The following is a 135,174-nucleotide window of genomic DNA, read 5'->3' as shown; positions in this document are numbered from 1 at the left end:
CTGGCATCACATCCATCACCACTGTTCTGCATAGCTTGAACGGTGACACTGTTATATCTGTCGCATGCTACCCCAAATAAAGCCTGGCTAGCTGTTCCTCCTTACATCACTCACTGTGAGTCCTAGAAAGACCATTCTAGTTGGAGCTTATGTCATACCTCTACTTTATCTGTTCACAAAGGCAGGCAAAATTCAGTAGCTCTTTTTTTTTTTTTTTTTTTTTTTTTTTGAGGCGGAGTCTTGCTCTGTCGCCCAGGCTGGAGTGCAGTGGCCGGATCTCAGCTCACTGCAAGCTCCGCCTCCCGGGTTCCCGCCATTCTCCCGCCTCAGCCTCCCAAGTAGCTGGGACTACAGGCGCCCGCCACCTCGCCCGGCTAGGTTTTTTTTTGTATTTTTAGTAGAGACGGGGTTTCACTGTGTTCACCAGGATGGTCTCGATCTCCTGACCTTGTGATCCGCCCGTCTCGGCCTCCCAAAGTGCTGGGATTACAGGCTTGAGCCACCGCGCCCGGCCCTTTTTTTTTTTTTTTTGAGACAGAGTCTCACTCTGTCACCGAGGCTTGCAGTGTCACAACCTCAGCTCACTACAACCTCTGCCTCCCAGGTTAAAGAGATTTTCCTGCCTCAGCCTCCCAAATAGCTGGGATTACAGGCGTCTGCCACCACGCCCAGATAATTTTTGTATTTTTACTAGAGGTAGGGTGTCAGCATGTTGGCCAGGTTGGTCTTGAACTCCTGACCTCAGGTGATCGCCTGCCTCACCCTCCTTAAGTGCTGGGATTATAGGCATGAGTCACTGTGCCCAGCCTTTGTGTGTGTGGTGGTGGGGGGGCAAGGTCTTACTCTCTCAGGCTGGAATGCAGTGGAGTGATCTTGGCTCACTGCAACCTCCACCTCCCAGGTTCAAACAATTCTCCTGCCTCAGCCTCCAGAGTACCTGGGATTATAGGTGTGAACTACCACGCCTGCCTAATCTTTTTGTATTTTTAGTAGAGACGGGGTTTCACCATGTTGGCCAGGCTGGTCTTGAACTCCTGACCTCAGGTGATATGCCTACCTCGCCCTCCTTAAGTGCTGGGATTACAGGCGTGAGTCACCGTGCCCAGCCTTTGTGTGTGTGTGTGTGGGTGGGGGCAAGGTCTTACTCTCTCAGGCTGGAGTGCAGTGGAGTGATCTTGGCTCACTGCAACCTCCACCTCCCAGGTTCAAACAATTCTCCTGCCTCAGGCTCCAGAGTACCTGGGATTATAGGTGTGAACTACCACGCCTGCCTAATCTTTTTGTATTTTTGGTGGAGACGGGGTTTCACCATGTTGGCCAGGCTGTTCTTGAACTCCTGAGCTCAAGTGATCTGCCCACCTCGGCCTCCCAAAGTCCTGGGATTATAGGTGTGAGCCACAGTGCCCAGCCAGTAGCATAATGCTTGACTACCCTCTTTATTGCTCCCATCTTCCCCTGGCTGATAATCCTCCTAATCTTCTGGCTGAGGAATTGAAGAATCAGGGTTGACCATGGACTGAGGTGCAAAATCATATTTGCAAATGGGCTTCCATGGGTTTCATGCTGACCCTTTTTAGGCCCATCATTGTATAGACATCTTTCAGAATAGTTTCATTTCTTTTTTATCCCTACTTACCCTTAGTTCCTTCTTGCTGGCTTTCTCTACCTTCCTCTTTGCATGTTTCTCTGTAACACTACTTGAACCTGTGTTTTCATGACTAAGACCCTTCTCCCAGCCTTAATCATTTCAAACTTGCAGTCCTGTACTATGCTATATCTTTTTCACCTTTAGGGCCTTTTTACACTTGAAAAATCTGTGCACCTGTAGCTAAAGTTATTTCTCTTCAACCATCTTATCCTGCTATTGAAACACTTCACTTAACTCTTGAACAATCCTACTCGTAAAAAGAATAATTCATTCCCAAAAATTCACTTTTCTTTTGCATGTTACAAACCTCTCATTTCCATTATGTTTCATTCTTTCCTCTAAATTACTACATTTAAAATTTTTTAATTTTAATTTTTTTGAGACAGTCTCACTCTGCCGCCCAGGCTGGAGTGCAATGGCATCATCTCAGCTCACTGCAACCTCCGCCTCCTGGATTCAAGCAATTCTCCTGCTTCAGCCTCCCAAGTAGCTGGGACTACAAGAGCCTGCTACCACACCCAGCTAATTTTTCTATTTTTAGTAGAGATGGGGTTTTGCCATGTTGGCAAGGATGGTCTTGAACTCCTGGCCGCAAGTGATCTGCTTGCCTTAGCCTACCAAAATCCTGGGATTACAGATGTGAGCCAGTGCGCCTGGCCTCTTTTTTTTTTTTTTTTTTTTTTTTTTTTTTTTTTTGAGACAGAGTCTCACTCTGTTGCCCAGGCTGGACTGCAGTGGATCATAATTCACTGCACCCTCGACCTCCCAAGATCAAGCGATCTTCCCACGTCAGCCTTCTCAGTAGCTGGGACCACAGGCATGGACCATAACGTTTGGCTCATTTACAATTTTTGCAGCAACAGGGTTTCACCATGTTGCCCAGACTTGTCTTTAACTCCTGGGCTCAAGCGATCCTCCTGCCTTGGCCTCCCAAAGTGCTGCGATTACAGGTGTAAGCCACTGTGCCCAGCCTACATTTTTAAAAAATTTGGAAATAAATACTCCAAACAAAACAAAACAAATAAATACTCCAAAATAAATACTCAAAGATCTTCTTTTTCAGTGTTTATCTAATGTTATTTTTTCCCTGACATATCTGTGGTCAGTATGTTTAGGTTTGTTTTTTTCAGTATTATATACAATAGCAAAATATAAAGTCTAAATGTCCATTGATAGAATACTGGCTAAAGAAATTATGGTGTATGCATATAATGAAATTCTGTGTAGTCATTTAGAAGAATGACACAGATTTACATGTACTTGTATGGAGCCATGTCCAACACATTCTGGTAAGTGAAAAGGCAGGGGGATAGATGTGTGTATGGTCTATCACTATTTGTGAAGAAATTTGTATATACAACAAATCTCTCCACAAGAATACACAGGAAACTTGGCTGAGCACAGTGGCTCACATTTATAATCCTAGCCCTTTGGGAGGCTAAGGTGGGTGGATCACTTGAGGTCAGCAGTTCAAGACCAGCCTGGCCAACATGGTGAAACGCCATCTCTACTAAAAATACAAAAAATTAGCTGGGTGTAGTGGCTTGTGTCTGCAATCCCAGCTACTCAGGAGTCTGAGACATGAGAATCGCTTGAACTTGGGAGACAGAGGCTGCAGTGAGCAGAGATTTTGCCACTTCACCCCAGCCTGGGCAACAGAGCGAGACTCTGCCTCCAATAAAATAAAATAAAAGACACAGGAAACTAGCAGTAGCAATGCCTCTGGAAATGGAATCTTGGCTAGGGGGAAGTGGTGTGAGGGAGACATTCTTTTCACTACATGCTCAATATGGTACCAAAATAAATTATTTCTACTGGGGGAAAATCCAGAGACATAGACAAAAACGGTGATAATTTATGATTCATCTGAAAGACCTTGAAAAATCACTCTATTTAAGGATGATTTGGTTCATAGTTTAAATGTTTTTTCATTTCTGCTCTCAGTTTGACTGCCACAAAAACTTTGGGAAAAACAGGATTTGGGGTTTCACTTTAATCTATTTGGAGAGGCTGATCTGCATTTAGGGCTTGGCTATCTAACTGTATCTTCCCTTCTATGTTACTCACTCATTCAACAAGTATTTATTGAGCCCCTGGAGAGGCACCAGGGTCTGTGCTACACATCGAAGTGGCCCACATGCTGCAAGCAGGTTTCAGATCCTCTGATGAGAATAGAGTAGAAGAAAATATAAAGCTGGTAATGCTAACTCTTGCACTATCATTGAGAGCACAGTTTTGTGCAATTCTTATTCTAAATCCTTGAAATACCAGTAAAGAGACTTGAGAATTAAAAAAAGAAAATAAAACCTTGTATATTCAAGCAAATCTGTTCCAAACTATGCAATTTTTTTCATGGCATGAGCATTTGTAGAACAAATCAAGTAAGTAAAAGACTATAGAAAATGTCATAGCATGGCGGGGCACAGTGGCTCACACCTGTAATCCCAGCACTTTGGGAGGCTGAGGTGGGCAGATGGATTGAGGTCAGGAGTTTGAGACCAGCCTGGCCAATAAGGTGAAACCCCATCTCTATTAAAAATACAAAAATTAGGCTGGGCACAGTGGCTCACGCTTGTAATCCCAGCACTTTGGGAGGCCGAGGTGGGTGGATCACGAGGTCAGGAGATCGAGACCAGCCTGGCCAACATGGTGAAACCCCATCTGTACTAAAAACACAAAAAATTAGCCGGGTGTGGTGACACGCGCCTGTAGTCCCAGCTACTCAGGAGGCTGAGGCAGGAGAATTGCTTAAACTCGGGAGGCAGAGGTTGCAGTGAGCCGAGATTGCACCACTGCACTCCAGCCTGGGCAATAGAGCAAGACTCTGTCTCAAAAAAATAAAATAAAAAATTAATAAAAATAAAATAAAAATACAAAAATTAGCTGAGCGTGATGGCTACTTGGGAGGTTGAGGTGGGAGAATCCTTGAACCAGAGAGGTAGAGGTTGCAGTGAGCAGAGATCAAACCACTGCACTCCAGTCTGGGCCACAGAGCGAGACTCTGTCTCAAAAGAAGATGAGGGGGAGGGGAGGGGAGGGAAGGGAGGGGAAGGGGGTTGTAGCAGAAGTTTCTGTTTGAATATTTTAAATATATATATTTAATTTTATTTGAATACTTTTCACAGTTTACTTGGGATCATAGAAATTTCAGCAAAATAATGTTACAAGTTTGGAAATAAATTAATTCTCTTAGCCTTTTTTGCCCCCCATTTGGCACTCTACCGACATCAAGCAATGCTATGAGAATCCAGTTCTTCAGTTATTTTCCGAAGATTTAGGCAACTATTTCCACCTTGAGACATCTGTAGAGACTAAATAAAAAGCAGAGTAACTGAGACAGAAATATGTGCTATTTCATCCAGCCAAGTTGCGATTGTAATGTTCATCATCTTTCCACTGGGGGAGGCTGGTGAAAAATAAACCCAAGCGAAAAAGGAAGCCATCAAGAGGCCACTAGAAAAACAAATTGACGGTGAAAGCCTAAATAACAATAATCCCATAGTGATGATATACATTATATGGTGCATAAAGATAGATATGTCATTCGTTTCTTTGTTTATTCATTCATTCAGCTTAATAGTTAAGAACATAGACAATGGAGCCAGACTGCCTGTTTTAATCCTAACATTGCTATTTATTACTAGTGTGTGACCTTGTTCAAATTACTCAGCCTCTCTGGGCCTCAGTTTCCTTATCTGCAAAATAGTACATACCTCATTGGGTTGTTTAAAATTTGTTCTTCGAACAGTGCCTGTCACATAGTAAACATTACAGAAGTGTTTGTGAGATTAACACTCATAAGTGTTAGTAAGTTTGACAAGTTATATGGTTTGACAAGTGATATGGTTTGGCTGTGCCTCCAGCCAAATCGCAACTCGAATTGTATCTCCCAGAATTCCCCTGTGTTGTGGGAGGGAACCAGGGGGAGGTAATTGAATTATGGGGGCTAGTCTTTCCTATACTATTCTTGTGATAGTGATTAAGTCTCACAAGATCTGACAGGTTTATCAGGGGTTTCTGCTTTTGCTTATTCCTCATTTTCTCTTGCCGCCACCATGTAAGAAGTGCTTTTCGCCTTCCCATGATTGTGAGACCTTCCCCAGCCACGTGGAGCTGTAATTCCAATTAAACTTCTTTCTTTTGTAAATTGCCCAGTCTCGGATATGTCTTTATCAGCAGCATGAAAATTGACTAATACGGCAAGTGTGCATTGAGCAACTAGTATGGTCCAGGCATTGAGCCAGGTGCTTGAGATACAGTGGTGAATGAGATAGTCACAGCATCTGCCTCTAGCACTTTTGGACTATGGAGAAAGACAATCAAACAAGTGATTACATAACATGTGAGGAGTGTTTTGACAGGGGGTGTGCAAGGTGTTATGAGATCATAGTGTGGAAGAACCTCCCTAACCCAAGTCAAAGGAAAATCTGGCTGTTCTAGAAAGGAGCTTTGCAGGCACCAAAAGAGGCAGTATAATATAGTGGTTAAGCAGCCCTGGGAAGTCCAGCTCTCTGGGTTTGTACTAGCTTGGTGCAAAAGTAATTGCAATTTTTTTTTGTTTTTGTTTTGTTTTGTTTTTTGATGGAGTCTTGCTCTGTTGCCCAGGCTGGAGTATAGTAGCACGATCTCAGTTCACTGCAACCTCCACCTCCTGGGTTCAAGCAATTCTCCTGCCTCAACCTCCCGAGTAGCTGGGACTACAGGTGTATGCCACCACGCCTGGCTAATTTTTGCATTTTTTAGTAGAGATGGGGTTTTGCCATATTGGCCAGGCTGGTCTCGAACTCCTGACCTCGTGATCTGCCTGCCTCAGCCTCCCGAAGTGCTGGGATTACAGGCGTGAACCACCATGCCCGGCTGGTGTTATTTCTAGACGAGGAAAACCAAAATACATTATCAACAATGCTGTTATTATCTGTGCATGCAGTGGCTCCAATTTCTAGAATATGCTTTGATATTTCCCGAGAGGTCCCCCTTTAAACCTGTACTAAACTAGACTTAAAAGGGAAGGGGTAGAAGAAGAAATTTTTTGTTATAACATTAATTTAAGCAAAAGATACGGGACAAACATAATGCTCTAAAATTTTTACCAGTCTCGTAAAGGGAGAGGTAAAGCTAAAAAAGAGACCTAGGCAAGATCAACTGCAACAATATTATCATACTATTATGTTAATATACTATCCTATTTTCATTATGCAATAATTCTTATTATTATGTAATAATACTTAATATTCAAGTAATTCTTATTATTAAAGCACGTAGATGTTGCTTACCATATTCCAGGTACTGTTCTAAGAGTTCTCAGTGTACAAACTCATTTACTCCTCACCACATCCTAAGACACAGACACAGTTATGACTCCCATTGTATCAATAAGGAAATCTGAGGCACAGAGAGATTAGGTAAGTTGCTCAAGGTCACAACCAGTAAGTGATGGAGCCATGATATTAGGTTGAAGCAAAAGTAATTGCGGTTTTTGCTGTTATAAAAACCACAATTGGTCAGGCACAGTAAAATATGGCAAAACCCCATCTCTACTAAAAAATACAAAAATTAGCCAGGTGTGGTGGCATGTGCCTGTAGTCCCAGCTACTCTGGAGGCTGAGGCAGGAGAATGGCGTGAACTCGGGAGGCGGAGCTTGCAGTGAGCCGAGATCATGCCACTGCACTCCAGCCTGGGCGACTGAGCGGGACTCCGTCTCAAAAAGAAAATAAAAAAAAGAAATAACACCAAAATTGCAGTCAAACAGCTTAGGTTTCATACCTAGCTTTGCCTCTTGCTTGGTGGTCTGGGGAAAGTCACTTGATTTGTCTGATCTTCAGTGTTCTCATCTGTAAAATGGGAAAATAGTAATTCCTAATTTACTGAGTTGTTATGAATACAAATGAAATAATACAGGGAGGAAGGAGGGCTTCGTAATCTGCAAAGATCCATTCAATTAGAAATAGAGTCACACGCATTTGCCTCATAAGATCTCATCCAGTTTTCAATATAACTGGCCACTTCCATGGGCTCTATTGCCATGGGCATCTATTCCATGTTGCTCAACAAATCCTCAGGCATTTGCCCCAAAGCTTTGGCTACTTACCTAAATTCCAGATCAATCTAGGAAGCCTATCTAGGGGTTAAATTGCTGGGAGGGATAGGTTTGTGAGAATGGGAAAGAAACTGAAACTTTTTTTTTTCTTTGTCACTCTGTTCCCTTTCTCTTCTCTGTCCTTTGAACTTCCTGAAAAACCCTTGATTCACCCGTTCAACAAAAGAATAAGAGGTAAAATGAGTTTTCCTCCCTGTCTCTTATCTATCTGGATTTCTCTGGTGCTTTATATACAGAGAGTTACAGTGTATTGTGGTCATGTGTTGATGTATTTGTCACTACTACTGAATCTTTTTTTTTTTTTTTTTTCCCTATTTGTTTTTCATGGTGGGTTCTCAATAAATGCTTGTTGGATTGAACAGACTATAATGTAATTGAAGCTATTCAGAGCTCAAAATGTATTTCACACACTCAGATCAAGTGATTATTTCACACACTCAGATCAAGTGATTTATTCGAGACTTTCAGAGAGCTTGGTTAAAAATAAAGATCTGGATTCAGGCAATTTTGTTCAGAGAATTTTGGGGGAGTTAAATAGCTCTGGCTGCAGGCTGGGGTCTTCGTTATGGGAAAAAAATGCAACATAGGAAGAATTGCAAAATACCTCCAGGAAAACGTCTGGGTATTTTTGAACCTTTGGCAGAGATGCATGTCTGTCTGGAATATACTTCTTTCCCTTCCCCTCCTGTCTCTAATCCGACAGCTTAACCCAGTAGCACATAATAAATAAGCAAAATTTATAGAAATATTTTTCTGAATCCTGATCCCTTGAAATTATGACCTGGTGGGTGATTCCTTCCCCCACCAATAGTTCTGAAGTCAACATGGCATATAAATATGGCAACTACATGTCCTGGCTTTTTCACCCCAGTTTTGAAGTTTTGATTTAAAATACTCTCTCTCAGTATCAGACTTCATCCCATTTTTGGTTCATATTCATGGAGATCCCATAATAAAACATTTGTTAGAAAACTACTGTCACATTATTTTTAAGATATTATTATGCTTTATGTAATTAATGTTTTAATATGTGGCATGGGGAAAGTATTTGTATTTGAACAAATTCAAAACCTCACCAGCAATAAAAGTGCAAGATTCTGCTTTTTATTCTTATTTTTTCTTTCTTTTTTTCCATCCTAGTTCCTGGCTGTGAATATCTTTTCCTTTCTTTCTTCCTTCCTTCCTTCCTTCCTTCCTTCCTTCCTTCCTTCCTTCCTTCCTTCTTCCTTCCTTCTTTCTTCCTTCCTTCCTTCTTTCCTTCCTTCCTCCCTCGGTCCCTCCCTCCCTCCCTCCCTTCTTTTCTTCTTTCTTTCGTCCATCTATTTAACCATACGAAGAGGATACCATAAAAAAAAAAAAAACTTCCAAATAATATCCATTTAAAAATTTTAGTGTTTAGTGTTAGTGAAGTTTGGAGAATCAGTACATTGTCTAGCAGGAATGTAAATTAAAATCATCTTTGAAACAATTTTACAATATCTAATAAGAGTATTAAAAAGTTCACAGGGCCTGGCACAGTGGCTCACGTCTTTAATCCCAGCACTTTGAGAGGCCAAGGCAGGCAGATCACCTGAGGCCAGGAGTTCGAGACAAGATTGGTCAACATGGCAAAAACCCATCTCTGCTAAGAATACAAAAATTAGCCAGGTGTGGTGGTGCGCACCTGTGATCTTAGCTACCTGGGAGGCTGAGGCAGAAGAATCGCTTGAGCCTGGGAGGCAGAGGTTGCAGCTAGCCAAGATCTGGTGCTTCTGAGTAAGGCTGCTGCCTGCCCTCTGTAATAGTCTCCTGGCTTTCAGGTTTCAGAACAATAGGCCATCTCCCTAGGCTCTGTCTCTTCTTATGCTCCAAAACCTGTTGGGGATCTTCTTCCCTTACAGCAGTTTTGTCAGCTTAGAGTTGGTTTCTAGTTCTCTGCCTAGCCTTTAGGTGGTGAATGGTTTCATGAACTGCCTCTGTTTCTTAACCTGGCCTTTCTTTCACCCTCTTGAGCATCATGGCCCTTCCCACTCTGGGAGCAACAAAAGCGGAGAATGGGCTGCTTGCACAGCTAATAGGCCAGTGCCCCATAGTTTAACTGAGCTGCTCAGATCCATATTTTAGGTTCAGCAAACTGGGGTTAAAAGCAGAATACTGGTTTAAAAACAGACACATACATAGGCCAATGGAAGAGAATGAAATAAATATAAATCCATGCATTTACAGCTGACTCAATTTTCAACAAAGGCACCAAGAACATACAATGGGGAAATGCCAAATCTCTTCAATAAATGATGCTGGGAAAATCAGGTAACAATATGCAGAAGAATGACACTAGGTCACCATATACGAAAATCAAATTAAAATAGATTAAAGACTTAAATCTAAGACCAGAAACTGTGAAACTACTAGACAAAAACATTTTCAGCTTCTGGGCAGCAAATAAAAATTTGACAAAGTGAAGAGACAACCCACAGAATGGGAGAAAATATTTGCAAAATATTCATCTGACCAAAAATTCATAACCAGAACATATAAGGAGCTCAAACAACTCAAGTGCAAAAAAACCCCCAGTAATCCAATTTTAAAGTGGGCTGAAGATCTGAATAGATATTTCTCGAAAGAAGACGTACAAATGGCCAACAGGTATATATGAAAAAATGTTCAATGTCACAAATCATCAGAGAAATGCAAACCAAAACCATAATGAGATATCATTTCACTCCAGTTAAAATGGCTTTTATCAAAGAGTGAAAAGGGCCAGGCGCAGTGGCTCACGCCTGTAATCCCAGCACTTTGGGAGGCCAAGGCAGGTGGATCACCTGAAGTCAGAAGTTTGAGATCAGTCTGGCCAACATGGTGAAACTCCGTCTCTACTAAAAATATAAAAAAAAAAATTTAGCTGGGTGTGGTGGCACACAAGTGTAATCCCAGCTATTCGGGAGGCTGAGGCAGGAGAAACGTTTGAACCCGGGAGGCAGAGGTTGCTTTGAGCTGAGATTGTGCCATTGCATTCCAACCTGGGCGACACAGCGAGACTCCATCTCCAAAAAAGAAGAGCAGAAAGGCCGGGCATCGTGTCTCACGGTTGTAATCCCAGCATGTTGAGAGGCTAAGGCAGGTGCATCGCTTGAGCTCAGGAGTTCAAGACCGGCCTGGGCAACATGGTGAAACCCCATCTCTAATAAAAATATGATAATTAGCTGGATGTAGTGGCATGTGCCTGTAATCCCAGCTACTCAGAAGGCTGAGGTGGGAGAATCACTTGGGGGAGCAGAGGTTGCAGTGAGATCACATCACTGTACTCCAGTCTGGACAACACAGTAAGACTGTCTTAAAAAAAAAAAAAAAAAAAAAAAAAACTGGAAAAATGTCAAGGGCTTGGGAGTTAAAAAAAAAAAAAAAAAAGACTGGAAATAATAGATGTCACTGAGGATGTGAGGAAAGAAGAACTCTAGTACACCGCTGGTAGGAATGTAAATTAGTACAACCACTATGGAAAGCTGTATAGAGGTTCCTGAAAAAAAACTAAAATTAAAACCACATGATCCAGCAAATCCACACTGAGTATATATCCAAAAGAAAGACAATCAATATATTGAAGCTGTCTCTACATTCCCATGTTGATTTCAGCACTAGTCACAATAGCCGAAATGTGGAATCAACCTAAGTGCCAGTCAATGGATGAATGGATAAAGAATGTGTAGTATATATACATAGTAGAATACTATTCAGCCAGAAAAATGAATAAAAATCCTGTCATTTGCAGCAACATGGATGGAACTGGTGGTCATAATGTTAACTAAAATAAACCAGGCACAGCAAGACAAACTTTGCATGTTCTTATTCATATGAAAGCTAAAAAAGTGGCCAGGCACAGTGGCTCACACCTGTAATCCCAGCACTTTGGGAGGCCGAGGCGGGTGGATTACCTGAGGTCAGGAGTTCGAGACCAGCCTGGCCAATATGGTGAAACCCGGTCTCTACAAAAAATACAAAAATTAGCCAGGCGTGGTGACACACACCTGTAACCCCAGCTACTCGGGAGGCTGAGGCAGGAGAATTGCTTGAGCCAGGGAGACGGAGGTTGCAGTGAGCCAAGACTGTGCCACTGCATTCCAGCCTGGCCAAGAGAGAAAGACTGTCTCCAAAAAAAAAAAAAAAAAAAAAAGTGAATCTCTGGCTGGGCATGGTGGCTTATGCCTGTAATCCCAGCATTTTGGGAGGCCAAGGCGGGCAGATCACCTGAGGTCAGGAGTTTGAGACCAGCCTGGCCAATACGGTGAAACCTCGTCTCTACTAAAGTAAAGACAATGATTAGCTGGGCATGGCGGTGGGCGCCTGTAATCCTACTTACCTGGGAGGCTGAGGCAGGAGAATTGCTTGCATCCAGGAAGTAGATGTTGCAGTGAGCTGAGATCGCGCCACTGCACTCCAGCCTGGGTGACAGAGAGAGACCCCGTCTCAAAAATAAAATTAAAATAAAATAAAATAAAATAAAATACAATAAAATATAAAATAAAAGAAGTGGATCTCATGAAGATAGGGAGGTGGTTACCAGAGGCTGGGAAAGGTAGAAGGTAGAGGGGGCTGAAGAGAAGTTGATTAATGGGTACAAATATACAGTTTGAAAAATTTTTTTCTTTTTACATTTTTTTCTTCTTTTTCTTTTTCTTTTTCTTTTATCTATCTTAAGACCCACTATATACAGTTTAATAGAAGAAAGAAAAGCTAGTGTTTGATAGTTCAGTAGGGTGCCTATTAATTTACAATGATCTACTGTATATTTCAAAAGGGTGAAAAGAATAACTTGAATGTTTCTAGCATAAAGAAAAGGCAAATATTTAAGGCAACAGCTATCCCAGTTACCCTGATTTGATCTCTAAAAAATTACATTAATGTATTAAATCATGTACCCCGAAAATATGTACATCCATTATGTACATATTTTTAAAAAAGTAAAAGCATTTTTTTTTCTTTTTTAAAAAAGAAAAAACAAACAAACTGAGGTTACATAGAAGAATTCAGTTTCAGCTCCAACAGAGGTTCAGAATTAGTTGAATCCTCGGGCTGCACGAGACAGGAATCTAGCTGAGGACCCTGCAATTAGAGCCATGATTCAAAATACCCAGGAGCTAGCAGATGGGCAGCAGTACCTGGAAGTGAGATTTCACTCTGGAGAGGTTCCACTTGCTACAGATCCAAGCTTCCCACCTCCACAGCAAACAGACAAATGCTGCTCAGAGGTCCATTCGGTCACCCACCCATGAGCAGGTTAGGGGTGAGGGCAATGCTGAGATGGGCTAAAGGTCAAGGAACCCAAGATGGCCTGTTGTGGGGAGTGATCCTCTAGAAAGGCCCAGATTTAGGTGCTGTCATTTCTTGACAACCTTTTTTGGTTGGCCCTAAGTAGAAATGTTGTCCTGGATTATAGTAAATAGTACTACCTTCCATCTATATGTCCAGGTCCTGGACTAGTCTTGGTTGTTGAAAGGATTTTTGTACTTTTTCCCATCCTCAAGTTTTTGAGACAAGATGACTCTTACTCATAGTACTCAAAATACTACAAAAAGGAAAGAGGACTTTTTGTTAAATTGTGTCTCACAAAATAGTAGCAGGATATAAAGATGTCCTAGAATTGGGAAAATGAGATCAGGAAACGTTATCCTTTTAAAAAAATTATTATCATTATTATTATTTTTTTAATTTTTTTGAGATGGAGTCTTACTCTGTTACCCAGGCTGGAGTGCAGTGGTGAGATCTCTGCTCACTCCAACCTCCATCTCCCTGGGTTAAAGTGATTCTCCTGCCTCAGCCTCCGAAGTAGCTGGGATTACAGGCACGTGCCACTGCTCCCAGCTAATTTTTTGTATTTAGTAGAGACGGGGTTTCACCATGTTGGCCAGGCTGGTCTCAAACTCCTGACTTAAGTAATCTGCCTGTGTCGGCCTCCCAAAGTGTTGGGATTACTGGCATGAGCCACCACACCTGGCCAGGAGGAGGTTATTTTTTGACATCCCCAGATCCATTTACTCAGCTGTTTATTGAGCCGGGTACCATGCTAGTTGCTGAAGGTGATTACATGTGAATGGAAGATGGCCTCTGCCCTCATATTCTTTAGTAAGAGGGCTAGCCATGAAACAGTCTGCCAAATAGTAATAACGATTATTATAAACTGTAAACTAAAATAGTGATCACACAACTTAATGGTTTAAATGATCAGCTGTAAGAAATTCTAAGAGATTGAGTGCAAATTTGTTATAGAAATTTACAAGACCCAGTTCAATCCAGAGACAGGAGTGCTTTTAATCTCGTCAAAAAGTTGCTGAATGAATCAATTCTGGAAAAAATGAAACACAACAACAACAAAAAGTTGCCAGAAATAGAGTTTGTTTTCTCAGGAAAAAGGTAGCAAACGAGCTAGATTTGCGAGTGACACCATATCCTGTAGACAGAGTGCCTGGACCAGCCTCTCCAAAGATTTCAGCTGGCTTAGTAATATCTCTGGGTAAAGAAGCTAATATTTTCATTTGGGATTTACTCTCCCCATTAATTAATTAATTTATTTATTTTGGAGATAAGAGTCTTGCTCTGTTGCCTAGGCTGGAGTGCAATGGCGTGATCTCACCTCACTACAGCCTCCGCCTCCCAAGTTCAAGCGATTCTCCCGCCTCAGCCTCTTGAGTAGCTGGGAATAGAGGTGTACGCCACCATGCCTAGCTAATTTTTGTAATTTTAGTAGAGATGGGGTTTTGCCATGTTGGCCAGGCTGGTCTTGAATGCCTGGCCTCAAGCAATCTGCCCACCTCGGCCTCCCAAAATGCTGGGATTATAGGCATGAGCCACTGTGCCAGGCCTCTCCCCATAAAATTGAATTAATGAAAGTCAGTTGCCTCTGTGATTGAAAAGAAACTGCTAAAATTGAAATTTTAAAGCCCATTTGGTCATTATGTATTTTTTTCTACATATTACTTAATTTGTGTGGCTATTTTAGTAGTTGTTCCTGTTAAGGATTTTGGCATCTATTCAGAAGGAATATTGGTATGTACTTTTCTTTTCTTGTAATGTTTTTGACTCTATCAGGTTAATAGGTCTCATAAAATTAAGTGAAAAGCATTTTCACCTCTATTTTCTGAAAGAGTTTGTGTAGGATTGTTATTTTTTTTAACTTAAACATTTATTATTTACCAATTAAGCCATCAAGGCATTAAATACTCTTTGTAAAATGATTCTTCATTACAAATTCAATGTTTTTTTTTTGAGACGGAGTCTCGCTCTGTCGCCCAGGCTGGAGTGCAGTCGCGTGATCTCGGCTCACTGCAAGCTCTGCCTCCCGGGTTCACGCCATTCTCCTGCCTCAGCCTCCGGAGTAGCTGGGACTACAGGTGCCCGCCACCACGCCCGGCTGATTTTTTGTATTTTTAGTAGAGACAGGGTTTCACTGTGTTAGCCAGGATGGTCTTGATCTCCTGATCTCGTGATCCATGCCTGCTTCGGCCTCCCAAAGTACTGGGATTACAGGCGTGAGCCACCACGCCCGGCCACAAACTCAATTTTATTGACAGATACGAAGCTATTTGGTTTTTTGCTTGTTTTTTGTTTTGAGACAGGGTCTCGCTTGGTTGCCCAGGCTGAAGTACAGTGGTGCCATCTCAGCTCACTGCAACCTCTGCCTCCCAGGTTGAAGCAATCCTCCCGCCTCAGCCTCCCTAATGGCTGGGACTACAGGTGCATGCCACCACACCCAGTTAATTTTTGTTTTTTTAGTAGAGACGGGGTTTCACCATGTTGGCCAGACTGGTGTTATTTTGGTTTTCTATTTGGGAATTTTGTCTTTTAGGGGAGTTCATCTAAGTTTTCCGTGGACATATATTGACATAAAGTTGTTCATAATATTCTCTTGTTTTCTTTTAAATATCTGTAGGATCTGAAGTGATGTATTTGTATTTTCTCCTTTTTTCTTGATCAGTTAAGCTAAAAATTTATCAGTTTTATTTTTCAAAGAACTAATGGTCAGTATTTATAACATAGTAATGGAGAATGGGTAATTCATAAAGAGCAGAAATTTATTTCTTGCAGTTCTGAAGGCTGGGAAGTTCAAGATCAAGGGACTAGCATCTGCTAAAGCCCTTCTTGCTGTGCCATGACATGGCCAAATGCATCACATGGCAAGAGAAAGCAAGAGGGCCAAACTCAATTTATAACAAATGTACTCTCTAGATAATGAGCCCACTCATGAATCCATTCACAAAGGCAGGGCCCTCATGACCTCATCACTTCTTAAAGGTAGCCCCTCTCAACATTGTTGCATTGAGGGTTAAGTTGCCAACACATGAACTTTGGGGAACACATTCAAACCATAGCAGTTGGTTTCATTGACTTTCGCTTTTTCTCTTTTTCCACTTTCTATTTGATTGATTTCCATTGCTTTATTGTTTTCTTTCTCACTATATATATATATATATATTTTTTTTTTTCTTTTTCTTTTTTTTTTTAGATGGAGTCTCTCTCAGTTGCCACGCTGGAGTGCAGTAGGGCAATCTCGGCTCACTGCAATCTCCACCTCCCAGATTCAAGTGATTCTCCTGCCTCAGCCTCCTGAGTAGCTGGGATTACAGGTGTGTGCCACCATGCCCAGCTAATTTTTATATTTTTGGTAGAGACAGGGTTTCACTATTTTGGCCAGGATGGTCTCCATCTCCTGACCTCATGATCTGCCCGCCTCAGTCTCCCAAAGTGCTGAGATTACAGGTGTGAGCCACTGTGCCTGGCCTCACTATATATTTAATTTGCTTTGCTTTTCCAAGATGCATACTTTTTATTAAGTTTAAAATATTTTCTGATTTTGCCTGTGTGTGTGTGTGTGTGGTTTTTTTTTTTTTTTTTTTGAAGTCTTTTGGATAGTTCTTTCTCACTAGATCTCACTCTGTTTTGTGTACCAACTGTTTTCTCCTGTAAATTCTTCATTCAACAAATAATTCTTGATCGTCTACCACAAGGTGCTAGGTACTGTTCTAGGTACCTGAGTGACATGAGTGAATACTATCCCTGCCCACATGGATCATACACACCACATGGATCCCTGCCCACATGGATCATACATGCCACTGGTGGTTATAATTTTTTCATTTGGTCTGTATTTATCCCTAACCAAGGGTTGTCTCCCATTTGAAGTCTTGACATACTCCTTTCTTCCTGTATCTCCACTATGACTTTCTAGTACTTACTTGCAACTATAAAATACCCTAACAACTGATACAGATCTCCTGTCTAGTATATTTCCTGAATTTATAGTCATCTTTTTAAGAGAGACAGTGTTTATTGGGAGATGTGTTCTCCTCTGTCATATTTATGCCTTGTTTGGTTTGAAGTCCGAAAGATGGACTAATTTTCACAAGCATCTTTCTAGCTTTAGCTAGCTTTAGCATCACTAAGATTTCTCAACATTATCAATAAAAAAATTGCTAAGGCTATCTCTTAGGCTGATATTACGGTGATTTAAATTTTTATCCTTTGTACTTTTACTATTTGAAAAATGAATAAAGGAAGCAAATTGATTTATTCTATCAATTTTCTAATTTTAAAAGCATTTCAGGCCGGGTACAGTGGCTCATGCCTGTAATTCCAGCACTTTAGGAGGCCGAGGCGGACAGATCATGAGGTCAGGAGATCGAGACCATCCTGGCTAACACGGTGAAACCCTGTCTCTACTAAAAACACAAAAAATTAGCCGGGCGTGGTGGCAGGCGCCTGTTCCGGAGGCTGAGGCAGGAGAATGGCGTGAACCCGGGAGGCGGAGCTTACAGTGAGCCAAGATTGTGCTACTGCACTCCAGCCTGGGTGACAGAGCGAATCTCCGTCTCAAAAAATAAAATAAAATAATAAAAGCGTTTCAATTAGGATTATTAATACTTGTGTGTTTATTAAATGTGCACCTAAAATTTTGAACATAATTGGTCATTTGTGAAGTGATCCTAGTTTTTAAGATAATGCATTGAAAAGCTCAAAAATAAAAAATGAAACAAAAATAACCTGATAATGGCTTAATGTCAATATATATAAAGAACTCCTACAACTCAACATTAAAAAAAAACTTATTAAAAAATGGACAAAGGCCTGAAAAGATATTTCTCCAAAGAAGATACGCAACTGGCCAGTGAGCACGTGAAAATATGCTCACTATCATTAGTCATCTAGGAAATGCAAATCAAAACTACAAGGAGACACTACTTCATACCTATTAGGATGGCTATTGTTTTAAAAAACCCAGAAAATAACACATGTTGGCAAGAATATGGAGAAATTGGAAGTCCTCTGCATTTTGCTAGTGGGAGTATAAAATGGTGCAGCCTCTGTTGAAAACGGCATGGTGATTCTGTGAAAAATTTAATGCAGAGTGACCATAAGATCCAGCAACTCCACTTCTGAGCATATGCCCAGACACATGGAAAGCAGAGATATGAAGACATATTTGTTCACCCAATTTTATAGCAGCATTATTCACACAGCCAAAAAGTAGAAGCAACCCAAGTGTCCATCAACAGATGAATCGATAAACAAAATGTAGTCTGTACATATAATGGAATATAATGCAGCCAGCCTTAAAAAGGAAGAAAGCTCTGACACATGCTGCAAGATGATGAACTTTGAAGACATTATGCTAAATGAAAATATACCACCAAAAGACAAATACTGTATGATTCCAGCTATATGAGGTACCTCGAGTATTCAAATTCCTAGAGAGGAAAAAATAGAATATTAGTTGCCCAGGGCTGCAGCAAGGGAGGGATGGGAGTTAGTATTTAATGGGTATAGAATTTCACTTGGGGACAATGAAAATGTTTTGGAGACAGATGGTGAGGATGGTTGCAGGAGAGTGTGAATGTACTTAATGCCACAGAAGTGTACACTTAAAAATGGTTTAAATTGGCTGGACACAGTGGTTCACACCTGTAATCCCAGCTCTCAGGGAGGCAGAGGTGGGAGGATAGCTTGAGCCCAGAGTTCAAGACCTGCCTGGGCAATATAGCGAGACCTTGTTCTCCATAAAAAGAAAAGAAAAGAAAATAAAAGACAAAAAGATGGGCACGGTGGCTCACGTCTGTAATCCCAGCACTTTGGGAGGCCGAGGCGGGCGGATCACGAGGTCAGGAGTTCAAGACCAACCTAGTCAATATAGTGAAACCTTGTCTCTACTAAAAATACTAAAATTAGCCGGGTGTGGTGACACGCACCTGTAGTCCCAGCTACTCAGGAGGCTGAGGCAGGAGAATCACTTGAACCCGGGAGGTGGAGGTTGTAGTGAGCTGAGTCAGTGCCACTGCACTCCAGTCTGGGTGACAGAGCAAGACTCTGTCTCAAAAAAAAAAAAAAAAAAGGTTTAAATGGTTAATTTTAATTTATGTATATTTTTACCACAATAAAAAATATGAGAATGAGTACCTCAGCCTTGCTATAGGTACTATGCAGAGTTAATTTAAGAAACCAAGGAGCAAGAACATTTCAATGCTGGATAGTACCATTTTTCTTCTTAAATTAAACTTTAAAATGACTGCTTTGCTATGGAGTTGTCATGCTTATAGCTGGAGATTGAAACCTTAAAATTATGGTAAAGTTCAACTCCATCCCAGCACTTCGGGATGCCGAGGCGGGTGGATCACGAGGTCAGGAGATCGAGACCATCCTGGCTAACACGGTGAAACCCCGTCTCTACTAAAAATACAGAAAAAAAAAAAAATTAGCCGGGCATGGTGGCGGGCGCCTGTAGTCCCAGCTACTCGGGAGGCTGAGGCAGGAGAATGGCGTGAATCTGGGAGTCGCAGCTTGCCGTGAGCTGAGATCACACCACTGCACTCCAGCCTGGGTGACAGAGTGAGACTCCATCTCAAAAAAAAAAAAAAAATTCAACTCCAAGTTGCTGCAGCCACATCAATTTTCTATCTAATTTTGAAAGCATTTAAATTAGTCTTATTACTAATTGTGTGCTTACTAAATGTGCAATTTAAAATGTATATAGTTGTGCAATGTGGTGAACACTGCCATGGGAACTTCATTAATAGAATCACTAATGCTATACTATTATTAGTACTGAATTAATACATTTTTATCAGACATTTCATTCAATAGCTCCTTTTCTCCTTTCTTTAATCCCCATACTTTACCTTCATCATTCTTCAGTTGGATCATCCTATTACTAGTACTTTATGTTAAATTCATGTTATTTCACTGAATCTTCATAGCAATCCAAGTATTATTGGAAAGTATTATTATTTCTATTTTAGTCGATGAGGAAACTCAGGCTCACAGAAGTTGCATAGCTTGCTTGATAACACACAGTAAGTCATGGGTGAAGTAGAAATTTAATTTCAGGGCAGTATGTCTCAGGAGTCTCTTCTCAACTCCACCAGCACGAGATGCCTTCCTCTGGTGATCATTATCTTCCTGAATTCTCAATTCTCCCATGATGTGGGAAGAGAAGATGCAAAATACACATCACTGAAGAACTGGCCTGAGCCAAGAGAAGAAGAGAAATGGTGCACACGCAGCTTCATGTGAATCTGGAATCTTTCTTAAAAATCTTCTTTCTCTGCCGGGCGCAGTGGTTCATACCTGTAATCCTAGCACTTTGGGAGGGAGAGGGGGGTGGATCACCTGAGGTCAGGAGTTCGAGACCAGTCTGGCTAACATGGAAAAACCCCGTCTCTACTAAGAATACACAAATTAGCCAGGTATGGTGGTGCACGTCTTTCATCCCAGCTACTCGGGAGGCTGAGGAAGGAGAATCTCTTGAACCCCAGAGGTGGAGGTTGCAGTGAGCCGAGATCGTGCCACTGCACTCCAGCCTGCACGACGGGAGAGAGACTCCATCTCAAAACAAACAAACAAACAAGCAAAACTTCTTTCTCTATTTACTTACTTTTTGCTTTTGTTTTCACTTGGGAATATTTTCTATTGTCCCTTGTTTCTGGGTTTCCATCATGTCCTGAACAGTATAGCAGTTTATTTCAATTCATGCTTTCTTGTTCCTTGTACAAACATAGCTTCACTTTGAGTCTTTGGGTAGGATGAAGCCTCTGCTCTTTCATCACACTCAGACAGAATTCTGCTTTCCTCAGGAGCTCCCCACTCTCCTCCACGCACTACTGCCCAGGGCTGGAGCCAAGTATTCATGCTAATGCCCAGAGTACAATCCAGATTCTTTCCTTTTTTTTTGAGACGGACTCTCACTCTGTCGCCCAAGCTGGAGTTCAGTGGTGTGATCTCAGCTCACTGCAATCTCTGTCTCCCAGGTTCAAGCGATTCTCCTGCCTGAGCCTTCTGAGTAGCTGGGACTACAGGCATGGGCCATGCCCCGAAAATTTTTGTACTTTTTGGTAGAGACGGGCTTTCATTGTGTTGGCTAGGCTAGTCTCAAACTCCTGGCCTCAGGTGATCCACCCGCCTTGGCCTCTCGAAGTGCTGGAATTACAGGCATGAGGCAGGGAGCCTGTCGCAGATTCTTTCTGATCATATAAGTTGACTTTGCAACCAGCACTTTTATAGTATTCTACTCCTACCTGATTTCCTGTTTTACATCATGCTCCATGGTGGCACATGCCCTTGTCAGGACCAAGGACCTGACATAGAAGAAAATAGGGAGTACCTTGCCTCCTTCAGCTCCGCATTGATAGTTCATGTAGCAGGAAAACAGGCACCCAGCCTTCTTATCCTAGAGTTTTCAGGTACTTGCAAGAGAGATGTTGGCTTATGAAGAGTCTTCAAAGAGCCCACAATATAGTCTGGCAATAGGTAGTAGACAGCAGCTTGATCTTTTGCCATCCTTATTCATTCAACAAACTTTTACTGACTACCTATTGGGTACCTCTATTCTATGTGGAGCTTCAGTCCAAAGGGACAGAGTTATGAAAAATAACAACACGTTATGGGATGGGCATTTAATCCAATCTAGGAGTAGAAATGGAGTGGGGGAAGGTGATGCTTGGGTTGAGGCTTGATGGCCAAGTAAGACTAACCGGATGAAGAAGCAGCTAAAGGTGCTCTAGAAAGAAAAGATAGCACCCACAAAGATTCTGAGTTTGCCTCATGTGCTGAAGTGTGCAGTTTATTTCAATTAACACTTTTTTTTTTTTTTGAGACAGAGTCTTACTCTGTTGCCCAGGCTGGAGTGCAGTGGCACGATCTTGGCTTACTGCAGCCTCTGCCTCCCAGATTGAAGTGATTCTCATGCCTCAACCTCCTGAGTAGCTGGGATTACAGGCGCACACCACCATGCCTGGCTAATTTTTATATTTTTAGTTGAAATGGGGTTTCACCATGTTGGCCAGGCTAGTCTCGAACTCCTGACCTCAGGTGATTTACCTGCTTCGGCCTCCCAAAGAGCTAAACCACCATGCCTGGTTAATGGTTTCTTGTTCTTTGTACAAACATAGCTTCACTTTTTTTTTTTTTTTTTTTTTTTTTTTTTTTTTTTTAATATACAAAGAGGTTGTGCAGGAAAAGTCCTCTTTTTATTTTCTATTTTTTTGAGACAGAGTCTCACTCTGTCACCCAGGCTGGAATGCAGTGGTGCGATCTGGGCTCACTATAACCTCCGCCTCCCAGGTTCAAGTAATTTTCCCACCTCAGCCTCCCTAGTAGCTGGGATTACAGGCACGCACCACCATGTCTGGTGGAGATGGAATTTCGCCATATTGGCCAGGTTGGTCTTGAAATCCTGACCTCAGGTGATCAGCTTGCCTTGGCCTCCCAAAGTGCTGGGATTACAGGCTTAAACCACTGTGCCTGGCCTATGGTTTCTTGTTCTTTGTACAAACATACCTTCACTTTGAGCCTTCTAATAGGATGGAAGGCGAATTGGAAATAGGTGAGACTGGAGTTAAGAGGCTGTTGGGATGATCCAGCCTATGGAAGGAAGCTCTTACATAGGACCCATTTGCTGCATCATGTTGTGGGTCCCTACTCCACCAGATACTGCCAGTATCACAAGGTCAGTGGATCTGCAACTACAGTCTATAGCTGGCCACTGACTGGGGATCAAAACATGGACCAGTTGTGTTTGGGTCCTCCACTGGGCCCATACGGAAAATTACAGAGTTTGAAACTCGTCTAAATTTCTAAGTCTTGTCCAGAGGAGTTGTTGTAGCTCCGTAAATCCCAAACCTTGAGCTTTGTCACTTTTTCACTGGTCTATTTCCCTTCTCCCTATCCCATACACTTTGATGACTATGTAAAGTCTTATCATCTGTCCATTCAAATGTGACTTATTTCATATAATTTCCCCTAATTTTCATTTCCCTGACTCCAAATAAGAATTAGCTGTCCTTATTTTAAGATCTCAAATAACTTTGTGCATAGATTGAAACTCAATTCACCGAGGGTGATAAGGGAAGTTACCAGTAATGGATCAATTAGACTGGGGCATAACTATTTAATTGCTGAACGCTGCCATGTTTGCAGTGTTAACAACTTAGTTAAGCTAATCCTGAGTATTTAATTATACCTCCATTTATACCTATTTGGCCTTAGAAATAGTTTATTTTTATTTAACAAATACTCATGTAGCACTACATGTCAGACTTATTTTAAGGACTTTACAAATAAGTTCCTTAACAACCCTATGATATAGGTACTAATATTGCCACCCTATTTAGAGAGGAAAAAGCCAAGGTACTCAGGAGGGTTTCATAGCTAATAAGTAACTGAAACACAATGTGAATTCAGGAAGCCTGGCTCTAAGTCCTGTGTACTTCATCACAATTGTATGTGGTCTCTCCCAGCAGGCAGTGGAAGCACTAAGCTCTGCAAATTATTTTTCTGAATTGTAACTGCAAGCCAGAGATGTGGTAGGAGCATGGAATATAAATATAAAAAGACACAGCTGTTGCTTTCTAGGAGTATATCAGTTATTTCTTGGGGATAACAAATCACAAAACGGTGACTTGAAACAATAGCCATTTACTTGCTCACAATTCTGCAATCTGGTCTGGACTCACTTATGCATTTACAGTCAGCTGGTGGATCAACTAGTACGGAGGATCCAAGATAGCCTCACTAACGTTCAACATTTCAGCTAGGGTTTCGAATGGCTAAGGGCTGGCTAGGCCTCTCTCCTCATGGTCTTTCATCCTCAAAAAGACAAGTTCGAGTTTCCTTACATGGGCAAAAGAGCAAAAAGGAAGTAACAAGATCTCTTAAATCCTGGACTTAGAAGTGCCCCACATCACTTCCTCTGCATTTTTCTGGTCTAAGTAAGTCAAAGGCCAACCCAGATTCAATGTGGCAGATGATTATACAATGGCTTCAATTCAGGGACCTGTGATTCACTGAGGACCTTTTAATAGTAATCTACCACAAGAAGCTAACAGTTTTAGTGTGGAGACAATTGTCATAGCACATTGGGCCATAATAAAGGTGGGAAAAAGTGCAATAGGTCTGTAGGCAAAGAAACACCTGAATTTGATGGGGGAGGGGATCAAGGATAGCATCATGAAGGCAGCATTAACACAGGCCCTGAGACTTTGAGAGCAGATTATGTTTGGAGGTTAACTTGGTGGGTGGTCACAGGTGGATAAGGAAGGGAAAGAAGGGCAATTCAGGAGGACAGAATAACAGGTGCAAAGACATCGATACATGGCAAAAGAAAGCATGTTGTACTTAAGGATAATAAATAGTTCAGAATGAGGCCGGGGGCGGTGGCTCAAGCCTGTAATCCCAGCACTTTGGGAGGCCGAGACGGGCGGATCACGAGGTCAGGAGATCGAGACCATCCTGGCTAACACGGTGAAACCCCGTCTCTACTAAAAAATACAAAAAACTAGCCGGGCGAGGTGGCGGGCGCCTGTAGTCCCAGCTACTCAGGAGGCTGAGGCAGGAGAATGGCGTAAACCCGGGAGGTGGAGCTTGCAGTGAGCTGAGATCCGGCCACTGCACTCCAGCCTGGGTGGCAGAGCGAGACTCCGTCTCAAAAAAAAAAAAAAAAAAAAAACAAGTTCAGAATGATTAGAGTAAAGGGCTCTTGAGGAAGAGTGTGGAAGGCTGAAGAACAAGGCTCCCCGGTTGATGCCATTCTCCTGCCTTAGCCTCCCGAGTAGCTGGGACTACAGGTGCCTGCCACCATGCCTGGCTAATTTTTTGTATTTTTAGTAGAGATGAGGTTTCACTGTGTTAGCCAGGATGGTCTCGATCTCCTGACCTCATGATCCACCCGCCTTGGCCTCCCAAAGTGCTGGGATTACAGGCGTGAGCCACCGCGCCTGGCCATTTTTTTTTTTTTTTTTTTTTTGAGACAGAGTTTCACTCTGGTTGCCCAAGCTGGAGTGCAATGGTGCGATCTTGGCTCACCACAACCTCCGCCTCCCAGGTTCAAGCAATTCTCCTGCCTCAGTCTCCCGAGTAGCTGGGATTACAGGCATACGCCACCATGCCCAGCTAATTTTGTATTTTTAGTAGAGACAGGGTTTCTCCATGTTGGTCAGGCTGGTCTCGAACTCCTGACCTCAGGTGATCAGCCTGTCTTGGCCTCCCAAAGTGCTGGCATTACAGGCATAAGCCACCGTGCCTGGCCATGTTTTTTGTATTTAAAAATCACTTTCAGGCTGGGCGCAGTAACTCATGCCTATAATACCAGTGTTTTGGGAAGCCAAGGTCAAGAGCTCAAGACCAGCCTGGCCAACATGGCAAAACCCCCACCCCCATCTACTAAAAATACAAAAATTAGCTGGGTGTGGTGAAGTGCGCCTGTAATCCCAGCTACTCAGGAGGCTGAGGCACAAGAATTGCTTGAACCCGCGAGGTGGAGGCTGCAGTGAGCCAAGATTGCGCCATTGCACTCCAGTGACAGAATGAAACTGTGTCTTGAAATAAATTAATAAATTAATAAAATAAAATAAAAAAATAAAAATCACCTTGGGAGTCCATGAAAGGAAGATCAGATGAAAATAAGAAAGACAAATGAGAAGCCTATTGCAAAATACCAAGTTTAAGAAGATGAGGCTTGAACAATGGCATAGAAAGCAGAGAAGAGGAAAACGGTTCCAGAAATATTTGTGAGGTAGAATGAACAGGATTTGATAATTGAAGGAAGAATACAGAAAGAATCCCAGGTTTCTGATTTTGGCAACTGGGTGGATACAGGGGGCAGAGTTTTAGGGGAAAAGTGATCATTTACATTTCAGACATGCTGGTTTTGAAACGCCTGTGTGACAATCAATACAGAAGTGAACTGGACAGTTGGTTATACAAATCTGAAGCTCAGGAGAGAGGATCAGACTAGAGATACAAACACAGAATTCATCAGCAAGCAGGTGGTAGTAAGAAACCGTAAGATGTCCTGGAGAAGGCATGTAGAATGAAAGGACAGAAACTAGAGATGACCACAGGGGAAGAGCTCGATTTAGTGAGTAGAAGAGAAAGAGAAGTCCACGTAAAACACTAAAAATGAACTGGAAAGAGAGGAGGAAAACCAGTATCAGTGGTGCCCCAGTAGCCACAGGATAATATAATTTTCTTTCTTTTTTCTTTTCTTTTCTCTCTTTCTTTCTTTCTTTCTCCTTCTTTCCTTCTTTCCTTCTTTCCTTCTTTCCTTCTTTCCTTCTTTCCTTCTTTCCTTCTTTCCTTCTTTCCTTCTTTCCTTCTTTCTTTCTTTCTTTCTTTCTTTCTTTCTTTCTTTCTGACAGAGTTTTTACTCTATTACCCAGGCTGGAGTGCAATGGCGCGATCTCAGCTCACTGCAACCTCTGCCTCTGGGGTTCAAGCAATTCTCCTGCCTTAGTCTCCCAAGTAGCTGGCATTACAGGAGTCTGTCACCACGCCCAGCTAACTTTGTATTTTTAGTAGAGACAAGGTTTCACCATGTTGGCCAGGCTGATCTCGAACTCTTGACCTCAGGTGATCTTCCCACCTCAGCCTCCCACAGTGCTAGGATTACAGGCGTGAGCCACTGTGGCCGGCCTATAACTATCATAATTCAGAAAAGTGCCCATGGAATTTGATGACTGATCACTGGTAAACATACCAAGAGCAATTTTAGAAGGGTTTATGATGGCAATATCCCAGTTGCTACGAATTGAAGAATCCTGTGAGAGAATACTTGTAAAGTGTAATGATGGGCAAAGAGGACTTGCTGGAAGTTAAAGAGTTACTTTATAGAAAGCAAAGTTATCTACTGAGAGGGAAATGTGTGGGCTTAAAAAGTGTGTGTGGAGAGGGAAAGGCTGGTAACAGTTGTGCTGAGAGAGAAATCTTTGAATGCCACTTCCTGTCAAGTTCCTGCACAGTATTCTTTTCAGTTTCATGATAAACTTCTTGAAATATTCCTTTGCCTTTACTTTCTCTCTTCCCCACTTCACTCCTTAAAACCACTTTAATTGTAGTTTGGCATTTGTCTCTATATAACAATGACTTCTAGAAAAAAATCACCAGTGACTTTTGTGTTTCAAACATAATGTACATTGTGTCACTTGATATTATTTGTCCAAAATAATAAATGTTCTGTTCTGGATATTCTTTTTTGTTTGTTTGTTTGAAATGGAGTCTCACTCACTCTGTTGCCTAGGCTGGGGTGCAGTGGTATGATCTCAGCTCACTGCAACCTCCACCTCCCGGGTTCAAGGGATTCTCCTGCCTCAGCCTCCCGAACAGTTGGGGGTTACAGGTGCGTGCTGCCACGCCTGGCTTATTTTTATATTTTTAGTAGAGACGAGGTTTCACCATGCTGGCCAGGCTGGTCTCAAACACCTGACCTTAAGTGATCCGCCCACCTTGGCCTCCCAAAGTGCTGGGATTACAGGCATGAGCCATCGCGCCCGGCCAGTTCTGGATATTGTTAACATACTCTGTGCTTTTGTCTAAATTATTTGATTCTGATTTCCAACAGTGAAATGGGAATGATGGAGAGTTGATACAATGAGATTGTAAGGCACATGGAACATCTCTGACATAGCTATAATCAGATCATTTTTCCAATAGAATGGTTTGCTGGGATTAAATGAAATAATGGCTGTAAAATTCTTAATACATAGCTGTAAATAGCAGTGATTATATTTGAGTTTGATTATATTTAAAATACTAAAATGTAACAACTGAAGAAAGAGAGTTCAGCTACTTTGCTTGCTCAGGTAGAAAAATACTTGGTGATTATGAAACGATATGTCTGGAATTTGTTTTAAAATAATCGGGGGCGGGGGGTGGGGAGGATAGGGTGCTGGGGTGGTAAGGGTGGTAAGGGTGCTGCCGTGGTGGGAAATTGGCCACGTTATTGATGCTGAGTGTTCACTATTCTAATTTTGTATCCGTTTGAAAATTTTATAGTTAAAAATTATGATTTGTTTCGCTCTACGCAACTATGTTGACACAACATACTTAGCAAACTGAAATGTCACGGAAACTTAGTTTTTAACCGGTCAATGACTTTTTGAGGTGTAGACACTTCACACCTTACTCCACTCCCCACTGTAAGGAAGATTTAACTTGAAACGGAGATAATGATTTGAACTTACGGCTTTTATAATCTCATAAGTGGGCGTCATTTTAATAACTACTCTCAGAATATCTTTTTCTATTCCACTTTACTTTTTCCTCTCCACTTAACCAACTCATCATTAGAAAGAAACTACAAGTCCCAGGATGCACTACACGATGAACGTCGGATCGAGGACCTCGTGTCTCTGAAGTGGTTGCCCTCGCCTTATTTGAATAATCCCAATGAAAATTGATGCTTGTGACCCAGAGCAGATTCTGGAGCCTTCTGTACGCCTGGGACGGCCCAGCGTGGAGGGGACAGCGTGGTGCCTTTTTGTTCAGGCTTCACTCAGGGCAGCCTCACTCCTTCCTGGGGCCTCCATACGGCAGAAGGGCTCAGTTAGTGCGCCTCTAAGATGGCGACGCCTTTGGCGGTAAATTCGGGTAAGTGTGGCCAGACAGAAAGGAGACGATTGAGCTGAGCGATGACCAGGTCTTCAGGGAGAGACGAGACCGTGGGGTTTCTCGGAGTCTAGCACCCAACTTATATGCGGTGCCTGCTTTTCACTAATTCTGGGCCTAGAGTCTCACCCCTCCCCAGTTTGAATGGCGCGCGTCGGTGCTGCGGCTCTAGCCCTTGAGTTGGGGTTTGAGAATCGAGGCAGTGAGGCTTGGGCAGCTGGACCCAGGTATTTAATCTCTCACAGCCCAGGGCTGAGCCTGGCTCCCTCACCCCCAAGTTCCACTGTGCGTCTGTGGTCCAGATTTCGCCGGAAAAGCGTCAGGTCTTCAGCAGTGAAGCCAGAGGACCCGAGATATTTTCCAGCCATGAGCAGAGGCTGAAAGTAGGCGCCGGAGTTCCTTAGAGGGTGGGGGATCTTGCAGGCAGCGAATACTCCCGATTATGAAGTCGGCCATCTGAAAGGTGGTCAGGAAGAGGGTGGCGGGGCTTCAGCAGACGTCTCCTAACTGTGCGGATGTGGTTAGGCCCTGGATGTTCTTGTACCTTTGGAGCTGTAGATTTTCGGGGTGGAATTGAATCTAGAAGGTAGTAAAAGAACTCTGGAAGATTTGGGGTGGATCCTCTTTTGATGATTCTCAATTCGGGCGGTACCGCCCTCCAGTGGTGTTTGAATGAGTGAGTGCATTTTGATTGTCATATTTCCTGGGGTACACTGCTGTCGCATAGTAGGCGGGGCAAGGATGCAGAAAGTCCTTCATGGGCAGAGCAGTCCGGGAAAAGAATTTGGCGCTTAGAATGTTAATGCCTCGATTGAGATGCTCAGAACTTCGCGGGCAAGATTAAGAGTATATCTGTGTGGTAAATGCTTGTAAGAATCTCACTTAAAAGGACTCTTTCGTGGGTGCATTTTCTGTTTCTTTACAGTCATTTTTTAAAGTACTGGTTCTATTTTCCACAGGACTGATTTTCTCGAAAAGTTGTCTAAATCTGTTTTGTAAATCAAATCATTTCAGAAACGCTATGATAAATTATAATGAAAACTATGTTTACTGAGCACATACTATATCCCAGCTTTACGCTTATTATTGTGCTTATCTCATTCAGTTGCCATTTATACACCTTTGGAGTAGTTGCTGTTAAATATACCATTTTACAGATTTGGAAATAGAGACTTCAAATAGTTACGTAATGTCCCCAGAGTTAAACATCTAATGATTCTAAGCCAGTCTCATGTGCTTAAACTACCTAGTGCTACTACTTAAGCACAACCTAATTCATTTTATATTAGACGTATATATTAGAAGGTTAGTAATGAAGTTACATGCTTAATATTGCTGTCCTTCCTTCCCAATTAGATATGCTTAAAAGCAAGGGTTGCGTGTTATACGTGTGGTTATATATAATTTCTCTGTTTTATTTTATTTTTTAATTTTTTGTTTTTGAGATGGGGTCTTGCTCTGTCTCCCAGGCGGGAGTGCAGTGATGCGATCCCGGCTCGCTATAACCTCTGCCTCCCAGGTTCAAGCAATTCTCCTGCCTCAGCCTCCCGAGTAGCTGGAATTACAGGCACGCGCCACCACGCTGGGCTAATTTTTGTATTTTTAGTAGATGCGGGGTTTCTCCATGTTGGCTAGGCTGATCTCGAACTGCTGTCCTCACGCCATCCTTCTGCCTCGGCCTCCCAAAGTGGTACGTTTACAGGTGTGAGCCAGTGCGCAGGGTATATACATTTCTTTTCCTTTTTTCTTTTTTTCTTTTTTTTCTTTTTTTGAGATGGAGTCTCACCCTGTCACCCAGGCTGGAGTGCAGTAGCATGATCTCGGCTCACTGCAGCCTCCGCCTCCCGGGTTGGAGCAATTCTCCTGCCTCAGCCTCCGAACTAACTGGGATTACAGGCGCCTGCCACCATGCTTGGTTAGCGTGGCTAATTATTATTATTATTATTTTTTTTGAGAGAGAGTCTGGCTCTGTCGCCCAGGCTGGAGTGCAGTGGCGCGATCTGGGCTCACTGCAAGCTCCGCCTCCTGGGTTTACGCCATTCTCCCGCCTCAGCCTCCTGAGTGGCTGGGACTACAGGCGCCCGCCACTGCGCCCGGCTAATTTTTTTTTGTATTTTTAGTAGAGACGGGGTTTTACCGTGTTAGCCAGGATGGTCTCGATCTCCTGACCTCGTGATCCGCCCTTCTTGGCCTCCCAAAGTGCTGGGGTTACAGGCGTAAACCACCGCGCCCAGCCATTTTGTTTTGTTTTGTTTTGGAGACGGAGTCTCATTCTGTTCCCCGGGCTGGAGTGTAGTGCTACGATCGCGGCTCACTGCAACATCCGCCTCCCAAGTTCAAGCGATTCTCCTGCCTCAGTCTCCCGAGTGGCTGGGATTACAGGCGCCCGCCACTACGCCTAGCTAATTTTTTTAATTTGTTGTAGAGAAGGAATTTTACCATATTGGCCAGGCTGGTCTCGAGCTCCTGATCCCGTGATTTGCCCCCCTCAGCCTCCCAAAGTGTTGGGATTACAGGCGTGAGCCACTGCGCCTGGCCAAGTTTTTTGTATTTTTAGTAGAGACAGGGTTTCACCATGTTGGCCGGACTGGTCTCAAATTCCTGACCCCAGGTGATCCGCCTACCTCAGCCTCCCCAAAGTGCTGGGATTACAGACATGAGCCACTGTGTCTGGCCTATACACATTTCCTTAGTACATACTCGCCCTAAGCTATTATAATTATTAAACGAATCACTGGAGGGAAAAGGAGTTGCCAACAGCAGCAAAGAGTGTACAAAGAGTGTACAAAGTCTTGTGTCAGGAGTGTTTAATTGGCAACATAGGAAACATTTTTAAAAGCCAAGAGTCAGGAAGTGGTTTTTTTAAAAACACTAAACGTCATAGGGAAGGAACCCTTTTTCCATCAAGAAATGAATGTCGAGTTGAGTGGGTAAAGGAAATGTGTCATATACATGCAGTATACATAATGTATATGCATATACATAACATATACATGCATATACATAATATCTTTATGCAGCCTTGAAAAGGAAGGAAATCCTGTCACATAAAACAATGTGGATGAATCTTGAGGACATACTAAGTGAAATAAACCAGTCACAAGACACAAATACTGCTTGATTCCACTTATATGAGGTATCTGAAGTAGTCAAACTCATAGAAACAGAAAGTAGAATGGTGGTTGCCGGGAGCTGGGAAAGGGGAAAATGGGGAGTTGTTAAGGGGGCATAGAGTTTCTATTTTGCAAGATGAAAAAAGCTTTGAAGATCTATTGCACAATGTGAATATGCTTAACACTGCTGAACTGTACACTTAAAATTTGTGGAGATTGTATTCTGTGTTAAGTGCTTCCTTTAAATTAGTTTTAAAAAATCAAACATCTTAGAGTTGTAAGGAAAAAATATAGAGATTGTAGAGTTCTAAGACCTATGGTTGGCCGGGTGTGGTGGTTCATGCCTGTAATCCCAGCACTTTGGGAGGCTGAAGTAGGCAGATCACTGAGGTCAGGAGTTCGAGACCAGCCTGGCCAACATGGTGAAACCCTGTCTCTACAAAAATACAAAAATTAGCCCGGCATGATGGCAGATGTCTGTAATCCCAGCTACTTGGGAGACTGAGGCAGGAGAATCGCTTGAACCTGGGAGGCAGAGGTTGCAGTGAGCCAAGATCATGCCATTGCACTCCAGCCTGGGTGACAGAGCGAGACTCTGTCTAAAAAAAAAAAAGACCTATGCTTGTATTTCAGCTGTATAACAACTGGTCTTGTGACCTGTATCAACCCAGCTGAGAACACTCACATACTTGTGAATAAGCAACTATTAACACTGCTTGGCAGTCCTTCTGTGATAGTCTGGTCACCTCGTCCATTCACAGCAGTGAATACTTCAGACCTTTCCACACTCTTCAAATCTTTAACCTGCGAATAACTAAACCCTCAGACTTCTAGTCACAGAAAAAATAGGAGCCAACATGCATGAACGCGCTTTATTCACTCTCAAACCTTTAAACCTAGGTGTGTCTGCATCCTTTTGAATCAGTTTTCCTCTGTGCTCCTATCTAATGTAAATCCCACCCATCGTGTTCTTCTTCTGTTACTCTTTTTTTGTCTTATATATTCACTTCTCTGTCTTGCTCTTTCCTTTATCTCCACTAATAATCTCATGCCTCACTCCACTTACTGTCCTCTTCCTAGTCAAACCTGTCAAAAGATTTGTTAGTATTCACTGACTCCATCTCCTTCCTTCCTCCCTCCCTTCCTCCCTGCCTCCCTCTCTCTGCCCAGGCTGGAGTTCAGTGGTGCAGTCTCGGCTCACTGCAGCCTCCACCTCCCAAGTTTAAATCATTCTCCTGCCTCAGCCTCCCTAGTAGCTGGATTACAGGCCTGAGCCGCTGTGCCCAGCCCACTGACTCCCTCTTCATACCTACTATTCCTTCACCCATTCTGGTCTCTTCCATCCTTGTAAACAGCTCTCAATAGGGTTAACTTCTGTTTCTTGTAGTTCAGAAAGTCCCTTTATAAAAAATTATTTATTATTTATTATTTTTTTATTTTGAGACAGGGGCTCATTCTGTCACCCAGACTGTAGTGCAGTGGCATGATCTCAGCTCACTGCAACCTCTGCCTCCCAGGTTCAAGAGATTCTCCTGCCTCAGCCTCCCCAAGCAGCTAGGATTACAGGTGCCTGCCACCACACCTGGCTAATTTTTGTATTTTTAGTAGAGATGGGGTTTCACCATGTTGGCCAGTCTGGCCTCGAACTCCTGACCTCCAATGATTCACCCACCTCGGCCTCCCAAAGTGCTGGGATTATAGGCATGAGCAAAAAGTCCTCATATTTTAAATCTTCATTTGACTTGATCTTTTAGAGTAAATACCAAAATCATTTTTTTTTTTTTTTTTTTGAGACGAAGTCTGGCTCTGTCACCAGGCTGGAGTGCAGTGGCGTGATCTTGGCTCACTGAAACCTCTGCTTCCTGGGTTCAAGCGATTCTCTTGCCTCAGCCACCTGAGTAGCTGGGACTACAGGCGTGTGCCACAACGCCCAGCTAATTTTTGTATTTTTAATAGAGACAGCGTTTCACCATGTTGGCCAGGATGGTCTTGATCCCCTGACCTCGTGATCTGCCTGCCTCGGTGTCCCAAAGTGCTGGGATTACAGGCCTGAGCCACCACGCCCAGCCATCACAATTCTTTAACGTGGGCAAGTGAGCCCTACGTGATGATCTTGCCAAACCCGTTTTCTGTACTGCAGCTCTCTTGGCCTTTTGAGTTCTTTGACATGTCGCATTCCCTCTTGCCATAGAAACCCACATGTCCTCTTCCTGGAATGCGTGTCTTCACCTCCCACCTGTCAGTTAACTACCACTTTTGTTCTTCAGATTTCAGCCTAGTTATCACTTCCTCATGGATAATTCTCTCCTCCTGCCTCTCTGGCTAGGTCAGATTCCCCTATAATGTGATCTCTTGCCCTGGCTACCTCTCCTTCATATCCTTATATCCTGACCACAGCTGGATTTTACTTTTTTTTTTTTTGAGATGGAGTCTTACTCTGTTGCCCAGGTTGGAGTGTAGTGGTGTGATCTCGGCTCACTGCAACCTCCGCCTCCCAGGTTCAAGCGATTCTCCTGCCTCAGCCTCCCGAGTAGCTGGGACTACAGGCGCGTGCCATCACGCCTGGCTAATTTTTTGTATTTTTAGTAGAGATGGGGTTTCACTGTGTTAGCCAGGATGGTCTTGATCTCCTGACCTCGTGATCTGCCTGCCTTGGTCTCTCAAAGTGGTGGCATTACAGGCGTGAGCCACTGCGCCTGACCAGATTTTACATTTATGTATGATTATGATTAATGTTTTTCCTCACTACAGTGTAATCTTACCAGTACTTTACACATGGTGAGTGAGTAAATATGATTCGCTGGGGGTATCCCTAAACATTAAGGAAAAGAAATGTATTTCTCAGCTGACTAAACTACATGTTAAAAGTACATATTTAGTAATTTTGAAAAATTTATAGTGTCCCTTCATTTGTAATCAGTAAAAAGGTATTTACTGTAATCCCAGCACTTTAGGAGGCTGAGGAGGGAGGATCACTTGAAGCTAGGAGTTCAAGATGAGCCTGGGCAACATAGTAACACCCCAGTTCTACAAAAAATACAAAAATTAGCCAGGTCTAGTGGTGTGCGCCTGTAATCCTAGCTACTAGAGAAGCTGAGGGAGGAGGTTGCTTGAGCCCAGGAGTTTGAGGCTGTAGCGAACTGTGATTGCCTCACTGCACACCAGCCTGGGTGACAGCAAGACCCTGTCACAAAAAACAAACAAAAAAAAGGTATTTACTAAAATTGGTCAAACTCAAGGCAGATTGAAGATAACTCTCTGTTGTAGCTACCTTTGGTGTTTTTTGTTTTTGTTTTTGTTTCATTTTTCTTTTTTGAGACGAGGTTTCACTCTCTTGCCCACGCTGGACTGCAGTGGCTCAATCATGGCATACTACAGCCTCTACCCTCTGAGACTCAGGTGATCCTCCCACTTCAGCCTCATGAGTAGCTGAGACTATAGAACAAGCCACCCATGCGCAGCTTTTTTTTTTTTTTTTTTTTTTTTTTTTTTTTTGAGACGGAGTCTTGCCCTGTCACTGAGGCTGGAGTGCAATGATAAGATCTCAGGTCACTGTAACCTCTGCCTCCCGGGTTGAAGCGATTCTCCTGCCTCAGCCTCCCAAGTAGCTGGGATTACAGGTGTGCGCCACCACACCCAGCTAATTTTTTTTTTGTATCTTTAGTAGAGATGGGGTTTCACCATGTTGGCCATGCTGGACTTGAACTCCTGAGCTTGTGATCTGCCCACCTTGGCCTCCCAAAGTGCTGGGATTACAAGCGTGAACCCCCACGCCCAGCCGGTTTTTTTTTTTTTTTTAAGTAGAGACAGGGTTTTGCCATGTGGCCCAGGCTGGTCTTGAACTGCTGCAGTTAAGCTCCTTGAACCTTAGGAGGCCTACCTCGGCTTCCCGAAGTGCTAGGATTACAGGTGTGAGCCACCTTGCCTGGCCCTTTGGTGCTATGTTGATATTAATGACGAACTAAGTAGGCCAGTGTACCTGTTTTTTTATTGTTGAGTTTGTTTGTTTGTTTTTTGAGATGGAGTCTCACTCTGTCTTCCAGGCTTGAGTGCAGTGGGTGTGCTCTTGGCTCACTGCAACCTCTGCCTCCCGGGTTCAAGCGATTCTCCCACCTCAGTCTCCTGAGTAGCTGGAATTACAGGCGCACGCCACCATGCCTGGGTAATTTTTTTTTTGTATTTTTTGTAGAGACAGGGTTTCAACATGTTGGCCAGGCTGGTCTTGATCTCCTGACCTCAAGTGATCTGCCTCCCTTGGCCTCCCACAGTACTGGGATCACAGGTGTGAGCCACTGTACCTGGCCTATTGTAGAGTTTTGACCTTTAATTGGATGCCTACTGTTATTGGGGGAAAAATTGGATTTTTCCGTAACATTCACTGAGCTTACTATACTAAATATGTGTAATACAAGGAAATTTTTTAGTTTTTCAGAGGTCCTACTGTGTATTAATTAATATTTAAAATGAAGGAGAGAAAATTAACTTTTGTCAGCACTTTATCAGATTTCTGAAATATCTTTGGTAAGGTGTATTTCAGATTTGCGCAGGAGTCATCATTAATACCTTCCCTTTATAACTTGTGCCATTTGATAACCAATTCTGAGTCCTTTCTTTTACTAACAGACCTTTTCTTGCTCCTATACTGTCCTCATCCTAGTTTAGGTTCTATTTTCCTATATATGTATATATATATATATATATTTTTTTTGAGATAGAGTTTCACTCCTGTTGTCCAGGCTAGAGTGCAATAGCGCGATCTTGGCTCACTGCAATTTCCACTTCCTGGGTTCAAGCGATTCTCCTGCCTCAGCCTCCCGAGTAGCTGGGATTACAGGTGCCTGCCACCACGCCCGGCTTATTTTGTATTTTTAGTAGAGACAGGGTTTCTCTATGTTGATCAGGCTGGTCTTGAACTCCCGACCTTAGGTGATCCACCTGCCTTGACCTCCCAGTTCCATTTTCTTATAAGTGGCTTATTTACCTATTATCCTTGTTTCCTGACACTGCCTGTTCTAGTCTATCAACCACACTAGAACACCATTGTCCTACAATGCCAGTTTCATTTTGTCATCTACTACTGGAAACTTTGCCATTTACTAATAGGAAAAATTCCATCATGGGCCTGGAATCCAAGGCTGAAACCTACTCTATTCTTTGCAGTTAGAGAGAGGGCCAAGAAAATGATCCTGAGGAAAGTCAGCTAGTCACCAGGATCTAGGTCCTCATTTTGGCAGGCACAGAAATCTGATTTTTTTCAGAGTATTCAGAGTTGATTAGGTCCCATTCATTGATTATTCGCTAATCAAATTCAGAAAAGACAGATACATAAGCCAGTGTTCCAGTTATTGCTCTTATTATTTTATTATTTATTTATTTATTTATTTGTTTGTTTGTTTGTTTTTTGAGAGAGAGTCTTGCTGTGTTGCCAAGGCTGGATTGCAGTGGTGTGATCTCAGCTCACTGCAACCTCTGCCTCCCAGATTCAAGCGATTCTTGTGCCTCAAACTTCTTTGTAGCTGGATTTACAGGTGTGCACCATTGCGCCTGGCTAATTTTTGTATTTCTCTAGAGATAGAGTTTCACCATTTTGGCCAGACTGGTCTCAAACTCCTAGCCTTGGCCTCCCGAAGTGCTGGGGTTACAGGGATGAGCCACCACCCCCATCCGCCAGTTATTGCTCTTTAATGGGAAGTATGTCTGCATAGTAGGTATTCACGTTGCTTTGTCAACACCTTCTTCATACTAGAAATTTGTATGTCGAGCTATATTTTTAATCAGAAGATTGGCAAGTGTGGGACCAAAGCAGGAGAAGCAAAGCAGGGAATTGAATGATCTCTCTATGTAAGGAAGATCTAGACATGCAGATTCCCCTTCTTTCACATCCCCACATCAAAGACCTGACGCTTCACTTCCTGCCCTAATCTTCAGAATAGGTTCTCTCTTTCATGCACTCTCAAAGCACTCTGTATTTCATCATATTTTTTATTATACTGATATCTTTGGAATTCTTTGTTTTTTGTTTTGTTTTGTTTTGTTTCTTGAGACAGAGTCTTGCTGTGTTGCTCAGGCTGGAGTGCATTGGCACGATCTCAGCTCACTGCAACCTCTGCCTCCCGGGTTCAAGTGATTTCTCTTGCCTCAGCTTCGTGAGTAGCTGGGACTACAGGTGTGCACCACCACACCCAGCTAATTTTTGTATTTTTAGTAGAGACGAGGTTTCACCATATTGGCCAGGCTGGTCTCAAACTCCTGACCTTGTGATCCACACACTTGAGCTTCCCAAAGTGCTGAAATTACAGGTGTGAGCCGCTGCGCCTGGCCTGGAATTCTTTGTTTAATGTCTGTCAGTCTTATCAATTTATTAATTCCATGAGGCTTGGGATTCTGTCTGTCTTGCTCAGTCTATATCTATAAGGTCCCTCAGTAAATATTTGATAGTGAATGAAAGTATGAATAGATGATCCAGCTCCATTGATTTAGTCCATCCTCTCCCTGTACATCTCCCCTTTACAATTTTTTTTTTTCAGCCTGGATGTGGTGGCTCATGCCTTTCGTCCCAGCACTTGGGGAGGCCAAGGTGGGTAGATTGCTTGAGTCCAGGAGTGTGATACGAGCCTGGACAGCATGGTGAAACCCTGTCTCTACCAAAAAAAAAGGAGGAAAAAAAAAATCAAACAAAAATTAGGCAGGTGTGGTTGCACACCTGTAGTCCCAGCTATTCAGGAGGCTGAAGTGGGAGGATCTCTTCAGCCCAGGAGGTCGAGGCTACAGTGAGCTGAGATGGCGCCACTGTACTCTAGCCTGGGCGACAAAGGGAGACCGTGTCTCAAAAAAAATTTTTTTTCATTACATTGCATCATCTGACATCATTGTTCATTGGTTTATAATGTATTTAATTACATTACAGTTATCTTTCATGTTATTCTTATATCCTGGTAACTTTATTTGGATTTGGGTTTTCTCAGCAGTTTAACCTGTTTACAATCTTTAATGTTTAGGCTATAGTTAGTTCTAAGTTTCATCTGTTGAGTAATTGATTGGTTTTGACCAGTTTTTCCTTCAGAGTCTAAACACAGGGGTACCTTATCTGCTTATTTCCAAACAGGAAACTTTAGCTTTAGGGTCATATTTTTTAAATGGTGAGTCTAAAATCAGTTTACTAGAGGCCGGGCACCAGGACTCACGCCTGTAATCCCAGCACTTTGGGAGGCCGAGGCGGGCAGATTACTTGATGTCAGGAGTTCTAGACCAACCTGGCCAAATGGTGAAGCTTCATCTCTAATAAAAATACAAAAATTAGATGGGCGTGGTGGCACGCCTGTAACCCCAGCTACGCAGGAAGCTGAGGCAGGAGAATCACTTGAACCCGGGAGGTGAAAGTTGTAGTGAGCGGAGATTGTGCCACTGCACTCCAGCCTGGGTGACAGAGTGAGTGAGACTGTATCTTAAAAACAATAAAGAAAAAATCCATTTAGTGAGCCCCTCACCGAAAATTGGATAGAACACAAAATATCAGAACACAAAATACATACAGTAAATGTAATAAATGAATTTATTTTAGTTTTTTATTGTTGTTATTGAGACAGAATCTTTCTCTGTTGCCCAGGCTGGAGTGCAGTGGCACCATCTAGGCTTACTGCAACCTCCGCCTCCTAGGTTCAAGCAATTCTGGTGCTTAGCCTCCTGAGTACCTGAGATTACAGGTGTATGCCACCACTTCTGGCTAATATTTTTGTATTTTTGGTAGAGACGGGTTTTTACCATGTTGGCCAGATTGATCTCGAACTCCTAGCCTCAAGTGATCTCCCCGCCTCGGCCTTCTAAAGTGCTGGGATTATAGGTGAGAGCCAGCCTGAGTTTTAGTATTTTATATAATACTTTTGTTTCAGTTTTGTATATACATGTGTACTGGGTTGAAACGTGAAATATTTCTTACTATGGATTATGGTCAGAGTTTGAAAGCACTACTTCTGCCTCTTTAATCTTGCTACTGCTCTGTGAATTCTCTTTCACACCCTCACACCTGTCTCTGATCCTTTGCTCACACTTATTCTTGGCTATTGTTTGTTGCCCAGATTTTCCTCATCCTTCAAATGCTGCACAAGTGCAGCCATTCCTTAGCCAACTCTGACCATCCTTAGCCAACTCTGACCATCAGTTTGATCTTTTGAAATTATTTTATTGTTTGTGCCAACAATCATATTCCTTTACAGGAATATTTCACTTATGTACGTTGTATCTCCCCAACTTGTGAGCTTTAAGACAAGGATTGTTTGTCTTATCCTCTTCGATACTTTACTGTTCATTTATGGAGCTTAAATTTTTTTGTTTTTTGTTTTTTGAGATGTAGTCTCGCTCTGTCACCCAGGCTGGAGTGCAGTGGCACGATCTCGGCTCACTGCAACCTCCGCCTCCTGGGTTCAAGCAAATCTCCTGCCTCAGCCTCCTGAGTAGCTGGGACTACAGGTGTGCGGCACCACGCCCGGCTAGTTTTTTTGTATATTTTAGTAGAGACAGAATTTTGCCATGTAGGCCAGGCTGGTCAGAACTCCTTACCTCAGGTGATCCGCTGGCCTCAGCTTACAGAAGTGCTGGTATTACAGGTGTGAGCCACCTTGCCTGGCCAGAGATCCACTTATTAATTAATTAATTAATTAATTTTGAGATGGTGTCTCACTCTGTTGCCCAGGCTGGAATGCAGTGGTGCAATCTTGGCTCACTGCAACCTCCGCCTCCTGGATACAAGTGATTCTCCTGCCTCAATCTCTTGAGTAGCTGGGATTACAGGCACCCATCACCATGCCCAGCTAATTATTGTCTTTTTAGTAGAGATGGGGTTTCACCATATTGGCCAGGCTGGTCTCGAACTCCTGACCTCAGGTGATCCACCCGCCTCGGCCTCCCAAAGTGCTAGGATTATAGGCTTGAGCCACTGTGCCTGACCTGAAGTCAGGATTTATTTTACAAGTCAGATGAAGTGATGTCTTTATATCAATGCTTGAGAATTTTAGTAAACTATGCTTTTATATTAGTGTCTCTTAATCAGTACATTGATATATAATTATGTCATTTATATCAGTCGTCAATCATTATCAATATATCAATCAATATATCAATCATTTATTATATTAATAAATATTAATATAGTTAATGTACTAATTATAGTTATTTATAATATAATTGATAATTATATTAATTAAGATACCTTCCTAGATGAAGAAGTAGCTGTGAGTGTAACTAAAATGTGTAGATGGTAACCTCATACTATTTTTCAAGTGTATGTTTTCTTTGACGGTGGTTTCATTTATTTTTTTCTTTAAGCTGCTAGTCTATGGGGTCCTTACAAAGACATTTGGCATAAAGTGGGAAATGCTCTTTGGAGAAGACAACCTGAAGCTGTTCACCTTCTTGATAAGATTTTAAAGAAACACAAACCTGACTTCATCTCATTGTTCAAAAATCCGGTAAGAAATTTTCTTTTTCAGTTTTTTTGGGTTTTTTTTTTTTTTTTTTTAAGATTGAGGAAGCAAGTAAACTTTTTTCTTCTTCTTTTTTTTTTAATTTTCAAAATCTTTTCAGAAATTTATTTACTGTGACACAGTCTGGTGAAGTCCTGATGACATGTGCCCCTAAACACTTAAAAATAAAAGACAGGGTCTAACTTTGTTGCCCAGGCTTGTCTTGGACTCCTGGTCTCAGTGATCCTCCTGCCTCAGCTTCCCAAAGTGCTGGGATTACAGATGTGAGCCACCATGCCAGCTGCAAAAACTATTTTTAAAACTTTTTTTAATTTTTAATTTTTGTGGGTACATAAAGGATGTATATATTTAAGAGGCACATGACATGTTTTGATACAGGCATGCAGTGTGAAATAATCATATCGTGGAGAATGGGGTATCATTCATCCCCTCAAGCATTTATCCTTTGTTTTCCAAACAATCTATTTATACTCTTAGTTATTTTAAAATGTGCAATTATTATGGAGAATAAAAAGATAGTCATTGCTCCTAAGAATGATAAGAAATACTTCTGTTTGTCATGTTACCAGGCTGAATTATATCATGAATAAGCTTCTGTAGGTAACACTTTGGGACCTTGTCTCCAGTGTGCTATTTTCATAACAATTAAAATTTTATCATTGTAGCCAAAAAATGTTCAACAGCATGAGAAGGTTCAGAAAGCCAGTACAGAGGGAGTCGCCATTCAGGGTCAACAGGGAACTCGACTTCTTCCTGAACAGCTCATTAAAGAAGCCTTTATTCTCAGTGACCTTTTTGATATTGGAGAATTGGCAGCTGTTGAGCTTCTTCTTGCTGGTAGGTTGACATTTAACTGAAACAGTGGTAAAATAATACAAAATTATAAAATGACTTATAGTTTAAAATAGTTTATTGTTTAGATTCTATCATAGTTTTTAAGGATGCAGTTTGGTAAAACCGTGTTCAAAATATTTCCTTTTTTAATCTTTCTTTGTTTATTTATTTATTTAGAGACGGAGTCGCACTCTGTCGCCCAGGCTGGAATGCAGTGGCACGATACCAGCTCACTGCAACCTCCACTTCCCAGGTTCAAGTGATTCTCCTGTCTCATCCTCCCGAGTAGCTGGGATTATAGGCACATGCCACCACCCCTGGCTAGCCTTTTTTAACTTTTGATTGAAAGGAAGGCTTCAGTTTAGTCATCAGAATTATTAAAGACATCTCAGAAATTTTATAGCACAAAGCACTTATTGTTGGTGAGTAGGCAGGTAAGGTCATTAATGATGAGAATTGTTAACGACGTCTCAGAAATTTTATAGCACAAAGCCCTTGCTGTCAGTGAGTAGGCAGGTAAGGTCACTGCTTTTTGGGAATTTCTTTTTGAGAGAGTAATTCAGATAATGTGTGAATAGGTGAAAAATAAGATGATTTCAATAATACAGAGTACTAGGAAGAAAATAAAGCAGTGGGATATAGAGAGGTGGAAGCTGACTAGGGCAATTTTAAGTAGGGTCTGTAGAGAAAGCCTCTCTAAGATGGGTTCATATGACTTGTGACCCAAATGATGAGAAGGTTCCAGCCACCCAGACCTATTGGGTAAGGCTTTTCCAGGGAGAGCAAGCAGCCAGTGCTTGAGGTGGGAATAAAGGTGTGTTTAAGGATAAAAAGACCATTGGGGCTGGAGCATCATTAATGAGAGGGAAAGCAAAGGAAGATGCACATACAGCAGGAATCAGAGCATGTTTGATTTTGCATGCTATGAAAGGTATTTGGATTTTATGCTGATTGCAATGGAAAATTGTTGATGAGGGCTTTAAGCAGAGACATTACATAATTCATTCTAACTCTGAAATTATTTTTCTGGTTGCTGTATAGAGAAAAGAGAGAAAAATTTCTATATTATAAGTAGTTTGTTTTAATTATAACGGAGGAGCCATTTGAAGAAAATATGGGCATTTCAGTTGAACAAATTTTAATATGTCTAAAAATAATATATGGCTGCCCAAATCCTTTTTGACCTAAGACTGCATTAACAGAAGTATGATATTGAGAATGAGGGGGATGTTCACTAGACATGCTTGAGTTTTGAGTTTAACTCAGAACTTCCATTTAACAAACATTTCTTCTATATCTACCATGTGCCAGGCATGGTGTTAATTATATCACTCCAGTGATATAAAGATGAATAAAATCTCAACTAATGTAAATAAACTCATATTCTAATAATTGAGAATGATGTGGAAACTAATGATTTTGACACAATTAAGTACATTAATGCAGTTTTGTGCAAGATTTAGAGATGGTCCAGAGAGAAGGTATTAGATGGACCTTGATTATACAGAGAAGTCTTAACAACATCATGAAGTTTAAGGTAGATATTGCAAAATGAGTAAGCATACATCAGGTGGAATAGGTGGTTATTTGGGAGGATGAAGGGCATCCTGGCAGAAGAAATTGCCTGTGCAAGAGGGTGAAGCAAGGTGATGAATTTGGGGAACAGAAAGGAGTAGAGTGGAGGAGTAATTGCAGTAAGGGGGAAAGAAAGCTATAGGAAATGAAATGGAAACTATAGGCAAAGTACTCTTAAAAAAAGTGAAACTTAGCTGGGGGTGGTGGCTCACGTCTGTAATCCCAGCGCTTTGGGAGGCCAAGGCAGGTGGATCACAAGTTCAGGAGTTCAAGACCAGAGTGACCAACATGGTGAAACCCCATCTCTACTAAAAATACAAAAAATAGCCAGGAGCGATGGCAAGTGCCTATAATCCTAACTACGCAGGAGGCTAAGGCAGGAGAATTGCTTGAACCTGGGCAGTAGAGGTTGCAGTGAGATCGCGCCACTGTACTCCAGCCTGGGTGACAGAGTGAAACTCCGTCTCAAAAAAAAAAGTAGAACTCATTTAAAGGAGAGCAGTTAAAATGGTGAATGAACTTGAATTATAAAAAGGTTATTTATTCTGAGAAGATTCTGAGGGAAGAAACTTAGAAATATTTGAAAGATTCCACATGAGATAGTAAAATGGGCATTGAATAAAATTAAATTCAGTGGACAACAGTGAGACCAAAAGATTCTCACCCAGTGTGTAGAAAATCACAGGTGAGTGTGAGAGTTAGAAATTGAGAGTATGGAAAATGGTGAATTCCATATTCCTGCTGGTGTTTACGGATAAGTTGGATGGCCCTAGAATATGTTGAGCAAGAAGTTGGACAGTAGATGGATGTTTGTAGTAGAGGACCCCACGGCCCCTTAAGCCCTGAGTGACTGATTCTTTGAACTGAACGTTGTTAAATTGATTTTTGTCTCTTCCTAAACACATATGTGTTTATTAATAATATTATTTCTCAACTTCCTTTTTTAGGAGAGCACCAACAGCCGCATTTTCCTGGCCTTACCAGAGGATTAGTAGCTGTTCTTTTGTACTGGGATGGAAAGCGATGCATTGCGAATTCCTTGAAAGCGTTGATACAGTCTAGACGGGGAAAGACATGGACCCTAGAACTCAGGTCTTTTTACTTCTTGGGGTTTCAGGGGTTAATTTGAAATTACTTGAAGAATGACAATATTTCCCTTTGAGCAGTATGTAACAAGCTGAGTAGTATACTCTCTCATTCTGCCAAGAAAGATAAAACAATTTAAATCTGTTTTATTGTGTTTATAAATAAAAAATAATTTGGACCCAGATGCAGTGGCCCTAATTATTTTTGGATTACAAAGTGCTGAGATTACAGATTACGGTCTACAGATTACAGATTACAAGGATCACTTAAGCTCAGGAGTTTTAGATCAGCCTGGGCAACATGATGAAATCTCATCTCTACAAAAAATAGAAAAATTAGCTGGGCATGGTGGCATGCACCTGCAGTTCCAGCTACTTGGAACACTGAGGTGGGAGAATGACCTGAGCCTGGGAGGTCAAGGCTGCAGTGAGCGGTGATCACGCCACTGCACTCCAGCCTGGGTGACAGAGCAAGGCTCTGTCTCAAAAAAAAGAGCGTTTGCTATATCTATTATGAAGAAGCATGAGCAATATTGTTTAACATAGTTTATTGATTTCTTTTCATTACAGTCCAGAGCTGGCTTCCATGACAACACGCTTTACAGATGAGCTGATGGAGCAAGGATTGACTTACAAAGTTCTTACCCTGGTGTCACAGATTGATGTCAATAATGAGTTTGAGAAACTACAGCGAGAGAGAGGTTTGGGCAGTGAAAAACATCGCAAAGAGGCAAGGGTTCAATGAAATCAATTCATGAGTTGTCTGTCAAATCTCAGAGGCAGAAACATGACAATTAGAATATTCATGTTTTCAAGATGAGTTATGTAGCCAACACCATGTGTGATTGCCAGTTTTCTTTTTTTTTTTGCTTTTATTATTTTTCTTTGACCCAAAATTGTATATATGTATAGGGTACAGTGTGGTATTTTGATACATATGTGTGATATGTAATAATCAAATGAACGTAATTAGCATATCCATCACCTCAAACGTTTATTATTTCTTTGTGTTGGGAACATTCAAAATTCACTGTACTACTGTTTGACAATACAGTATACAATAAATTATTGTTAATTATAGTCAGCTCATAATGTATATTAAAGTTTGTAGTCAGCTGTGTCCATAAAATTGACCTGCAGTTGTTTCAGCTTCTGTATAGTCATTTATGTGCCATTCTAGCTCTTTTTATGAAGTGAACAAGAAATTGGTCATCCCAATTTCTTAAGGAACTTAAGAATAAGGAATAACAATAGGGTTTGTTCAGAATTCCAGAGGTGACATCTTAGGATCACTTGTGGATTTAGATAGGTTTTTTTTTAAGCCTTTGTAAAAGGTAGTTTGTACTTTGGTTAATAAGACCAGGCTTCACTGTAATTTATTTATGCTGATAGTCATATGTTTTTATTTCTAGGTTTCTGATCTCATTAAGGAGTGCAGGCAGTCTCTTGCAGAAAGCCTTTTTGCCTGGGCTTGCCAGTCACCTTTAGGCAAAGAAGACACTCTCCTCCTTATTGGACATTTGGAAAGAGTGACAGTTGAGGCCAATGGCTCACTGGACGCAGTGAATCTGGCTCTTCTTATGGCGCTTCTGTACTGTTTTGATACCAGTTTTATAGAGCAAAGCACAGAGGAACGAGATGGTATTGAGTTTTATACATTTTCCTACATTAAAGTCAGATTTAAAATGGTGGGGATAACATTTAAAAAGGATGATATTCTAGCTACTAAAATAGAATGCTCTGTTGCCTGTGTGTGCAATCCGTTCATATTTGAATATTTATATATAAGATCACATTTAAAAAACAACTGCAGTCCTGTTAATTATTTCTGTTTTTTGGGGGAATTTGGAATGGAAAGTATTAAAGCATATATTATACATGTTCATGATTGCACATGCCTAATTTACTTAATTGCTTGTTTCGTTACCATTTATTTACATTTTCAAACTTTTTATTAAAACATTCTGAGAGACAGTGACTTTCATTTCAGTAATGTTATCTTTGACCTGTGTTTTCTATGAAGTAAATAAAATTTTTATGATCTTTAGATAGCATGATTAATATTCTAGAATTTATGTGCAGAAAAAAATGAGTGTCTTTAACTTTTTTCTAGTTTATTTGTAGTACACTTATGAAAATAACTGAAGGCCGGGCACGGTTGCTCAAGCCTGTAATCCTAGCACTTTGGGAGGCCGAGACGGGCGGATCACAAGGTCAGGAGATCGAGACCATCCTGGCTAACACGGTGAAACCCCGTCTCTACTAAAAAAAAAAAATACAAAAAACTAGCCGGGCGAGGTGGCGGGCGCCTGTAGTCCCAGCTACTCGGGAGGCTGAGGCAGGAGAATGGCGTGAACCCGGGAGGCGGAGCTTGCAGTGAGCTGAGATCCGGCCACTGCACTCCAGCCTGGGCGACAGAGCAAGACTCCGTCTCAAAAAAAAAAAAAAAGAAAATAACTGAAAATAGTGAAATTAAAATTTAGGATTATTGTCATTTTATTTTTTTGTTTTTAGTATGTGTACAATCAACAGTAGTGTACCTTTTGGTTTATAGAAATTAATGTTAATTAGTCATTATTCTTCTGTGAGAATGCTTAGATTTTCTGACTTTCGGACATTAGTCTTATGTATCAGAAGTGAGAATTTATCTGGTGTTTGGTAAAGTGGTCTATTTTTGTGTTTTCAGATATGATTCATCAACTTCCACTGTTGACAGAAAAACAGTACATTGCAACAATTCACTCTCGTCTTCAGGACTCTCAGCTTTGGAAACTGCCTGGGCTCCAAGCCACTGTTAGACTTGCCTGGGCACTGGCATTGAGGGGAATATCCCAGCTACCTGATGTGACAGGTGAATTGATTGTAGGTAATTTTGTTATGAGAAACAGCATGTTAGCACTTAATGAAGTTTTTGGAAGGAGTCTTATCCTTGACATACATAAGCACAAGCGTAGGAAGATATCCAGAGTTGTATTAAATGAAACTTTTTAGTGTAGTAGTGAAATACAGACTTTTTTCTCCTTGTTTCTCAAAAATATTATATGAAATACTATTTCCCATTCTTGGAGCCAGTGACAATGCTCTTTTACCTTCAGGGTATGAGTTTAAAATTTGGAATGACAGTGTCACCTTAAATGTTTTTTTTTTTTTTTTGAGATGGAGTTTCACTCTTGTTGCCCAGGCTGGAGTCCAGTAGCACAATCTCGGCTCACCGCAACCTCCACCTCCTGGGTTCAAGTGATTCTCCTGCCTCAGCCTCCCAAGTAGCTGGGATTACAGGCATGCATCACCACACCGGCTAATTTTGTATTTTTAGTAGAAATGGGGTTTCTCCATGTTGGTCAGGCTGGTTTCGAACTCCCGACCTCATGTGATCTGCCTGCTTTGGCCTCCCAAAATGCTGGGATTACAAGGCATGAGCCACCCCACCCGGCCTTAAATGTTTTCTAAAATTAAAATTTACTATTCCTTTTATTTTTATACATTTTCCTTCTTCATTTGTTCACAGACTAATTTTTCACATTGTGTCAAATTAAAAACAATTTTTTTTTCCATACAATATATTGAAAAGGAGATATTTGGATCAATCAAGAATAGATATGGAATCCTGACTTTCCTTTTTAGTGGCCCAGGCTGGAGTACAAGTGGCTCAATCCCGGCTCACTGCAACCTCCACCTACTGAGTTCAAGTGATTCTCCTACCTCAGTTTCCTGAGTAACTGGGCGACAGGCACATGCCACCACGCCCGGCTAATCTTATGTTTTTTGGTAGAAACAGGGTTTCACTATGTTGACCAGACTGGTCTCGCACTCCTGAGCTCAGGTGATCTACCTGCTTTGGCCTCCCATAGTGTTGGATTTACAGGCATGAGCCACCGTGCCTGACCAGAATACTGACTTTTAACAACCTATTAACTAACTGTAGCATATATTATTCGGCTATTTACATTTACATTATTTAATTGTCATATTAGTAGGGGTTTATTCTAACAGAGTGAGGACCGTACATGGAACTTGAAGCTCAAAGAATTGTCGTTGTCTGTATCTTTTTATGGTAAATCTGGAAAGGCTTTATTCAAGTTTACAGTTTATGTCAGTTTTCTAATCCTAAAGTACCAACAGATTCTAGTATCTTATCAATTATATAATTCCAGAACATTTTGTTTTCACTAGTGTCGTGCTATTCCCAAGGTGTTTGCAGAAAGCTTTTTTTGTGTTAGGAGTCTTTCCTTGGCCACTTAATTTCTGTCTATCAATTTATATATCTAAATGTTGATAGCTAATTAGACTTTTACATTCCTGTACAAATTCTGTTTCTCACCTATGCATACCCTCTTCATTTATAAATCTTACTTCACTACTTTTCTGACATAAAGTTACCCTTTAACCTTTTAAGTGGCTATGTGATAGTTAATATCTTTTTTTAAATTTTATTTTGGAGATGGAATCTCTGTTGCCCAGACTGGAGTGCAGTGGCATGATCTCAGCTCACTGCAACCTCTGCCTCCCAGGTTCAAGTAATTCTCCTGCCTCAGCCTCCCAAGTAGCTGGGACTATAGGCTCACACTGCCACGCCCAGCTAATATTTTGTATTTTAGTAGAGATGGGGTTTCACTGTGTTGCACAGGCTGGTCTCTAACTCCTGAGCTCAGGCAGTCTGCCCGCCTTGCCTCCCAAAGTGCTGGAATTACAGGCACGAGGCACCATGCCCAGCTGTGATAGTTAATATCTTATATTAGCTATATAATATAGTTACACATAGATAGTTATAATATTATGTAATATAGTCACAATCTTATGCTATAATTTCCCATACCATTGCACTAGTTTTGAAAGGTTTGATAGAATATGCTATAGTTTGCTGCAGAATAATAGTTAAAATAGGTTAGGAATCATAGCCCAAGTTTCAAGTCCCAGATCTTTGGCTACTTAATCTCTTTGATTTTATATGCTCATACCCTTTTATAAGCTTTAATAGTTAGGGGTATTATAGTTAGAACTTTTAAACTATAAAATTTTTTCTTTTAATTTGCATTTTAAAAATTGTTAGAAAAATTGAATAGCTTGTGTTATTTTGCAGAATGGTCACTTCTTGAAATAATCTGGACAAGTTTTAACTCAGATCTCCAATTTGAAAAATTGTTTTCTATTCTCTTCATAGATTTCTGAAACTTTTATCAAATGTGTTTATTATATTATTTTATAAAAGGCATGAAGCCAGTTGCAGTGCCTCATGCCTCTAATCCCAGCATTTTGGGAGGCTGAGGTGGGAGGATTGCTTGAGCCCAGGAGTTCATGACAAACCTGGGCAATATGGTGAGACCTCATCTCTACAAAAAAATTAGAAATTAACCCAGCGTGGTGACATGCACTTGGCTGTAGTCCCAGCTACTCAGGAGGCTGAGGCGGGAGAATCACTCAAGCCCAGGAGACAGACACTGCAGTAAGCTGAAATTGCTCCACTGCACTCCAGCCCGGGTTACAGAGTGAGATCACATCTCAAAAAAAATTTAAAAAACAAGCATCGGCTGGGTGTGGTGACTCATTCCTGTAATCCCAGCACTTTGGGAGGCTGAGGCGGGCAGATCACTTGAGGTCAGGAGTTCAAGACCAGCCTGGCCAATGTGGTAAAACCCCGTCTCCACTAAAAACACAAAAAATTAGCCGAGCATGGTGGCGTGTGCCTGCAATCCCAGCTACCTGGGAGATTGAGGCAGGAGAATTGCTTAAACCCAGGGGGCAGAGGTTTCGGTGAGCTGAGATCGTGCCACTGCACTTTAGCCTGGGCAACAGAGTGAAACTCTGTTTCAAGAAAACCTAAAAACAAAAACCAAGCATCTCTGTAATTTCACTGAGCTTTACGGAATTTTAGCATAATGTTTTTAGGCATTGAAACTCAATTTATATTAATTCATTAATGATGCCTTATTACCTAGATGGTCTTCAAGAAGTAATTTCTGGCGAGTGTAGTGGCTCATACCTGTAATCCCAGTGCTTTGGGAGGCTGAGGTAGTCGAATCACTTGAGGTCAGGAGTTCAAGACCAGCCTGGCCAACAGGGCGAAACCTCATCTCTGCCAAAGATACAAAAATTAGCTGGATATGGTGGCACATGCTCGTAATCCTACCTTCTCAGGAGGCTGAGGCGGGAGGATTGCCGAAACTGGGAGGCAGAGGTTGCAGTGAGCCAAGATCGCACCACTGCACTCCAGCCTAGGCAGCAGAGTAAGACTGTTTCAAAAAAAATAAAGGACGTAATCTTTGAGTTGACGCTCTTTTAATTCCAGTGTTTTTGAATTAAAGTAAAGGTTTGAAAGAATTTATTGTTATTAAAAATATTTAATAGTAATTTTAGTAATCGTTATTATTAGTCATACTAAAGAATTAAGAAAATATTTTACTCTTAAGGATTTTGTATAATATGGGTAGATATGCAGGTTTTTGTTTGTTGTTTGCGATAGGGTCTTACCCTGCTGCCCAGGCTGGAGTGCAGTGATGCGACCATGGCTCACTGGCCTCAACCGCCAGGGCTCATGTGATCCTTCCACTACAGCCTCCCAAGTAGGTGGGACCACAGCTAATTCTTTGATTTTTTTGTAGAGATGAGGTCTCACTGTGTTGCCCAGGGTGGTCTTGAACTCCTGGGCTCAAGCAGTCCTCCTGTCTTGGCTTCCCAAAGTGTTGGGTACAGGCATGAGCCACCACACCTGGCTGATATGCAGACTTTATTTAAAAATACAAAACAAAACATTAAAAAAACAGGCCAGGCGCCCTCGGTGGCTCACGCCTGTAATCCCAGCACTTTGGGAGGCCGAGGCAGGCAGATCACAAGGTCAAGAGATTGAGACCATCCTGGCCAACGTGGTAAAACTCTGTCTCTACTAAAAATACAAAAAATTAGCCAGGCGTGGTGGCGCGTGCCTGTAGTCCCAGCTACTCGGGAGGCTGAGGCAGGAAAATCACTTGAACCTGGGAGGTGGAGGCTGCAGTGAGTCGAGATCGCACCACTGCACTCCAGCCTCTGTGACAGAGCGAAACTCCTTCTAAAAAATAATAATAATAAATAAATAAATAACTACAAATCGTATGTTTTCCTCTGTTTGAGACTGTCTTGGCTTTTATCTGTTCTGGCCCTTTTCAAAGCAATGAAAAGGTACTTTCAGTAGCAGACTATGTATTTGGTCTGTATGACAGTCAAACAGAATAAGCTGTGTAGTAGTCTTTTTCAAAGCCAGATTGCCACACAATTACCTAGCAATTTTATATTAAAAATTTTTTTTTTTTGAGACAGTCTCGCTTTGTCTCCCAGGATGGAGTGCAGTGGCCGGATCTCAGCTCACTGCAAGCTCCGTCTCCCGGGTTTATGCCATTCTCCTGCCTCAGCCTCCCGAGTAGCTGGGACTACAGACGCCCACCACCTCGCCCGGCTAGTTTTTTTGTATTTTTTAGTAGAGACGGGGTTTCACCATGTTAGCCAGGATGGTCTCGATCTCCTGACCTCATGATCCGCCTGTCTCGGCCTTCCAAAGTGCTGGGATTACAGGCTTGAGCCACCGCGCCCGGCCTATATTTAAAATTTAAAAGCAGTAATCAGCAATATGTTTCTTGATGGACGGATACACCGTAACCTATGACATACTCTTAATAGAAAGTTGAGTGTAAGAGTAAGTCACTCTAGATCAAGCCACTGCACCCAGCTGAGGAATTAGTTTTAAAGATATGATAATGGCCAGGTGCAGTGGCTCACGCCTGTAATCCCAGCAGTTTGGGAGGATCACTTGAGGTCAGGAGTTCAAGACCAGCCTGGTCAACATGGTGAAACCCTGTCTCTACTAAAAATACAAAAATTAGCCAGGCATGTTGGTGCATGCCTATAATCCCAGCTACTTGGGTGGCTGAGGCCTGAGAATTGCTTGAACTGGGAGGGAGAGGTTGCAGTGAGCTGAGATTGCACCACTGCACTCCAGCCTGCATGACAGAGCGAGACACTGTCTCAAAAAATAAAATAAAATAAAGGTATGATAATGGTGTTGTATGTATGTAGTGAATTTTTTGCTTTTGCTTTCTTTTTTTTTTTTTTTTTTTTTTTGAGGTGGAGTTTTGCTCTTGTTGCCTAGGCTGGGGTGCAGTGATGGTGTGATTTTGGCTTACTGCAGCCTCTGCCTCCTGGGTTCAAGTAATTCTCCTGCCTCCGCCTCTGAGTAGCTGGGATTACAGGCATACGCCACCACGCCTGGCTAATTTTTTGTATTTTTAGTAGAGATGAGGTTTCTCCATGTTCATCAGGCTGGTCTTGAACTCCCGACCTCAGGTGATCCGCCCACCTCAGCCTCCCAAAGTGCTGGGATTACAGGCGTGAGCCACCCCTCCCAGCCTTGTTTCTTAAGTATATTTTTGAGTTGTACACTGCAAATACTGACTGGTAAAATGTTAAATTTTCTGGAATTTGCTTTAGTGAGATATGTGTGGGTGGAGAGGGGGAAGATATAGATGAGGTAAGATTGTCCGTAAATTGATAGTATTGAAACAAGTGATGGGTATGTGGAGGTTTATTATACTTATTTTTAGATATGTATTGGATATTTTCCAAATAAAATATAAAAAAATTAGTTAGACAAGTTTATATTCAAGTTAAAATTTAGTTTTTAAATTTCAGCTACTTGCTTACCAAATTAGTATACTTACTAACCTATTCATGTTCAGGTTTTGGTCTTGGATTGAAGACTTTTCAGATGACCCATGAGATTTCATTGGGATTAAAGCTTTAACATCATTTTAATATGTGAATGTTTGGATAATAGCTCCCTGACTATATCAGTGTTGCATCACACATCTCTAAAATAATTTTCATTAGTTATGTTATTATTTCGAAGAGTATGTATTTTTCTAATACACATTCAGAGTATATTGTTATTTGGGGTTTATGAGTTCTTTAGGGTTTATGAGTCAATTACAGTTATATATAGTCTCATTTTGTGCATAGCACATGCTAGAAGGCTGGGAAGATGTCTGAACCATCAGCAGAGTATTATGAGATATAATTACAATCTGGGTTAATGACTTTTCCTCCATGTACTGTGTTTTAAAATCTATTTCTAGCTCTGGCAGAATTCACAGAGGCAGATGAAGCAATGGCAGAACTCGCAATTGCTGACAACGTTTTCCTGTTCCTCACGGAATCTGTAGTGGTATCAGAATACTTTTATCAGGAAGAATTTTATATTCGCAGAGTCCATAATCTCATCACAGATTTCCTTGCACTTATGCCAATGAAGGTAAGTGTAATAATGTAGGATAAGTAAATAGTAGAAGAATTTTATAAAATAATTTAAAACTGATTAACTAGCTTTATGTTTTGGAAACTAATAAAAATTTTTAATACAGACTAAAATTTGCCAGTAGTTGTATTACATCTTGTGAATCAGTTTGTGACTCATGAAATAAGTCATGAGTCTCTACAAGGTATGAGAACATACCTTGTAGAATTTCAGTTGTACTAAATTTGTTGAGGTTTGTTTTATGGCTCAGAATATGGCCTATCTTGGTAAATGTTCTATGTACACCTTAAAGGAAGACATATTTTGCTGCTGTTCTATGGAAATACGTCCTCTTAACTGGGGATAAGTCAGTAGAAAGAAATAATTTGACACTGTGAATGGTTTATAAATGAGGAAGTAATTGGTAAATGAGAATGCTTCTGTGGGTAGAAAATTACTAACCCCATGCTACCCTAAGGATTAGTGCCAAGATTGCTTTATTTAATATTTTTATACATGATTTGGAAGAGGCACAGTGGAAAATTTGCATTTTATAGATAATTGTTTAGGTTTTTCTTTTTTGAGACGGAGTCTTGCTCTATTGTGCCCAGACTAGAGTGCAGTGGTGTGATCTTGGCTCACTGCAATCTCCTCCTCCTGGGTAAGTGATTCTCCTGCCACAGTCTCCCAAGTAGCTGGGTTTACAGGTACCCGCCACCACGCCCAGCTACTTTTTTGTATTTTTATTAGAGATGGGGTTTTACAGTATTGACCAGGCTGGTCTTAACCTCTCAACCTCAGGTGATCTGCCCAGTTCGGCCTCCCAAAATGCTGGGATTACAGGTGTGAGCCACCACACCTGGCCCAATTGTTTAGATTCTGAATTGCGCTGTATAAAAGGGCTTAAGCATGGATACAGGTAAAATAATAAGGCTACTTTTGAGTAGATGGCTTGAGCTGTAACTCTCATCTGAAAAGCAATTCTTAGAGCCATTTCAAACAGTTCCTTATAGTATATGGTCTGTGTGCTGTTTTGTGCCAAAGAAGCCATCAAATGTTGGTGGGAAGTAAATGATGGAGAAAAACATCTTTTTTGTGTTTATATTATAAAACCACCTACTTCAAATGTATATTTTTTAAAAGCACCCTAAAAGGTCTATACTTGTAATATATTGTGCAGTTTCAATACCGTATCTCCTGAAAAGTATAAATTGATTATCATAAATTTGCCCTTAAGATTCTTGTTTTCTTTTTATTTTTATAGGATCTATAGTGATTTTTCTTTTTAATTCCTAAAATTGGTAATTTGTGTCTTCTCCCCCGGTTCTTAATTAACCCTGCTGGGAGTTTATTGATCTTACTGATCTTTCCAGTGAGTTAGCTTTTGGCTTCATTGATTTTCTTATCTTTTGCTTCACCATTACTGATTTTTGCTCTTATGTTTATTATTCTCTTCCCTTTGCCTTGGTTTAATTTGCTCCTTTAATTTTGTTTTTTAAGATAGAAGTTTAGATTATTGATTTTAAATCTTTCTTTTTTCTAACATAAGCATTTAATAATGCTGTACATTTACCTCCAATCACTACTTTAGCTATGCCACACAAATTTTGATATGTTGTGGTTTGTTTTTTTGTTCAGTTTAATATGTTTTCTAATTTTCCTTGAGACTCCTTTGATTGATGGGTTATTTAGAAGTGTGTTGTTTAATTTCCAAATTGTTTGGAGACTTTTTCAGATCTCTGTCACAGATTTCTAGTTTAATTCCATTGTGCTCAGAGAACATACCTTGTAGAATTTCAGTTGTATTAAATTTGTTTAGGTTTGTTTTATGGCTCAGAATATGGCCTATCTTGGTAAATATTCTATGTACACCTGAAAGGAACACGTATTTTGCTGCTGTTCGGTGGAATGTTGTATAAGTGTCAATTAAGTCAAGTTGGTTTGCTGTTTTTCAAGTTTTCCATATCTTTACTGATTTTCTGTGTACTTGTTCTATTGAATATTGAGAGAGGAGTGTTAGTATTTCCAACAATAATTGTGAATTTGTCTAGCTATGTTTGTTTTATTTTTTAACAGAATTTGTTTCTTATTTTTGTTGGCATTTAGTTCATATAAATGTTGTGAAGCAGTGACTCTCAACTGAGGTATAATGTTCTTCAGAGTGTGTTTGGGAAATGAGTGGAGCCAGTTTTGCTTGTTATGATGACTCTGGTGTTGTTATTGATAGTTGGTAGATAGTTCCAGGGTTGCTAAATGTCCTGGAATATTCAGGATAATCCAACCCAGTGAAGAAATGTTGTGCCCATATGTCAGTAATGTCCCCATCGAGAAACACTACAGTTCAGTTCAACTTTTCTGTAGTGAAAAATGCATTGAAGTTTTAAGATACTATAAATTGTGGATGGTAATATTGCAAATAAGATTCCTGGCATGTTTCTTCATGTCACCTAAAGTGGAATAGATATTTAAACAATATATTTCTTGTATGTGATCACTTTAAGACAGTTGCCTGATTTCATTGTTATTAGCATGTACAATACATTTACATATTAAAACTATATCTAATAAATTTAATAGGTGAAACAGCTGAGGAATCGGGCAGATGAAGATGCTCGAATGATTCACATGAGTATGCAGATGGGTAATGAACCCCCCATTTCACTTAGAAGGGACCTGGAACACTTAATGCTATTGGTAAGCCATTCTATTAGAAAGCTTGTCCTCTTTCCCTCCTTTCATTATTTTTTCCCCTAACTTTGGAAAATTTCAGGTCTAATACTTTAAATGTCCTTTTTTATTGAAAGTAATTTTTGAGTCGTAGACGTTTCCCTACAGTCTTTGCTTACTCTTTGCAGATTGGCGAACTATATAAAAAGAACCCTTTTCATCTGGAGCTTGCTCTAGAATATTGGTGTCCCACAGAGCCTCTTCAGACTCCAACTATCATGGGTTCTTATCTAGGGGTAGCTCATCAGCGGCCCCCTCAACGCCAGGTAAGACTAGGTTTTCCTCATTTATACTCTGGTACTGTGATAGAGAGTCTTGAAAACATGAATGATGTTACATCCTGATTTTATTGCTGTTAACACAAATGATCACTAGTGTAACCTTTAGAGATTTACCCTTTTTAAAATTTATGTATTTATTTATTTATTTTGAGACAGAGTGTCACTCTGTCACCTAGGCTGGAGTGCAGTGACGCAATCTCAGCTCACTTTAGCTTTGACCTCCCAGGTGGAAGTGATCCTCCTGCCTCAGCCCCCAGAGTAGTTGGGACTACAGGCATATACCACCACACCCGGCTAATTTTTGTATCTTTTGTAGAGATGGGGTTTCGCCATGATACCCAGGCTGGTTTGTAACTCCTGAGCTCAAGTGATCCATCTGCCTCGGCCTCCCAAAGTGCTGGATTTACAGGCATGAGCTACTGTGCCCAGCCTACTTTTCTCTTTTATAAAAGAAAATTTGAAACTCCTAAAATTTAAGTTCTGTTGATTTTGAAGTTAATGTAGTCAGTCCTTTATTGGATACTAGATATATGTTGAATTATTAGAGGCAGAAAGGCATCCAGTCTCTTTATTGTTTATTTATTTTTAAAAGACAGAGTCTTGCTATGATGACCAGGCTGGTGTATAACTCCTGGCTTCAGTCAGCCCTCCCAAAGCAATGGGATTACAGGCATGAGCCACTGTGCTCCGCTTGAATTTTATTAGTATTTTAGTTCTCCATAGGCATGACAATCTTTTCAAGTTTGGGGGGATAGGAGAGGTATAAGTATTAAAGGAGAAGTCTTAAACGTTTTAATTGATGGCCAAATGCCTATGAGTCTGTAGATAATACAGGCTAAAGTTCATTCTGTATTAACTTAAGTATGATGTACAGAGGCAAATAAAATGAATTGCTATGCAGTAGCTCACACCTGCAGTCCCAGTGCTTTGGGAAGCTGAGGTGGGAGGATCGCTTGAAGCCAAAATTTAAGACCTGCCTGGGCAACATAATGAGAACCCATCTCTACAAAAACACTAGCTCAGTGTGGTGTCATGAGCCTGTAGTTCTAGCTGCTCAGGTTGAGGCAAGAGCCCTGGGGTTTGAGGTTACAATGAGATATGGTTACACTACTGCGCTCCAGCCTAGGCAACAGAGTGAGACCCTGTCTCTTTAAAAAAAAAAAAAAAAGTGTTGGAGGGAGATTGCCATGTAAGTGTTCATTTTGGGGGATTTCTGTTCTAGAAGCTTTTATGCCATGTATTTTTTATTTTTTCTGGACTACAGATCAGATGCCTTTTTTTGTTTGTTTGTTTTGAGATGGCGTTTCGCTCTTTTTGTCCAGGCTGGAGTGCAATGACACAATCTTGGCTCACCGCAACCTCCTCTGCCTCCTGGATTCAAGCGATTCTCCTGCTTCAGCCTCCTGAGTAGCTGGGATTATAGGCATGCGTCACCATGCCAGGCTAATTTTGTATTTTTAGTAGAGATGGGGTTTCTCTATGTTGGTCAGGCTGGTCTCGAACTCCCTACCTTAGGTGATCCACCCGCCTCGGCCTCCCAAAGTACTGGGATTACAGGCATGAGCCACCGCGCCTGGCCCAGATGCCACTTTTTAAACTGTATTGTTTCACTGTTTTTCCCATTTAAAAAATATGTTTTGAGCTGGGCCCGGTGCTTCACACCTGTAATCCTTGAACTTTGGGAGGCCAAGGTAGGCAGATTGCTTGTGCTCAGGAGTTTTAGACTAGTCTGAGCAACACGGCCAAACCCTGTCTCTATAAAAAATATTCTAAAAAGTAGCCAGGCATTGTGGTGCGTGCCTATGGCCCCATCTGCACTGGAGGCTGAGGTGGGAGGATCATTTGGGCTGCAGTGAGCTGTGATTGTGCTACTACATTCCAGCCTGGATGACAAAGTAAGATCCTGTTTCAAAACAAAAAGAATGTTTTGGAGAAGGATTTATTAAAAAATTTTTGAAGTTTTTAAGAAAGCTTGCTGTTACGAAAAATTTGAAACGTGGAAGAGGGGATTATTATAAGCAATGCCACATATTTTAATTTCACATCTTAAGTGACCATCTTGTGATGTTTGCTTCATCTACTATATTATTATTATTTTTTATTTATTTATTTATTTTGAGACGGAGTCCCACTTTGTCGCCCAGGCTGGAGTGCAGTGGCGCGATCTTGGCTCACTGCAACCTCTGCCTTTGGGTTCAAGTGATTCTCCTGCTTCAGCCTCCCAAGTAGCTGGGACTACAGGTGCATGCCACCATGCCCAGCTAATTTTTGTATTTTAAGTAGAGATGGGGTTTCACCATGATGGCCAGGATAGTCTTGATTTCTTGACCTCGTGATCTGCCCACCTTGGCCTCCCAAAGTGCTTGGGATTACAGGCAGGAGCCAGTGCACCTGGCCAAACCATTGTTTAACCTAGCTGATTTAACAGTGATTTCCAGATATCAGTAGTATTTTCAGTTCTCAGTTCCAACTAGTGAGTTTGAGTAATATTGTTAGTTGTTGATAACAGGTTTAAGGTATAAGGAAGAAAAAAGGAAAAATTAGGAAGTAGACTTAAAGAACAGGAGTATGGGAACGTGGCATTGGTGAGACCACAGAAGAGAATATACTTAAGTTACCATCAAAAATGATTTCAAGTTCTTAGGTCTTCATACTAATTTGACTGGGATATGGGAACTCTGGATTTTAAGTGTACCTTTGAATTGCCAGTTGGTGTTGGATGAGTAAATGTCATGTGTCTTATATTTTAAAAATCTGAATGGTCTTATATTTTCTGACATTGAGGCGCTTTTTTTAAAATGTACTTTTATTTCATAAAGATATTATTTTATAATTGCATTAAATTGCTAATGGCAAGCTTAAACAATTTTTCATAAATAGAATATCAGTTAAATTTGTTGTGAGGGTTAAGTCAGAGCACTACTTTTAGTTTATATGTAGTCTTTATTAGCTAGTCCGTGTTGCCTTAAAGTTAAGCTATACATTATAGAAACCATTTGTTTCTCTCTTTTCAGGTTGTCTTGTCAAAGTTTGTTAGGCAGATGGGTGACCTGTTGCCTCAAACTATTTATATTCCTTATTTGAAGATGCTCCAGGGATTGGCCAATGGGCCTCAGTGTGCCCACTACTGTTTCAGCCTACTCAAAGTCAATGGTAGTAGTCATGGTAAGGAATATGTGGATGTTGTTAAAGTTTGTTGTTATACTCTTAAGTTCAGTATCCCAGTACCTATTAAGAACATTGGTATTTGAACTAGGTTCTACCAGAGGTATAAATTATTTTCATAACAATAGGGTGAAAGAAGCACGCATACAGCTTTATGCATAATGATGTTGTGATTATGGTCTCACAGATTGGGGAGTTTCGCCATTCTGCTTTATAAAATACAGTTCATTTTGACAAATCAGAATTAATGTATGAAAATTTTCCGCAACACATCTGGTCCTCAAAGAAAGCATATGCCCTTGCCTTATAAATTTGATTAATTTATCTTTGTATTTTTTTTTCTCTTAATTTAAGAAAAAATTTGTCTCTTGACCCTCTAGAATTTGTCTCTTGACCCTCTCCCAATTTTCTTATTTGATTATCAGACTGGTTTAGTTAGACCAAAAACACTGTAAAAGGGAAAAGAAATTAAGCGTCTGCTTTGTTAGGTAGATATTTTTATCTTTACATGTGAAGAAACAGGTTTAGAGAAGTTAAGGAATTTACCCAACATCACAGCTATTTGGGGAGCCATGATGGGAGCTGAAGTCGGCTTGGCTCCAAAGCCAGTGTTATGACTACTTTGTCAAACCTGCCAGTCTTGTGTGCTGTGCTTTTGCTTCTGATGCCTGGTAGGCAATGGAGTAGTGTAATTCACAAATTAAGACTGTAGTTACCTCTTTCTTTGGGAATTCAAGCTCAACATTTGCGAATTATTCTGTGGGAAAAAGCAGCCCTATACAGTTAGTTACATGAGAGCACAGAGAACTCTCCTGGATGTGAAGTAGGTAACTGACATCCAAAGTAAATTACCTTTCATTTACATGGGCAGTAGCCCCTTTCTTCAGTAAAAGTTAATCCAGAGGAAAAATTAATCCAGAGTTCTAGCTCACAGAGGGATTCTAACCCTCAGCACAGAGGGATTCTCACAGAGGGATTCTAACCCTCAGCACATTACTTAATCCAGGACAAAGATCGCCTTTGTGCTAAGACAAAGGCAAACAAAGTTTATGGTTTTAGGCTGGGTGCAGTGGCTCATGCCTGTAATCCCAGCACTTTGGGAGGCCGAGGCAGGCAGATCGCTTGAGGTCAGGAGTTCGAGACCAGCCTGGCCAACATGGTGAAACCCTGTCTTTACCAAAAAGACAAAAATTAGCAGGGCGTTGTGGTGCACGCTTGTAATCTCAGCTACTTGGGAGGTTGAGATAGGAGAATTGCTTGAACCTGGGGAGTAGAGGTTGCAGTGAGCCGAGATTGCCCTACTGCACTCCAGCCTGGGTGACAGAGTGAAAACCTGTCTCAAAAAAGTTTGTTTTAAATTAATTTTCTCTCCATTTCCCAGCAAATGCTTAGATGTTTTTTAAAGAAAATTCTGTGCTGTTTTTCTTTATAGTTGAAAATATTCAGGGAGCAGGTGGCAGTCCTGTTTCCTGGGAACATTTCTTTCACTCCTTGATGCTTTACCATGAACACCTTCGGAAGGATCTTCCAAGTGCAGATAGCGTTCAGTACCGTCACCTTCCTTCCCGTGGCATCACCCAGAAGGAGCAAGACGGATTGATTGCTTTTTTGCAGCTCACATCTACCATCATTACTTGGGTAGGTAACTCATCCTCAGCATAATTTTATTTTTATTATAGCACAGTAGCATTTTAAGAGCCCCAAACATTTTCTTTTAATTTAAGAGTAATAAACTTAGCCTATATAGATAGACAGATATATAGCATTCTGCCCTTAAGTTTTTTGTTTTTTGATTTCTAGAGGGTGTAAGTTATGGTAGCCCTGCTCATTGGCATAATCTTAGTATAAAAATAATAGCCTGAGCCTGAAAGAAAATAGTCAGAAGGGCAAATTAGAACCGGTTGTTGGATGCATATGCTTCTAGGTTTCCAGCATAGGTGTAGAGGTATATGTGTGCATTTATGTGTGTATACATAAAGAATATTGTAATTAAAAGTTATTTACTGAATTATTTTTCCTCTCCTTATGCCAAACCATTTTACCTGCCACTACCAAATTGGTCTTTGTAAAAAACATTATTTTCATGACTGTATGTAATTTCCCAACTCGGAAATATCTTTTAGTTATGTCTGTTGTTCACTAGAATAGTCTGACATTCTCTCTGAAGGGTAGGAATAGGAACTTCTAAGTTTTTGGCTTTTCTAATAGTACTTAACATTATTAGGCATCAAAATGTCAGTTATTAACTGTTTCTCACTGAATTAAAATGGAGATGGGAGGGGAGGATAGGGAAAGGTTAGTTAACATACAAAGTTACACACAGAGAAGAAGAAAGTTCTAGTGTTCTATGGCACTACAAGGTGAATATAACTGGCAGTAATTTATTGTATATGTTCAAAAGCCAGAAGAGAGGATTTTGAATGTTCCCAACCAAAGAAATGAGAAATGTTAGCTGATGGATATCCTAATTACCCTGATTTGATCATTACATATTGTATCATGTATCAAAATATGACTCTGTACCCATAAATATATAGTTATTACATATCAACTAAAAATGAAAAAAAGTTATGATACTTGATACTGTATATCTCCATTTTTTTTTGAAAAAAGGACAAGATTTTTTTTCATTCATACTTTATATTACAGTATAATATATTGTTCCAGAAAGGATTTAAGATGCCTAGGTAAGATTTATCCAACCCTTGCAGACCATTTATCTCTGTTTGTATTATTTCTCATACTTGGAACTGCAAAAGTAATTCTACAAAGTCTATTTCTCCTCCAGTTTTTTACTTTGAATGAATGAGTGACCTGATTTGATGTGTTGGTAGACTTCAAACATAAATGATAGGCTTATTTTTGTTTTAGTATATATTAAACCTATGAGGACTCAGTATAAATGATAGCAATTTAGATGATTGCTGGTCATTTTCTTAACTTTTAAAAATGGAAAGTCTTGTTCTTTTTGTGTCAATTCTTAGAGTGAAAATGCTCGCTTGGCACTCTGTGAACACCCTCAGTGGACCCCTGTTGTGGTGATTCTGGGACTCCTCCAATGCAGTATTCCCCCTGTCCTAAAAGCTGAGCTACTGAAGACACTCGCAGCTTTTGGAAAATCTCCTGAAATTGCTGCTTCCCTCTGGCAGTCATTGGAATACACTCAGGTAGGGCTCTAAAGTCCCATATTTATATTATCCCAATGTGGAAAGTTGGGCTTGATAATCCCGTAGAAGCAAGAGCATTCGATTGGAATTTATAGTACATCTTGAACATCCCCACTAGAGTTACCGTTTAGGGACTGAGCATAGCAACAGAAACTAATAGACTTGGGTTTTTTTCTTAGTTTGGTTGATAACTTCACTAGGTTACCAGAGATTGGTTCTTCATGTACTGTACCTCTCTGAAGACCTTATTTTTCAATGTCTATAAGATATTACTAGATGGACAGAATTCCTCCACTCTGTCTTTAAACCAGGCTGATGTAAGCCCTCACAAGTCACCTGCACTCATTAAATGTGGGGAATGTTTGTTTTTCTTATCTGCTCTTTCCTGCCCTATACCAGAAGAGTGAAGTATCTCTATATAGCCACATGGTCACTGGGGTTGTTTTTCCATTAAAGGGCAGGTGTAACTGTCAAGTTTGCACGTAATTTTTTTTTTTTTTAAGACAGGGTCTCGCTCTGTTGGCAAGGATGGAGTGAGTGCAGTTGTGTGATCTCAGCTCACTGCAGCCTCCACCTCCCGGATTCAAGTGGTTCTTGTGCCTCAGCCCCCTGAGTAGCTGGGATTACAGGCTTGCGCTACCATGCCCTGCTAATTTTTGTATTTTTAGTAGAGATGGGGTTTTGCCATGTTGTCCAGGCAGGTCTTGAACTCCTGGCTTCAAGTGATCTGCCCTCCTTGGCCTCCCAAAGTGCTGGGATTACAGGTGTGAACCACCACACCTAGCCTGCAGAGACATTTTAACAGCATTTAGAATACTTTTTATTGGTGTTTATGAAGGTTTATTTCCAGGACCATAAACTTAACTTTGGGCAGAATGGGAATGTGACAGTTGGATTTTTTGACTTCTGTACCCTGAGGGAATGTACCTTTGCTGATGTGGGGAAGTAAATGGATGATATAATGTTTAAAGTCTCCTTAACTTCAAAATTATTAACATTCTTTTCTCTAAAGATAAGCTCCGTTAAAAATTTTCTATCAGGTATAATTATTTTATATGTGATAAAATAAAAAAGGAAAATATGGATGTGCTTTATAGACGTATCTCTAGGAAAATGGTTGGGTGGGATATGTATATCTGTCTTGGAAGTAATACAACTAAAGAGACCCTGAGATTCTAACTCATTATTCATAGAGGCAAAAATTTTTTTTTTTTTTTAAGACGGAGTTTTGCTCTTGTTGCCCAGGCTGCAGTGCAATGGTGTGATCTTGGCTCACTGCAACCTCCACCTCCTGGATTCAAGCGATTCTCCTGCCTCAGCCTCCCAAGTAGCTGGGATTACAGGCATGCACCACCACACCTGGCTCATTTTATATTTTTAGTAGAGACGGGGTTTCTCCATGTTGGTTAGGCTGGTCTTGAACTCCCAACCTCAGGTGATCTGCCTGCCTCGGCCTCCCAAAGTGCTGGGATTACAGGCATGAGCCACCACGCCCAGCCGGAAGCAACCATTTTGAAGCAGTGAAATACTCTAGATTATTTTCTAACATATGTATCCTGAAGATGTTATTGATACTTTGTTAACATAATAATTAACGGAGTTGGGGTTTGCTGAGAGGCTGAGTAACTTTTGGCTTACTATTGATACTTCACCTTTTGATTCCTGAGTGTTCCAATACTTACTAGTGTCTTACAGGCTTAGTGCTTCTTTACACCTGAAATCAAATGTGATTGGGTTTAGACATTTGTATCCTTAGAGCAACACTATTGTTTTTGAAGGATTCTACCTAATTAGTATACTTTTGATTTGCAAGAAAGTAAAGTATCATGACAGTAGCATTATTTATTATACCGTAAACTACTTAGGCCCATATCAAGGTCTGGACAGGACATCTTAAGTCAAAACTTCAGCCTCCTTTAACAAACCCGTTCTTAAGAAGTTTGTTGGCTGGGCACAGTGACTCACACCTGTAATCCCAGCACTTTGGGAGGCCAAGGCGGGCGGATCACCTGAGGTCAGAAGTTTGAGAACAGCCTGGCCAACATGGTGAAACCTTGTCTCTACTAAAAATACAAAAAAAAAAATTAACTGGGTATGGTGACACATGCCTGTAATCCCAGCTACTTGGGAAGCTGAGCAGGAGAATTGCTTGAGCCCAGGAGACAGAGGTTGCAGTGAGACGAGATCATGCCTCTGTACTCCAGCCTGGCCGACAGAGCGAGAGTCTGTCTCAAAAGGAAAAAAAAAAGGAAAAAAAAAAAAGTTTACTTTTTGGGTTTTTTGTGCCATCAGTAGGATTAGTTAACAGTCCAGTATCTTGAACACTGGTGAGATTTCATCCCGTAAATCCTTTTTAAAGATTCATTTCCTAGAATATCTGAGAGGAAATTTGCTGAAAAGTCTTGTGTGCTCTTAGAAACTACCAATTTTCAGAACCCCAGGCAGTCAAAAGTTCTATCGCAACCTGACAGAACTGCTAATGAAAGTCCATCCAGGGACTAATTGATTGTCATTTTGATGGACATTGTGAGATCTGTGGGTCCAGTGGGTGAGATATGTGACTATTATATTGCAAAGCCACTAATATTCATTGATGAATGAGGAGTGCTTCTGACATCTACTTCTTACTATTTTAAGATATTGCAGACCGTGAGGATTCCAAGCCAGAGGCAAGCTATTGGTATTGAGGTAAAGTTTTCCTTTTAGTTTAAATGCTAATTCATTCATGCATGTAATGATAAGTCTATGAATCACTCTTACCCTTTTACGTTTCCATAATTTTCAAATTTAATGTATTTTTATTTGAAGGGTTTTCTAATCAGTGTTGAAATAGAGATGAAACTTTTAATAAAAGGAACCACAATATTTAGTGTTTCAGAGTTAGAAAAGGATGTTACATGGCAGCCATCCAAATGGAAAGTTCTTGATTTTAACTCAGTTTAATTAGATTACTTGAGTCAACCTGAGATGAGAATTGTTTTCTTTTCTCTCTAATTCTCCCTCTCTTTTAAAAGAAACATTAAAGATTTCTGTTTTTAATTCAAGTTTGGGGACAATAAGTGGGAATTTGGAGTTCTTCCATCTGACTCATCTGGATTCATATAATACTTTTTTATCTTTTCCTCTAAATGAAAAACAGAAATATCTGTTATGTCTTTTGGTGTGAGTTAGCACTATTAATAAGTTAATGTCTGCATAATACTCTGCACTTCATAGCTAATAGTTTTTATTACCATGTTTTCTTTCTTTTTATTTGGAAGGTTGAACTAAATGAAATAGAATCCCGGTGTGAAGAATACCCGTTGACTCGGGCCTTTTGCCAGCTTATTAGTACCCTGGTGGAGAGCTCATTTCCTTCTAATTTGGGTGCTGGACTGCGGCCCCCTGGCTTTGACCCTTATTTGCAGTTCCTTAGAGACTCTGTGTTTCTACGATTCCGTACGAGAGCTTACCGGAGAGCAGCTGAAAAGGTTATGTTCAGAGAAAAACTTTATCTCCTTATGCATTTCCTGCTTTTCTTTTATCAAAAGTATATGGTGCTAAATTCGTGTTAGCTTTTGAAAGGGAGTAAAATTCACAGTCTTTATTTTGAAATATCTATGGTCTGATTAGTTTATGTGCACTACAAAATAAATTTGGTCATGAAAACCCAAGCACTGACATTAGTCATCAGTAATCTAATCGATAGGAGTTCATATTCAGATCCTTTTTGACTAAAATGGAACAAAAAGTGTCACATTTGTTGGAAACACACTACTACTGCTAATTGGAATGGTTTAGGTTAGGGATTGAAATAAGTTTAAACTTGCACACCAGTTTCTATTGATTAGTGGCACTGGGTTGTGGAGTATTGGCTTAGGGGGAAGGAGTATTATAATCGTTTAGGCATGTCTGCCATGGATGGAGGCTGAGGGAGCACTGATCTTTATGACACATTTGCTCTAGTTGCAAGACACTAACCACTGAGCTTATATATATCATTTTATATAATTCCAATATTACCATGAGGCAGGTACTATTTAATATTCCCGTTTTACAGATGGAGGCTTAGCAAGGTTAAGGAACTTGCCTAAGGTCCAGGACCAGGATTTGAACCTAGGACTCTGATTCCAGATCCAAGCTCATAACCACTAAGCTATGTAAGAGACTCTTCTAGGTTCTGATGTAATTCACGTTAGTCTATAATACTGTTTATTAACCTTAAATAATATTCTTGGTTGTATCTTATAGGAACATTTCTGCTTTATTTTGGTAGTTGGCTGTTTTTGACCCTGTTGGGTTTTTTTGTGTTGTATTAATGACGATAAACATAATTTAGTTAATGCAAATTTGGAGAAATTAGGAAAATATAAAAAATAAAAGAAAATGGCCAGGTACAGTGGCTTACGCCTGTAATTCCAGCACTTTGAGAGACCGAGACGGGTAGATCACTTGAGGTCAGGAGTTCCAGACCAGCCTGACCAAACTGGTGAAACGCTGTCTCTACAAAAATAGAAAAATTAGCTGGGCATGGTGCTGCACAGCTGTAATCCCAGCCACTCAGGAGGCTGAGGCAGGATAATTGCTTGAACCGGGGAGGCAGAGGTTGCAGTGAGCCGAGATCTTGCCACTGCACTCCAGCCTGGGCGGCAGAGCGAGACTCCATCTGAAAAAAAAAAAAAAAATATATATATATATATATATTTATATATCTGTGTGTATATATATATGTGTGTGTGTTTATATATCTATATGAAGAAATTATATCATCCTTAATTTTGTTGCCAAAGGAAGAATAACGACTTTTAGTCTTTCTTATGCCTGTACACTTAATTAACATTTGAGATAATTAGTTATATTACTTTGTATTTCTTTTTTATCCACTTAGCATCATGGGGATTTTTTTTCATGTCCTAGGATATTCTTTGAAAATAGCCTTTTTAGGCTGGGTGCGGTGGCTCACACCTGTAATCCCAGCACTTTGGGAGGCCAAGGCGGGTGGATCACAAGGTCAGGAGATCAATACCATCCTGGCTAACATGGTGAAACCCCGTCTCTACTAAAAATACAAAAAAGTTATCTGGGCATGGTGGCGGGCGCCTGTAGTCCCAGCTTCTCGGGAAACTGAGGCAGGAGAATGGCGTGAACCTGGGAGGTGGAGCTGGCAGTGAACCGAGACCACACCACTGCATTCCAGCCTGGGTGACAGATCAAGACTCTGTCTCAAAAAAAAAAAAAAAAGAAAATAGTCTTTTTAGTGACTGCATAAAACCTATTACTTGTATCTAGCATAGTTTATTCACTGACCTGTCATTGGATATAGCTTTTTTTTGATATTTAGACACAAATAATTGAAGTTCTTTTTTTTATCAATTGCATTAGAATTTTGGCTTGCCAGGTTGTAAAAATGAACGCTGAGATGGAGTATAAATTTAGCTCTAGAACTACTTTGTTGACATATATTTCCTGATGGGAAGAAAACAATAACAGCAACCATGCCTCACGAATAAAGTCATTTCAGATGAATAATGAGTGCTGATAATTACAGCACTCATTTCATCGAAATGTTCTGGTACTTTTTTTACAGTTGTTTTAAATGCCTTATATGCTTTTTCTTAAAAAGATCATTGTGATCTGAGTGTTTAGAGCATTAGTCAGCCATATTCTCTCCAGATGCCATCACTTTTCACCCATGCAGAGCCACACTTCAAGTGTTGCTGCTTTTCCCTAGCTGCCATTCTTTCAGTTCCACCCCAACTTACTCTAAAAAATTTTCCCTCAATTTTGTGAATTTGTTGTACTTGAAAGTGTTCTTAATGTATATGACTATTTTAGGACACTAGCTGCTCACACAAACAGTGCTTTGGATTGAGATACATAACAAGGTGTTAGAGGCAATCAGTATGTTTACCGGTCCTAAATCCATTATTATGTGGTAATATGCCTTTTTTATTTAAATAAATTTTTTTGAAAATTTTGGAAACTGCAGAACAGTGAATAATATAAAAATAATGAAAAAGTCACTTTATAGTCCCATTTTCTAACTCAGCCTTGATACAATTAATGTGCAGTGGAAATAATAATTTTAAAATAGTAATTCAAAAAACCACCCTGTCTACAGTGACCAACACAGTCTTATTAAAATTCTATGTAGTGGATTTTTTAAGCAAAGTTTTAATTTTACTGGCAATGCGGTTGTATATAATTTTTTTGGCATAGGTATTTTTCTTTACTGGTACATAGCTTTTAAATACATTTTGAACAAGAAGGCGATAATGGAATTATTTGGGGCAAGCCTACCAGCGATTGTGTCTTCTTACCTTCTTTGACTATAGCCATGGATGGAACCCTGGTCTAAGAACAAGAAGCCTGGGCTCGACTTTCAGCCTGTTTGCTGCCAGACTTTATGGTCTTGGGGAATTCATTCACTGCTTTGAGCTTCACTTGCTTCACTTATGGGGAGTTTAGATGAGATGATTTCTCAGATTCCATGCAGCCGAGCTTCTTAGAGAAAATGTGAAATATTTGGCACTTGAAAAGTGTCCAAATTTGATGTTTAATTATAAATTGACTATGACTAGATACTAAATGTTGTCAATGTATTAATGAATTCCAAACATCTCCTATAAAAATATATCTTTAAGAATAATGAATTAAAAATACGTTACCTTGAAAATGAGCCAGTTCATTATCTTTTAGCAAAATAAAGCAAAATGAATTGGGATTTCTATATTGCTTAGCCTAAGTGAATAAAGTAGATAAGAAACTTCACTCATTTACTGGAAAAAGAAGGGAAAGAGGGAAAAGCCTTGCAAGGCCACCACCTTGGTCTGTTTTATTGTTGTTGACATATTTGTATCTTTCTATAGTGGGAAGTTGCTGAGGTGGTTTTGGAGGTGTTTTATAAATTGCTCAGAGATTATGAGCCTCAGCTTGAAGATTTTGTAGACCAGTTTGTGGAACTACAAGGTAATTTAATTCTGTCACTTTCAAATAAGGTATCAATTATTTATAATTTATAAATTATGGCTATGTGATACATACATTTAAAATTATACTTTTAAATTAGAATTTAATCTTTTGTTTCATTGTTTTAATCATTCTAATTTTTCTGTTCAAGAGAAAAAATTATTGAATGGAAGATCAAGAACACTGCATTACAGTTTCTTTAATGAGTTAACAGAATAGTTGACTAACTGCTTCATGCAGATTTGCCCTTAGGAGAATTACTACTGTGTTTCTAAATTGAAACTTGCCTTTATCTATTTAGATGCCATCTAATTTATAAGTCTCATACATTTCATATAAATCAAGGGTGTGACAAAAATACTAACCCATCATCTCTTGGAATATGTTATGTTCTATTTAGGAGAAGAAATCATAGCCTATAAGCCACCTGGATTTAGTCTGATGTATCATTTGCTGAATGAGTCACCAATGTTGGAGCTTGCTCTCAGTTTACTGGAAGAAGGAGTTAAGCAGCTTGACACCTATGCCCCCTTTCCTGGTATATACTTAAAAGTCTTCATGTCTTGCAAACAGTTTTGATGTTTTCATCTTTTGTAAACTGAGAATTTGAAATAGATGATCTCTGAGGTCATTTTTCCCTGTAAGATTCTCTCTCTGTATCTGAAGTGGTGTTTTCAATGAATCATTTAAACGAGAGTGTATCATAAGTAAAAACAGACTAAAGTACAGAGAGATTCTCAGTGTAACTGTGTTTCACTGCAGGGTCTTTTGTAAGTAAAGTGATCTTTCTATCATTTTTAACATCTTTAACATCCCCAACTTTAAAGTACTTTTTTGTCCATCGCCCCCGCTCCCTCCCCATAATATTTTAAAAAGCACTTACTATAGTGCCTGATACATAGTGGTCAATAAATTTTACTTGTTATTATTACCACTAATTATTGAGTGCTTACTATGTATTTGGCTCTTTTAAAAGCACATTGCATATATTAATGCATTCAATCTATTCAAAAATGTGTTAGATCTTATTATTTTCATTTAAAAAATAAAGAAGCTGAAATACAAAGAAGTTACACTGGCTTTCCCTAGCAAGTATGGGAACTGGGATTTGAACCTAGTCAGTTTGGCTCCAGAGCTCATGCTTTTTACCATGATGCTATATTACCTTTACTTAATGTGGCTATGATCAAAATGAGAAAAGAGATTCTAAACATATGAACAATAACTGTATAGTCAGAATATACAGGTAAGAAACTATAAGAAGAATTAGGCCACAGTTTTAAATTTGGTCGGTAAGATTATGGGTGATCCTTCTTTCTGTTTTCTGCTTTATTTTCCACAATGATTTTGTCTTACTTTAGATCAGAGTTTCTCAATTTTGGCACCATTGACATTTTGGGCTGAATAATTCTTTTTTGTGGATGATGTCCTGTGTATCGTAAGCTGGATGCCAGTAGCACATTTCCAGTTATGATAACTAGAAGTGCCTCCAGACATTGTCAAATGTCCCTTGGGGCTCAATCACCCCATTCTGAGAACCATTGCTCTAAACAATAAGGGAAAAGATAAAGGAGAAGTGACTTGAGAATCCATTCCATGGAAGTATTCTGGATTGCAAAATAACCATAACTTGCCTAGATGAATGGTTTTGTGAAGTTGGAGTTGAAAGTTTGAAACAATGAGAGCTTAAGTCTCTAGGTTTTGCTGCTGAAAGTTGGAAATAAGAGTCTAACTCTCTAGATTTGAAAATCTAAAACTTGTCATTTGTCTTGTTTTCCCAAGAATTGACTGTGAGTTTTTAAGATAAATTTAGAACTTTCTAACTTTATTTTTGGTTGATAGGGAAAAAACACCTGGAGAAAGCAGTACAACATTGCCTTGCACTTCTCAATCTTACTCTGCAAAAGGAAAATCTTTTTATGGACCTTCTAAGAGAAAGTCAACTGGCTCTAATAGTCTCTCCTTTAGAACAGCTTTTGCAGGGAATTAATCCCAGAACTAAGAAGGCAGATAATGTGGTAAACATTGCCAGGTAAGTTACCTTTGTAGGTAGAGAAATGAAATAGACATTCTAGCTTTGATTTTCAAATCTGGTTAGTTATCTAGTACATTACTTTTTTTTCTTTTTGCCTCATTTTCCTTTTTTTTTTTTTGAGACGGAGTCTCGCTCTGTCGCCCAGGGTGGAGTGGAGTGGCATGATCTCAGCTCACTGCAACCTCCACCTCCTGGGTTGAAGTAATTCTCCTGCCTCAGCCTCCTGAGTAGCTGGGATTACAGGTGAGCACCACCATGGTCGGCTAATTTTTGTAGTTTTAGTAGAGACGGGGTTTCACCATGTTGGTCAGGCTGGTCTCTAACTCCTGACCTCATGATCTGCCTGCCTCAGCCTCCCAAACTGCTGGGATTATAGACGTGAGCCACCGTGCCTGGCCTCATTTTACTCTTGCCTTCTCTAGCTACCCTGATATTAATTACTCTGAACTTTACAATTTCTTCTGTTCCATGTTCTAAAAATCCAAGTCTTTTTTTTTTTTTTTGGAGACAGGATTTCGCTCTGTCACCCAGACTGGAGTGCAGTGGTGCAGTCTTGGCTCACTGTAACCTTCGCCTCCCAGGCTCAGGTGATTCTCCCACCTCAGCCTCCCAGGTAGCTGGGACTATAGATGTGCACCTCCACATCTGGCTAATTTTTGTATTTTTAGTAGAGATGGGCTTTCACCATATTGGCCAGTCTGGTCTCAACCTTCTGACCTCAAGCAATCTGCCCACCTCAGCCTCCCAAAGTGGTGGGATTACGGATGTGAGCCACCGTGCCCACCCAAAATCTCTAAGTCTAAAATGACAATATTGTCTATCTCCTATAGGGAAACTAGGTGTTTGGAGGATAGGGTTGGACAGGAAGCAAACTTGTCACAGAAAACTTGAGCTTTCTGGTGGTTTGATGTTCCGTGGCTTATAGAAGCATCACCCTGATCTCTGCTTTCAGTGCTGCATGGCATTTTCCCTGTGTGTGTATGTTTGTGTCTGAATTTACCCTTTTTATGAGGACACCAGTCATATTTTATTAGGGCCCTCCTTAATGACCTCGTCTGAACTTCTTTGGCTATGTATGCAAAGACCCTACTTTCAGATAAGGTCACTGGGTTAGCCAGACTTTACATAAGGATTTTGGGGCCAGGGACATGATTCAACCCCTAACAGACTGCATCTGTTTAGAAGGGGACAGCTTTTTCTAATTTACCTCAAAGTGCTGTATGGGCAGGGGAAGCCCTGGTTCTGAATTTTCTTTATTGGGAATAGTGAGACACCAAAAATTTTATCACTGTTCCTCAAATGTTTTCTTTTTTTAAAGATACCTATATCATGGCAATACTAATCCAGAATTGGCTTTTGAAAGTGCCAAGATCCTCTGTTGCATCTCTTGCAACTCTAATATTCAGATAAAGTTGGTTGGAGATTTCACACATGACCAGGTAACTGATTTTGTTGTTGTTGTTGTTTTTTGGTGCATTGTGCATTTTGACTATATATGAAAGTTATAATGTCTATAGAGGAATCATATTCTTGGTTGTGGAAAAATTCATTAAGAGTAAGTATATTTCTATAGGATGGGTGAAAACCTATCCACGAACTTGGCTATGACTTATCTTTGAAGATGATGCTATTGGCAGTGTTACTGCATGTATTATAGTATGTGGCTGTATAGCCTAACACGACCACTGCTACTCTAGGCATGTTTAAAATTATTAGGTTTGCTGTAACTTGTTTGTTTACTGCTCCCGACCTGTCAGTTGCCTGTGTTCTGAGTGAGCCTCTGCAGTTCTGAATATCTCGTTGTCGTAAGTTGTCTACTTCACTGGTTTTCTTGTGATCCACCTATGTGTCACTTCATTTGATAACACTGCAGAGTGTTTTTAGGAGTTCCTCTTTTTATTCAATTTATAATAGTTCTGTTCACTGAATACCTACAATTGCTGAATCTGCTTTTTTTCTGTATGAACATTTCATCCCATTGTCTTTATGTTGGCAGTCACTGCTTTAGCTAGTTGAAGAATTTTTATTTTTCTTCTTTTGAGACAGGAACTCGCTCTGTCACCCAGGCTGGAGTGCAGTGGCACAATCTCAGCTCACTGCAGCCTCTGCCCCCCAGCTCAAGCGATCCTACAGGCGCATGCTACCACACCCAGCTAGTTTTTTTGTATTTTTTTGTAGAGACAAGGTTTTACCATGTTGCCCAGGCTGGTCTTGAATTCTAGAGCTCAAGCAGTGTGCCCACCTCGGTCTCCCAAAGTGCTGGGATTACAGGCATGAGCCACCGTGTCTGGCCTCGTTGAAGGATTTTGTTGTGTAGTCCTTCACAGAGTCTCTATTTTGAAATAGGGACTCTTCGGGCATGTTGATGACACAGATCTTTTGTGTTATAGTCCCTCACATCTAGTACCTTTAGCATCCCTAGATGCCACTATCTGTCAGTAGTAACCTCTAGTTGTGATTACTTAGATGACTCCACTTATTTCTAAGTTCCCTTTGGAGTGGTGGTACCACCCAGCATGAGAACCACCATAAGTGTAAATCTCATCTGTGGCTTACGGATGAGGTTTATGAAACCATGTGATAATCGGGGGATGCTAAAGGTTTTTGATATGCTGATTTTTTTGGTCGATTTTGGTATAAATTATTATTGCTGATTTAACATCCTCCTAGATTATTAAAGGCAAAATCAGCTCAGAAATAGAAAACAAGTGATAAGTAATACATTTCTAAAGAGAGAAGATGAAAATTTTATTTTACGTTTTAGTTAAGATCTCATAACATTGACTGTATAATGAAGAGCTCAGTAAACAGCAGTTTAATGTGTGTTTTTTTTTAACTAGCTTGATTCTTTGGGAAATCAAGGAAAATTAGGAAGCAAGTTTTGAAATCAATAAATTTATAAAACTTTTGTTTCTTATTTGTATAGAGAGCTAAATTATGGCAACTTAAGTCACTGAGTTTTCTACTAAAAGTGTAACTAAAACATAAATACCTAAGCAGATTTGCCTATTTTTCTTTATGGATGAATGTTTATACATATATCAATCATAGTTTTTCTAATATTTAGAAACCTGTAATAATTTGTCATTTTTTACCTTCATGTTACTTCAGAGTATAAGTCAGAAACTAATGGCTGGATTTGTGGAGTGTTTGGATTGTGAAGATGCAGAAGAATTTGTACGTCTGGAAGAGGGTATGCCTTAGATTAATGTGCATACATGCATTCTTTTACTTTTTATATATGCTTAATTTAAAGAAAACACTTGTAATTGTTAACTGTTTAGTGATGGTGTAAGAGAAATTGAGAATTTGCTAGAATACAGGTTGAGAATACAAAATTCAGAATAAAATCTGAAACCTTGTGAGCACCACCAACTTGACTCTCAAAGGAAGTGCTCATTGGTTCATTTTGGATTTTGGATTTTTTGATTAGGGATGCTCAACCTGTATAATGCAAATATTCTAAAATTCAAAAAATCTGAAATCTGAAGCACTTCGAGTCCCACACATTTCAGATAAAGGGTACTCAACTTGTAAATTTATAAGGTTTTTAGGATTCCTCTTTAAATAAATCTGAAATGAATGTGATAGATAATCAGGCAAATGATCTAAAGAAAGCATGGAGGTTTGGAATACAAGTTTTGTATTTTTCATTTGACTTACGTTACCTTTCCATTGTTTTGTGATTTCTGCATTAAGGGTCAGAGCTTGAAAAGAAATTAGTTGCAATTCGTTATGAAACAAGAATCCACATCTTGAATCTTCTCATTACCTCTCTGGAATGCAATCCACCCAATCTTGCTCTCTACTTGTTGGGCTTTGAATTGAAGAAACCTGTCAGTACTACAAATCTACAAGATCCAGGTATAGCCTAAGACATAAAGGCATTTCTTTCCATCCATATTTGTGTATCCCAGGGGTCATTTATTGCATTCTGGGCTCATGGGATAATTCATTCAAAGAAAAAGTGTATGAAAGGTAAGGTGATGGATGGGTCAGTCCTTAGGGCTTAGAACAAACTGGACAAACTGAGCTATAGAGAATCAGCCTTTATCAATTTTCCATATCAGTATTTGAAAGAGTGTTTACAGTACAGCATATATTTATAGAATTTAACTTTTGAAAAGACAGTCTAAGATTTTAATGCAGAAATTCTAAAAGAAAAGTTGAATTTCTTTTTGGTTTAATGTAGGAGTGTTAGGTTGCCCTCGGACATGCCTTCACGCCATCCTAAACATCTTGGAGAAAGGAACGGAAGGGAGAACAGGCCCAGTGGCAGTGCGAGAATCTCCTCAACTTGCTGAGCTATGTTACCAGGTACACAGAAAGCCGGGTTTTATGGTACTTGATAGAAGAAACTTGACCAGGTGCATGAGTACACCACAGATATGACAGTATAACAGTAGGACTTAGTTGAAATGAGTTCATTTAGCAGTTTGACGTTTCATTTGTGGATAAAATCCATAAAGCACAAACCCCAAGATCTTATAGATCCAAATCTTATGTTAATCACTTGAAAAATGGAGGAAATAGATTTTTGTGATGGATTTTTATCAGCAGTGTAGAAACTTTTCAACAGTGCTGTGTTTAAAGTAGCTCCTTCTGATGGGTCAGAAGACCTCTGGTTCCCATCTCTACCCCATGACAGGCAAAGTCACCTTGGGCATGGCATGAAACGTCTCTGAGTCTGAGTTTTTCAATCTGAAATGGACTGTTGAGAGACTTCAATGAGAATGTAAGTGAAAGCTCTTTTTTTTTTAAGATGGGGTCTCACTGTCACCCAGGCTGGAGTGCAGCGGTGTGATCACAGTTCATCGCAGCCTCAACCTCCCCTGGATCAGATGATCCTCTACCTCAGCCTTCCAAGTAACTGGTACTATATGTGTGTCATACCATGCCTGACTAATTTTTGTGTTTTTAGTAGAGATGGTGTTTTGCCACGTTGCCCAGGCTGGGAAAGCACTTTTTTTTTTTTTTTTTTTTTTTGATACAGAGTTTTGTTCTGTCGCCCAGGCTGGAGTACAGTGGCACGATCTCAGCTCACCGCACCCTCCGCCTCCCAGGTTCAAGCGACTCTCCTGCCTCAGCCTTCCAAGTAACTGGGACTACAAGTGTGCACCACCATGTCCAGCAATTTTTGTATTTTTAGTAGAGACAGGGTTTCTTCATGTTGGCCAGGATGGTCTCGATCTCTTGACCTTGTAATCCACCTGCCTCGGCTTCCCAAAGTGCTGGGATTAGAGGCATGAGCCACCGTGCCTGGCCAGAAAGCACTTTTTAATAACTAAGTAAATTAAGAAGTCCTGTATACAACTATGTTAGGTGGTAGGATGTCAGAATAAGATTTAAACTATAAGAGGGCTGGGCTTGGGCACAGTGGCTCATGCCCATAACCCAGCACTTTGGGAGGCTGAGGTGGTCTGGATCACTTGAGGCCAGGAGTTGGCGACCAGCCTGGGAAACATGGCAAAACCTTGTCTCTGCTAAAAATATAAAAATTAGCTGGGCGTGGTGGCGTGTGCCTGTAATCCCAGCTACTTGGGAGGCTGGGGTATGAGAATTACATGAACCCAGGAGGTAGAGGTTGCAGTGAGCTGAGATCATGCCACTGCACTCCAGCTAGGTGGCAAAGTAAGACTGTCTTAAAAAAATAAAAATAAATAAATAAGTAAACTATAATGAGAACTTTCATTTTGCTTGTTCATTTTTGTTTATTTATTGTTTTATTCATTTTATAAGTGTTTTAAGAACTAGGCTTGGCCGGGCACAGTGACTCACGCTTGTAATCCTAGCACTTTGGGAGGCTAAGGTGGGCAGATCACCTGAGGTTAGGAGTTCGAGACCAGCCTGGCCAACATGATGAAACCCCATCTCTACTAAAAATACAAAAAAATTAGCCGGGCGTGGTTGTGGACGCCTGTAATCCCAGCTCCTCAGGAGGCTGAGGCAGGAGAATTGCTTGTACCCAGGAGGCAGAGGTTGCAGTGAACCTAGATCATGCCACTGCATTCCAGCCTGGGCAGCAAGAGCGAAACTCTGTCTCAAAAAAAAAAAAGAACTAGGCTTTATAAGCTGTGACTAATTTCTCAATTTAACTGTTATCCTAAATTTACATTTTTATGATAAGAAATGGCGGATCATGAGGTCAGGAGATTGAGACCATCCTAGTTAACATGGTAAAACCCCGCCTCTACTAAAAATACAAAAATTAGCTGGGCGTGGTGGCAGGCGCCTGTAGTCCCAGCTACTCGGGAGGCTGAGGTGGGAGAATGACGTGAACCCGGGAGGCAGAGCTTGCAGTGAGCCTAGATCACACCACTACACTCCAGCCTGGAAGAGCAAGACCCTGTCTCAAAAAAAAAAAAAAGGGCCGGGCGCGGTGGCTCAAGCCTGTAATCCCAGCACTTTGGGAGGCCGAGACGGGCGGATCACGAGGTCAGGAGATCGAGACCATCCTGGCTAACACGGTGAAACCCCGTCTCTACTAAAAAATACAAAAAACTAGCCGGGCGAGGTGGCGGCGCCTGTGGTCCCAGCTACTCGGGAGGCTGAGGCAGGAGAATGGCGGGAACCCGGGGGGGCGGAGCTTGCAGTGAGCTGAGATCCGGCCACTGCACTCCAGCCTGGGCGACAGAGCGAGACTCCGTCTCAAAAAAAAAAAAAAAAAAAGAAATGCATCACTAACCTCTTAGTGTTACTGGCATAGAGATTTTTCTTTGTTAATCTCCTGGTTTTCTTTTTGTAATTCTTTGCTATCTTTTCTGTCCTCTGTCCAAACATCCCTTCACTGTAAGTACTGTAGCTAGGTTTTCCTATAAATCAAAATTAATTCTTCCTTAATGGGGGAACAAATTTGATGTACATATTAGCACAGATTTACAGAATTTGATATATAAGTAGAAACAATTGATAAGCTTAACACCTAGGCTAATGGCAGGTGAAGTAAATGAATGAAGCCAGGGTCCAGTTAAGAAGGGAGCAGGAGGAAGGGAGAATCTGGCAACTGGAGAGCACATGCCTTCCTACTAAACTCTGGCTTATTTTACCATGCCAGAGTGCAGGATTTGTTGGGCCAGATTGTCTGAATTTTTGTTTTTATTTATTAATTTTTAAAAGGATTTCGAAATCTGAATTTTTGTGAAAGTTGTTCTAATTTTTAGAACACTGTACTGGCCAAGGAAAACATCTCCATACCAGCAGTCTACCAGTTTATAACATACTCTCTGGTTTTTTGTTGTTGTTGTTGCTGTTACTGTTTTTTGAGATGGAGTCTCACTCTATTGCCCAGGCTGGAGTGCAGTGGTGCGATCTCAGCTCTCTGCAACCTCCATCTCCCAGGTTCAAGCGATTCTCCTGCCTCAGCCTCCCAAGTAGCTGGGATTACAGGCATGTGCCATCATGCCTGGCTAATTTTGTATTTTTAGTAGAGACGGGGCTTCAACATGTTGTTCAGGCTGGTCTCGAACTCCTGACCTTAGGCGATCCACCCACTTCAGCCTCCCAGAGTGCTGGGATTACAGGCGTGCGCCACCGCGCCCGACTATAACATATGCTCTGTGACCTTGCTACTCAAATATGGCCCAGAGACCAGTATCATCAGCTTTATCTCCTAGGAGCTTATTAGTGCAGAATCTCAGGCCCCACTTTAGACCCGATGAGTCAAGATCTGCATTGTTTACAGAAAGCACTGCTCCATTTATAACTAAATATACTGCTTTTACCTATATGTTTGTACTTCACCCTGCTTCAGAAAAAAAATTTAGGCCTGGCGCGGTGGCTCAAGCCTGTAATCCCAGCACTTTGGGAGGCCGAGACGGGCGGATCACGAGGTCAGGAGATCGAGACCATCCTGGCTAACACGGTGAAACCCCGTCTCTACTAAAAATACAAAAAACTAGTCGGGCGAAGTGGCGGGCGCCTGTAGTCCCAGCTACTCCGGAGGCTGAGGCAGGAGAATGGCGTGAACCCGGGAGGCGGAGCTTGCAGTGAGCTGAGATCTGGCCACTGCACTCCAGCTTGGGCGACAGAGCAAGACTCCGTCTCAAAAAAAAAAAAAAAAGAAAGAAAAATTTAAACCTGTAAGTAAGAAGAGCTTGTTAGTTTAAATAAATCTGATCGTAGGAAAGGGAGATGGTCCTTATTGATACCTTCCTTGTCCTGCAACACAAAGTCTTCTGGGTGAAGAAGCTGAGACCAAGCCTGGTGCTTTTGCCCTCTTTAAGAACAGAGATTTCTTCTACCTGGTCTTGGAAACCAGGAAGGATATAGGCCACATCTTAGTAAAATGGCTTGCAGTGCTTTTTGAACTCACTTTTTGTGTCCTCCTCTTCTTCTTTTTTTGGTGGGGGAGGGGGGTTGGGGGACAGAGTCTTGCTCTGTCACCTAGGCTGGATTGCAGTGGTGTGGTCTTGGCTCACTGCAACTTCCGTCTCCCAGGTTCAAGCGATTCTGGTGCCTCAGTCTCCCAAGTAGCTAGGATTATAGGCGTCCCCAGGCCACCACGCACGGCTAATTTCTGTATTTTTAGTGGAGATGGGGTTTCCCCATGTTGGCCAGGGTGGTCTCAAACTCCTTACCTCAGGTGATCCGCCTGCCTCGGCCTCCCAAAGTGCTGAGATTACAGGCGTGATTCTCTGTGCTTGGCATTTCTCTTCTAATAGTGTTATTTCTTCCACATGTTAGAGTATCTTCTTGCATTTTCTTAACTTACCCAATAATACACCTAACTGATTTTGTTTTGAGAAGTTCACTATTAGCTTTTTAAGTTTTTGTTTGTTTATAGAATCTCAAAACAGTATCAAAACTGAAAGGTCAATGTACATCTGTAGCAGAACTGCTTACTCTGTCCCTTGTCTTCTCCTTTTCTCTTTGTGTATATACATTGTTTATAGTTGTATTTAGTATACATGAAATTTTGTGCCCTTTTTACTCCTTCTCTCTGTATAAACTTTCTGTGCTGCAACAATGTGAATTACATTCAGGTTGTTTCCAGTTTTTTTTTTTTTACTCAGCTCCAGCGAACAAAAATCAGCCAGGCGTTGTGGCGTGTGCCTGTAATCCCAGCTACTTGGGAGACTGAGGCGAGGTTGTAAATAAATAAATTACCTTTGGTTGTTTTATATTTTTCTTAAGAATATATTTCCAGGCGGGCATGGTGGCTCACACCTGTAATCCCAGCACTTTGGGAGGCTGAGGCGGGTAGATCACGAGGTCAGGAGATCAGGACCTTCCTGGCTAACACGGTGAAACTCCATCTCTACTAAAAATGCAAAAACAAAAAATTAGCCAGGTGTGGTGGTGGGTACCTGTAGTCCCAGCTACTTGGGAGGCTGAGGCAGGAGAATGGTGTGAACCCAGGATGTGGAGCTAGCAGTGAGCTGAGACCATGCCACTGCACTCCAACCTGGGTGACAGAACGAGACTGCATCTCAAAAAAAAAAAAAAAAAAAGAATATATTTCCAGACAAGGGTTCATAGTCATTTCTTGTTATTCACAGTAGTTGTGTTTTATAAAGTCATTGTGAACACTGAATTGGTGAATTCACTGGCCCTGTGGAAAATACAGGCTAGGATTTCTACAAGTTTCTGGTTCCAACATTCTTGTCAACTGATGAATTCATAATCATGTTTTATGTGTGTTTCTGTTTAAAGATACCTTACTTCATGTAGTTGATTCATTAACATTAAACTCATAGCCAGCAGCACTATAACTCAGCCTCAATGAAATGTATCTAATGTAGTATTTTATCTAAAAGGCATATCACAGCCTTTTTGCACTTAGGAACACGAGGCAGCATTTCAGTACTATGTTTGGGGGCCGTTTTAAACAGCAAAATCAACAAGCACAAAAATGCAAAAACTGGCACTAAATAGACCATTTAAAGGATGCTTTTTATAGTATGATAGCTGGAACAGGAAAAGCATTGCTTCATTTGAGAGCATGAGAGTTGGGTGACTGCAGTTTGTAGCTATTCTACCTCCTGCACATGAAGGACCATGGAAGCACTGCAAGTATCGATTTGGGGATTATAAATAAATTTTAGCATGTTAGGTGAATTTGCAAATATGGAATCTGAAAATAATGAAGATTGACTGTCGGGTCAAAGGCTATGAAGAGTTTGACTTTAGATTTTAATTCACAAGTAGTCATAACAATTATACTAGGTACCAATAGTGCTCAGAATAAAGATGTCTAAAGTGCCTGGTACATGGAAAACATCTAATAAATGTTCATATTAGCCACACATGGTGGTATGCAATTACTGTAGTCCCAGCTACTCGGGAGGTTGAGCTGGGAGGATCGCTTGAGCCCAGGAGGTTGAGGCTGCAGTGAGCTGTGATTGCACCACTGTACTCCAACCTGGGTAACAGAATGAGACCCTGACTCAAAAAAAAAAAAATTTTGCTGATTTATAATATGGTACCTACCTATTATCATGTTGATTTTTTTTTTTTTTAAATTCCTGAAAACAGATGGACATTTTTGATTATGGGCTACTTTTATTTTTCTCACATAAAATGTCTTTTACCCTTTGACCTACTTAGATATTTATGTTATTCATATCTGTAATGGAGACCTTTATATACATTAGAACTAGTAACTTTTTCTTATATTTACTATAAGAACTTTTTTCTCTTATCTGTTCTTTTTTGTTAAATTTTTATTCAGTTTATTGTTATTTAGTGGAATTGATGGATCTTCTTTGTAATTTCTGCATTTGCTTTAGTTTTGGTAATTTTAATCTTCCTGAGGTTGAGATATAACTCGTATGGTTCTCAGAAGTTATTTCCAAGTAATTTACTACTAATACATTTTTTTTCTTTCCTTTTTTTTTTTTTTTGAGACAGGGTCTTGCTCTGTCACCAGGCTGGAGTGCAGTAGCGTGATCTTGGCTCACTGCAACCTCCACCTCCCGGGTTCAAGTGATTCTTCTGCCTCAGCCTCCCAAGTAGTTGGGACTACAGGCACACGCCACCATGCCTGGCTAATTTTTGTATGTTTATAGAGATGGAGTTTCACCACGTTGAGCAAACTGGTCTCAAACTCCTGACCTCAAGTAATCTGCCCACCTCGGCCTCCCAAAGTTTTGGGATTACAGGCGTGAGCCACCAGGCCCGGCCTGCTACTGATAATTAAGCTAAAATACTAAAATTTACTAATTAACTATATGTGTATGTATTCATAAGTATATTAATAATAGTTCTGTAGTAATGTCATCAACACTCAATTATATTTCAGTGTATTTTTCTTGAGCTAGGCTGCCAAGGACTGTTCATAACTCTGAGCTTCTGTTTTGTGCATCTGTTTGTTCATTTTACTTGAGTTGTTGATGGGCCCTGGTTTTTCACTTAGTAGGTCTCAGTTCATATTTTGTTACCTTAATATGTATAACACAGAAAGACTGATTTAGGGATTTTTCTTACTTTAATGCTTTAGGTCATATATCAGTTATGTGCATGCTCTGATACGTCTGGTCCTACTATGAGGTACTTGAGAACCAGCCAGGATTTCTTATTTTCCCAGTTGCAGTATCTACCATTTTCTAACAAAGGTAGGGCACTATTTTCACTTATTATAAGAACACATTTGTAATTCCATGTTAAGTTATTTTATTTATACAATATTTGGGGGAATTCTGTTCTAATTCAGATAATTTAGTTTCTTTGTTATTTTAGGTTCCTTTTGTAATTTCTGCTCAAAGAAGCAAGATATTTTAACTGCTGGCAAAAACTTATTTAAATATAGCCTGTCAAGGATGGTATTTGATTCTCTTACAGCAAATAAAATTTAAAGATTGTGTTGAAGGGATAAGAAAATTAATGGGAATTTAAAGGTTTTGAATGAAAATTGTTTTACAGAGATTTCTGATTTTCTCTTCCCAGGCTGTTTAAAAGAAAAAAAAAATCCTGATATACTTTCGTTTCTTGTGTTTGTATTGAAACCAATTCAGGTCTTGAAATGAAAAGCTGAAAATTAATTATGGTAGAAAACAGTTTAAACTTAGTTTATTGACATGACTAACAATTATTTCAGGCTAATGAAGTGTTATCAGGATTCTACTTTATTTTCTTTTTGACCAACTTTTAACAGTTTTCTGAATTCAGATTATATTCAGACAGTCTTGGTCTATTGAGTTTTTTAAAAGTTTAGCTTGTATCATCTTTATGTTTTAGGAAATTGGGGCTCACACATGCCATAAACAAATTTCTATTACTAGTAATTGTCAGCATTTAATTTACCTTTTAGCATAATGGTGTTAGACCTCTGAGAGCTATCTAATGGCAAGAGGTTTTTCACTTTATTTTCATAAGTGTCTTATTTTTAGATCTGTGATTTTGTTTATGTAAGAAGCTTTTAGAAACACTCTTTTTGCACCTAACTAATTAAAAATAAAAATTAACATCTTACCTATTATGGTACGTGTTTTATAAAACTTCATTTAGCTTCGCTTGAAATTATTATTAGTATTACTGTTATTTGGTTAATTTTATGTTTATACTATCACAATTTAGGGTTTCAATGTCAAGCATATTAAAATAGTATTGGATTAAAAAAACTCTTATTGTGGGACCAGGTGGCTCACACCTGTAATCCCAGTGCTTAGGTAGGCTGAGACAGGAGGATCACTGAGGCCAGGAGTTCAAGTACAGCCTGGGCAATAGAGTGAGACCCTGTCTCAACAATAAAACATAAATAAATAAAAATAAAAACTACTGTATAAGTGATTCTCAGCCTTAATTAAATGTTAAACCACATCCTTAATTGAGGTATTATAAAATCATGCAATTTAAGTTTAATTTTTCTTAAGTATTTGTTTTGTGAAATCAAAACCAGACTATGATAGTTTTTGACTTATGTATTTGAAAGTTACTTTAAAATATTGTTTTATATATCAGTGTCAAAAAACGATAGACTCGGGATCTTTGTGAAATTAAAATCAGTAATGAAAACTTGATTTTCTTTTACTCTTCATTTACTTTAGCTCATCTTTCATAGATTTATACTAGCTTATGTTTTCTTTGTTGGTATCTTTTTTTTTCTCTTGTTATTTTACAGATGAGAAATTTTATGTTGCTGAGTTTCATAAATTATTGACTTTGTTACATGGGAAATATCTGTTGAATTACAGAATTTAAGTCTGTTTTGATACTGTGTTATTACTCTGGGAAACAAAATTTGCATGTTTAAATTCTAGAATATGAAATATCTATGCTGAACCAGATGTCATGGCTTATGAAAACTGCCTCAATAGAACTAAGGGTAACCTCTCTGAATCGTCAGCGGTCGCATACCCAGAGGCTCCTACACCTCTTACTGGATGACATGCCAGTGAAACCATACTCAGGTGATTATTGATATTTGTTTTATTGTGCTGGTGACTAGTTGTTGTGAAGACAAACACAAATGTGAAGCTTGTGCTTAGTATGTGACTATAAACCAAAACTATCTTCTCACTTTTAGAGTTTTTTTTTCTTAAAACACAAAAATTTTAACTCATCTTATGATTGTCATTTATTATTATTTTAAGCATCCACATGACACTATACTCATACCGGTATTACATACAGAATTGTCAGTGGAGTTTGTCATACTGAGCCAGCATGACCTAAGCTATTTCAATATGTATTATTCATGCAAATTAAGTATAAACTTTTAAAATCATCTCATTGGCATGATTGGGTCTTGCCATTTTTGCGAATCTGATTATTCTCTTTACAATAGTGAAGTGGATTCCATAGGGACAGAAAGATGAATGTTGGTAGTAAGTCCTCATCAATCTTTGCATTTTAATTATCCATTTGCACAGGGCTCTTTGTGCAGAAACAATGACCTAGAAATAAAATACCTTATGTTTGTTATTTCCAAATAAATGTAGTTTAAAGAGTATGTTCTTCTTTTTCTGATTCAATATTATTGATGTTCCAACAGATGGTGAAGGAGGAATGGAAGATGAAAACAGGTCTGTTTCTGGGTTCCTTCACTTTGACACTGCTACGAAAGGTAATGCCCATTGAATTTGTAATAAATTTATTTTATAGACATACATTAAATTGCTTAAAACTTCAAGGGATTGTTATGCCTGTGCCTGCAAACTCTGAACTGGTATAGAAAAGCTGTATAAAGGATTATTTGCCGCCTGAAAATTTTTTTGTAATAGTATTATACAACAGGAAAGAAAATATTTTTGTTAATGGATGTATCAGAAATAAAATCAAATTTAGATTCCAATACAGTTGTCAGTTTCTTGACTATTTTATGCTCTTTCTGAAAATAGCACTATCTTTGAAAATCAACTGAATATGATGGTTTACCCTTCTCTTCAATGTCCCAAGTAAAATCAAATTACTTTTTGTTATTTCTAGTACGTCGAAAAATTCTGAATATTCTTGACTCGATTGACTTCAGTCAGGAGATCCCTGAGGCTTTGCAGTTGGATTTTTTTGATCGGACCCAGATTGAACAAGTTATTGCCAACTGTGAACACAAGAATTTACGGGGACAGACAGTCTGCAATGTCAAGGTGAGAGTTGCTTTAAAGTACATATCTGCAGTGTCAAGTGGCTCAGACCTTAAGTCATCAGAAACAAATAGAACCATACAGGTTTTCTTTCTGATAGAGACATTGGTTTACTAGTTTATAGGAAGGACTGTGGTTTTTGTAAAATATCCCTGAAATAAAACTTAATGTATCACACTAACTTCTTGAAAAGGGATGCTTAATATTTTGGTCTGGAAAGTGGACATTGCTCTTGTTAGATTATATATAAAGGTATCTGACGCCTTTCCCTTTAGGGCAGTTTATGATAATTGCTAGGTGTTATTGTTCTACCAGTGTCTGAAATGTCTTATTTTTCTTTCTTTTCCTAATTATCCAGCTTCTTCATAGGGTTCTTGTAGCTGAAGTAAATGCCCTTCAGGGTATGGCAGCCATAGGACAGAGACCTCTACTCATGGAGGTAAGCTCTATTGAGTATGTGTTCATTTCAACCTTTTAACTACTTAGGTCGCTGGTGAAAAGATTAAAATAGTATATTAACATGTAGTTTGCTAATTAGTAAGCTACCTAAAAATTAAACATTTAGGGAGTCTTTCACTTTTGATTTTATAACTTTTATAAGCTGAACTATCTGGTATGCCGAAATAAATAACACCTTTTCTGCTAGGCTAGTTAAGGATTTGCCACCTGGCCATATTTCGTATTATACCTCACTTGGTCCCCATCAGTGAGAGAGGAGGGTCACTTGTCATCACAAGTGGAAAGTTACAGGTAAGAGGTCAGGTGGGAAGAACCACATGCATGGAGACATAGCTGGCCAGGCCAAAGCAAGAGGCAAAGAAATGAAAGAGATGTCAGGGAAACATGCCATTGAACTTGGAGTTTAGATAATTCTAGTGCTCTAGAGTAAGCAAGTATAAGTAGATAGGTACAAGGAGAAAGAAGATAGTGTCAAAGAATACAAATTTATCTATGCCACCTCTGTCCCCTACCTTTCATGCACATACACACAAACGTACACACTTTATATATTAATATTTTTTATAGCCCTGGCTACTGAAATAATATGAAAAGATATCTGCTTCCTGGCATGCATGTAGTAGGTTTCCAAATAGATATTTTCTGAGTAACTGACAGATAACTGATCTTATTTGCCTGTTTAACCTTGTGATTCCATTCCTGTGGCTTTAGGAAATCAGCACTGTACTTCAGTATGTGGTAGGAAGAAATAAATTGCTGCAGTGTCTTCATGCAAAACGTCATGCTCTGGAGTCATGGAGGCAACTGGTAGAAATTATACTGACAGCTTGTCCCCAGGACCTCATTCAGGCAGAGGATCGACAACTGATTATTCGTGATATTTTACAAGACGTGCATGATAAGGTGACATACTTCCTGAATTACTTTATACTGCTGAACAAATATGTATCATTTAAACGAATAAATTTTGGCACCCCAATTGTTTTCCATTTTTGATCAGGAATAAAATAGAATTGCGCAATACCAACATTAAGACTTTCCTTGAGAAAGGGATTAATTCTGTACAGTAGTGGCTGTCAACCAGAGTATGTGTCCGAATTATCTAGGGAGCTTTGTAAAAGTTTACATGGACAGAGCCTACTCCAGACCTATTGAATGTAATGGTGAGACCATTTATGTGAATTTCAAACAGAAAACCTCCTTAGGGAATTCTGATAGGAATCCCTTCTGGTTAAGAACACCCATTACTTAGCATCATATTTAAATTTCTCTGTATATATTAGATTTTTTTCTTTTCTTTTTTTTTTTTTTGACTAATATCTGTATTCCATTCTTATATTGTTATCATAGTTGACAAGCTAAATGTATATAAAACTAGTTAATGGGCTGTATGCAGTGATTCATGCCTGTAATCCCAGAACTTTGAGAGGCCAAGGTGGGAGGATCGCTTGAGCCCAGGAGTTTGAGACCAATCGCCTGAGGTGGGAAGACCACCTGAGTCCAGGAGGTCAAGGTTGAAGTGAGCTGAGATTATGCTACTGCACTCCAGCCTGGGTGACAGAGCGGGACCCTATCTTAAAAAAAAAAAAAGCTGTGAAACTTGTTAATGATTATAGCTGAAAGCAGGATTCTCACTCTAATTTGCCCTTGTCCTTTAAGATACTGGATGATGAAGCAGCGCAGGAGTTAATGCCTGTGGTCGCCGGGGCAGTGTTCACACTGACTGCTCACCTAAGCCAGGCCGTCCTCACCGAACAGAAGCAAACATCAGTCTTGGGACCAGCAGACGCCCATTACGCTTTTATGCTTGATAGTTCCTTCACCTCACCTCCTCCAGAAGAGAACCCATTAGTGGGTTTTGCTTCTATTGGAGATTCTTCACTTTACATCATATTGAAGAAACTGTTAGACTTCATTTTGAAGACAGGTTTTTTTTCATCTAAAATTTCTATAAATTCTGTCCGTTGTATTTAACTTTAATTGAGAAAAGATTTTCATTTGACATCTTCCTAATCTCCCTAGGTGGTGGATTCCAGCGAGTGAGGACTCACTTGTATGGCTCTCTGCTTTATTACTTACAGATTGCCCAGAGACCTGATGAGCCAGACACCTTAGAAGCAGGTAGAATGAGATCAATTCCTAATCTTTTCTGGATTGGGAGATGGTTACTTTAAACTGGAAAAAAAAATCACTTCTCCATCTTTTGACTAATCACAACTGTAATAAATGAGTGTTGGTGTCATTTTTAAAGCATTTACTGAAAAGTTGAGGGAGAATGTTTAGTTTTTAAGAATTATGAAGTAATACTTGAATACTCCTTTTAAAAAAACCTTCAAATAATACTTTAGCTTTATATACTTCTGTAACTCCCTCCCTTGCCTCAAGTCCCACTGAGCAGTATACTCTACATAGAATGACCCAACGTCTTTCCTTTGTACTACATCAGAGTACATATCTAGTTGATTCTTTTAAAATATCTCTTCCTGTCGTGGTGGCTCACGCCTGTAATCCTAGCACTTTGGGAGACCGAGGCCGGTGGATCACCTGAGGTCAGGAGTTTGAGACCAGCTTGGCCAATATCATGAAACCGCATCTCTACTAAAAATCAAAAAATTAGCAGCCACGGTGGCTGACATCTGTAATCCCAGCTACTCGGGAGGCTGAAGCAGGAGAATCGCTTGAACCCAGGAGGCGGAGGTTGCCCAGATCGTGCCACTGCACTCCAGCCTGGGCAACAAGAGTGAAACTCCATCTTGAAAAAAAAAAAAAAAAACCACAAAAGTCTTTGTCATTCCATGATATGGATGAAACACTTATTTAGCCATTTTCCTTATTCATAGGCATTTCAATTGTTTCTAAATTTTTATTACAAAAATGCTACATCAAATTTTTTTATATGCCTATATTTCTCAGAAAGGATGCTGCTTAATGGTAGAATTTCCATGTGAAAAAGTATGTACTTTTATTTTAATAGATGCAAATGAAAGACCTTCTCAGTATAAACTCATCAATAGTATACATGTATCTTTTTGTACTAGTGAGGTTTTCTTTGGATAAATTGCAAGAAGTGGAATTTCTTGGTCAAAAGTTAGGCATATTTAAAATATTGCTAAATGCTGCTTTCGAAATATAGTTAGCATTTTTTAATTGAGACTAATCTTAAGACATGAAAATGTTAACTGTTCAACATATCAGTATATAATGCTTTATATACTTTATAGACATTTGATGTTCGATCAAGTCATTCAGAGTTACTCTGCTATTTGTTAAGAAGTTGTCAGAGCACCTTCTGATAATGGACTTTCTTTGCACTCTTCACCTTTGTGTTATTTTGTATAGACTGTTAAAAACCACTGTGTACGTAAGGTTCAATTGATCTCATTATTCTTATGGTGGTTGTGTCTTATGCCATACATAGTACTCGAGAAGGTAGTAATAGCCAAATGGTAGATTTATAGGCATGTAGCACCCACATAAATAATGCATGAGAATGTTTGTAAGGTGAGGAAAAATGACAGAATAGTTCAGAGAAGTTTTTTTAAGCAAACACAAGCTTCTTTTAAGAAAAGAGATAGTGATGGGATTTATCCACTCTCAGCATCTCCCACATTGTTCTTTTGTGTGTGTGTGTGTCTGTGTGTGTGTGTGTGTGTGTGTGTGTGTGTGTGTTTTAACATTCCATTTGGTTGAATTGGCCAAGTCACCACTTAACCACTAGGTGGGGTTCTACAATAGGCATTTTATAAGAAGTCATTGAGATGCCAATTTAAAAACTGCTGCTATGTAGTAGTTGGAAAAATGAGATTAGTTTCAAATACAAATTATTGCTTTCTTTAATGTATTTGTGAACCTTTTTAAAGACTCTTTAAGAGTGTATTTATGAGTCTTACATAAAATGTATGATCATACTGTTCATAATCATTGTATATTTAAATTTATATTTAAATTACCTTTATAATGGGTATGCTTTTATTTTTAATAAGTATTTCAACTAAAAAAAGAATAAAAATATCTGATTTTTTTGGAGGCAGATTTTTGTCTACATTGTATCTGATCCTTTCTAGCTGAATTTTCTTTTCTTTTTTTTTTTTTTTGAGACAGAGCCTCACTCTGTAGCCCAAGCTGTAGTGCAGTGGCGTGATCTCAGCTCACTGCAACCTCCACCTCCTGGGTTCAAGTGATTCTCCTACCTCAGCCTCCCCAGTAGCTGGGATTACAGGTGTGCACCACCACGCCCCACTAATTTTTTGTATTTTTAGTAGAAACGGAGTTTCACCATGTTGGCCAGGCTGGTTTTGAACTCCTGACCTCAAGTGATCTGCCCGCCTCGGCCTCCCAAAGTGCTAGGACTATAGGTGTGAGCCACCACGCCTGACAATTTTCAAAGATCTCAATAAAAGATAAAAGGCTGATTAGCAGCCTGGCGCCGTGGCTCACACCTGTAACTTTGGGAGGCCAAGGTGGGGGGATCATGAGGTCAGGAGATTCAGACCATCCTGGCCAACATAGTGAAATCGCATCTCTACTCAACATACAAAAATTAGCTGGGCATGGTGGTGTGCGCCTGTAGTCCTAGCTACTTGGGAGGCTGAGGCAGGAGAATTGCTTGAACCCAGGAGGTGGAGGCTGCAGTGAGCTGAGATCGAGCCACTGCACTCCAGCCTGGCGACAGAGCGAGACTCCATCTCAAAAAAGAAGAAGAAGAAGAAAAAAGATTGATTAGCAGGATAAATACAGGACGTTGGTTCTCATGGAGTCTTGTAGTTCATTTTGATCTCTTTAAGAATGGTTTATCCTTTTCCTGGTACAATTGTTATCTTAGTGGTACGAGCTATGCATGAAATAGGTGCATTGTGTTATTAGAGTTAACCTGCTTGGACCCATTGGTCAGTGGGCCTTTGTGTATAAGCAGTAATGGAAGGATCTTGTTGTGTGTTTTTTTTTCCTCTTCTCTCAGCTCACATCTAGCGTGTGAGGTGTAATTACTCAGTTATTACACTGCTTTCTACTGGAGTGTTTTTTTCTGTTTTAATCCTTTTAGCCAAGAAAACCATGTGGGAAAGACTGACAGCCCCTGAAGATGTATTTAGCAAATTACAGCGAGAAAACATAGCCATTATTGAAAGTTATGGCGCCGCCCTCATGGAAGTGGTCTGTCGAGATGCTTGTGATGGTCATGAGATTGGAAGGGTAAAGCAACTCTTATTTAGTATTGTAATTGAATAAGTATTTTGACTTACTAAAGTATAAACTTATTCACGACTCGTTGTGGTGCCTCATGCCCGTAATCTCAGTGCTTTCGAAGGCCGAGGTGGGCAGATAGCTTGAGTCTAGGAGTTTGAGACTAGCCTGGGCAACATGGTGAAACCCCATCTCTACAAAACATACAAAAAATTAACTAGCCATGGTGACATGCACCTGTAGTCCCAGTTACTTGGGAGGCTGAGGTGGAAGAATTGCATGAGCCCAGGAGGCAGAGGTTGCTTGCGGTGAGCTGTGATCAAGCCATTGCACTCCAGCCTGGCCTACAAAGTGAGATCCTGCTGCAAAAAATAAAATAAAATAAAATAAATTGATTCAACTCCTAATAATATATGTTACATATTAAGAATTTTTTTTGGCCAGGTGCGGTGACTCAAGCCTGTAATCCCAGCACTTTGGGAGGCTGAGGCGGGCGGATCACAAGGTCAGGAGATTGAGACCATCCTGGCTAACACGGTGAAACCCCGTCTCTACTAAAAAGTACAAAAAACTAGCCGGGCAAGGTGGCGGGCGCCTGTAGTCCCAGCTACTTGGGAGGCTGAGGCAGGAGAATGGCGTGAACCCAGGAGGCGGAGCTTGCAGTGAGCTGAGATCCGGCCACTGCACTCCAGCTTGGGCGACAGAGCGAGACTCCGTCTCAAAAAAAAAAAAAAAAAAAAAAAAGAATTTTTTTAAATAATATAGTGTATTTTCTTATTTGCTATAATTTGGGACTTCTATTTTATTTATTCATATGTTGTGTTTTATTTTGTTAGAAACTTAATTCAGAATTGCCTTTCAGAAGTATCTTCTTGCTAATTTTGAGGTTGACTGGTAGAAACAACAGAAATGCTGCTTAATAAAGATCTTTGGTTAAGAGAATGCTGAATAAATTGCCTTGTACCAAATATATCTTTGTCTGCCTAATTGCTTTGTGGAGAATTTGCATTTATATTTCTTATGCAGTATTGTGGCACACTGGTAATGATGCAGTGAGAAGATAACTTCTTAATGGAAAATTATGTAGCAACGTTATGTAGCAATTAAGTCATGTTTTTGAAGACCATAGGAAATAGGATTTTAAAAAATAAACTGTCATAATCTTTTAGTTATTTTTTTTTTGTTTTTTGAGACGGAGTCTCGCTCTGTTGTCCGGGCTGGAGTACAGTGGCGCAATCTTGATTCGCTGCAAGCTCTGCCTGCCGGGTTCACACCATTCTCCTGCCTTAGCCTCCCAAGTAGCTGGGACTACAGGCGCCTGCCACTATGCCCAGCTAGTTTTTTTGTGTTTAGTAGAGACGGGGTTTCATCGTATTAGCCAGGATGGTCTTGATCTTCTGACCTCGTGATCCACGTGCCTCAGCCTCCCAGAGTGCTGGGATTACAGGTGTGAGCCATCGTTCCCGGCCACCTTTTACTTATGTTTTAAAAATTTAAAAATATTTGCATGCATAGAAAAAATGCTGGTAGGAGACAGACCAAAATGGATGAACTTCATTTACCAGATTGTGTAGTTATTACTTTTCTTTTTCTTTTCTTTTTTTTTTTTTTTTTTTTGAGACAGAGTCTTGCTCTGTCGCCCAGGCTGGAGTGCAGTGGTGTGATCTTGGCTCATTGCAACCTCTACCTCCCAGGTTCAAGTGATTCTCCTGCCTCAGCCTCCCGAGTAGCTGTTACTACAGGCACGTACCACCATGCCAGGCTAATCTTGTTTTTTTTTTTTTTTTGAGATGGAGACTCGCTCTGTTGCCCAGGCTGGAGTGCAGTGGCGTGATCTCAGCTCACTGCAACCTCTACCGCCCAGATTCAAGCAACTCTTTGCCTCAGCCTCCTGAGTAGCTGAGATTATAGGCGCCTGCCACCATGCCCAGCTAATTTTTTTTCGTATTTTCAGTAGAGACGGGGTTTCACCATCTTGGCCAGGTGAGTCTTGAACTCCTGACCTCGTGATCCACCCGCCTCAGCCTCCCAAAGTGCTGGGATTACAGGTGTGAGCCACTGTGCCTGGCCTAATTTTTTTAATGGCTAGGACTCCTGACCTTGAGTGTTCCGCCTGCCTCTGCCTCCCAAAGTGTTGGGATTACAGGGGTGAGCCACGGCACCCAGCCTAGTTACTACTTTTCTGTGTTTTCTGTAATAAGCATTATAAAACTTCGCAATGAGAAAAAAACAGCTGTTAAAAAAATTTCTTTTCTCTAGCCAACAATGTTAGAGTCTACTAAAATATATCTAATGCCACTATTTTAACATGTTAGGTTTTGTTTTGGAAATACATCTTTACTTGACTGCTTTCCTTTATTGATAAATTGAGATTCTGGATCCATAGTTTTCAACTTCTCAAAAAAAAAAAAGAAAAAAGGAAATTTTATTGCAAGCAACATTCTCTTTATGAAAAAAATTCTTCATATTTCCAGATAAAGTCAGTTACTGTTGTTGATTTTGGTAGCATCTACTTGTTTTGGACTTTAATTTATTTTTCCTTCAGATGCTGGCCCTGGCTCTACTTGATCGGATTGTCTCCGTAGATAAACAGCAGCAGTGGCTTTTGTATCTTTCTAACAGTGGCTACTTGAAGGTCCTCGTAGACAGCCTGGTAGAAGATGACCGTACTTTGCAGAGCTTACTCACGCCACAGCCTCCCCTTTTAAAAGCACTTTATACTTATGAATCTAAAATGGTAAGGCCTTCTAGACATTTGGTGTTAGATCAAGAAGTCATTTTCTCTTGGCTATAGATGTATTAAAGAAAATGAGTGTAGCATTCGTTTTGAATATTTCTATCATAAGCTAGAATCCTTTTTTTAAGGAGTTTTTTTTGTTTTGTTTTGTTTTGTTTTTGAGACGGAGTCTGGCTCTGTTGCCCAGGCTGGAGTGCAGTGGCCGGATCTCAGCTCACTGCAAGCTCCGCCTCCCGTGTTTACGCCATTCTCCTGCCTCAGCCTCCGGGTAGGTGAGACTACAGGTGCCCGCCACCGTGCCCGGCTAGTTTTTTGTATTTTTTTAGTAGAAACGGGGTTTCACCATGTTAGCCAGGATGGTCTCGATCTCCTGACCTTGTGATCCGCCCGTCTCGGCCTCCCAAAGTGCTGGATTACAGGCTTGAGCCACCGCGCCCGGCCCTTTAAGGAGTTTTAAACTTAGGAATCTTCCTAGTGTGTGAAAGATGGGTGAAATGCTCCTCCAAGGGACAGCTGGATAATGGGACTGCTGCTTCCCTCACTCATTCAGGTTGCTCATGATGGCAGTATGACAGCCGGCGCTCCATGAGGACAGAGCAAAATTGTCCTCTCACAATACAATTCAGACTGTAGTTGTTGCTGTTTGAAAATTTCCATGTAGATATGCTGGTTCTATTCTAAACACAGCATTTTAAATATAGTATATAATTCATTGTTTCTTTGCCTGCAAATCTGTTTTAATTTCTGTTTCCTCCTGGTTAAAAGGATCACAAATGTTACAATAATAGAAGCACTGAAGTTTAAGATTCTTCATTTACTCCTTTTCCCTCCTTCATTTATTTAACAGGTATTTATTAAATACTTGCAAAATGGCAGGCATGGCACTAGGTACTAGAGACATAGCTGTTAGCAAAACAGACAAAATTCCTTGTCCTCCGTGGGCGCACATGGTAGTAACAGAACCCGCACTGTAAATGAATACTTGAGTCATGCAAGCTACTGTCTGTGGGTACTTTAGATATGTTGAACACTGAGTCCTCATGAAAATCCTAGGAAGAAAGCGGTATAATGTAACCTGGTCACTAGCCCAGATTTCTCTTCAGTGATAACTAAGGATGAGAAATGTGCTATGAAAGTGTTTCACTTTTCTCTGAGGCCCTTGGACATGATTTCAGCACTGATGATTTTTTCTCTTGTAACTCGTCAGGCATTTCTCACAAGAGTGGCAAAGATACAGCAGGGTGCATTAGAGCTGCTAAGATCAGGGGTGATTGTGAGACTAGCTCAATGCCAAGTCTATGACATGCGCCCAGAAACGGACCCACAGAGGTAAGTGTCTGTACAGATTAATTTGGTTAAGCTCCCAGTAAAGGATTATTAAGGGAACAAAAAAATTCCAAACATAATTTTGCCACTTAACAGTTCTCTTTCATCTTGATGTGGGGTTTTTTGTTCATACTAGGCCCCTGTCATTTACTAATAAATGGAAGTTGCTACTAGGGAAAAAGTAGGTAGGGGTGGGAGAGAATTTTTAAAGAGTTGTAATTAAATTATAATTTTTTACGGCTTTCCTGTTCTGGATGATTTGAATAGGATTTTAGATTTTATGTATATTTTTTCTTATTTCAATATTTTGCTTACTGCTTGCTAATTCAAAAGCTTCAAATGGAATTATTTTCAAGTTTCGAGCTTTTCAGCTGATTTCTTAGTTCAGTTTGAATGTGGAAAATTTGATTTGATTTTCTTTTTTGATTACATGACTGCAGCATTGTCAGGCAGTCAGCATACCTTCCTAGAAGTAAATAATAGTTTGAGTTTAGTAATTGTTTTAAAAGTATCTGTTAACAACTTGAATATTTGAATGCTTAAGGCTTAACTGCAGAACTATTTTACCTCCAGGGGAAAAACATTTATTTTAGTATTGCTGTCTAAAGTTTCCAACATGAGAGTTATTACTTTCACCTTAGGTAAAGTTAATTAGTTCATGGCAGGTTATTATCACTTGTCTGTGCAAAGCCTCTCTCTTATTTTATTTTCATATTCTGCTTTCATTCCTACTCAATAGGCAGCCATTTTTTTGGTCTAAAAATTTAAATATAAACATTTACAATAAATATTAGCTTATTAATACAGTGTTCTGAAACCTACTCTTAAAGGTGAAGTGATTTTACAGCCTCATTTTAACTCTTAAGTCTTGTTTTATTTTTATACAGATTGAGTTTCTCTAATCTGAAAATCTGAAATCTGCAGTGCTTCTAAATCCCAAACTTTCTGAGTGCCAATATGGTGCTTAAAGGAAATGCCCACTGGAGCAATTTGGACTTTGGATTTTCAGATTGGGGATGCTCAACCAGTAAGTATATATAATGCAAATACATCAAAATCCAAAAAAATCTGCAGCACTGCTGGTACCAAGCATTTTGGATAAGCGGTACTCACCCTATACAACGGGCAGCATAGTGGATTTTTGGCTTGGGTAGAGGAGAGGGAACTTTAGGGAAAGTGACTTTTTAAATCTGTTTCTTACTGACAGCCTATATGGCCCAAGGGAGCATTTAGAGAAGAATAAAAATGTTTGGGAAGTTTCAAGATTGTGTTGTCAAATTACATAGGTTTTCCTTGATAAGATTTTTCAGAATTCAAATAACTGTTTTTACTAACTAAGCTATGAGTTTAGGAAGACACTTCTTTCTTTGGACCGCAGATGTATATGTGGGATGCAGAGGACTCACTAGTAGCTTCACATCTTAATCAGTTGGCTGTGATTTATTTCCCATATCAATGTTAAGGAATTGCCGAGAGTATACCTTAATTCTTGGAATGTTTTCTCCTTGTTTGGTTGAAATAAATCAAGCATGTTTGGCATGAGAGACCCTCCAGTGTTCATCCCTACCCCAGTGGATCGCTACCGCCAGATTCTCCTCCCAGCTCTCCAGCTGTGCCAGGTCATCCTCACATCTAGTATGGCCCAGCACTTGCAGGCAGCAGGGCAGGTAAGGTGAACCCTTTGTTTAGATATTGTGTAGAGCAAAATCCTCATTTTACAAGTATAGAAACCTTACACGTAGAACGCGTAAGTGAATTTACGTTAGTCCTAATGCTTGTGGCAGAGCAGGGTAGAGAAAACAGGCCTCTGTACTTTGTTTTTAACTACATTGGCCCATTTTTATACTTTCGTTTGAATGAAACACTGTAGCTAATTAATAGAATCATGAGACAGAAAACAAGAGATTGAAATTTGTTCTTCTGTAAAAGAAAGCAGTTATTGTGATAGGAATAAGCTGGCTTCTAAAATGTAATTTAACCAGATATTTATTGAGAGAGGGCTATGCTAGGCCTTGCAGGCTGGGCATGGTGGCTCACGCCTTTAACCCCGGCACTTTGGGAAACTGATAGATGATAATACTGCATTTATATATGATAGAGAATGAAATAATTTAAATGATTGATTTTGCTATCAAAATGTTTTTAAACACCAGAAATTAGTTTTATTTTGATTGCTTTTCAGTGAAACACTCTAATGTTCCAACACATATTTTTTTAAAAATTAATTTTATATGTAATTTAGCCTTTCACTGATTAATTAGGCTTATCATTACGAATCTACAACGTTTTATTGTATTGCTTTATTATATTTTGGAACTGTGTCCTAAAACACTTTGATTTCTGGTCATTTTTTCTGCTTTCTCTACCATCAGGCCTTAGGCCATCTCACCAAGGTAGATGCTGCTGTTCTAAAGTGGCACCTTATTTTATACCGCATCAATCTGGGTTGACGTCCTACTTCTTTTGGGCCTATGTGGTCTTCAAGTTAGTACTTTTTAAAACTCAAGAGACTTTGCCTGTCTTCTCCTAGATTGAGATTAAGATTAAGATTTTTTAGTAGAAGTGGGACATTATGATATAAGACATTGGTTCCCTAACACCAATCTTGTATTGACTGAATCAGAATCACCTGAGGAGCCTCTTAGAACAGCATAGATGACTGAGTTCTGTGACCAGCCATTATAAGCTTAGGCTAGGAATCTTTATTAAAAAACAAAAATGATCACAATTCTGAGTGATTCACATCCTTGGCTTGTTTTGGCATATACTCTCCTTTAACATGTTTGTAAGCTAGTTGAGATATTCCTAAGTGAAAATACTGAAAGAGGACTCCATGAGTATACACTATAAAATGCCAAAATGGAAGGGTAGAGTTTGGAGGTCAGGATTTACATCTCCTTTTTTTAACCGCATCGAAAGGAGAGTTATGACCAGGTGCGGTGGCTTATGCCTGTAATCCTAACACTTTGGGAAGCCAAGATGGGAGGATCACTTTAGCCAGGAGTTTGAGCCCAGCCTGGGCAACATAGTGAGACCCTATCTCTCTGTCTCTCTCTTTTTTTTTTTTTTTTTTTGAGACAGAGTCTCACTTCATCACCCAGGCTGGAATGCAGTGGCATGATCCCAGCTTACTGCAGCATCCACCTCCCAGGTTCAAGTGATTTTCGTGCCTCAGCTTCCTGAGTAGCTGGAATTACAGGTGTGCACCACTACACATGGCTAATTTTTGTATTTTTAGTAGAAATGACATTTCACCATGTTGGCCAGGCTGGTCTCAAACTCCTGACCTCAAGTGATCCACCTCCCTTGGCCTCCCTCAGTGCTGGGATTACAGGCGTGAACCACCATGCCCGGCCCCTATCTCTATTATATAATAATAAAAGTGAATTTTTTTAAAAAAAGGAGAATTAGACAAAAGCTTTTATGTGATTTCCCCATGTCATGCTAGTTATGCTTTCATAGAGCAGCTTCTCGAATTCAGTAATCATTTTTATACCCACTTATTTTAAATTCTTCCTCTAGTTCATTTGGCAAAACAGTAAAAGAAAATAATAATAGTCAGATAATAGTTTTCATACAGTATGAAACTGTATGGGGTCAGATAATAGTTTTCATACAGTATGAAACTGTATGGGGTCAGATAATAGTTTTCATACAGTATGAAACTGTATGGGGTCAGATAATAGTTTTCATACAGTATGAAACTGTATGGGGTCAGATAATAGTTTTCATACAGTATGAAACTGTATGGGGTCAGATAATAGTTTTCATACAGTATGAATCTGTATGGGGTCAGATAATAGTTTTCATACAGTATGAAACTGTATGGGGTCAGATAATAGTTTTCATACAGTATGAAACTGTATGGGGTCAGATAATAGTTTTCATACAGTATGAAACTGTATGGGGTCAGATAATAGTTTTCATACAGTATGAAACTGTATGGGGTCAGATAATAGTTTTCATACAGTATGAAACTGTATGGGGGTCAGATAATAGTTTTCATACAGTATGAAACTGTATGGGGTCAGATAATAGTTTTCATACAGTATGAAACTGTATGGGGTCAGATAATAGTTTTCATACAGTATGAAACTGTATGGGGGTCAGATAATAGTTTTCATACAGTATGAAACTGTATGGGGTCAGATAATAGTTTTCATACAGTATGAAACTGTATGGGGTCAGATAATAGTTTTCATACAGTATGAAACTGTATGGGGTCAGATAATAGTTTTCATACAGTAGTTCTGCGTTATATTCTTCTGCAGTAGTCTTCAGATGTATTAACTTACAAACTTTAAAATAATCCTTTTAGTCTTGTGAATTTTAAATGTTTACTTCCTGAAGGAATAAATATGTAAGTGCAGAAAACAGTTGCTTATCTGTTATTCATCGTCACTTATTGAATTATTTCCTTCAACATTATTTATAAGATGAATTATGCATTTATAGTATAATTTTCTACTTCTACCTGTTTTTTCTGTTCCTCTTCCTTTTCAATGGCTTAGGTATTGCAGTTTCTCATTTCACATTCTGATACCATACAAGCAATTCTGCGCTGTCAGGATGTTAGTGCTGGGTCTTTGCAGGAATTGGCTCTGCTAACAGGAATTATAAGTAAAGCAGCACTTCCTGGTGAGTTGATTATGTTGAAAGGACTTTTAATAATTCTTTACTGACTGACATAAATTAATAGAATGAGGTTTTTTGTTACTTTGCAGCTATATATGACTTATTTGAAACTGGTACTGCTAATAGAGCATTTATTTATGTAATAAGTTTATGTTTATAAAATGATACATGCTTGGCTGGGTGTGGTGGCTCATGCCTGTGATCTCATCACTTTGGAAGGCTGAGGCAGGAGGATTGCTTGAGACCAAGGGTTCAAGACCAGCCTGGGCAACATAGAGAGACCCTGCCTCTACAAAAAATAAAAAAAAAAATTAGCTGGGTATTGGGGCATTCACCTATGGTCCTGGCTACTTGGGAGGTTGTGGTAGGAGGATTATTTGAGCTGGGAAGTTCAAGACTGCAGTGACCCAAGATTATGCTGCTGCACTCCAGTCTGGGCAACAGAGCAAGATGACTCTCTCTTTTTTTTTTTTTTTTTTTTTTTAAGATATATGCTCATTATAAAAATATTCAAAAGAAGATAACTAACAAACACTCAAAATCTTACCACCTAGAAATTATCAAATGTTGACATTTGATACATTTTCAAACATCGCTTTATGTACTTTGAGAAAGGTAGAGAGAGAGGGGGAGAGAGAGAAAGCAACAGAGACATACAGAGGCAACTAATGAGAATAGGATGACCTTTTACATGCTGTTTTAAAAAACAAGTATTTAATTTTACATGAATTTATTTATTTTTAATTATACTTTAAGTTCTAGGGTGCATGTGCACAATGTGCAGGTTTGTTACATATGTATACATGTGAATTTTATATGAATTTAACAGACAAAAATCTAATTGAAGAGAAATGAAAGGAATTGCCAAATTCCAGACAAATGTTTCTTAGAGTATGTCACCTTTTAAAAGATCACCGTAAGGAAAAAAAATTATGAAACATTATTAAGATATTTTGGTTACTTCCCCCACCTTATAATTCCTTTACTACACATAAATTTTAGAATCAATTAACTCCCTGATGGGAAAGATGAAATGATGACTTCTTTTACACTTCCTCTTCCACCCTCAGATGATGTTTACTTATATCATTTTAACCTTGTCAGGTTTTGTAACATTTACATCTGTTATGCAACTATGATATCCTCAGCTACTTAGTTTTAGTTGTATGTTTACATGGATTCACTGCAAAACACCAGTTGTGTTCCCCACCATGGTGTCACCATTCACGAATTCTTTCTTTTGATTTATCTCTTGGTATTTTTAATTGTACTGAGGTTCATTCCCTCAAGAAAAAGCATGCTGTCTCATATTCCCAAAATTCTCTAATGTTTAAGAATGTCTAAAGGTTGTCTTTGTTCTTTAATGACAGGACCACCAATTATGAGTTTCTTTTGCTTAGAATATGTAATATAAATGATAGTAGCTGACATTTATTAAGCATGTATGTGCCAGGTACTGTTTTAAATACTTGACATGTTAACTGATTGGAAGACACAGCAGTCTTATGAGGTAGAACTGTCATTATCCACGTTTTACAGCTGAGGGGGCTGAAGCACAGGAAGGTTAACTTGTCCAAAGTCACACAGAAAACACTGGATAGTATAGAGTTTCCCAGGTAGTACGTCTTTTGAATCTATATATGTAACTACTAGGCTATACTACCTCCATTTTTATGTTGCTTTGGAGACATCTGAGGCAACCTCTGAATCCACCCTATAATTCCCCAATATTTTTTTTTGTCTGGGCTGTCTCGGTGGCTGAGCCCTCTGGGTTGAGAGAAGTTGAGAGTTGGCCAGGGCTGAGTACAGTGCCGGCTGAGTTACTTGGAGCCTGTGCTTCTTCCAAGGAGATCCCAGGGTCCATTCCACCCAGCCTGTGGTGTGCTTCGTTCACCAGTTCATTCCACTGTCCTAAGATAATACTAAGTCAGGCCAGCCTTCTTGCTTCTACTAAGGTCCTGTAGTGTTGTGGGTTGGAACTCCTAATGGTTTTTCCTTTGATTTTTTCCAGGACTTAACTAATTACTGTCAATGTACTTCTGTAAATTGCAGGGTCTCCATGAGATTTTTTCTCATCAGCACATTTAGCTCATCGACTGCCTAGTTTTCCAGTTGTGAGATAGTTAAGCAGACACTTGTTTTATTTGTTTGTGTTTGTCTTTATTTTTGGGGGGACAGGGTCTCACTCTTGTCACCCAGGCTGGAGTGCAAAGCTGCAATCTTGGCTCACTGCAGCCTCGATCTACCTGGCTCAAGTGATCCTCCCACCTCAGCCTCTCAAGTAAGCAGGAAGATAGGCACATGCTGTCACACCAAGCTAATTTTTTATTTTTTGTAGAGACAGGGTCTTGCTGTGTTGCCGTGTTCTCGAACTCCTGGCCTCAAGCAGTCCTCCCACCTCAGTCTCCCAAAGTGCTGGGATTATAGGCATGAGCCACTATGCCTGGCCTATTTGTATGTTTTAGAGACTGGGTCTTACTCTCACCCGGGCTGGAGTGCAGTGGCACGATCATAGCTGGAACTCTCAAGCTCGAATGATCCTCCTGCCTCAGCCTCCCAAGTAGCTGAGAATACAGCACACACCACCACACATAGCTAGTCCTTTGTTTTTTAATAAGATTCTATGACATGTTGACTGTTTCCAAGCTTCTTAAAATTTTAAACAGTGTGGCATTTAATAACTTTGTGTATATGTGTGTGTGTGTACTTACTGTTTAGCTATGTATTTACATATGCATTCATATACATTTTTGTACATTTGTTTTTATTACTTTTTTAATTTTTAATTTTTTGTTGTTGTTGAGACAAGGTCTCGCTGTGTTGCCCAGGCTGGTCTCGAATTCCTGGCCTCCAGCAATCCTGCCTCAGTTTTCCAAAGTGTTGAGATTACAGGCGTGTAATCTCACGCACCCAGCCCCATTTTTGTCCATTTGAACTGATAGACTTGATAAATTCCTGGCAGTATTTTATCAGAAATATATGTGCTTAACATTTTTGTTAAAAATAATGCCAAATATCCTCCCAAACTTTTGAAAACACTTTTAAACAAGTTATACTCTTATCAACCCTGTTGTATACAGTTCAGCCCTGTATTATCCTATAATATACTATAATTTATGCACATTTGTCTTAAATGCTCACTTAGATTGCAGTTCTGTTTGTAACTTTGTATCCACCATGCTGCCTAGCCCACCACTGTGTATGTTGTACCTCCACAAATTTTATCAGCAGATCAGTTTTGTTTCTGTGACTCATAGATATATATATTTTTTTTTTTAATTTTATTTTTTCAAGTAAAGACGAGGCCTCACTATGTTGTCCATGCTGGTTTCAAACTCCTGGACTCAAGCAGCCCTCCCACCTCAGCCTCCCAAAGTTCAGATGTGAGCCACCATGCCCAGCTGGCTCACAGATACTCTGAAAAGTATTTTGGAGTTGAGAGTGATTGATATACATAGAATAGTTAGATGACATTTAACAGAAAGATCTTACAGAATCTGAGAACTGGAAGTCCTTTTAAATTGAGGCAGCAGTTGACATTCAAGGGAAAGTGAACTTTGAAACAGCAATACCTGGTGCAGAGTTCAGCAAGTTTGAGGACAAAGAGGAAAAAGTCTTAGTTTCATGATAGTGTTAGGTGAAAAATCCAGGTTTCAAGGAGTTCAGATGGCAAAGGAGGGCATAAGAATTATGAATACAAGCAGCAACTAAATAAAAACTTTCAAAAAATTGATACTAACCAAGTTTTTGCTTGATTTGGTTTGGTTTTGTCTGGTTTTGGAGTACAAGAAAGAGTTGAGTCTATTTTCAAATAGGAAAACTCTTCTGTGGCAGGGTAGATTTTAGTATGTTAGAAGAGAAAGCAATTCTGGGAGGAGACTCTCAGAGGAGTTGAAGGTGGGACAGGAGAGGCTCTCGGGAAGCAGTGAGGCACAGGTGTGGAGGTATAACGAACCCGCATGTACCAGATGATAGGATTTTCTGTCAGTTTGTGTTGAGGGCTGAGCTAATCTAAAAAGAGGAAGACTTGTCATTATGAGGAGAGAAGGATCAGGTTCTTGGTTTGTGCTGTGGAGTCTATGCTTGGAAGTGAGGATGAAGTGAATTAAAGGAATCCGAAAACACATAGGAAGTTTGATGGCTAGGATAGGTTTAGGTGGGTATTCCTCAGCATGATTAGTGATGGAACAAGGAAACAAACTGATGGGGAGAATGACATGTTAGGGTCACTTGCAGGCTCATTAGAAATCAGGAGAGGCTATGGTGCTATCAGAGGTGGGTCATTTCGATTTAGGAGTTTTGTAATGGGTCCAAACTAAGAAGTTGAATGGAAATGTTTTTGTGTTCTTTTTAAATTGTGCTTTGCCTAGGGGAAAAGAAAAAGCAAATTGTATATATTTAGAGGGGTTAAAAAGATATGCATTTTATTCTTATTGTTTCATGTTCTAAAAACTCATTTATGAAAGAAAGTAATTTAGAAAATTACTTTTATCATTATAAAAAAATTAGATTTTTCTTGAAAACTAAAAATGCCTTTTAAGATCAATTCACTCTGCATTTTAGATTGGGTGTGAATGCACATGTACCAGTGCTGTTATTAATATACTTACTTAACCGCCTTTGTAAAATCATAGTTCTCAACAGGTACTTACAGATACTTACAGACTTTGTAAAGTCATAGTTCTCGAAACTTTTTTATGGCAAGAATATCTGTTCATGCACGAAAAGAATGTCAGATATTAGAACCTCTCTTCCTAGTTTTTAATGTTTTTGTTTACTATAGTATGTTGTAAAGCATTCTACATTTTATAGGGATATTAAGTGAACTTGACGTTGATGTAAATGAAGGATCTCTAATGGAGCTACAGGGACATATTGGAAGATTCCAGGTAACTGATTCTTATTTCTTTAAATAGCAGGTATAAGACATGTTACAAAATATACCATCCTCCCCATCGTGCCCCCTAGATTTGGGAAACCCCTTTCAACTGTTTTGGTTCTTTGGTATTTCTTTTTTTTTTTTTTTTTTTTCTGAGACGGAGTCTCGCTCTGTTGCCCAAACTGGAGTGCAGTGGCCGGATCTCAGCTCGCTGCAAGCTCCACCTTTCGGGTTCACGCCATTCTCCTGCCTCAGCCTCCCGAGTAACTGGGACTACAGGCGCCCGCCACCTCGCCTGGCTAGTTTTTTGTATTTTTTAGTAGAGACGGGGTTTCACCGTGTTAGCCAGGATGGTCTCGATCTCCTGACCTTGTGATCCACCCGTCTCGGCCTCCCAAGGTGCTGGGATTACAGGCTTGAGCCACCACACCCGGCCAGTTCTTTGGTATTTCTAAATAATATGCTTATATTGCTGCGTAAAGGGGTTACAAACACACAGATCACCTTGGAAGATAAATGCAAATGTCCCCAGCTTCAAATGTTAATACTTCTCACCTGAGAATACAGTATTTCCCATGGTTCTCAAAGAGAAAGGACAAGCTTTTCAATACTGGCAGTATATCTAGAGGTTAGCTGATGGCTTTGAAATTAGAGACATGGGTTCCAATAACAGGTACAACTTTTTGCTTTGTGACCTGGAATAAGTTACTTAATTTCTCACGCCTATATGTTTACATTTCTAAAGTGGTAGTAACAATTCCTATCTTATAAGATGGCTGTCAGGATTCCCTGACACATGGTATTTTATTTAAAGTGCCTAGCACAATGTTCTGCACATAATAATGTATTTTAAATGAAACGTGTATTTTAAAATTGGTAATACCATATACAGATTTAGATGTATAGAGATCTATATACGAAGTCCCTGGGAGCAACCACAGGAGTAATAGCTTTTAGATTTGTGCCTTGGTAGACAAAATTATCACAGACATGTCCATCTTGTGACTGTTCTCTCATTTTGCTTCTCTTTTGTTTATAAACTTGTTTTTCATTTAATGAGTATCTTCCAAAGAATTAACACATACTTTGATATAATGCAGAAAGTTATTTGGCAAACATTTAGATGATACTGGAATTTATTGCTTTAAAAAAGATGGTACTCTTTTCATCTGTTAGCTACCAATCAAATACCTTTGCACAAAGTTGAATTTTAATAATGCTACTTTTAGGTGGCTCAGTTTTAAGTATGCTTTAAGGAATTATTCCATTCTCCACTGAGTTTTTCTTTTTCTATCTCTCAAGAAAGAGAGGTTACTAATTTTAAATACATTTAACTACATATCAACAAGATATATTTTTCTTTCTTAGCGCCAGTGCTTAGGACTACTAAGTCGCTTTGGTGGCTCTGACAGACTGCGTCAGTTTAAATTTCAAGACGATAATGTGGAGGGAGATAAAGTAAGCAAGAAAGATGAGATTGAACTGGCTATGCAACAGGTAAGAGGGGCAAGAACCATGTGACTTCTCTAAGGTTTTTATGGTTTTGGAAAATGTTGATAAAAATAACAGATGTGGGACCAGTGCAGTGGGTCACGCCTATGATCCCAGCACTTTGGGAGGCTGAGGCAGGTGGATCACCTGAGGTCAGGAGTTCAAGACCATCCTGGCCAACATGGTGAAACCTTGTGTGTACTAAAAATACAAAAAAAATTTAGCTGGGCATGGTGGCATGCGCCTGTGGTCCCAACTACTCAGGGTGGCTGAGGCGGTCGAATTGCTTGAACCCGAGAGGCAGAGGTTGTAGTGAGCCGAGATCACGCCACTGCACTCCAGCCTGGGCAACAGAGGGAGACTCCATCTCAAAAAAAAAAAAAACAAAAAACAGATGTGAGTCATTTTACAGATTGATTTATAACCTTTTCTTCTTCAAATCTCGATTTTCATGCTAATTAAGGCATTTCAGGGTCTAACATTTTTGTTACTGCTGGTTTTTGATTATAGATTTGTGCCAATGTAATGGAATATTGCCAGTCACTCATGTTACAGAGTTCTCCTACCTTCCAGCATGCTGTGTGTCTCTTCACTCCTAGCCTTTCAGAAACAGTTAATAGAGATGGACCACGGCAAGGTGAGCTTAGTTTTTCATTCTGTATTGAAGGAACTAAGTTGCTATGGTTATGACATAGCTCTCCAGCTTGGCTCCATTAAGATGCAGTATTTTCTTTAAGTGTCATTAATGGGAAACATTTTAAACAAGTTTTAAAGTTGAGCGGGAGGTATTATTATTAGACCTGTGTATAAGACTGGAGAGAACAGAGAAATTCAAGATTTACTGAGAGTAAATCTAGAGAAACCATGTTTTGAATAGCACTTGAGGGCTCAAAGGATCTAAATTGGGGAGTAAGTTGGCTGGGTGAAAAAGATGAAAATACAACAAACAGTTTTATATGTTAAATCATGTTAAACTGAATTCAGTGTCTAAACTGGGTTTTTTATTATAGCTCCAAATTTCTATAACATAACAAAATACAATTTAGATACTAATTAGGCCAACTTATCCTGTGATTCTTTAATGACTCAGTAGGGAATGTTTGAATATGGGGCAGGATAATGGGTAAAGCTGTTATCCTATGGAACACTCAGAAGAAAAACCCCGTTTTTATCTTAGTGGGGATAATGGAACTGACTGTGGTGATTTCAGGAAGTCTTTGTGATCTGTGAGAAAAATTTTGTCACATTTTCATTTTCTTCAAGATCTTGTTATCCCTGAAAATTACTTAATCACAAAATATATGTGTTTAGTAGAATAATAGTATAAAATGATGTTATGAAAAATATATTACTGGCCGGGTGTGCAGTTGCTCACGCCTGTAATCCTAGCACTTTGGGAGTCCGAGGCAGGCAGATTACCTGAGGGCAGGAGTTCAAGACCAGCCTGGCCAACATGGTGAAACCCCGTTTCTACTAAAAATACAAAAAATTAGCCAGGTGCAGTGGCGTGCCTATAATCCCAGGTACTCTGGAGGATGAGGCAGGAGAATCGCTTGAACCCGAACCCAGGAGGCAGAGGTTGCGGTGAGCTGAGATCACACCACTACATTGCAGCCTGATCTACAGAGTGAGACTTTGTCTCAAAAAAAAAAAATTAATTTAACCCAAAGGATTATAAATCATTCTACTGTAAAGACACATGCATACATGTTTATTGCAGCACTATTTACAATAGCAAAGACTTGGAACCAACCCAAATGTCCATCAATGATAGACTGGATAAAGAAATTGTGGCACATATGCACCATGGAATACTATGCAGCCATAAACAAGAATGAGTTCATGTCCTTTGCAGGGACATGGATGAGGCTGGAAGCCATCATTCTCAGCAAACTAACACTGGAACAGAAAACCAAACACCGCATATTCTCTCACTCATAAGTGGAATTTGAACAATGAGAACACATGGACACAGGGAGGGGAACATCACACACCGGTGCCTGTCAGGGGATAGGCGGCAAGGGAAGGGAGAGCATTAGGACAAATATTTAATGCATGTTTGGCTTAAAACCTAGATGACAGGTTGATAGGTGCAGCAGACCACCATGACACATGTATACCTATGTAACAAACCTACACATTCTGCACATGTATCCCAAAACTTAAAGAAAAATGTATTAGTTTAGCAACATTCAACCTTATCCTATATAAATTATGTTAAGAACTTTGTTAGACAAACTCTATTATAAAATGTCCTAGCTGGTAGTATTAAATTTTTGTTGTTGTAATTTATGTACAACAAAATTCACCCATTTTAGGTATACAGTTTGAATGCTTTTTGGTAATTATATAAAGTTGGGTAACTATCACCACAACCAAAATAGAGAACTATTCCCTGTTCCTTAAAGATTTCTTCTTGCCTTTGATTGCATTTGATTGTTTCCTTCGACCCCAGCCCAGGCATCTACTATTCTGATTTTTGTCACAAAAGTTCTGCCTTCTACCAGTGTCTGCTTTTGTTTGTATTGTGTCTAGGCTTTTTCGTTTTATGCCATGGATGGGGGAGAAGAGTACTGACCGGTAGAATCTTAGTTTGTCATATTAAGACCAACTAAGTCCTGAATAGCTAATAAAATATCTTTATTTAAAGATATCTTTCAGTGATTCAAAGGGAGTAGTCTTGGTGACAGGATGTCTTCAAGAAACCGGGGTAGGTAGCTACAAAGATTTGTAATTCCATTTTATGGAGTAAAATAGTTAAATTAGACTGGACATGTAAAACAGTTCCTTTGACTTAAACAAGTTAATTCTACATAGTTCTTGTTTTCTCCTGTATTCAGAAAGTTGGAACCAGGCATGATGGCTGAGCCTGTAATCTCAGCTACTCAAGAGACTGTGGCAGGGGGATCACATGAGCCCAGGAGTTCAAGGCTGCAGTGAGCCAAGATCATGCCACTTGCACACCAGCCTGGGTGACAGAGTGAGACCATGTCTAACAACAAAACAAAGTTTGCTGCCAGGAAGATAGGATAAAAAGGAACCACCATGGGGGGATTCTGATATCTGCATGTCCTCACTGGCATGAGGGGAAAGTTATCCTTCTAGTCCAAGTGGCTCAACCAGTGTGAAAAAGAGATCATTTCACTTTGGAATGGCATGGAATGATTGGGATTCCTATCCAAAGACCTGTCAGCCAGCAGTAACTTATAACCTGATGTATCCCCTTTCCATCTGGCAGTTTGAAAATGGACATCAATCTGTTTATTAATCTCTGTAGGACAATAGCCTGATGGAGACTTCTAACTCTGCCTCAGAAGGGCTCCTTTCTTTCCCCTTGAAACTAACCTTGTAACACAAATTTAATCTGAACATAAGATTTTTCAAACAAAACTGTAATTTTGTATTCTTTAATATTAATCATGTGCTAATAATGTTTCACTGGTCATTATTAAAATTTTATTTAGTTGCTTCTCATTTTGAGCTAATCTGTTCCATATCCTATCAGTCTTTGATCTTTAATACTTGAAGGTGAACTCATTGAGTTTTTTTTTTTTTTTTTTGAGACAAAGTCTCGCTCTTGTCCCCCAGGCTAGAGTGCAATGGCGCGATCTTGGCTCACTGTAACCTCTGCCTCCTGGGTTCAAGCGATTCTCTTGCCTCAGCCTCCCAAGTAGCTGGGAGTATAGGCACCTGCCACCATGCCAGGCTAATTTTTTTTTTTTTTTTTTCTTGAGACGGAGTCTTGCTCTGTCGCCCAGGCTGGAGTGCAGTGGCAGATCTCAGTCTCAGCTCACTGCAAGCTCTACCTCCTGGTTCACGCCATTCTCTTGCCTCAGCCTCTCAAGTAGCTGGGACTACAGGCGCCCACCACTACGCCCGGCTAATTTTTTGTATTTTTAGTAGAGACAGAGTTTCACGCATTGGCCAGGCTGGTCTGGAACTCCTGACCCCAGGTGATCTGCCAGCCTTGGCCTCCCAAAGTACTGGGATTATAGGTGTGAGCCATCATGCCCAGCCCATTGAGTCTTAGAAATTGTTATTTTTCCATTTTTTCTTAGACTCTTTTTAGGGTCAGCAACCATATTTTTCTCTTCCAATTCTAGACACGTGCGTGAGTAGGTATGTGATATAGAGAAGCAGTTTAACCTAATCGACTAATGACAAACTGCCTGGATTTGAATCCCAGTTCTACAAATAACTTATTGGTGTGATTCTGGAAAACTGAATCACCCTCTTTGTGCCTTAGTTCTCTTATCCGTAAAATGGAAGCAATGACAAGCTCTCTTCCGATGAATTTATTTTATTTTATTTTAGAGACAGAGTCTCATTCTGTCGCGCAGGCTGAGTTCTGTGGCACGATCTTGGCACATTGCAACCTCCACCTCCTGGCCTCAAGCGATTCTTATGCCTTAATCTTCTCAGAATCTGGGACCACAGGCACACGCCCCATGCCTGGCTAATTTTTGTATTTTTAGTACAGACGGAGTTTCACCATGTTGGTCAAGCTGGTCTCAAACACCTGACCTCAAGTGATCTACCTGCCTTGGCCTCCCAAAGTGCTGGGATTATAGGCACGAGCCACTGCGCCCGGCTGTTTTATGCAAACCTAATAGCCTTGGAATGCGCAAATATCTTCTATACTTGGGCAAATTAGTATTGTGAGAACTCCTGAAATGCTTTGGAGTCCTCCAAGCATTCAATCATCCTCTTTGTGGATATCTTCCTACCAGGATAGAGACCACACAAATGTTATCTGGGGACCAGGATACCTGATTTCACTAGGAGAAGGCTCTCTATAACAATGTATTGTGAAAACTGTCACATCTTTGCTGTAGACTAAAAGAGGATACCTGACAAATTGAATTTGTCTAGGATGTCCTAGTTGGTGGCACCATCCACAGACAAGGGACCCTTCTGTCTCTTCCGCTCTGTGTAAAGATCTATGGGATTGGCCAGGTGTGGTGGCTCATGCCTGTAATCCCAGCACTTTGGGAGGCCAAGGCAGGTGCATTGCTTGAGCCCAGAAGGTAGAGACCAGCCTGGGCAATATGGCGAAACCCCATCTCTACAAAAAAATACAAAAAATTAGCTGGGTGTGGTGGCATGCACCTGTAATCCTAGCTACTTGGGAGACTGAGGTGGGAGGATCACCTGAGCCCAGGAGGTCAAGGCTGCAGTGATCCCTGTTTGTGCCACTGTACTCCAGCCTGGGTGACAAAGTGAGACCCTGTCTCAAAAAAAAAAAAAAAAGAAAGATATATGAGTCTGACTTTAGAGCAAAGTTAAGGGAGTTGTTAGTGAAGAAAAAAGCAAATGCAGATCTCTCCTTCAGTATTCATGGCAGTTTGGGTCATTAAACAAAGATTATCTCCAATTTGAACTTGAAATTGCCACAGTGTTGGACCAGCTGTGGTAACTCACACCTGTAATCCCAGAACTTTGGCAGGCCGAGGCAGGCGGATCACCTGAGGTCAAGAGTTCGAGACCAGCCTGGCCAACATGGTGAAACCCCGTCTCTACTAAAAACACAAAAAATAGCTGGGCATGATGGCATGTGCCTGTAATCCTAGCTACTCGGGAGACTGAGGCAGGAGGATCGCTTGAACCTGGGAGGCAGAGGTGGCAGTGAGCCAAGATCGAACCACTGCACTCCAGGCTGGATGACAGAGTAAGACTCTGTCTCAAAAAAAAAAGAAAGAAAAGAAGTTGCCACAGTGTTTCCACGAAATCCCTTAGTCACTAGAGGAAATTGTTCTAATTGCACTACACAGATTATCGCTGGGATGATTTTTTTTTTTTCCTTTTCTGTAGGGATGGGGTCTCTTGCCCAGGCTGGTCTTGAACTCCTGGCCTCAAGCCATTCTCTCTCTTCAGCCTTCCAAAGTGTTGAAATTACAGGTGTGAGCCACTGTGCCTGTCCTAGGATAATATTGTTATTGCTTTCTAGTTTTCCCTCTGCAAACAGCTTTTATGACATCCCACTGTTCCTTTGTGTCTTCATTAGCCAGTAGCCAGGTAAAAGGCAGATCATTTTGTTTTACTACCGTAATGTAGTTGTTATGGTAAAAGATTTTTTAAAGTTTAAATCTATTTATATTTTTTGAATATTTCAGTTAGTGTTCTTGTCTCTTTGAAAGAATGACTTTGAACTGGCAATTTAGTAACCAGAAGGATGCAGACCAGAAATGAATCCATACAACTAGAGCCATCAGGCAAGGCAGAAATTATTCACTTGGTGTTAAGAAACCCCAAAATTGTGTATATTGTTTTTTATGTGGAGGTGTGTGTGTGTGTGTGTGTAAGGTTTATACTTTGATAGAGTTCTCAAAGAACTCTTTGCCTAACAAAAGGTAGACTCTGCCAACGTGCATCAGTCAGATTTCTTTATTCTCGCAGGATCTCCAGCCTTATGTATGTACGTGATTACAGTGGCTCCTAACCATTTGTTCTTTAAACTATTAATGGTATTTAAAAGTAATCTTGGGTTGGTTTTAATTACAGGTCCTTAAATTCTGGGGCATCCCTTGTTTTAAAACAGGTCATTTGAAATTCACATGAAATGCTTGTAAGTGGAACATTGTTTTATGTCATCACCTCTATTAGATACCCAAGCTCCAGTGGTTCCATACTGGCGCCTGCCTGGTTTAGGCATTATTGTCTACCTGCTGAAACAGAGTGCTAATGATTTCTTCAGCTATTATGACAGTCATCGACAGAGTGTCAGCAAGCTACAGAATGTAGACCAGCTTCCCCCAGATGAGATAAAAGAGGTACGAATCTTATAATGAGCTGGGCGGACTTGAGAAATCATTGCTGTTACTAGGGCCAGGGTGCTGGTCTCAGACTGAGTAAAGGTGGTGTATACATTATAACTGAAGGAATTGGAATGATTCTTGTGTGTGATTTGAAGACTCTTTTGCCATTAGCACCAGCCTTATAAGCATAGAAACTGTTGACTGAAAAACAGTGAAGTGTAGCACCTGTTCAAAAAAATAGAAAGGCAGCTGGCCTTTGAATGAAGAGTTTTGGGTCATTTATACTGTAAAATCTGTGCTGAGAAAGGCTTCTGTTGCAGATTTTTTTTTAAATAGAACTTAGGTAAATGTCTCTGTGCCGTCAACATCTTCAATATCTGTGTAGCAAATTTTTCAAACAAAATTGATAGCATATGAGACTTGACTGCCTTCTCTCAGTGACGCAGAATCATTCCTTCTACTTAGTGTATTAATAACTAAAGATGCTGAATTACCAGGATTGCTACTAAGTATTTGCTGCCTTTTCCATTTGGCACAGCTGAATGTAAGGCATCTCTTGGCCGGTTCCTAAGGCAGTGCTGAAGCTTCCTGGTGTCCTGTGGCAGCCTGGATGTTGAACCACTTTATCATTCCTGGTTTGCACCAAGCTTTCTAAAAACTTCCATGTTACTCTTTTAAGTTGTCCATGCCTACTCCCTCTTGCCACTTTTCTGGTAATCTCAGGGGACATTTATTGAGTGTCTACAACATGCTAGGCCCTGAACTACATGTTCTACCTAACACCTGGGCAGATACTGTTTTTATTCTCATTTCTCATGTGAGGAAACTGAGGCACAGACTTGCATAACTCACCCAAAGGCATGTAGCTGGCAGGAACAGGGTGAGGCAGGAGTCAATGACGGGGTTTAGGTAACCCCTGAAATTTTGGGTTTATGCCTGGCAGTCCTTCCTCTAATGTGTAGCTAATCAGTGATGCTTATACTTGCAAGAGGAATTGCATCATCATCATGAAGTGTGTGGCCTTCCATCAGCCTCACTTCAGTACACCTTCCATGGAATCCAGCATTGGAACATTAGCTGGAACCATTGTGCTCGTGTGTGTGCCACATTGAGAAGTGGTCATGGGAGCTTTGGTTGAGGGTCATATTTTAGTTATGCTCTAGGTGTGTCTACCTTGTATTTTTTGCAGGAGATACCTGACAACTGTTAGAAATTCTCCATGGGATTGTTACAGCTACTGCTTGAAAAACCTATCGTTTTGTCTTGCTTTGTTTTAATGTGACAGGAAATTCAGGGTTTCATCAGCAACTCTGTGTTTCAGGGACAGACTTTTTCGAAATGCAGCAGATAAATGTTCATTTGTGAATTTGCCTCTTTGGCTCTAATTTTTTAAAATTGCTAGCTTCTTAGATAAAAACTCTTATCTGCAAGGATGTTTAAATTCGAGTGTTTTCATAGCATTCACCCACGGTGACCTGCTGATAGTAGTTTTTCATTAAAAATTTTGTTCCAGTTGACGTCATTCTAATACTACGTTTGTTTCTTCTAGTTGTGTCAGTCTGTGATGCCTGCTGGTGTTGATAAAATCTCCACTGCCCAGAAATATGTTCTAGCAAGACGGCGCTTGGTGAAGGTGATCAACAATCGAGCTAAACTGCTTTCCCTTTGTTCTTGTATCCTTTATGAAATCATGCACTTGAGTGATGACCTTGAAATGTAGGAACTCTTCACTTATTCTCACATTATTTGGGCACCAAAACCAGGTGGAAGGAGATATAAACTTAATTTTTTCCCAGTAAATGCCTAATGTATTTCCAAATCGTACTTTTTTGTTCTTATCTTTTAGAGTAGCTGGTAATACTGATAATATACACGGGCACTTTCTGTCAGGGAATAAGGTAGGGACATGAGACTGCTGGCACAGGACCCCCACCTCCTTCCTCAGCACACCTTGCTGCTTCCTCTTGAGGAGCCTTCAGTGGGACCCTGTCTGTTAGACTGAGGCTCTGGTTACCTCATTAAGTGAGTGCAGTCTCTCCTTTTTTCTCCTCCTCAGAAACTGGTTTGTAAAAAATATTTGATGAGATTATGTTCCTTTAATCTGAGCTCTGATATAGTTATCATAGAGACCTGCCTGTTTATTCTTTGGCGCCATCTGGAGTACTACTTGTTACATTGCATGCCCACGGATTCTCAAGATTCCTTATTTGCCTCGAGAACCTTGTTTAAAAGCAGAAGACTGCAAGGTAAACTTTCTGCTAAAAATTAATGAACCATAAATACCTATTTGTGCCTTGAAAAGCTAGTCAACGTTTTTATTTATTTTTGTTTCCAGATTACTTGGAGTGAATTGGGTGAATCAAGAGCTGCTTAGTCACTAGATGTTGCTATTTCTTGCATTTTACTTTCTGTTCACGGGACATTGTACTGAGCATAAGAATATTCTAGAGGCTGCTCATCAGCTGTTCCTCAGCTTCTTGCTGCAGTTAGGGGCTGACCCAGCTCTAGAAGAATGGAGTAGGTCTGCTATTATGCTGATTCTTATTGCTAGAGTGGGTCTCTGTGACTGATGGGCATGTATTGGATCCCTTAGGTGGAAAGAAATAGAGAAGAGCTGAGAACCCTGGTCTAGACCAGTGAAATGCTTTCTAGGGGCTTCCATTTGCTGAAAGTTGAAAATTGAGTTCCTAATCTTGAGCCATGTTTTTCATGGTACTATTGTTATTGTTCATTGTCATCAGGTTCCTCCACTGTGTGATAGATGTGTACTTGCACAGCCGGTATGACTCTGTTCTTTTATCTCTAGATTCCTTCGCCTCAGAAACCAATCTAGATTTTAGAAGTGGGCTGGCTATAGTGAGCCAACATGATTTAGACCAGGTAAAGTTCTATTCTTATATTCTTTTATTTTTCTTTATTAAAGTAAAAGGGCTAGGCGTGATGGTGCACACCTGTAATCCCAGCGTTTTGGGAGGCCGAGACGGGAGGATTGCTTGAGCCCAGGAGTTCAAGACCAGCCTGGGCAACATAGTGAGACCCTGTCTCTTAAAAAAAAAATTTGGCATACTGTGGTGGCATGCACCTGTAGTCACAGCTACCTGGGAGGCTGAGGTGGGAGAATCACCTGAGCCTGGGAGATTGAGGCTGCAGTGAGCTATGATTTCACCACTGCACTCCAGCCTGGGCAACAGAGCAAGATATTATCTCCAATAAATGAATGAAAGAGTGAAGCAAGACCTTGTCTCCAATAAATAAATAAATGCATGAATGTAAGTAAGTAAAAGGAAAAGCCTAGTATGTTCATAAGATTATGATTTTCAGGGTTGCTTATAGAGACCTGGTTTGAACTCTAGCGTGACCATTTTAATAGCTATGTGACTTTGAACAACTTACTTAACTTCCGAGCCTCAATTGTTTCATTTAAGAAATAGGAGGGATGATTCAACCTCAAAGGGTTTTGTCAGAATTAAGTGAGGTTTCATGTATGTGAAGCTGCTAATGTTGTACCTAGAACATGGTAAGTGTTCCGTGATTGGTAGGCATTAAGATCTGGAAACTCCTGATATCTTTTGATTAGCTTTTTTTTTTTTTTTTTTGAGACAGAGTCTTGCTCTGTCGCCCGGTCTGGAGTGCAGTGGCCGGATCTCAGCTCACTGCAAGCTCCGCCTCCCGGGTTTACGCCATTCTCCTGCCTCAGCCTCCGGAGTAGCTGGGACTACAGGCGCCCGCCACCTCGCCCGGCTAGTTTTTTTTTTTGCATTTAGTAGAGACGGGGTTTCACCGTGTTAGCCAGGATGGTCTCGATCTCCTGACCTCGTGATCCGCCCGTCTCGGCCTCCCAAAGTGCTGGGATTACAGGCTTGAGCCACCGCGCCCGGCCTGATTAGCTTTGTAGAACTTTTTAGGTACAAAATATCAGTCAGCACTTACTTTTCAGGAAATCATTTAATGGTGAGATTGAGAGCAGCCGATACAAATCCCGCTGTAGTAGACCATAGTACACAACACTGTGCTTTTACTAACCTGTTGATCAGTAGTGTTGGAATGAATGAAGAGCATGTCAAAAACAATTACAATGAAAACCTCGTATTAAACTAATAGCAAAGTTATGTTTCTAACAAAGCAGGTATCAGGGTGTGTGATGTTAGGGAAAATGAATTACAGCTAGATCCTCTACTAGCAATCTGCATGTCCTTAGCTATGATTTGATAAAGCCTCTGCTCCTCCCTAATCCCTCTTTTTGCTGTTTTTCTTAAAACAAGGTTGGGAATGAAAGGTGCAGTTACAGCAACCTCCAAAGCACACCTTGCTAGATGTCATGGATACCACGCTCCCATCCTAATCCAGACTACATTCACTCTTTAGTGACTTTATAAAAGGAATTTTGTGGCTAGGCTTGTTTAGGAGAACTAATGTTAATTGAGGCCATGTGCAAAATTAGCCAAAGATATTCAGAGGTTTGTTGTTTGTTTTGTCTAAGAGACAAGGTCTCACTCCGTTACCAGGCTCTCGTGCAGTGTTGTGACCACAGTTCACTGCAGCCTCAACCCCCTGGGCTCAAATGATTCTCCCGCCTCATCATCCTGAGTAGCTAGGACAACAAAAATAAATATATTTTGAAGTAATAACTGTTACTATGTCATTTAGACTGCTTTGTAAAAAAGCTAGAAAAAAAAATGCAGGATTAATAAATAATCTCACTGTGCTGTGATTTTAATGCAAAACTGAAAACAGGTAGATTCATCTAATTTTGTACTTAATTTTAGTCTTTTAGTATAACATCAAAAAGATCCCTCTGAAACTACATATACATTCTAGAATATATATGAATTCTAAAGCATATGCCAGGTTTATCCACACATGAGTATTTTTAAAAAACAAAAGCATGCAAGTTGGTTTTTTAAAAATGCAAAATGAAATAAAAAGTAAAAGCTTCTTTCCCACCTACCCTCCCGCCCTCCCGCCCTCCCTCCCTCCCTTCCTTCCCCTCATCGTCCTTCCCTCCCTCCCTCCCAGTCTTACTGACTTCTTGTATGGCCCTTTAGGAAATGTTTTTGTTTGTATGTTAGTATATCAGCATCAGCATCAACATTCATTGCTATTTAAAGCAGGTTTTTAAATGTATACAAGAAAAGAAAACAGGAAAAACATGCGAATTAAACCAAAAAATTTAAGGTAGAAAATGTGAATGCTTAGTTAATTTAGTAGCACATTACAAAAAATTCAAAAGTATTTTACATTGAAAGAACCACATTACAAAAATTCTAAGGTGTTTTAAATTGGAAGACTTAGAATAAAAGAAATATTTGAGACAACAATTTTAACAAAATGTCTTTTGTGTCACTTCTAGCTTCAGGCTGATGCAATCAATGCTTTTGGAGAATCATTACAAAAGAAACTTCTGGACATTGAAGGATTATATTCAAAAGTTCGATCTCGATATAGTTTCATACAGGCTCTTGTCAGACGTATCCGTGGCCTCTTGAGGATATCAAGGAACTGAGAGCCTGTGCTTATGCTCTTCTATGAGAGAGATGAATTGGGGAGAACTGTCTCCGTTTTATAGATTAGTTTCTTTCTAAATTATGACCAAAAATATTTTGCTATTTCTTTCTTTGTATATGGACATCTTTTCTGTAAACTTTGCCTAGTTCCATCCTCACTAGTAAAAAATAAATACTTTTTAAAAAAACCAAACAAATGTATGGTTAATCTTTTGATCTTTTATCTAGAAAATGATCAACATTATCAGGAATCTGACAAATAAACCTTCAACAGTGGTGATTTTCCCGTAGAGATATTATTCAGAATGCCAAATTAAAGGCATAGTCTGAAAATTCTAATTTTTTTACCCTTTGTAGCTACATTTGCACTATTACAATATTCAGGGTTACTAAACTATAGCCATGTTCTTATAGAATAGTGTAATCAATACTGTGAAAATGTCTGAAAAAGTTAAGCTTTTTCCTAAAATTATTTAGGTTTTGCCTTTTTCTTTTCTTTTCTGCATGTAAGTTGACAATACAATTGTCCCTTGATATCTGGTGAGTACTGGTTCCAGGGCTCCCACGGATACTAAAACCTATGTTTTGGTATGCATGTTCCTTACATAAAATGGCATAGTGTTTGCATATATATAGATACATCTTCTTGTATACTTTAAGTCATTTCTAGATTACTTATAATACCTAATACAATGTAAATTCTATATAAATAGTGGTTATACTATGTTTTTAAATTTGTATTATTTTTTACTGTTATATTGTTTTTCCCCCCAAATATTTGTGATCTGTGGTTGGTTGAATCTGCACATGTTGAACCTGGGGATATGGAGAGCTGACTGTACAGTAATTTGCATTTGTTCCTTAGAAATGATTGTGAAATTGATCAAATTAATCATCTGCCAATATTTCTCATATAATTAATATGATGGCTATCACTAGGATAAAACATTTAAATAATCACCACTCTATTTCTTACCCAGTTGTTTTCATGTTCAAGTAACTACATCATCTGAAACTGCAATTTCCTTTTCCAGCCAGCAATTATTTCAGCCTAATACTTAAGAGAGACTGCTGAGAGGAGAAAGTCTTCACTTTCATGTAGTAACAGAATAAACGCTATAACACTATAGAATAAAATTGATACTTATTCTATAGTGTTATAATGTTGTGTTTTGTTTTTGAGACAGAGTCTCGCTCTGTCACCCAGGCTGGAGGGCAGTGGCATGATCTCGGCTCACTGCAGCCTCTGCCTCCCAGGTTCAAGCGATTCTCCTGCCTCAGCCTCCCGAGTAGCTGGGACTCCAGGCGCCCGCCACCACGCCCAGCTAATTTTTGTATTTGTAGTAGAGATGGGGTTTGACCGTGTTGGCCAGGATGGTCTCAATCTCCTGACCTTGTGATTCGCCCACCTTGGCCTCCCGAAGTGCTGGGATTACAGGCGTGAGCCTCTGCGCCTGGCCTAGTGTTGTTTTTAAATGCTTACAATAAAACTTCTATGGCTTCCAAGCATTGGTTTTGGGTTTTGGGTTTTGTTTTGTTTTGTTTTTTTGGAGATAGGGTCTTACTCTGTCACCCAGGCTGGAGTGCAGTGGCATAATCGTGGCTCATTGCGACCTCTGCCTCCCGGACTCAAGTGACTCTCCTGCCTCCGCCTCCCAAGTAGCTGGATTACAGGCATATGCTACCATGCCCAGCTAATGTATTTTTAGTAGAGACAGGGTTTCACCATCTTGGCCAGGCTGATCTCAAACTCCTGGCCTCAAGTGATCTGCCCACCTCAGCCTCCCAAAGTGCTGGGATTACAGACGTGAGCCACTGCACCTGGCCTTCAAGCATCTTTTTAAAACAGCTTTATCTTAGAGAAAGTTATGCTGTCAGGTTTAAAAAAAGAAAAATATAAAGGCTTTGTCAATGTTATATTTTGTAATTTACTGCCCACCAGATATAAACATTAGCTGGAAAACATTCTGTTAATAAATAGAAGTCCTGGATGTGAAAGAATAAATAAATGGATCCATAATGTAGTCAGTGCATATTGCTCTGCTGGTCACGTATATGGTTATCTCTATCATCTGGAGCACAGGCATGAACCTAGAAATAATTAGCAAAGAGCCTGGGCGTGAAATCAAAGCATTTTATAAACTTCTGAAGTACGAAGCCTTCTTAACAGATAAGACATAGAGCTAAATTTAGAACTGAGATTTTGGGAGTGAGGAGGTGGTTCTTGCCCATGTTTTATGTGCATGAGAGCAAGTGAGTGTGTTTATGTAGGCAGGGGAACTCTACTGCTTCTTGTCAGTGACTTCCTCAGATTCCTCTATCCCTCTGCCTCCCCAGCTGCTGCTGCTGCAGTGGCTGCTCCCTGGGTTGTAGGAAATGAGTGATAATGATGACATTGAGGTGGAGAGTGACAAGCTACAACAGAGATTTCAATCTGCAGCTGACAAATGGGCCCATCAATGAAGGGGTGGCCTGCCCCTCCACACCTGTGGGCGTTTCTCGTTAGGTGGAACGAGAGACTTGAGAAAAGAAATGAGATACAGAGACAAAGTATAGAGAAAGAAAAAGTGGGCCCAGGGGACCGGCGCTCGGCATACAGAGGACCCACGCCGGCACTGGTCTCTGAGTTCCCTCAGTATTTATTGATAATTATCTTTACCATCTTAGAAAAAAGGGAAGTGGCAGGATAATAGGATCATCGTAGGGAGAAGTTCAGCAGTTAAGACATGAATAAAGATCTCTGTGACATGAATAAGTTTAAGGAAAAGTGCTGTGCCTTAATATGCATATGCAGACATCTTCATAAACCTTTTTAGTGCATAAAGAGCAGCATTGCGCTAGCAAGTCCCACCTTTCGCCCTAAGGAGGTTTTCTCCTTTCTCAGTAAACAGAACATACAATTGGGTTTTACACTGAGATGTTCCATTGCCCAGGGACGGGCAGGAGACAGATGCTTTTCTCTATCTCAACTGCCAACAACCGCCAAGAGGCCTTCTTTCCTCTTGTACTGGTCCTCCTCAGCACAGACCCTTCACGGGTGTCAGGCTGGGGGACGATCAGGTCTTTCCCATCCCACGAGGCTATATTTCAGACTATCACATGGGGAGAAACCTTGGACAATACCTAGCTTTCCTAGGCAGAGGTCCCTGTGACCTTTGGCAGTGTACATGTCCCTGGGTACTTCAGATTAAGAGAACGGTGATGACTTTTAACCAGCAAGCTGCCTTCAAGCACTTGTTTAACAAAGCACATCCTGTACAGCCCAAAATCCTTTAAACCTTGAGTCACCACAGCACACGTCTCTTGCAAGGACAAGGTTGGGGGTAGGGTCACAGATTAATAGCATCTCAAATACAGAACAAAATGGAGTCTCTTATGTCTACTTCTTTCTATATAGACACAGTAACAGGCTGATCTCTCTTTCTTTTCCCCACACATCATGATGCACTGGAATGAAATCGTAGGGACCACATCAAAGGCAGCTTTCAGTTTGTGGGACTCAGTCCCAATACTCCAAGGAAAGAAGGCATCGGGGCCCAAATCCTAGACAAAGCCATAGAGTATATCCAGCCTATGTGGAGGGAAAAACCACACGCCAGTGAGAAATTGATGACCTCAGCAGTAGAATGCTCTTCTGAAGCAGGAAGTCCGTGCACTGAAGGAGAGGTCAAGTGCCCAGCCACAGGCCAATTATCCCTCCTCAGACAGCATCCTCTACACCAATGCCAAGGGCAGCACCACCTCTGCCTTTGATGGGGGCTCTGACTCCAGCTCAGAGTTGGAGCTTGAAGAGCCCTGAAGTAGGAAGAAACTCCAGATGGAGGCCAGCTGAGTTACTCAGGGCAGACTAGCAATGAAGACTGTCTCCATCATCCTTCTTTCCATTTCCTCAGAACCATTTCAGAGACTATTTTTCTGTTTCTCCCTTAAAAATGTTTTTTAAATGTTTATGTAAAAGCTCTCGGGGCATGGCGCAGTAGCTCACGCCTGTAACCCCAGCACTTTGGGAGGCTGAGGCGGGCAGATCACTTGAAGTCAGGAGTTCGGGACCAGCCGCCTGGCCAACATGGTGAAACCCTGTCTCTACTAAAATTACAAAAATTAGCCTGGCCTGGTGGCGCACGCCTGTAATCCTGGCTACTTGGGAGGCTGAGGCAGGATAATTGCTTGAGCCCAGGATATGGAGGTTGCAGTGAGCCTAGATGGCAACACTGCACTCCAGCCTGGGCAACAGAGCAAGAGTCTGCCCCCCTCCCTACCCCATCCCCCCAAAAAATCTCTTGTGCTCCTTCCTCATTTCCACTATAACTTTTGTTTTTTGTTCTTTGTTTTTTTAAACAAACAAACGTATTCCCTTCAGGGATTCCCTGTCCCCACCAATAATTTTTAGACCAAAACACCCTAGCTTGGCAGCTTTTTCTGTAGAGGACAGATAACCAGCCTGACCTCTGAGCACAGTGTCCTGCCCACTCCACCAGCGCCTCCAGCCCTGCCAGGCACTTGCCTGGAGGACACCTGCCCCACCCAGGCTGCCTCCAGGTTCACATTCACTTCTGTTTAATAGACTTTGAGAATCTGTGAACCGCTCTACTTTAAGATGACTGGGCCGGGTGCGGTGGCTCATGCCTGTAATCCCAGCACTTTGGGAGGCAGAGGCGGGCAGATCACCTGAGGTCAGGAGTTCGAGACCAGCCTGGCTGGTCTCTACTGAAAAATGCAAAAGTTAGCTGGATGTGGTGGTACACACCTGTAGTCCCAGCTACTCGGGAGGCTGAGGCAGGAGAATCGCCTGGACCCGGGAGGCAGAGGTTGCAGTGAGTCGAGACTGCGCCACTGCACTCTAGCCTGGCTGACAGAGCAAGATTCCATCTCAAAGAAAAAAAAAGATGACTGGTTTGGAGTAATCAGATTTACACTTTCTCCTTTTTAAGGACTTTTTTCTCTTTTTCTAAAAAGCTGTTTATCGCTCCAATTGAGTGACCACATCCTTAAAGAAGTTTGTGGTGTAAAAAAAAGAGGAGTCCTGTTTGCAGCACAGAGCCTTTGGCGTGTTTCACTCCTGCTTCTCAGCCAGTTGTTTAAGCCTACGGTGCCAGCCTTAAGGAGGGCCGCACGACACCTGTGGTATGTATTGGCAATGGCAGCAGTGAAGTGGCAGCCACCAGGGAGTGGTCCTTTGGGGTTGGGCAGCGAGGGTAATATTGGGTGTTGTAGAGGTTTTGTATTGAGGGCCAATGATGGTGTTTTGATATTTATTTCCTGCTACTGAAATTTGAATCTGAGTGAATTGTCCCTATTTCTTAATAATACCGGTATTGCAAAATAACAGATTCATAAAGTAATGATCAACTCTTCCTTTCTGTGTGTATGTCTAAGAAATAGAGCCAACTGATTTTGTATGTAAATACCAAGAGTAATTTACCTGGTGCTAAACCCCGTATCCCAGTGCCGGCCTTTCCCTGCCCCAGCTACTTCCCTTCCTGTGGCCCTGCTACCTGCCTCCATTGTGTGATCCAGCCCTGGTTCTGGCTGCGGTCAACAGATCCCAGTGAAGGGTTTTGTGTGTTTATGCCTCATTTGTCTTTTTCCTGCTCCATTCCTGGCATTTGCTAATTTCTAGTATACATTCTGTAGTCTCTGTCTGGGTTTGATTCCATTCCATAGAAATAAAAAGTATGTTGTACAGATCCTTGCAAGAATTGTCTCACAAGTTAAGGCTTCCTCCCTTTACTATAAGACTATAGTCTTAAAAAAAATAAAGATTTTGGATTTACTACGTTTCATATTGTTTTCTTATCATTTTGTCCCAAATTACCACTGACTGTGGATCAGAATCTGGGGCAGTGGAGAAGTGTGTGGGAGGGAGTGACGGGCAGGCCTGCAGCTGCATGGTGCTGCTGACCAGAAATGTTTGTGTGACACAGCGGGGAGAGGCTGACATTCAGCCTGACCTCTGCATTCTGTTACCTGGGGCATGCAGAGAGGGCGCCAGGTGCAGCACGCACTCTTCAGCGAAGCAAGCAAAGAGGATAAAACCAGGTGTTCAATAGTTTGTTTTTAAAAGCTACATTTAAATTTTAAACACATGTAGGATTTAAATATGTCATTTTTACTCAGTGAATCAGTTTGGTGGGTTCGAAAATCAAAAAGAGGTACACACTCTCTTCCTAGTCATTACTACTGTAGTCTTGGTCAGTTGGTAATATAAAAATTATGTCTGAACTTTATCTGAGCTTTAACAGCTGTTAATATACAACATAACCTTTTCTAAATATTTGTCTAGTGTTTTCTCAACTTATTTATTTATTTTATTTTTATTTTTTGAGACTAAGTCTTGCTCTGTCGCCCAGGCTAGAGTGCAGTGGCACAATCTGAGATCACTGCAACCTCCGCCTCCGGGTTCAAGTGATTCTCCTGCCTCAGCCTCCTAAGTAGCAGAGATTACCGGCGCCCGACACTATGCCCGGCTAGTTTTTGTATTTTTAGTAGAGACGGGGTTTCACCTTGTTTGCCAGGCTGTTCTCAAACTCCTTGACCTCTGGTGATCCGCCTGCCTCCACCTCCTAAAGTGCTGGGATCACAGGCTCACGTGACCCGGCCTTCCCAATTATTATGAACAATTTTAAATCTTCAAAAGAATTGGAAGAAAAGTACCATGAACCCATACAGTTTTCACCTAGATTCACCAGTTGTCAAGTTTGCACATTTGCTTTGTTTTTTTGTGTATATACACTAGTTTTCTTCCCTAAATTGTAGACATTATGACACTTTATCCCTATTTTAGCAAGTGAGAACAAGGATATTTTCCTTCCTAACCACTATCATATCCAAGAAATTTGACAATAAAATACAATAAAAATATCTAATCTGTCCATTAAAATTTCAATTGTTCCAAAAATGCACTTGATAACTCTTTTTTTTTTTTTTTGACTGGGATCCAATTAAGAATCACACATTGGCCGGGTGCGGTGGCTCACGCCTGTAATCCCAGCACTCTGGGAGGCCGAGGCGGGCGGATCACGAGGTCAGGAGATCGAGACCATCCTGGCTAACACGGTGAAATGCTGTCTCTACTAAAAATACAAAAAATTAGCTGGGCGTGGTGGCGGGCGCCTGTAGTCTCAGCTACTTGGGAGGCTGAGGCAGGAGAATGGCGTGAACCAGGGGGCGGAGCTTGCAGTGAGCCGAGATCGCGCCACTCCGTCTCAAAAAAAAAAAAGAATCACACATTATAGTTAGTTATCTCTTTTTTTTGTTTTATTTTTTGAGACAGAGTCTCGCTCTGTTGCCCAGGCTGGAGTACAGTGGCTTGATCTTGGCTCACTGCCACCTTTGCTTCCCGTGTTCAAGTGATTCTCGTGCCTCAGCCTCCTGAGTAGCTGGGATTATAGGAGTGCACCACCATACCCGGCCTATTTTTGTATTTGTTTTAGTGGAGACAGGGTTTCACTGTGTTGGCCCGTCTGCTCTCGAACTCCTGACCTCAAGTGATCTGCCCACCTCGGCTTCCCAAAGTGCTAGGATTACAGGCATGAGCCACCACACCCGGCCCAATATTTAGCTATCTCTTTAGTCAATTTTGATTCTAAAATGGTTCCTTGGCTTTTTAGAGGATGGGAGGCTTTTATAACTCACATTTTTTAGCTGTTTTGGAAAAGGTTCTACAATTTGTTTTCTTTTGATTAGACTCAGGTTAAACACTTGTGGCCAGAATACCACACTTGTACAGTTGATTTGTGCCTTCGGTGTATCACATCAGGAGGAGGTGCATATCATTGTGTCCAATTATATTAAGCTTGACCACTTGGTTAAGTTGGTACTTGACACACATCTTTGTTGTAAAATATATGTTTCCCATTATAGTAAGTGATCCATGGAGGGATACTTCAAATACCTTGTTCTTAAAAACTTTGCAACTGGGATGCGCCCCTGGCCTTTTTTTTTTTTTTAGATGGAGTCTCGGTCTGTTGCCAGGCTGGAGTGCAGTGGCGCGATCTCGGCTCACTGCAACCTACACCTCCCAGGTTCAAGCGATTCTCCTGCCTCAGCCTCCCGAGTAGCTGGGACTACAGGCACGCACCACCATGCTGGGCTAATTTTTTGTTTTTAGATGGAGTCTCGCTCTGTTGCCAGGCTGGAGTGCAGTGGCACGATCTCGGCTCACTGCAACCTCCACCTCCTGGGTTCAAGTGATTCTCCTGCCTTAGCCTCCCCGGTAGCTGGGACTACAGGCATATGCCACTACGCCCAGGTAATTTTTGTACTTTTAGAGATAGGGTTTCACCGTGTTGGCCAGGATGGTCTCGATCTCTTGACCTCATGAACCGCCTGCCTTGGCCTCCCAAAGTGCTGGAATTATAGGTGTGAGCCACCGCGCCCAGCCCAGTCATCATACTTTTTAATTTTGCCAGTCTAATGGGTATAAAATGTTATCTTGATTGATTTGCATAGTTTGTGTACCATTCTTTCCCCCCCTTTAAAAAGTTTACCCATTTTTTTTCTATTGGGTTTTTTCTTTTTGATGTGTAGGAAGTAATTACACATCCTGAATTTATGTGTAATTGCTGAATTACACATGGCTGAATTGAAGCCATTCAGAATAGCTTCAATTTTTTTCAGTTTTCTCTTTTCAGATAACCCAATCTGTTGGATTATCTTTTCAACTTTTCTATGGTATACTTGTTTACATTTTAACGTGTCAAATCTTTTCCTTGATGGTATGTGCTCTTTATCTAAAAATTTTCTCCCACTTGAAATCATAAAGATACTCTTCTGTATTTTCCTTTGGCATTTAAAAATGTTGCCTCTTCCTTAGGTCATTAATTTCTCTGGCATTGATATTTGTGAATGGTATAAGCTACGTTTACTTTTTTCCATATGGATAATTTTATGATTTATTGAATAGCACATTCCTTCCCACTGATACCTTTGTCAGTGCCTCAAATGGTAGCATACCAACACTTTGCTTTTTTCACTTGAGGATATTTTCATATCAGCACATATAAAGCTCTTTTCTCTTGCACAAGTATTTCAATGTAGATATATAGCATGATTTTAATCGGCAATTTATGGGTTAACATTGTTTCCAAACTTTTTCTACCATGAATGTTTTTGAGCATAATTTCAGCAATTGCTAGGAGAAAGTTATGCTTATTTAAAATTATAGTTCTGGCCAAACTGCCTCCATGAAAGTTTTAACAATTCATTCCCCCCTCAATGTTGTGTAAACTGTGCCTGTTCTCCAACTTCTTCCAACACAATATGTTATCAAGCTGTTTAAATTTTATTTCATTTATTTTTTTTTTGAGACAGGGTCTCACTTTGTCACCCAGGCTGGCATGCATGCCGTGGTGCAGTCACAGCTCACTGCAGCCTTGACCTCCCGGATTCAAGCGATCCTCCTGCCTCAGCACCCCCAAGTAGTTGGACTACAGGCGCACACCATCACAGCCAGCTAATTTTTGTATTTTTTTTGTAGAGATGGGGTTCCACCACGTTGCCTACGCTGGTCTCAAATTCCTGGACTCAAGCAATCTGCCCACCTCAGCCTCCCAAAGTGCTGGGATTATAGGCATGAGCCACCGCACCTGGCCAACCTTTCTGATTTTTGCCAGTTTGGAGAAAAATGGTACCTCATTATAGTATTAATCCACATTTCTCTTAGTATTAATATAAATGCTACTCACTATCTTTTCATACGTTTGAACCATTTGTATTTCCTTTTCTGTGAACTGTTCAAATTTTTGGCCATATTTTATTGAGCCATTGGTCTCACTGATTTGTAGCAGATCTTTATATAAATGAAGTTAGCTCTGTCACCTGTTTCACAAAAAGTGTTTACAGAATTTTAAAATTTTTATGTAGTTGATTTTCTCAATCTCTTATGGCTTCTGGATTTTGTATCATGTTGGTCATGTGAAAAAGCTTCCACTCTCATTTGCAAGTTATAAAATAACTTCTCTCTTTTTCTCCTACTGATTTTAACATTTTTTGTCTTGTTTAAGCTGTTAATTATGTGTGCAGTGCCATTTATGTTATCTGTAATTTATGTGCAAAGTGTGAAGTAGGAACCCAACATCATTATTTTTTCCAGGTAATGATCCTAGTTAGATGAGTATCATTTGCTAAATGATCCATCTTTTCTCCATTTAGTGCTTAGAATCACTGGTATGGGACTGGAAAAGGTAGAGATCAAAAATTAGAATTTTAAAAGCCAAGTATCAGAGAAGACCACTGGATAAGAGAATTGAGAGTAACAGTCCTTAAAGTGCTGGTCTCTTGGGGTATAGACTAGACAGAGAAGGATTGAAGCCTTCCAGAAGGGAGCACATAGCTCATGAGAATATGGAATAGCTGAGTGGAGATCTGGCTAAGGTCAAAGGCCTGATAGGAGAGGAGGTAGGATTTTGGGGTATACTTCACAGGTCTACGTTATGACAAAGTGTTATGATCATGGCAGAGCACTGCTGAAGGGGGGTGAAGGTGAAGGTCACTGGAAGGAAGGAGTTCTGGAAAGTACAAGTGTATATGGCCTTGAAGTCACCTAAGATTATGATAACGTGGCACTGAAAGGAAGGCCGTGGGTTAGATGCCAAAGCCTTCAGTGAATGAGGAGACTGCCTCAGAAATCAATAGATTAAGACATTAAGAAGGGCTAAAGGTAGGCTGAGTGCAGTGGCTCACAGTTGTAATCCCAGCACTTTGGGAGGCCAAGGCGGGTGGATCACGAGGTCAGGAGTTTGAGACCAGCCTGGCCAATACAATGAAACCCTAATAATATATGAAAATATAATAATTAGCTGGGCATGATGGTGGGCGCCTGTAATCCCAGCTACTCAGGAGGCTGAAGCAGGAGAATCACTTGAACCCAGGAGGTGGAGGTTGCAGTGAGCTGAGATCGCAGCATTGCACTCTAGCCTGGGCAACAGAGCTAGACCCCGTTGCAAAAAAAAAAAAAAAAGGGCTAAAGGAAAACAGGAAAGTAAAGGAAGTGTTTTTATATAAGGATATTGAAGGGATAATTCGGAAAGTAGCAGTGGGGAGCAAAAGAGTCCTGCCTTGCTTCTCCATGCCCTGTGGTACATCCAGGAGCAATGGAGGAAGAAGCAGTCTGATGTCATGTGCTTTCTTCTGAGGGTCTGCTGCTGGCAGTACCACCAGCTCTCTGCTCTCCACAGGCTCCCTGCCCCACCTGGCTTGATAAAGCACGCCAACTGGGCTACAAGGCCAAGCAAGGTTATGTTATAGATAGGATTCGTGTTCGCCGTGGTGGTCGAAAACGCCCAGTTCCTAAGGGTGCGACCTACAGCAAGCCTGTCCATCACGGCGTTAACCAGCTAAAGTTTGCTTGAAGCCTTCAGTCCACTGCAGAGGAGTGAGTTGGACACAACTGTGGGGATCTAAAAGTCCTGAATTCTTACTGGGTTGGTGAAGATTTTACATACAAATATTTTGAGGTTGTCCTCATTGATCCATTCCATAAAGTTATCAGAAGAAATCCTGACGCCCAATCGATCACCAAACCAGTCCACAAACACAGGGAGATGTGTGGGCTGACAGCTGCAGGCCGAAAGAGCCGTGGCCTTGGAAAGTGTCATAAGTTCCCCTATACTGATGGTTCTTGCTGGGCAGCTTGGAGAAGGCACGATACTCTCCAGCTCCACCGTTACCGCAAATATAAGTAGTTTGTAAAATTCATACCTAATAAACAATTTAGGACGGTCACGTCTGCTTACAGGTGTTGTCTGTTAAAATTAGTCTGCAGATTGTTTCATCAATGCTTTGTCAAATTATGAAAATTAAAGTGCAATAATGTTTGAAGACAGTAAATGATGGTGTATCTTGTTTCTAATAAGATGAACTTTTTTGTCTTTGCTTTATCTTATTAGGGAGTTATATCTTATTGGGGAGTTAGTGTTTAAAACATACTGTGTGGTATAATAGGCTTAAAATACATTCTTTAAAAAAGAGAGAGAAAACACACACACACAGACCAAAAGACTGAAAGAACAGATTCTTTGTGGCGATATGATACCAAATTGTCAACAGGACCTATGGCCATGCCAGGCAAGAAACCCAGCTGAGCCAGTGACACTGAGGGCCAACCTGATGAGGCCTGCCAAATGAAACTTCTCTCACTTGTTTTTAGTCACCTGCTCTTAGTTTTTTTTTTTTTTGAGACGGAGTCTCGCTCTGTTGCCCGGGCTGGAGTGCAGTGGCCGGATCTCAGCTCACTGCAAGCTCCGCCTCCCGGGTTCGCGCCATTCTCCTGCCTCAGCCTCCCGAGTAGCTGGGACTACAGGCGCCCGCTATCTCGCCCGGCTAGTTTTTTGTATTTTTTAGTAGAGACGGGGTTTCACCGTGTTCGCCAGGATGGTCTCGATCTCCTGACCTCGTGATCCACCCGTCTCGGCCTCCCAAAGTGCTGGGATTACAGGCTTGAGCCACCGCGCCCGGCCTGGGTCAGTTCTTGTACAGCCGGGACCACCAATCCCTCAACTGGGCCTGCATGAAAGCCTTATGGGTGTCCTTCTGACATGAGAGGGCCAAAACCTCCACTCTCAGATCATGCTCACTCTCAGCTCCACTCCCATCTCAGATGCCCTTTTGTGACCATGTATCCTATGAAGAGCCATGAAGCTTGACTACCTCGCGCAGATCACCCATTGCCAAACTTTTCCTGACCTCCAATCGCCTTTCCCCACACCTCAGACCACCTTGCTCCTCTATCCCATAAATATCCCTAAAACCCATCTTTGGGAAGGCAGATTTGAGATCTGTTCATCATCTCAAATCTCAAAACTCATCATCTCAGTGACTGGCGTGCGGCACAGGGCAGCATGGACCCCATCCGGTATCACCAGACTCCAAAGCCCGCCATCCGAGCTTCTTAAACACCCAGCCTCTACCTTGGGTCCTCAACGCTGATTACACAGCACACCTGCGGAGCTTTGAGAGCTACAAGCCTCCTTTCCTCCCCGCAAAGTCCAGCTGGGCCCTAGTAGAGGATGTTGCAAAAGCTCCCACGATTCAGCTGCGAACCTAGGGATGGGACCCGCTGCTCATGCCGTCCTTCTAGGCCAGAGAGCCCTAAGCTGGGCTGTGTATCAGAATCATCCGCGTGCTGAGAATAATACAGATTCCTGGGCCCCGGCCCAGGTTTACAGAGGCGGGATGCTCCAGGCTGCCCAGCCAGGCTCCGGACTTGGCTCCTCGCAAGTCTTGTCGCGCGCTCGCTGCCCCGCTGGTTCAGGTTGTGAGGCCGATGGTTCAGGTTGTGAGGCCGACGCGCTCCGCCAGGGGGAACCGGGGCGCTGCAACGCTGCGAGTCGTTTCCGGGCGCGGGCTGGGCGGGAGGAGCGAGGCGGGGCCGGGCGGGGTGTGACCCGGAAGTCGACGGGGCGTTCCGCCCCCCGCGCATGGGGAGGTAGCCTTGGACCGGCCCGCGGAGCTGCCGCAGTCCTTCGCGCCCTCCTCGCCCTCCCCACCGACATCATGCTCCAGTTCCTGGTGAGTGGAGCTGCCGAAGAGCGGGGCCCGCTGCCTGGGGCGTGCCTCGGATCCCATTTCCCCCTCGAGGACTGCCGACCCGGCCTGGGCGTGGGTCCCGCGGTCCCTTCGGCCCCCGCGCCTGGTCGTCGCCTCTCAGGGCGGCCGTTTTCTTCCTCCTTCCCGGAAAGTCCCTTTGCCACTATTTTTCTGCAGCCATCCAAGTCCCTAAAACTTTGAGGTGTCAGAGAGTGTGCGTTTCCAGAGCTACTTATTGTGCGCCGCGCCCCGCGCTCATTGTGTAATACTTGTATTAAAGCTTGTGTGGTCCTTCATGTTTTTTCGTAGTCCGCCCCCCTTTCTGCGCTCCTGTTCCATTACATAGTCGCCGGCCGGTCCCTGCTGTGGAGCTCTGCTAGTTGGCGTTTCTGAGGAGGTAGGAGGGCCAGAAATAAACCGTAAATTAGCCCCCTCACGAAGTCCGAGAGGCTAAGTCCTCATCAGACCTTTCAGACTTGGAGGAATGAGTCAGACGCTGGTATACACGTCATTTTTCCCTAAATGAGTAAGCATGAGTAAGCAGACTGTTTCTCCTGGCTCCTTATTTGAGTTAAAAACGAGTTTTCTGGCAAAATTGGGTATATTTCAAAGATTGCTTAGTGAAGGTTCCAGGAGGACTTGCTCATCAAATTTTCAAGTGAAAGTTTTTCTGCCAAGCTATTGTGCACTCAAAACTTGGTGCTTTCAACCTCTAATTCCTTTTTTTTTTTTTTTTTTTTTTTTTGAGACGGAGTCTCGCTATGTCGTCAGGCTGGAGTGCAGTGGCACGATCTCGGCTCACTGGAACCTCCGCCTCCCGGGTTCAAGCGCTTCTCTCTCCTCGGCCTCCCGAGTAACTGGAATTACAGGCGCGCACAACGATGCCCGGCTAATTTTTGTATTTTTAGTAGAGACGGGGGGTTTCACTGAGGTGGCCAGGCTGGTCTCGAACTCCTGACCTCAAGTGATCAACCCGCCTCAGCCTCCGAAAGTACTGGGATTACAGTCGTGAGCCGCTGCTCCCCCTCGAATGCTGTGTCTTTATTTTTTTGACGGAGTCTCGCTCTGTCGCCAGGCTGGAGTGCATTTGAGCAATCTCAGCTTACTGCAACCTCCGCCTCCTGGATTTAAGCGATTCTCCTGCCTCAGCCTCCCGAGTAGCTGGCGCGCGCCAGCAGGCCCAGCTAATTTTTGTATTTTTAGTAGTGACGGAGTTTCACCCTGTTGACCAGGATGGTCTCCATCTCCTGACCTCGGGATCCGCCTGCCTCAGCCTCCCAAAGTGCTGGGATTACAGGCATGAGCCTCCGCACCCGGCCCCAAATGCTGTATCTTTATCAAAGAGATTAAAACACAAAACGTGCCTCTTCTGTCCTTTTGAAAGATGGTAATGGATTGTTAAATCCAGTTAGTCAAAAGAGTGTCCTTAATCTGCCCAGCTAAGACAGGGCTGCTCCTTTGCCTCTAGGAGTTTCTGTAGTGTCCTAACTAGGTGTTAGTTTATGAGTTCAGAATAATGACAGTCATTTTCTTGTAGTAAACACTAGATTAAAAGCGGTATCACTTAGCTCCAGGGTATAGGATGATGTAATTGAGCTGCCTACTGTATCTGTTGCTCATTGATAAACTGAGAGGACATGATTCAGTTACAATTAACTTTCTAAGTGGTTTTGCAGAATGGGTCTATTTGGTTTTGCAATAAACTTTTACTGTGTGTTAATTTTTTTTTTTTTTTTTTTAGAGACAAGGTTTCTCTTTGTCACCTAGGCTAGAGTCCAGTGGCACAATCATCGCTCAGTGCAGTCTTTAACTCCTGGCCTCAAGCAGTCTTCCCATTTCAGCCTCTTTAGTA

The 135,174-nt window shown here is 40.7% G+C and overlaps 1 protein-coding gene and 2 pseudogenes across 2 annotated transcripts; all 3 read left to right on the top strand.

The window, feature by feature from the left end:
- Positions 1-28,561: 28,561 nt before the first annotated feature.
- NUP205 (nucleoporin 205) lies at positions 28,562-119,984 on the top strand. 2 transcript variants are annotated; one of them, XM_010374637.2, is made up of 43 exons: positions 28,562-28,626; positions 41,079-41,221; positions 41,902-42,073; positions 44,593-44,737; positions 45,301-45,460; positions 46,143-46,371; positions 47,417-47,581; positions 53,829-54,004; positions 56,564-56,680; positions 56,842-56,979; positions 60,009-60,159; positions 61,592-61,797; positions 63,144-63,326; positions 65,964-66,014; positions 66,587-66,796; positions 70,175-70,274; positions 70,675-70,812; positions 72,117-72,306; positions 73,628-73,748; positions 75,421-75,502; positions 76,009-76,173; positions 76,502-76,626; positions 83,747-83,861; positions 85,506-85,655; positions 86,240-86,311; positions 86,674-86,831; positions 87,187-87,267; positions 87,999-88,190; positions 88,947-89,214; positions 89,310-89,408; positions 92,329-92,477; positions 95,014-95,205; positions 96,413-96,534; positions 98,060-98,198; positions 101,043-101,169; positions 105,979-106,055; positions 107,414-107,542; positions 108,047-108,173; positions 114,140-114,306; positions 115,841-115,964; positions 116,409-116,537; positions 117,098-117,171; positions 119,642-119,984. In XM_010374637.2, the coding sequence occupies exons 1-43, from the start codon at positions 28,599-28,601 to the stop codon at positions 119,792-119,794; spliced, it is 6,039 nt and encodes a 2,012-aa protein (XP_010372939.2). In that variant the 5' UTR covers positions 28,562-28,598; the 3' UTR covers positions 119,795-119,984. The 2 variants fall into 2 exon arrangements, with proteins under 2 accessions (XP_010372939.2, XP_030788633.1); XM_030932773.1 differs by lacking the exons at positions 115,841-115,964; positions 116,409-116,537; positions 117,098-117,171; positions 119,642-119,984 and having other exon boundaries at positions 114,075-114,197.
- A 1,571-nt stretch (positions 119,985-121,555) lies between these two features.
- Positions 121,556-123,754, top strand: LOC104671196 (annotated as a pseudogene).
- Positions 123,755-130,865: 7,111 nt separating this feature from the next.
- Positions 130,866-131,475, top strand: LOC104671200 (annotated as a pseudogene).
- Positions 131,476-135,174: the final 3,699 nt, after the last annotated feature.

The sequence above is a fragment of the Rhinopithecus roxellana genome, chromosome 6 (assembly GCF_007565055.1).
Source record: "Rhinopithecus roxellana isolate Shanxi Qingling chromosome 6, ASM756505v1, whole genome shotgun sequence".
NCBI lineage: Eukaryota > Metazoa > Chordata > Mammalia > Primates > Cercopithecidae > Rhinopithecus > Rhinopithecus roxellana.
The sequence above is the reverse complement of the archived record's forward strand: the minus strand, read 5'-3'. Positions and strand labels throughout refer to the sequence as shown.

Coding starts and splice junctions, on each gene's coding strand:
- NUP205 (XM_010374637.2), top strand. CDS start 28,599: ATGGCGACGCCTTTGGCGGTAAATTCGG. Junction 28,627..41,078: donor GCCTTTGGCGGTAAATTCGG/GTAAGTGTGGCC, acceptor TTTTTCTTTAAG/CTGCTAGTCTATGGGGTCCT. Junction 63,327..65,963: donor AGTCATTGGAATACACTCAG/GTAGGGCTCTAA, acceptor TACTATTTTAAG/ATATTGCAGACCGTGAGGAT.